General features: G+C 37.5%; 15 protein-coding genes and 1 pseudogene across 22 annotated transcripts; 8 read left to right on the top strand and 8 right to left on the bottom strand.

The window, feature by feature from the left end:
* LOC109707915 (eukaryotic translation initiation factor 4G) lies at positions 5,198–15,473 on the top strand. Of its 2 annotated transcripts, none has more exons than XM_020229457.1 (10): positions 5,198–5,391; positions 5,620–5,850; positions 5,968–6,107; positions 6,273–6,419; positions 6,551–6,618; positions 6,720–6,776; positions 7,095–8,558; positions 8,650–11,873; positions 13,876–14,070; positions 14,820–15,473. In XM_020229457.1, the coding sequence occupies exons 2-10, from the start codon at positions 5,645–5,647 to the stop codon at positions 15,148–15,150; spliced, it is 5,832 nt and encodes a 1,943-aa protein (XP_020085046.1). In that variant the 5' UTR covers positions 5,198–5,391; positions 5,620–5,644; the 3' UTR covers positions 15,151–15,473. The 2 variants fall into 2 exon arrangements, with proteins under 2 accessions (XP_020085046.1, XP_020085045.1); XM_020229456.1 differs by having other exon boundaries at positions 6,270–6,419.
* On the bottom strand, positions 16,503–19,904 carry LOC109708142 (metacaspase-1). The gene is made up of 5 exons (XM_020229761.1): positions 19,340–19,904; positions 18,644–18,974; positions 18,217–18,337; positions 17,493–17,702; positions 16,503–16,861 (listed from the first exon to the last, which is right to left on the bottom strand). The coding sequence occupies exons 1-5, from the start codon at positions 19,692–19,694 to the stop codon at positions 16,802–16,804; spliced, it is 1,077 nt and encodes a 358-aa protein (XP_020085350.1). The 5' UTR covers positions 19,695–19,904; the 3' UTR covers positions 16,503–16,801.
* LOC109708186 lies at positions 20,480–23,799 on the bottom strand (annotated as a pseudogene).
* LOC109707884 (casein kinase II subunit beta-1-like) lies at positions 25,111–30,248 on the bottom strand. The gene is made up of 5 exons (XM_020229409.1): positions 29,695–30,248; positions 28,425–28,646; positions 26,559–26,668; positions 26,295–26,460; positions 25,111–25,730 (listed from the first exon to the last, which is right to left on the bottom strand). The coding sequence occupies exons 1-5, from the start codon at positions 29,927–29,929 to the stop codon at positions 25,600–25,602; spliced, it is 864 nt and encodes a 287-aa protein (XP_020084998.1). The 5' UTR covers positions 29,930–30,248; the 3' UTR covers positions 25,111–25,599.
* Positions 34,773–40,485, top strand: LOC109707866. The gene is made up of 7 exons (XM_020229392.1): positions 34,773–34,934; positions 36,113–36,484; positions 36,931–37,407; positions 37,613–37,984; positions 38,409–38,945; positions 39,385–39,756; positions 39,857–40,485. Exons 1-7 carry the CDS (start codon positions 34,773–34,775, stop codon positions 40,346–40,348), a joined length of 2,784 nt encoding a protein of 927 aa, XP_020084981.1. The 3' UTR covers positions 40,349–40,485.
* Positions 41,879–50,590, top strand: LOC109707090 (nucleolin). Of its 4 annotated transcripts, none has more exons than XM_020228170.1 (13): positions 41,879–42,013; positions 42,128–42,395; positions 43,522–44,033; positions 44,120–44,209; positions 44,294–44,533; positions 44,841–45,062; positions 45,140–45,443; positions 45,688–46,013; positions 46,427–46,536; positions 46,621–46,718; positions 46,807–46,883; positions 46,971–47,064; positions 47,275–50,590. In XM_020228170.1, the coding sequence occupies exons 2-12, from the start codon at positions 42,152–42,154 to the stop codon at positions 47,061–47,063; spliced, it is 2,316 nt and encodes a 771-aa protein (XP_020083759.1). In that variant the 5' UTR covers positions 41,879–42,013; positions 42,128–42,151; the 3' UTR covers position 47,064; positions 47,275–50,590. The 4 variants fall into 4 exon arrangements, with proteins under 4 accessions (XP_020083759.1, XP_020083761.1, XP_020083762.1 ...); XM_020228172.1 differs by having other exon boundaries at positions 47,173–50,590; XM_020228171.1 differs by having other exon boundaries at positions 41,915–42,013; positions 42,088–42,395.
* Positions 51,563–57,740, bottom strand: LOC109708107 (calcineurin B-like protein 1). Of its 2 annotated transcripts, none has more exons than XM_020229706.1 (9): positions 57,591–57,740; positions 57,259–57,440; positions 56,688–56,770; positions 54,443–54,502; positions 53,830–53,938; positions 53,693–53,745; positions 52,909–52,989; positions 52,698–52,810; positions 51,563–51,896 (listed from the first exon to the last, which is right to left on the bottom strand). In XM_020229706.1, exons 2-9 carry the CDS (start codon positions 57,335–57,337, stop codon positions 51,833–51,835), a joined length of 642 nt encoding a protein of 213 aa, XP_020085295.1. In that variant the 5' UTR covers positions 57,338–57,440; positions 57,591–57,740; the 3' UTR covers positions 51,563–51,832. The 2 variants fall into 2 exon arrangements, with proteins under 2 accessions (XP_020085295.1, XP_020085296.1); XM_020229707.1 differs by having other exon boundaries at positions 57,550–57,737.
* On the top strand, positions 60,768–64,893 carry LOC109707692 (phospho-2-dehydro-3-deoxyheptonate aldolase 1, chloroplastic-like). The gene is made up of 5 exons (XM_020229162.1): positions 60,768–61,350; positions 62,206–62,483; positions 63,001–63,277; positions 63,811–64,056; positions 64,396–64,893. Exons 1-5 carry the CDS (start codon positions 60,889–60,891, stop codon positions 64,678–64,680), a joined length of 1,548 nt encoding a protein of 515 aa, XP_020084751.1. The 5' UTR covers positions 60,768–60,888; the 3' UTR covers positions 64,681–64,893.
* On the top strand, positions 65,760–70,078 carry LOC109707955 (polyadenylate-binding protein 2; the record flags this gene model as incomplete). Its single annotated transcript, XM_020229501.1, is given in 5 exon segments — positions 65,760–65,865; positions 67,339–67,409; positions 68,448–68,639; positions 68,719–68,846; positions 69,710–70,078. Coding segments are annotated over 5 exon segments (534 nt in total). The 3' UTR covers positions 69,759–70,078.
* On the top strand, positions 72,473–78,640 carry LOC109707865 (cationic amino acid transporter 6, chloroplastic-like). Its single transcript, XM_020229391.1, has 6 exons — positions 72,473–72,490; positions 75,664–76,078; positions 76,239–76,461; positions 76,880–77,210; positions 77,460–77,691; positions 77,998–78,640. Exons 1-6 carry the CDS (start codon positions 72,473–72,475, stop codon positions 78,555–78,557), a joined length of 1,779 nt encoding a protein of 592 aa, XP_020084980.1. The 3' UTR covers positions 78,558–78,640.
* On the bottom strand, positions 81,710–86,971 carry LOC109708020 (probable (S)-ureidoglycine aminohydrolase). Its single transcript, XM_020229587.1, has 13 exons — positions 86,768–86,971; positions 86,567–86,692; positions 85,982–86,069; positions 85,816–85,892; positions 85,439–85,478; positions 84,504–84,570; positions 84,036–84,121; positions 83,733–83,814; positions 83,460–83,516; positions 83,060–83,098; positions 82,842–82,912; positions 82,194–82,247; positions 81,710–82,066 (listed from the first exon to the last, which is right to left on the bottom strand). The coding sequence occupies exons 1-13, from the start codon at positions 86,850–86,852 to the stop codon at positions 81,997–81,999; spliced, it is 942 nt and encodes a 313-aa protein (XP_020085176.1). The 5' UTR covers positions 86,853–86,971; the 3' UTR covers positions 81,710–81,996.
* LOC109707037 (HMG-Y-related protein A-like) lies at positions 87,772–89,239 on the bottom strand. The gene is made up of 3 exons (XM_020228084.1): positions 89,103–89,239; positions 88,356–88,525; positions 87,772–88,217 (listed from the first exon to the last, which is right to left on the bottom strand). Exons 2-3 carry the CDS (start codon positions 88,428–88,430, stop codon positions 87,954–87,956), a joined length of 339 nt encoding a protein of 112 aa, XP_020083673.1. The 5' UTR covers positions 88,431–88,525; positions 89,103–89,239; the 3' UTR covers positions 87,772–87,953.
* Positions 88,691–91,424, bottom strand: LOC109707035 (U6 snRNA phosphodiesterase). 2 transcript variants are annotated; one of them, XM_020228082.1, is made up of 6 exons: positions 91,164–91,424; positions 90,864–90,947; positions 90,507–90,762; positions 90,250–90,346; positions 89,642–89,707; positions 88,691–89,259 (listed from the first exon to the last, which is right to left on the bottom strand). In XM_020228082.1, exons 1-6 carry the CDS (start codon positions 91,327–91,329, stop codon positions 89,065–89,067), a joined length of 864 nt encoding a protein of 287 aa, XP_020083671.1. In that variant the 5' UTR covers positions 91,330–91,424; the 3' UTR covers positions 88,691–89,064. The 2 variants fall into 2 exon arrangements, with proteins under 2 accessions (XP_020083671.1, XP_020083672.1); XM_020228083.1 differs by having other exon boundaries at positions 90,513–90,762; positions 91,164–91,423.
* On the bottom strand, positions 92,248–97,045 carry LOC109708236 (protein ORANGE, chloroplastic). Its single transcript, XM_020229886.1, has 8 exons — positions 96,944–97,045; positions 95,590–95,704; positions 95,305–95,421; positions 95,080–95,166; positions 94,223–94,299; positions 93,794–93,921; positions 93,240–93,376; positions 92,248–92,619 (listed from the first exon to the last, which is right to left on the bottom strand). Exons 2-8 carry the CDS (start codon positions 95,656–95,658, stop codon positions 92,542–92,544), a joined length of 693 nt encoding a protein of 230 aa, XP_020085475.1. The 5' UTR covers positions 95,659–95,704; positions 96,944–97,045; the 3' UTR covers positions 92,248–92,541.
* On the top strand, positions 101,842–103,859 carry LOC109707127 (senescence-specific cysteine protease SAG39-like). Its single transcript, XM_020228222.1, has 3 exons — positions 101,842–101,989; positions 103,083–103,434; positions 103,555–103,859. The coding sequence occupies exons 2-3, from the start codon at positions 103,084–103,086 to the stop codon at positions 103,672–103,674; spliced, it is 471 nt and encodes a 156-aa protein (XP_020083811.1). The 5' UTR covers positions 101,842–101,989; position 103,083; the 3' UTR covers positions 103,675–103,859.
* LOC109707051 (senescence-specific cysteine protease SAG39-like) lies at positions 107,429–109,461 on the top strand. Of its 2 annotated transcripts, none has more exons than XM_020228116.1 (3): positions 107,429–107,600; positions 108,644–109,001; positions 109,121–109,461. In XM_020228116.1, exons 2-3 carry the CDS (start codon positions 108,651–108,653, stop codon positions 109,241–109,243), a joined length of 474 nt encoding a protein of 157 aa, XP_020083705.1. In that variant the 5' UTR covers positions 107,429–107,600; positions 108,644–108,650; the 3' UTR covers positions 109,244–109,461. The 2 variants fall into 2 exon arrangements, with proteins under 2 accessions (XP_020083705.1, XP_020083706.1); XM_020228117.1 differs by having other exon boundaries at positions 107,442–107,600; positions 109,124–109,461.

Below are 113,146 nucleotides of genomic sequence, written 5' to 3'. Positions count from 1 at the left end.
TTTATTTAATAGCGTTACCAAACTAAGCCAAAGTCCTCTCTTTTACAAAAAAAATTAAAATAAAAAATAAAAAAAAAATAAGAAAAAAGAAGAGAGAGAGAGAAGGGGGGGGAGATGTGGTGCTTGGGAGAATTTCCAAACAACATATAATCCCATCTGGGTGGGTTCGTCAATGGGGAATCCTTTTTGTTGGAGCGTCCCATCGAATCGAATCCATAAAAATATTTTTTTCATTTTCCTTCGTTTCCTTCGCATGGGGAGAAATTATTGTGTAGACCCGATCTGCCATCTCACTCATAAATCATTCAATTTTGCCCCTTAAATTAAAAAAAAAAAATTATATACAAAATATTTTAGATATCTGGTAATATTGTCATTATAAAAAACGCATATGTAAAGTAATTGAAAGTCTCTTGTCATATATGCCAGCACATTAATATTTTTTTATTATATTATTATCATATTAAAGATCGAATTTAGTAGGGGGTGATGATGATGATGATTTAAAAAGGCAATGGAATGGAAGTTACATAACTTTCGCGGTCTACGGTGACATGGTGAACCCGGTCCATAAATAGCTTGCTTCTCTCTTTCTCTCTCTCTCGCGTTCTGAGGCCCACGGACCACAGGTGTCACATTGATGCAAACCCCTCGCACTTCCTAAATCGAAACAAATGTTTGAAGAGAGTTAAGTGTACCTCTGATGAGACGTGTCTCACACCACACCACACCACATGCCACCCCACCCCACTTTTTTTTTCTTTTTTTTCTTTTTTTTTTTTTTTTGTTACNTAAGTGTACCTCTGATGAGACGTGTCTCACACCACACCACACCACATGCCACCCCACCCCACTTTTTTTTTCTTTTTTTTCTTTTTTTTTTTTTTGTGTGGAGAGTTCCTAATTTTCGAGCTTTTTCATTGCACCCTTTTACTTTGTGTTAATGGATGCTTTTATGTTTGTGTTTTTTTTTTTTCTCCCTTTTTTCGGTTAAAGAAAGAGGAGCTTTGTGTAAACCGATTCGAACTAGTGATTTATTGGATTGGGACATTGAAGAACTCTCTTTCCTTTTCAACATCCAAAAACAATAGCTACAACTCGTGTAAGCAAAATGTTATTAAGCTTTCAATATGACTAACTAAACTTGTTATAAAGTTTTTATTTTTATTGTATCAGGTGTTATTTATTGAAACTCTAAAAAAAAAAAATTAAGGTCAAAAAAGAAAATGATATATTAGAATAGAGTTCAGATCATCGAACCCAAATGTGGACCATTGACCCACCTACTTACTACCTAAGAAAACCCAAAAAAGGATCCTACAATATCTTGTCCACCACCCATCAATGTCGTTAGCATTAATTCGACATAAAAGTTTCCCTATCATCTTATACTTTCATGGGAAATATTTTACTTTAAACAGTTCCAATTTGGTTGGGCACCTGAACCTAAAACACATCAAGAAAACATCTTTTACTGACGTGTCATTTTCTTCTTTTCTTGTTTCAACCTCTCCCTTGGCTGTTTTAAGAGGAAGAGTGCCAAAAAAAAGAAAAATAAATTAAAAATAAATTTATTTTAATTTTTTTACGAGAGAGAATGATAATATGCTATTTGTTTCGTCATTCTTTATCAAAAAAAAATAAATGTAACTCAAAATATAAATTAACTAAATTTTGAACTTGAGATCTTATGTACCGGACATTAATAAGTTTTTTATAACTCGCGTTTCTTTGGTGAGAATTATTTTTGTTGGTCGATAAACTGTAGGTTTTGTTCCGAGGCCCAATAGCATATTGGGCCTCCACGAAAGGACCAATTAAACATTTTTTTTTTCTTTTTTCTTTTTTTTAAAAAGTAGTCCTATGAACAATTAAACTGATTTATACATACGGCCGGTTAAAATGGAGCATGCAAGCTTGGGAATGAAAATGGATTGCTTGACTCAGTTGAAACTTCCAGAGAAATGTCATCTGAATTGAGTCGTTAAAGAATCTACAAATCTATTTTAGTAGTTCAATTTTAAGCACTATTTATATTTCTGTAATTACAAAGCTCATTTATAGAAAAGCAGTAGTTCATAAATAAGAAGAATGGAACGCCCAAGAAATTAATGTTAATACCAATTGCACTAGTAGATTCTCAGATGATAGTGTAGTACTATTTTAGATATATGTGTGTGTGGAGCTAGGCTGGTATACTATCGGTAACACGGAGGCCTCTGTGCTATCAAGTTGTTTTTAATAATATAGTTTTCAAATCGACGATCGGTTTCATTTGATTTGATCTACACTATTAAAAGTATTTGAAAACTAGATTTTATAATTTTTCGACATCATTTGGCTAGCGATCAAAAAATCTCAAAATTGATAATTTTAATGATCGATGTGATGCGTTCGTGAATTTAACAGTGTAAAACAATTCAAATCTGATGAAGTTTATATAGAATTTTTTTTTTTTACTATTTAGAGTAAGATCAGTATCTCTGATCTTAAATTTAAGTCTTTTATCATCATTTTTTATGAGATTTTTATTTCTAGCCTTTTTTTTAGACTATTCATTTGATAAGTAAATGATGTTGAAAAATTATAAAATTTAGTTTTTAAATACTTTTAATAGTGTAGATGAAGTCTAACGGAGCTGATCGTCGATTTGAAAATCGTATCATTGAAACATAACTTGGTAGTACAGATAGTACACCAGTCTAGCTCAATGGAAATTTAGATGAATTATCATAAACTTTGAAACAAATATTAATCATCCTTACTTGTTACCATAATAAATATAACTATGCAGTTATTACTTTATCACTTATTTACAGTAACTAGTTGAGTGTACGTGCAAATGCACATAACAATTAATTTATTTTAATAAATATAAATTTGCACATTATATTTATTTAAAAATTTATAATTTGTACATTTTATATTTTATTAGAAAGTATTTGTAATATTCTATATTTTTTTTATATGCATTAAATATTTTTATATATTTTTTCATTTCTAATTGAGGATCAAAATGACAACCTAAGAGGGGGGGTGAATTAGGTTTCTAAAATAAAAATCCAAATAATCAAGCAAATCAAAAATCCGATGGAAATAAAAGAAATGCAAACTTGAAAAGCATACGATCAATTTGTTTCGAGGTTCGACACTTTGTCTACGTCCCCGCCAACTTCTCAACACTCGAGAATGTTAGATCTCCACTAGATGATGCTTTTACGGGCAAGCACCAAGCCTTCACACCAAAACCTTCTTCTTCAAGCTTCAAGACTTTACTTTTCTCTCTTTTTACAAGATTAAATCTCACTACAAATTTCACTCAAGTTTAGAAAGAGAATTGAGAGCTAAGAGTATTAAGATCACTGAAGTTTTTAAGCTCAAATGAATTATCAAGTTGCTGCAAAGAGAGGCCTCAATACCATCTATTTATAGCCTCGGGTAGCTTCTGTCGGTTGTACATTCGGGCGCCCTAAACATGTTTTCGGGCGCTCAGAAGTTGTGCACGCCAGCTGCTTGTCGGACCACGTGCGTCGCTTTTCTTGACTTTGTATGTTCGGGCCGTCAAAAGTTGTGGGCGCACAGAACACGAGGAACAGCTTTTCTGACACGCGCCGCTTTCTCTGGATTTGGGCCGTCAGAAATTGTGAGCGCCCAGATCTCGAGGGACAACTTTTCTGACATGCGCCGTTTTTCTCTGGATTCGAGCCGTCAAAAGTTGTGGGCGCCTAGAAAATCGTGCTGACTTTTTTGCCAAACAGCCCAGATTGCGTGCGCCGCTTTCAAGATCATTTTTGGGCTTCCATAAAATCTAGGTGCCCAGATTGCGCGCCGCCTGCTGTGAGAACTTTTTGGGCTGATATGCAACCTGTCAAGTCAAATAGCCTTGATTGCCCTAATTTGAAATAACGGTGCCCAGAAGTTTCTGGATCGCCCAAACAGCAAACATGCAGGATTTAAAAAGTCTCAAAAGATGCGGATCCACTTTAGGGCGCCCGGAATAGGATCCAGAAATTTCAATTTGACAGAACACAGAACTTGAGCAGTTTTTTGAATATTTAAAAATCCTATTCACCTAATCACAAATTAGAAATTTGTTTAAGTGATCTATAAGGTGATAAAATAAATAGTTTAAACTTAGCTCAAAATTTCTCACTCTAATCATAAGGCAAAATATTAATCGAATTAAGAATGGTTTGTCTATTTGACAAAGGAAGCAAACACAGCTTCAAGTGATGAAGCTTGATGTTAGAATATTGCCCATCTTGAATCCTTTTTAAATATAGAGAGATTTAAAATACAAAGCTCAAGATAAAAGATTAGTCAAATAATCGTAATTATTTGTTATCATCAAAATCTAATAGAAGATTAGGGCCACTAGGCCAACACTAATGATCTAAAATTTAAATATGTGTTTTAAATAAAAAGCATCAAAATTTAATTCATATTTATTTTAAAATTTAAAATTTAATTTTGATCCACTATAATTAAAATTTTTGGATAAGAATATTATTTTTTAACACATTAATCATAACCGTCGTTCTTATTTGAGATTTTTTTAATTAGGTGAAACGTTCATTTTTAATTAATACAACCGTTCGTAGAATTGGATTTATAGATAGATAAGAATGTTATTTTTTAATAGATTAATCATAACTGTTCGTTGTTATTTGTGATTTTTTTAATTAAGTGATCATACTCGTTTGTAGGAAATATAGGAAATATTTTTTTATTTTTTTTTGAATTTTGTTTGTTATTATCGGAATTTTTATATATTTTTATATATAGTATAGATATAGATGTAGATATAGATATTGATAGATATGGATTGTTATATAATCTTATTAATATGAGAAATTGGGTCTAAGGGGCCGGGCCTTATGAGGAGTATATATATTAGTATTTAACTAGGTCGGTTCGTTTAAAAGCTCCGAGTGCTAGTAGGTGAAGGAGTGGGGCCCACGTGTAAGCGCGACACGGTAGGTATTTAGAGTCACTGCGCGAACGCGATTAAGCCGCTCGGCCTCAAAAATAAACCCTACTTCGCTTATTATGATCCCATTTGACCGCGATTAACACTACTACCGGGTTACTTTGTTATTTACACCCCCCACAAACCCCCCCCCATCGCCGCGTGAATTCCCGAAAATACCCCTCCACGCCCCCCCCTTCTTTCTCTAACTCTCCTTCCCTTCTCTCTCTCTCTCTCTCTCTCTCTCCAAAAATCGCACCTTTGCGTCTCCTCTCTCTCTCTCTCTCTCTCTAACTTCTCTCTTGTTCGCGACTGCTGATGATTGCATCTTCTCGCGAATCGCACTGAGGCGGGGAGGAAACCCTAGTCTCTCTTCCCCCCTGCAGCTCCCGCTTACTTCGCCTTTTCGAAGCTTTAACAAGGTATGGATTGGATTGGATTGGATTGGATCCCTAGTTCTAGCGGAATCCAGGTTCGTCGCATTACGCAACCGTCGAGATTCGGATTTTTCGTTGTGTTTTTGGGGAGTTTATGGTGGGGTTTTCGGCGAGGATCCGGGAGGCGTTATTCGTTTCTAGGGTTTGATGTGTCGATCGTTTATTTAAATTTTGTTTTTTGGTTTTTTTTTTTTTTATATTTTTGGTGTATAGAGGAGGAAGCAAAGAATTGGGATTTATGTCCCTCAATCAATCTAGGGCAGAGAAGAGCGAAGGATTCCGGAAACCCGGCCGATCGGGAGGCTCCAGCCAACACCACAGGGGATTCTCCGGCGTCGGCGGAGGAGGAGGATCCGCCCCTCCTCCTCCACTCTCCTCCAACACCTACTTGGCGACGCCCTCCTCATCGTCGTCGGTTCCGCCGGCGCTATATTCGAACCGAAGGTGCGAACCTTTTTTTTGGCCCCCCTCTCCTTCCTTGGCAGTGGGATTGATTGATTCGGAATTAGGGTTTTAAAAAATTAGGGTTTCTTGGACTTATATGGTGAGTTCTTTTTGTAGCCTCAAGAAATCAGGTAATGGGCCTGGAAACCAACCTAGGTTAAATCCCACAAGCACTAACATAGATGGGGGTTCTGCTATTGCCCATGCTGCCCACGGCGCCGTCCAGAACGGCGCTCATGCCCATGCCCCTACTCATGGTAAGCACTTCCCTTCTCCTTCTTCTGTGCTTTTTAGTGCTTAGAAACCGGAGCCATAATCTCTTCTTTCTCAACTGTTGGATTCAGTTTTTTAATTTCCATGCCCCAAGATCTTTTCTTTCTTGTTAAACTAATCGATGTCTTGTTGTTGTTTGGTTTCAGCAGGGCCATCAGATGCACCAGCAACAGCTGGTGCGAAACCAGTCGACGTTCCCGTGCCTAGAAACCCTCCTAGACCGCTTCCTAAGGCTCCACCATCCCAGTCTGCTGCCGGTGCTCCAGACTCTTCTTCACCGTCGACGCCGGCTAAAGGTCCGTTATTTAGTTCTTTGTTTTTAGTTTCTAATATGTTCAATGTGGAAATCTGGTTCGTCGTCTGGATTTTCAGTTTTAGGATTGTAGCTAATTTAGGTTTTAATGCTTAATTTCGATATTGAATTCAGGGGATTCATCTAGAGCATTTACGCTTCAGTTTGGAAGTATAAGTCCAGGGATCATGAACGGAATGCAAGTATGTCTTATTTGCCCTTTTCTTTTTACATAAGCGAGGTTGCTCTTCCTTTCACATCCTTAAAATTTTCAAACATGGGAAATCCACTGTTGTTTTCACAGATTCCTGCTAGGACAAACTCAGCTCCTCCAAATCTGGACGAGCAGAAACGAGACCAGGTTTGTCATTTTCACGACTGTAAACAATTTTTACTGCTCAATGTTTATCGACTGTGTGGTTCATAGTTTCTATTTGTGGGTTTACTTTTTTATGTTTTTTTTTCTCCTTGTGCTTGTTATTGCATCTTTTACTATTTATGGTTGAAATTGGGCTGCAGCCTGAACTTAGAGTCTGAATAACTTGTTAGTGCTTCATGTGTTGGATCATAAGGGATGCTTTTTTTAATCTCCTTTTTTTTGGGAGTATCTTACTTCTCTCTGCAGGAATGATCATTTTTATTATTTTTTTCCTCTCTCTTTTCGTTTTTAATCTTCCAGGCTCGTCGTGATCCCTATGTGGCAATCCCTAAAATTCCAATATCTTCTGCCCCTAAACCGCAACAACAGCAACCAGCAAGAAAGGATATAGGTAGCGGTGCTGGCAATAATCAATCCAACACCAATCAGTCTCATCCTCTGCCGCCCCAAACAAAGAGGGACGTTCATGTCCCCATCCAGTCTGCACCTGTTGTTGCTCCGCCCAAATCGTCGGTCCTTCCTATGTCTGGAATGCCCATGCCTATGCCTTTCCAACACCAACACCAACACCAGCACCAGCACCAACATCAACACCAACACCAACACCAACACCAACATCAACAGCCGCCACATGTTCCCCTCCAATTCGGTGGCCCAACTCCTCCAATCCAATCACAGGGAGTCGTGCCTAGCTCGCTACAAATGTCAATGGCATCGCTGTCTGTGGGGAATGCACCGCAGCAAATGTTCGTTTCTGGTATTCAGGCTCATGCTCTGCAACAACAAACTTTAATGCATCAAGGACAAGGATTTGGCTTCGGGCCTGCGATTAGTCAGCAGCTAGGTCCGCAAATAGGCAATATGGGAATTGGTATGGGGCCCCAGTTCCCTTCACAGCAGCCCGGGAAATTCAGTGGGCCAGGACCCCAACGGAAGACCACTGTGAAGATTACCCACCCTGATACACATGAAGAGCTGAAGCTCGATAAAAGAACCGAATCTGTGGATGCCGTCTCTTCTGGGCAGAGGCAGCTACCCAGTGTTAACCCGCAATCTCAGCCCATTCCACAATTTAATCCCTCTCACCAGATGAATTTCTACTCCCCTTTACAGCCGAACTCTTATAACCCTTCGCCAATCTACTTCCCCACGGCTAGTACTGTTCCTCTAACGAGTAGCCAGATGCCCACTGGATCCCAGGCTCCGAGATATAGTTATCCTGTCAATCAATCTGCACAGCCCATTAATTTCATGGGCCCATCCGTGTTGAACCCAATGTCTAGTGGAAAACCCGGGCCTCCGGTCCATCTGCATGGCATCTCTGAAGGGGTAAACATGGAGGGCCTGCAAATGTCTGGTTTATCAAGTCAAGTCCAGGTAACTGTGAGGGCTCCTCCAGTAACAATTAGTATGCCCAGCAGTAAATCGGAATCTCCTAAAATGTCGAGGCCATCTGGGGATGCTACTAAATCCCTTGTGCAAAGGGATGGTGAAGCTCTTCCGGAAACTTCTGTACAACCACCTAAGGCAGTTTCTGAATCAGTGGCCAAAGTTCCAATACCAATTGTGGATAGTTCAACACAGCAAACACAGCCTGGAACTTCTTCATCATCGGCTCCTGCCATCTCTGATGCAGATTCAAGACCATCTTCAGCGGGAACTGATGGAAAGAAGAGAGAACCTGTTCGAAGATCTGATTCTTACAAAGATCATCAAAAGAAGCTGAGCAAAAGGGATGCTAGAAATCTTAGTCAACAAACCCAGGTAAATTAACTGCTTTCTCATTGTCATTTTTTCTTGATATTGTAGTATATTATTTGCTTTTATTTGACAAGTGGGTATGGTTGTTTTGCAGTCGGATGTATCAGATTTTGCAGAAGGCGCTAAGTCTTCAGTAGCTGCCAAGGATAGCAGCAAAGTGGCTGATGCAAATATTCAGCAAGTGACTAAAACCTCTGAGAATTCTCAGGCATCTCCAGTGTCAGTAAGTTCTTCAGTGATCTTGCCTTCTCCAGCTATGGAAATCCGGGTTTCTTCGGAAGTAGGAATTTCTGACCAAGCTGAGAATCTGTCAGTATCTGCTGCTTCCTCATCTCAAATAGTATCTGAGGAGAAATCCCAGGTTGAAGATGCTTCAGTAACAACAGAGAGGGTTTATTCAGATATATCAACTTCTTTGACCCATGTGGGCGTGGAATCTAAGTCAATCAATTTGGATAATGAATATAGTCAATATAGTACAGTAGAGGAGCCATGTGAAAAAACTGTTTTGTCTACTGAATTATCGCAGGATTATAATAAGGCTAAAGTTCATCCAGTTTCTGCTACAAATGAATCATCTGAGCTTGATCCAGTAGTCTTGGCAAAGCAGGAAGCCGTGGAAGCTGAGAGTTCTGAAAAGGAAAATGCTCTGAAACAGAGAGATGAAAAACTACAGTTTGATGCCTCCAATGAAGCAGATGACTCTCTGCTGGAGGATTCTAGTAAAGTAGAGAAATCAGACTTGTCTGAATTTGATTCGGTATCTGACTGTACTATTCCATCTGCAAATGGAGAACTTTCAGCTCGAGATGCCAATACCAATGAATCTGAAAAAGAAAAGAGTCTAAATTCTGGCTCGACGGAGCTTAACATTAAGACCCAAGAAATTATTCCTTCTCCAGATCCAGCTAAGCCTGAGAGGTCACAGAAACTAGATGCTGTTTCCACAGTTTTATCACCTAAGGAGAAGCCGATTTTGGAAACGGCTAAAGCTAAGCCTACTGCTACAAAAAAGAAGAAGAGGAAGGAAATTCTTTCTAAAGCGGATGCTGCGGGAACTCCTGACCTTTACAATGCATACAAGGGCCCAGAGGAAAAACATGAAAGTGCTATTACCTCAGAAAGCATTAATAGCTCTTTAGCATCGGTTCCAAGTCAGACCTCTTCAGACGACAATGAAAAGGAAGTTACTGTGACTGAGGAGGATGGACAAGGCAAAGCTGAAATCGATGATTGGGAAGATGCTGCTGAATCTACCCCTAAATTGAGAGCATCAGAGCATGGTAAGCCGATTAATGGAGTGAAAAACCAACCTGATGACGAAGGAAATGAAGCTACTAGCCGGAAAAAGTACTCTAGGGATTTTCTACTAACTTTTTCACAACAATATACTGATCTTCCTGTTGGTTTCGAGATCGGATCTGATATTGCTGATGTTTTGATGAATGTTCAAGCCGGGAAATCATACATCGTCAATCGTGAACCATACCCAAGTCCTGGAAGGATAACAGATAGGCCAACATCTCGGGGTGACCACCGTATGATTAGCAATATTGATGATGATAAGTGGACAAAATTTCCTGGCCCTTTTAGCCCTAATCGTGATGTTCGATTAGATATGGGCCATGGACCCAGTGTAGTGAGTTTCCGCCCGGGCCAAGGAGTTAGTCATGGGGTTTTACGGAACCCACGTGGTCAGCCGCCCACTCAGTTTGTTGGTGGGATTCTCTCTGGGCCAATGCAATCAGTGATTGCTCAGGGTGGCATGCAACGTAGTAATTCTGACGCAGACAGGTGGCAGCGTGCTACTAGTAGAGGTCTGATACCTTCTCCGCAGACGCCTTTGCAGGTGATGCACAAGGCTGAGAGAAAATATGAAGTGGGCAAAATCTCTGACGAGGAACAGGCGAAACAACGACAGCTTAAAGGCATCCTTAACAAGTTAACGCCTCAAAATTTTGAAAAACTTTTCTTACAAGTAAAGGAAGTCAACATTGACAACGTAGCAACTCTTACTGGCGTCATCTCTCAGATTTTTGACAAAGCTTTGATGGAACCAACTTTCTGTGAGATGTATGCCAATTTTTGTCTCCATTTGGCAAGTGCATTACCGGATTTTAGCGAGGCCAACGAGAAGGTTACTTTTAAAAGATTGCTTTTGAATAAGTGCCAGGAGGAATTTGAAAGGGGGGAAAGAGAGCAAGCCGAAGCTAACAAAGTGGAAGAGGAAGGTGAGATTAAGCAATCCAATGAGGAACGGGAAGAGAAAAGGCTTCGTGCGAGGAGGCGTATGCTGGGAAATATTCGTTTGATTGGAGAATTATACAAAAAGAAGATGCTGACTGAGAGAATCATGCACGAATGCATCAAGAAGTTGTTGGGTCAATATCAGAACCCCGATGAGGAAGATGTGGAGGCTCTATGCAAGTTAATGAGCACAATTGGGGAGATCATAGACCATCCAAAAGCCAAGGAGCATATGGATGCTTATTTTGATATCATGCTGAAGATGTCGACAAATCAGAAGCTGTCGTCTCGTGTTAGGTTCATGCTGAAAGATGCGATCGATCTTAGAAAAAATAAATGGCAACAAAGAAGGAAAGTTGAGGGGCCAAAGAAGATTGAGGAGGTTCACAGGGATGCGGCTCAAGAAAGACAAGCTCAAGCAAGTAGATTGGCTCGTGGTGGTCCGGTCATTAGTTCGGTGCCAAGGCGGGGTGCACCGCCTGATTATGGTCCTCGTGGCTCTTCCGCACTGGGTTCGTCAGGTTTGCAGCAAGCTAATATTCGTGGATTACCTTCTCAGTCTCGTGCATATGCGACGCAGGATGTTCGGTTCGAGGATAGGCAACACCAGTATGAAAGCAGAACACTGTCCCTCCCTCTGCCTCAAAGGGCTATTAATGATGATTCTCTTACACTTGGTCCTCAAGGCGGCTTGGCTAGGGGAATGTCTATTAGAGGGCAGCCAACGATTTCAAATGCCACCTCTACTGGATTTGGTGACAATCGACGGATGGGAGCTGGTCCTAATGGGTATAGTTCTGTTACTGATTGGACATCTAATAACTTGAGGGATGATACTGGTAGCAGATACATGGCAGATAGGCTTCCCAGTCCTCAAGATCGCAATGCTCCTGGAAGCCGGGATTTGAGAAGTGCCGATCGAGCTTTTGATGGGCCCCCAGCAACTAGTCAACCTGCTGGGCGGGGACATGCATCTTCGAGTAGTAGTCTCGATGTGCGATCAGAAACAAAAACTTTCTCTAAAGAGGTTCTCGAAGAAAAAACAATATCAGCAATACGGGAATTTTATAGGTTAGTTCTCATTTACATCACCTATATGACTTATATTTATTATGCTTGCAAGATTCATAAAATTTTTTTCTTGCTTTGTGGCATTTAATCATATTCTCTTTCACTCTCTGAAAAAAAGTTAGTATTATCCATTGAATAGGACTAGTTATTTCAGATCCCTCTTCTGCTGTTTCTTGTAACTTTTTTTTTTAAGATCACACTGCCCTTTTTTTTAAGATCCACACTGCCCTTTTTTTTAAGATCCACCACTGCCCTAGAATTTAACAGATTGAGTGTTTGGTTTCTCCTATTTGTGGGACATACTGAAATACTGGAGTCCTTTCATTCTTCCATCGGTCTTTTCTTGATATGCAATGTTGCATTTCTGGTTGAATGCATTTTACATTTCTTGTTGATTTCAATATGGCCTTTAGTATGTGAGGGGATTTTCAAATGGTTTTACATAGTTAAGCAACATGTTAGCAAGGGTGCCAGTGGGTAGGGCAGCTTAGTTTTGGATCGCAAGTCACATAGTAATCCCATGTGAGCCTGACTAGTACTAAACCTGCCTATCATGACAAGGTGTTTGGTAATCTGGCAAGATAGATTATGTGAGAAAGAAGGGATAAAAATGGGGCAATAGCATTAGCAAGAAGAATTAGGCAGGTGGACTCAAAAACAAATTAAAGATAAAAAGGGCAAAAATATTAAAGGTGAAGGAAGAATGGAGAAACGAAAACATAATAACAATGGTTGCATAATGATGAATTGGAGGTGAGAGAGTGGAGGCAAAAGAATCTGGTCACAAATTCTGAGCTGCGAAGAATTACTTGGGTTCCTTCCGCAACTTGCCTTGCAGGCTCTAGTTGACCTTTTGCCTGAGGCGACTTATAGCAAGAATTTGTAAACAAATCCAACAGAATAATCATGACGGTTGTGATTATCTTTATTATCTCATTTTAGTCTTTTCTTATGAAAAGGCTGTGTCCTCTGGGTAACTCTTTTCTGAATTTAAATGTCTTCAAGTTTGTCCAAGGGGGACTACTAGTGAATGTTAGTAATTTGGTCATCAAATTAAGCAATTCATGGGTTAACCAAGATGTATGATGGTCGCGTCGCTGCTCCTAATTGTAAAAAGACGTTAGTTCTTCCCAATCTGGAAATACAAATTGGTAAAACAGGCTGTAACTGATGCTCAATAAATAATTGCATCATCATTCTGATGGAGAATGCTTCATATAGAGATGATTAGATGAATCAACATCAAAGAATAAGAGGGGAAAACCAGTTGATGCACAGTTAAATGCTTATTTTTCAGATCCTTAAGAGGTACGAATGTTAATTTGTGCAGTTATAGGAGAAGAGAATTGATCAATTGGCAGGATGTTGGCTCAACTGTCTGTCGTCTAGTTTCAACTTTCAAGCAATGAATTTATATTTGCTCTTTGCTGAGGAAAATGAAAGTGAAGAACATTAAAATTGTTGGTGATAGGGCTAAGATGTTAAGATATAAGTTTAGTATGAAGTAGTTTCCTGAACAGAAATTGAGATCTGCATTTAGTAGAGGAAGAAGAGATAGCTTTGAAGGAGAAGCCAAATTCTAGGATGCTCTGAGGGGATTTGAGATACGTTAATGGTTAATGGTATAGTAGATGTGAGAAATAAATATAGAAGCAGCTTCTGCTATATGAAGTAGAAGTTAGTCAAAGGAAAAAAAAAAGGAGGAAATGGAATTATCAGATCTGTTTCTGGTTACTACGTTTAGTTTTGCTTCCTATAAGGGTCACACAACAAGTGTTTGCATTAATGGGCTTCTCTTGAAATGTTTATTCATACTTGAGGCATTGTGTATAAATTCTGATCATGTGCACATTCTTTATCTTCGTAACCATATACTAACTAGTAACTAGTTCATGCTCTTACATATCTCTCTTATAGATTATAAATGAACCAAGAAATTGCTGATATCATTGTTGATCTTTTTGTGATCTTAATGCTGATATAATTTTTGGTTTTTTTGCAGTGCTAAAGATGAGGCGGAGGTTGCTTTGTGCATGAAGGAGCTGAATGCCCCTAATTTCTATTCCTCGGCTGTATCACTTTGGATTACTGACTCTTTTGAAAGGAAAGATATGGAAAGGGATCTCTTGGCAAAGCTTCTCGTCAACCTTTGCAAGTCTCGAGACAGCTTATTAAGCGAAGGACAGCTACTACAGGGGTATGATCTAGAATGGTTTACTCTTGTTAAGAAACACTAGCATATATATTGTTCAGTACTTGTTCAGCCTGATTCTTGAATAGTTTCTTTATGCTAGAAAGCAGAACGCTGCAGAAGTCAGTTGTTTGGATTGTAATATGTCTGGAGCTTTTGGTGTAGCGGAAAGCTAAAATAAGCTTCCTGGCTGCAATAGTAGAACCTCTAATGTGAAGCTTCTGCTTCTACTGCAGCAATTAGCTGTTGAGGATTTATATAAAAGCATTAGAGAGAAATTACCCTCAAGTTGACCGTAATTTCAATTTTGTCATAGTTTTGAGTAAGACAGTTTAGCCCCTGAAAGTCTGTTCTGTGTGTCAAACAAGTCATATTAACTACCTTCTGAAAAAGGACACACACGTCAGTGCAGTCGTTATATATTTATTTTTTGAAGTTGAAACCAGAAAGAAGAAAAGGAAATCAAGCTCAAACTTATGGGACGAATTAAGAACTACATTGCAACTCGGAGGATGAAATTGAAACTGGAGTCAGACCTCGGGGACAAAATTGTTTATAATTGATATGCCTGGGGACCTGATTGAAATCTGGGTCCACTTTCAAGGACTAAATTTTTATTTAGTGCCTTTTCAAACAACTGTACTCGAGTTTCAAATTGCATTTCTGCAAATGCTCCAGCTTGGGCCAAGCAACCAACGTAGTATAATGTCAACATGATTTCTAGTGCAATTGACTATGTATTAATTAATCGACAGGTTTGAATCTGTACTATCTTCATTGGAGGATGCTGTGAACGATGCTCCAAGGGCTGCAGAGTTTCTTGGACGAATTTTTGCGAGAGTAATATCAGAAAATGTGGTGCCCTTGAGAGAGATCGGGAGATTAATACGTGAAGGCGGGGAAGAGCCAGGGCGATTACTAGAGATCGGACTTGCTGCAGATGTTCTTGGTAGCACCCTAGAGTCCATAAGAACAGAGAAAGGGGATTCGGTCTTAAATGAGATACGGGCGAGCTCCAGTTTGCGGTTGGAAGACTTCCGACCCCCGCAGCCGAGCAAAGCAAAGAAGTTGGATGCGTTTCTTTAGAGATAAAGATGATCTGTATCAGGTGGGATATTCATGTTTAGGTACTTCAGGATACTCGGTCCTTAAAAATGTTTTCTTGCTCGTATCCTTTCAGGTTATTATAGTATGTTGCTTTATATTGACTCATGCCTTCGTATTCTTCCGAAGGTTACTGAAATTGAAAGTAGGGTATCAGTTCAGCAGCCTATTTATTTGTGGTAGTGGTGGTAAAGAGGTTTTGGGAGCTGGAAATCTCATTTTGGCTCTGTTTTTTTTAATCAATTAGGAATCTAGTATCATGAGTTAATAATATATATTCTCTCCTTTGCTATTGCGGTGACAAATTGTAATGTATTTTGTTACCAATCGCATGTGGTGCTAAGATGCCACTATATGACATATATTCATCATGCGTAGATATAAGTGCAGGGTAATCTTCGTTTCACGGCCAAAACCTTCTTTATCTGATTCCCGGCGTTACTGGAAATCTGCCGAATGAGGAGATTCAATCCACACAGGAAAGCTGGTTTAAAATGGTTTTCAAAGGTGCCTGGTGAGTTCTAACAAATACACATTAACGTGGTGTCTTTTGCTGATGGCGTGTTCTCGCTGGTGTAAGCATGCATAGACTTTTTATTATTTTTTAATGCGTTGCGTAGGTGACGCACGCACGCACTGCAGGTCGTGTCAGCTGTTTTCTTTTCATTCTTTTTTTTTTTTAAGTTCTTATTGGTATGAAAATAACTTTACTTTTTATGTGTGGAAGTGCCACATAAACCTTTAGCCTTGTTTGGTTGGAGGTTAAGGAATGGAATAACTGCTTAACCCTCATATTATCCCCGAACATTCCAAAAAATGGGTGGGATAACTCCGGATTAGCTAATCTCACCTAATCCCACCAAACTCCAATCAAACACTATTTTCTATTCATAATAACCCACTATCTTTCTTATCCTACCTACTTCAATCAATCATTATCCTTCTTTATCAATCATTATCTTCTTATTCTACCTACTCCAACCAAACACTATTTTTCATTATTCTAGACTAACTCCAACCCCCAACCAAATACAAAAAAATTTTAACCCCACTTTAATTCTGAACTTAACTCTATCCCTGGAATAACTACTTTTTTCTTAACCCTGAACCAAACGGAGGCTTAAGTGTTAAAATAAAATTTGCTAAATTTTACCAATACGTGGTTTATGAAATATAACCTGCTCTCTCTCTCTCTCTCTCTAACGATCATCAGAAAACGAGGGTAGTTATCCAGATGCAAATGCTACACTAAATTTCCCAATAAATGCCAACGAACAAACACATGGCGTGCGATGATCACTTGATATAAGGCTCCGAAAGCAAGCTAACGAAAGTTTAAAAGACAGCTCTATCCCTCCTCTTCAGTTATATCATCATCATTTGATATCATCATTGTCTATAAACAAGATTAAAATAACACAAAAGATATTTTTAAATACGAAAAAGAATGTACTAGGAAAAGTAAATAAAGGAAAATGCTCATAAGCCAAACATGCAGCTGATATGTGAATATTATATTTCGACCTCTCAACTGGTAAACCATCTAGGCAGCTAATCCTAATTCTACAGAATCACCTGACAAAAGAAAGCTGTGAGAAAAATACAGGGGAAGAAAGAAGGCAAAAACTTCACGTCAAAGAGAGAATGGCTTCGCATAGACATCAAATGGTTCATTTGCAGTCAGCTGCGGCTCCTGCAAGGGAAAAATTTTGATGTTATTTCATCTGCCCGTAATTTGGTTTGTGCAGATACAAGAATAACAGACTACAAGAGACAACAGTTAAGGTAAAGCACAATATAATACTGTCGATAAGTATATTTATATGTCATGAGATCAACAGGAAGAAACACAAAATTCTACCACTTCATGAGATCAACAGGAAGTTAAAAATGAATGCAAGCATGCACCTGGACATGAATGCTTAAGGGCCTGTTAGATGCTAGAATAACTAATGGTGTATCTCCTCGATGTTTGCTCTGAGCACAAATTGTTAGTTAGGCATGAAACGAATCCAAGAGTAGAAAGGATAAAGTAATCCTCTGGATATGACTAATCATCTCGTATGTGGATGAGCTATTCTGAAAAAACATTGGCAATCTTTCGAGTCATTAAAAGCCAGCAGTTTTACTTTTATGTTTTAGTCGCCAAAGAAACAACCCCCCCATGCAACTAATATTATGACTGTATGGTCTGACTGACATCCAAACTGGCCCACCATGTTGGGTTTTGTTAGTAATCAATTACGCAACCACCTAAAAAGCTCTTAGCACAAGAAAAGGACTTCTAAACCCTGATATTAGGAAAGCGTGTTCAAGAATTTCACCTGCCCCAACCCACCACCAACACTGCCTCCCGTCAACAGCATGGTGAGGAGTGTAGAGACAGCACCTCCGCTCATCGCATCATTGCCTGTGTTTCGGATGGCTGATCTCATGGCATTTAGTATGCTCCCATATGTCATTCCATGGCCCCCTTCAATAGCTTGGATAAAGCAGAAGGTCATCGCACCTGTTGAGGTGATCTTCGAAAGGGCCTGTTCGAAATCGAGAGCAAAACCTTAGTTGAAGGAAAGATCAAGCAGTGTTGGTGAAACGAAATTAGTTGAAGGATCGAAGCACAAAAGATCAAGCAGTGTCGATTTAATGATGAGATTAAGAAACAATTTCTGCTCTCAAGGGATCTTTGTTAACTACTAGAAATTTGTCCACTCCAATCGAAATTCATTATAAGAAGACATAAACAATATCGGCCTTCATTTCTTTCTGATTGAATGTTATTTCCATGACTTATCCTTTAAACACCAGACCAAGATTTGACTATGGATGCATACTTCTAAGAAAAGAACTGTATTGCTAAAATTGCAAAAACTAATATCACTCCATTCCGCATAACAAGCACCATTTGTCCTGGCAATGCATGGTCCTCGGCATGCAGAATCAACATGATCTTATCCAGGTACAAGAGATGGCACAACGGAAGAAGCCTCACCATGGCACTAAGCTACGCTCTTAATTGGAGTAATTGAATATTAAGGAAACAGAGATTACCGAGGTATCAGCAGAGGTTTGGTCGTCATCACAGCCGCTAAATGAAATGGCTTCCCCACCACTCGTACCTTTCCAGACACCTGACCGCGGGCGGTGATCCTCCCAGGCGTACTGCCCGCTCCTGGAACAGTAAATATCCATTCATCAGCTACCATTTTAAATTTCGAACATATGTTTACAACTAGCGGCTTGGATTCGTCAAACATTTGGTATCATTGATGAACGCCCAGAAGTAAGCAACGAAACAAACATAAGCGGCATCGCTCCACTTTAAGATGGTAATAACCGACTAATATGAAGAAATGGCGACGAATGTCCGCATATTCTCTAATACATACATATACAACTGCACAGTATTGTCGTACTTTTATATTTCACTACCATGAAGGAGGTGGAAAATGGAATTTATTTTGGTCACACAATTTACCTATTCATTCTGCAGAGGAAGGGCAAATCGAGCACGGTGCCGCTGTGGCAAGCATCAATAATTGCATGAAGCCTAGCCCCACGAGGAAGCGGACGGACGATGGTGGCGTTGATCTCATCGTCTACGATCATTCCTTGCGTTTCAAAATCAAGCGGACAAAGTGTTTCATCGTATCCGTCCACTTCATCGGAATTGTAGCACCTTTGCTGCGAGCCATGGCCCGAGTAGTGAAACACCAACGAGTCTCCGGGCTGGCAACCTTGAACCAGCCAATAGAGGGCCATTCGGATATTCTGCTTGGTCGGAATCTTGAATGGATCAGTTTCTTCCTCTGCGTGATCAATCATATAATTACTCGTAAAATTGATTCGACAATTAAAAAAGACAGGATTATGGAATACGAGGAACACGATCAAGGGTGGGTCGACTAATCAAAAACCCTAAATATCCGAAAGAAACAAGAAACAGAAATTTTAAAAAGAAGGACGTCGATTCTGGGCGCGGCGCTCAAATCGTGAAACCCTACCGATCGAGAGGACTTAAACACTACCGATCAAACCCTAAACAAAAAATCCTCGACGTAGAATTCCGAAAAGAAAGAAAGAAGAAGAAGAAGAAGAAGAAGAAGAAGAAGAAGAGAAAAAAAAGGGGAAAAAAGGGGGATCGATGAACAGGGTTACCGTAAGCGAAACAGACCGGTGAGCATGATGATGGAGGAGTCGGGGAAGCGGAAGCGGTTGATGAGGAGGTAGCGCATGCACTTGGCGTCGTTGATGCAGCCCTTGAGCTCGTGGCGCGAGTAGCGGTACGAGATCCCGCAGATCACCGCCCGCTTGCGCCCGTGCGGGGACGGCGGCGGCGGAGGGCCCCACGGCGACCCCTGCGGCGGCGGCGGGAGCGGCGGAGCGGCGGAGTGCTGCGGCGGCGGGGGGGCGCCGCGGGGGTCGGCGACGTGGGTGACGGCGTGGCAGAGGGCGCAGCGGATGGAGTGGGCGCCCGGGGGGAGCTGCAGCGGGGTGCGGCACCCGGAGCAGTTCACCAGCATCAGCATCGCGGACCAACGGATCCGGCCGGCGCACGATAGCTGCGGTGTTTTTCGTACGACGGCGCACGATAGCACGGGTAGGAGCGGGGGGACGCTAGAGAGAGAGAGAGAGGAGCGGGTGGTGTTTGGTGCAAAAAATTGTGATTGGGTGCGTAGATGTACGTCAAGGTATCGTGATAGCAATAAATGTAACAGCCAGCGAAATACGGGTGAGCAAGGAAGAAAGGTCGCGTTTTATAATTTATAGGCCGCGGGGGCGAATCAGTGGGACCCACAAATAAAGAAGAGAAGGAAGGTCGCTGATTGGCTGATTGCTGATCCTGATGGGCACGAAAGCTGTACCGACCGACTCCTTCCGTCGAGGGGTTCTAACAGAGAGCAACTGGACCGTGTAAGCCAGCCCTCCTCCCAATGGGTATTCTATTCTAGAAAGAAACTTTTCTAGCTGGCTGGATTTTTTTTTTCTCCTAAAAACAAAATTTGTTTTCAGTCTTTTTAATTTTATTATTAGTTTAAATTCTAAATTTGAGAAAATACTATTTTTCATAAAATACTTTTTTTGAAAAGTAATTTTCCATGCATTCGTACATTATATAAATTGATTAGATTATCTTTTCATTAGTGGCTCTCCATACAACGCGCCACATACAATAATATCCTTCAGTATAGGCTTTGCTTTTTCTCAAACTTCCATGTAATAATAGATAGATAGATAGGAACGCTACCATTAAAGCCCCCTCTTAGGATTTCTATTTTTAGAAAGTTTAAAGAGAAAACAAGAAAAAGGAAAAGGAAAAAAAGAGTTCCTGATGATTACTAAGCATAACATGAAAGCATATCCACAAGCCAAACGCAGAGCCGCGTTGATCATGACTGTCATCTCATTTCAGAAAACTACGATATCTGAATGGAAATATCGGACTAGCACGAGGTCTCAACTCGCAATTATCACCAGTACTAGGGGAGGGGAGGGGAAAAAAAGTCCTATACATACAAGCTGCAAAGAGGCGGTTGAATCCTAGCCGCTCATCTATTTGCATACTACAATGAAACAAAGCGAAGAGAAACCTGGCGGCCTCAATCAGCTATATCTTTGATGACTGAATGTTTGCTCGAAGCAGTTCCCTTGCTCTCCGAGGTCTATAAAAGAGAGAAAAGATGATGAGAACAACAAAAGACGGGGATTCCACGAAGCTGCGCCGAGGTGCGTGCTCCTCGCCCCTGTATCTTTGTTACCTTTGCTCAGAGAAGGCACCAGTCTGCTTTCTCTAAAGTGAGTGTATTTGTATATCCAGAGTAAAGGCCTCTCAGACAACTGGGATTGGAGGAATCTCACTGCTACTATTTGGGATTCTCTTCTGAACAGCTTTGACTGCAGCTACTCGAGCTGCATTGGCCGCCTTGTTGGCTGCTGCGACAGCTTTGTTCGCCCGGTCGTCCACCCTGGGCACATTGTAAGCCCTCTCTGCGGCCCTTCGTGCTTCCTGAACATAAAGGAGTGTTAGCCCTTGGGGGATATCAAGTAAATTGTACCAGGGGCCCAAAACCTTTTTAGAATGTTTCAATCTGGTCCCCAAACTTTCGATTGTTACAATTGGACAATCTAATCCTTCCCACTAAGCTTCTTAGTTAAATTGGATAGAGATATTCGAGCAATCATGACCATATCAGAACTCCCAAAGTTGCCTTTTGTGTCAGTTACATGATGGTTTACATGGATATTATTGTCCAATTCAACATAAAGAATCTAAAAAGAAGGGTAATATTGCAACGAACGTGAAGGACAGGGAGCCAACTGTAACAGTTGAAAGGCTAGCAATTAAGGGAGAAGGTGTTTTGCTTTAGGGTCTACAAGTAAAGAAAGAAAGTTGAGCACCTGAACAGCATTAAGTACTTTAGAGTGGTTAATAGCAATTGGTGATCCAGGAACAGCATTCTGGGTGCTTAAAGTATCGAGGGCGCCGTTTTGCCAATGACCTGATTGAGTCTCTCCGTTTCTGAATGTGTACATCCCAAGGCCTTGTCTCTTGCCCTCATGCCATGATCCCTCGTAGCGGTGCCCGCTTGCAAAGTGATAAATCCCGAAACCATGCATCTTGTCTGCAAAGTATTCTCCAGCATAGGTGTCGCCATTCCTTCAGAACACAATGGGAAAATTAAAAACAGTACCAACAAAACTAACTAATCAGTTCTCGTCATTCAACTGTAGACGCAGCAAACGGGGTACGGAAACTTTCCTGAGAGGACCTCCACAAGTGAATTCCATAAAATGCCCTCAAATTATATGTAAATTTTGATTTTTCTTCACTATAGTTTGATTTGTATAGTAAATAGCTAGAATTTTATCATGTTCTACAGTCAAGTCCTGCAGCAAACATCCACTAAAGACAGTGATTGACAATTAAAACAAAAGTTAAAATGGCACGCTGGCTAGCTAATATTGGAACGGCATGCCATGATAATGCTTGATGATAGAAAGATGTCAAGTTGCATCCTAATAAGCAAACTTCAAGATTATGGCCTAATTTCAACAGCAAATCAGCATTTTTTTTCACTTTACTTTTAAAATTGTTCAGCATAAGGAAATATTGGGATAACATGGCATCATAATTTGCCCATGTAGGATGGTTTCGTAATAAACAATTTTTAAAATAACAAAAGGGCATAGAAGTAACGAACAATTTCATGTAGCACAGCAACCATAAGAGCAGGTACCGGCAGTTTCGGCATTAACAGGTACAACAATAATCAAATCTGTTACCGTCCGAACATAAAAGCAACAACGAGAATGGAATGTTAATGGCATAAAAACACAAGGATTCACAAAGATACAAATAGCAAGGCCACTGAAGAATTTGGTTCACCTAATTCAGAAAAGGAAGGAATACGAAGAACAAATAAGAGAATTCAACAGAGCCCAGTGAGTAGTAATCTATACCTGAAATGGTAGAGCCCGAGGCCGTGCTTGACCCCCCGCTTGAACTCCCCGAGGTATCGGCTGCCGTCCTCGCAGGTGTGCACCCCGAACCCGTAGCTCTGCCCGTTGGACCACTCACCGGCGTACACATCGCCCGTGTAGAACCGATACACGCCGTAGCCATGGCGGAGCCCCTGCCGATACTGGCCCCTGTATCGGCTCCCTTTAGCCCAAGTCTCCACCCCGAACCCATCGTACTTGTCCTCCACCCAATCCCCCTCATACCTCCCGCTCATGTAGTAGCAGTAGACGCCGCTTCCCGAGCACCTGCCGCGGTGGAACTCGCCCTCGTAGACGTCGCCGTTGCTGTAGACCTGGACCCAGGAGCCGGAAGCGGGACGGCGATCGAGCTTGGGCTTGTCGCCGATGGACCAGAGGACGCGGGCGGGCGCGGGGCGGCGGCGGCGGCCGGGGATGGAGTAGCGGGGGAGGAGGGCGGAGGAGCGGGAGAGGAGGAGGCGGAGGGAGGTGCAGGGGAGGGGCTTCAAGGAGAGGTAGAGCAGGACGAGGAGGAGCACGGAGGAGAAGGCGGCGGCGGAGAGGAAGTCGAGGAGGAAGGAGCGGGCGGAGGAGGACGAGGACGAGGACGACGACGACGACGAGGGGTTGAGGAGGAGGTAGAGGAAGGGAAAGGAGAGGAGGAGGAAGAGGCGGAGGCGGAGGTGGAGGCGGCGGAGGAAGCGGCGGAGGGCGAGGCGGGTGGCGGGGCCGGAAGCGATGCGGCGGCGATCGCGGCGGCGGCGGCGCGCGGAGGGGAGGCGCGGCGGCGTAGGTGGTGGTGGCGGCTGCGGCGGCGGCGGCGGTCATGAGAGGGCGCTTGTGCGGGGTGGAGAGAGGAGCATGGTGATGGGGATGGGGATTAGCGTTAGGGTTAGGGTTAGGGTTGGGGAAATGATGGAAGGGGAAGAAGGGAGGCGAAGGAGCGGAGGGGGCGGGATCGGAAGAGAGAGCGAAGGTGCTATCTTTTCCGATGAGAGAGTCGGAGCGCTTCTGATGCATCTAAATCAAGAATTTCGCGCTGCTTCTGCGCCTGCTTCATCAACCGAAGCGAGAGAGGGGGCCTCCACTGGGCTTATCTCTTTCTCCCCACATTCAAATCCTAGAAAACTCTCTCTCTCTCTCTCTCTCTCTCTCGCTCTCTATAAACCTATGATTTTTTATTATTTTTCCTTTTTTTAATTAAAATCGTTTTCTTTGGGCCCACGAATGACTAGGCTTGTTCGCTTATTTATTGGTTAAAAAATGTATGGATAGTCCCTGTAGCTGTACCCATTTGCGTCAGATCTTAGAACTTCTTATCGAAATTCCTCAAAATTACAAATCCATTCCTAACCCAAGAAATATTTTTTTTTGAAATAATCATTAAGTTCTTGTGGAAAATGATTTTCTCCTTTATTAATGTATTTGAAACAAGGGGAAGAATATCTTTTTATAGGACAGAGTATGAGATGTTGGTTTGCGACTCTCGAAAATGATCCATAATTCGACAACCTGTGAGTTTTTTGTTCTAAGATCTAACTTTTTAACACTTTTTTTCTCTCAGTTTAATTAAAATAAGCAGCATCAGACTTTTATTAGGGACTACTTTGTAATCAGACTAATTCTTTTATTAGGATAGTTGGATGAGAGAAAGAAATGTCAACAAAGCTCTTTTTTTTTTTTTTCTTTTTTTTTTTGATAAAAGGAGAGAGGTCTTGCTGGTTTTGTGGGAGTTGGAAGAGGGAACTGGTCATGGGTTTATTTTAGGAGAGTGATTGAGAACCCTTCGATTACTAGTTTATTCCATTTTATTATTTACTATTCTTTGAAATCTGCATCTTTATTTACAAATTATGAAGATGCTTACGAAGACTAAGCCAACAATTAAGACAAATTTTTCACTGGGTAGGAAGCCGTAACAATTTCTATATTTGCAAATATTTCACTCCGAAGTATGAAAAAATGTGTTTCCTAATGATGTCAATGACCATCTACGACTCTAGAAAATATTTTACTTTGCCTCTTTTCTTAGCAATCCGCCAATCCCAAACCACTTTCATCAACATGACCAAAAATAATTAGGATAAGATATAAGAGAATAAGTACTAAGGGGATTCCTCATTAATCGACTGTTTATGTTCGAGTGGTAACGCCGTATCTGTTGGCTATCGAAATTGAATGAATCTAGTGGCACATTTTCTACTGGCTTGTTTCTTTCTTAATTAAATTGGCATCGCCCATTTGCTTTTATATTAACAATAAAAAATAGTAATAATAATAGAGAGTGCATAGCTGTTTAGCCAAGCATAGAAGGCATAATTTCAAGAAGGATGAGAATCCCACATCATCAGCCAAAAGCAGGGTGAGACATCCGCGTCATCAGCTAGAATCGACAGTCGACAAAACGAGGAAAAAACTGAAAAAGAAAACTAAGCTCGATCCGCAAAGGCAACGAACATTGAAAACTGGGCACGAAAACATGTCAGAAGAAATGTTCCATGGATATTATCTTGATGAATGAGCACCATAACAATCGTATTCATCCATAACAATATTACCCATTCATCAAGACAATACACGTGGAATATCTCGCCACCTAAGATCACAATTATTATACATAAACTGGTGAGTCGTCCGTGAGTTTTTGCCGGCAGCATAACAGCATCTTAATTGAGAACGAAGATCGCAAGGTTGAGGAGCCCATGAAATCTTCGATAAAATGAATATAACAAAAAAAAGGGGGGGGGGAGGGGGGAAATAGCTACTAGTACAAGTTAATAAATAGCAACGATAAGTTACACTTACTCATCGGGTACAACAAGATCAAGTGAAACAGCAGCTTCGTCATAAGAAGTTAAGCCCATTACAAACATTTCACCAAGTTAAAGGATGATGAGAAGGGAGCAATAATCTTCTCGCGTCTTTGCTACACCTCGCAAGCTACGGTCTTCCTTCTCATGGCTTATGGATTTTGAAGCCGAATACTCTGGGAATATACCGCTGTGAAGGCTTCTGTGGTTTGAGGTGCCCGTACGTCATCAGGAACAGGTGTGGAAATGTTGTTCCAAAATAAGCTCCGTCGACATCTATGGTGAGTCAAGAGAATGAACTAGGAGATATTACGACAGAATGAAAGGCAGGTACCATGTAGCGCTACAATCCAAAGAAGGCAGAGAGTGTGCTCTTTAACTACAAATAAACAGATTATGGGGAGCTTTAACAACTATGCCATGGTTAAATATGACATAATTGAATGAACTCTTTAGTTCCAAAAGGAAATGATCTGACTTCAAGCTTCTGCTTTTGCTCCCTCTATAGCAAGGTGTAAAAGAGACTTTTACTGAAAAAAGCTATTAGTGCTTCTTCAAACAGCCGTATGGTCAAATAGCACTTTCCTAGACGCTTCAAAGGGGCCATCCAGAAAACATGAATATTTTCCTGAGAGAGTAGGGTGAAAAGAAGGTATATATGCATATGCTAGTCGTAGTTGGAAGCCGAGGAAATAGATAGCAGCCAATTTCACATTTAATTTGGTGGCTTGAGGAAAGAGAATGATAAAATGTTCACCAGAATGAGACTAAATGCATACAAAATATGAATGAATTAGCATCAAAGTACTAGCAAGAACTCAATCAAGAATGAAAGGATACTGCCTTGGTACTTGGATCTTGGATAATATATGTCTTCACATTTGGGACAGTATATTTTTACAGTACTTGATCGAGGAATATCTGACTGCCCAACTGGGAGACATGGTTGGCCGCAGCAGTAAACTCGAGGGCATCGCCCAAAATCATAGTTCTTAAACTTATCAAGCTGCGAAAGAAAAAAAAAATTTAGATAGTTGTAACCAACCAAATCTGATAGACCATGAAAATGCAACCATGAGACTCTTAGGATTAATAGTGTAGTACCATTGCAGCCATCCCTTTACTAGTTAAAATGTAGCGAACATGAATCAAACCATATAGCATCTCTGCAGCTGACTCCACCAACTCATTTTGCTCTTCTGTAAACATATCACCTGCACGTTCACATAACCAAGTGCCATCAATATAAATTGGTCCACTACCCATCTCGCCAGGCTTTTGCCTTTTGGTACCACTTTTCCGCTCCGAGAAGCATTGGAGCTTTTTGCTGTGGCGGGAAGCTGAAGTTCAGCTTCTGCCCCCAGTGCAAAAGGTCTAATTTGAAGCCTCTGTTTCCACCAGGACGCTGTTAGGGAATTGTACCCAAAAAAGCTGCCGTGCCCCGGTGAATGGCTATACTTAAACAGCACTTGTGTTCATAGGAGATCCAGCTGATCAAACAGGCCCTTAGACCAGTTGGTGAACTAGATTTTAACAGCAAAAATGAAGAAAACCAAAACAAGATCACGAAAAAAAAAAAGCAAAAAAGAAAATAAGGGAAAGCAAAACATGATGCATAAATGCTCACGAGATGAAAGGCATGGAATTACATCAAGGTTCAGAGAAGAAATAAAAAGCCGAACGGAAAAACGTAGCATATTTCAAAGTATATTGCACATGCTATTTTACATTAGTAGAAATATATACCTATATTAGTACTTAACCGTGTACTGAAAATAAGAACCATAAATGAAGTTGGCAAACTTACTTAACAAGACTTCAAGGCTTTACCAACCGTACCTAGCGCAGTTGGCTAAGAGCTTGATGGTTGGTACTTAAGGTCTCAAGTTCGAAACCTAGTTGCTTTATATTTCTAATTGAGTTGATTTCTAAAAAATGAACGAAGTGGTAGCTTGATACCTTTCTCTCTCTCAAAAAAAAAAAGAGATTTCAAGGTTTTCAAAATTCCAAGGGACCGCCACTAACATCAATACAGGACACCAACAATATAAAAACTAGTAGAACAAAAGTTATGGTTCAAACTATTGACCTATGTAAGCAACTGACCTTATAAGCATTACGTGGCAAAGGCATGCATCTAGAAACCAATATGGCCTTGTGGCAGTAGATTGACCATCAAAATTACTTGCATACTAGGCATGAAAGGAAGATTCAAGAGAGAAAAGAGAGACTGAGTGTAGACTTGGAGGAAAAAACTACGACACTTTTATGGGAAAATAATGTGTCTATATATGTGATTGGTTTTGACAAAATAAAAGAACACAAAATACACATAAAACCAAGGCTCAGATGGGTAGAGTCATCAAAACTACAACTAGTATGAATAAGCAAATTAATTCTTGATCATGAAAGTTTCGTAGCATCAGCAACGAAGAAAATTTTGAAGACAAATAAATGGATCTGATGCAAAAAATCATCAAGAAGTAAACAACTTTGATTGGCTTTAATATGTGATGTCTACATAAGAGGCTTAGTTATACATTAAAGATGCTTAGAAGTTGTTTGCAACTCTTAAAAAGAGACCCAATATAGTCAACGGCCTTACCAAACAAAAAAAATAGCATAAATGTGCAGCCATTCGAAGAAAAAAAAGAGAGTTCTCAATTAAGCCATGCAAGCCAAGGCAATTAAACCTTCACAGAGAAAGAATGTGAATGATTGATTTCAAAATAAAAATCCATGATGTCTCCAAAAAGCATTTTAAAAAGAAAATGCAATTAGAATATGATATTTTGGATATGCAACAATATCACAAAATGAATGCAAACATATATATATTCAACAACACATAGACTCAAGAACTACTTATTGAAAACTAGTTATACGAATCAAAATTATCAATGTCTTTTGCTTCATATTTTCATATGGCTAATAAGCTAGCATCTTCTTAAATAATAAAATCAAGCTTACCATGAGAAGATTCAACATCCAAGATAAGATCAAGAGCATAATCATAATAAGGAACTTGACTGCTTAGCCCACAAAGGTTGAAATCATCTTGTATGTACTCATCATCAACTTCACAGAAGAATTCATTCCCTCTTAAGTTACAGAACCATGATATCCACGATGTGTCTTCTCCATCATCATAAGCACTAAGATCTGATTCTTCACTGTCAGATTCAGATTCATCTGTTTAAAACATTGAGAGGCAAGGTTACACTACTGTAGATCCAGGATAAATTATTCAGAGCTAGGCTAGAATACTCCTAGAAGTAAACGTGGTCATTTACTTACATGTTGTTTTCGACAGTAGGGCATCGATCAATTCAGTTGAACAAGATCTAGACTATTTGAACTTCTTAGAAACCAAATTTCACAATATTACGATATAATTTGCCTGGTGATCATGTGGGTTCAAATTCATCTTATAATAGCCATTAAAATCTGTCAATTTTTAAGCCACTTGAATGCTATGTAGATTACGAAATTTAATACCTAGAGGGTTCAAATACCCTAGATCATGTTTAACAGTGCTAAACGTCAATTCAAATGCCCCAATTTCGGCAACAGCTTGGAAGTAAACGACCCTATTTACTTCTAGAAGTATTCTAGCCTAGCTCTATTTTTCAATCAAATGATAAGAAGAAGTAAACACACAAATTACTGAATAAGCACCTGAAAAAACTGTTATAAATGACACCAACAAGTATTTAGAAAAGAAAATTTGCCTGTAAATCATGCATAGTATCAACATGTGCATCTATAAGTGCATACATAACGAATAGCAACCAGGCTGATCTAGAGCTAGCAACCGTATAAATCTAAAGAATGGATAAAGTTTACCAACAATATTAACTATTCAATACCTTCACCTGCCATGGAACTAACCGCCTAGATTATTAAATTGTAGCACTACTTGTTACCCAAGGTAGGGTTTCTACTTGGGTGTATAACAATTCAACGATGGCATGTCATAGCAGAATTAGCTGTCTCATTCATATTAGGTCTCATATTGAGCATCTGAAAGTTTTCTAAACATTTAAAACATAAATTGTGCAACAAACAATCATGTGCAAAAACAATCATCGCACCAAATCTGCATCTCCAATCACCAATTCTTGGACAAAAAAGAGATCCCACGTCAGAGAATCGTCCAATACCTTCTCACAATCATCTAAATCACGAGGGAAATATCAAAGAAACAGAGAAAGAGCAAGCGGTCAATCGAAACCCTAACCTTCGGAGCACTTGTCCTTGGAGAGGGAGGAGGAGCGCGGGTCCCGGGGGTCCGGGTGCTTCCCCGCCGACGACGAGGGCACGACGAACCGATCCTTCTCCTTCCCATTCAACCCACGGGAAGCGGAAGAAGACGAGGGCTTCTCGAAGTTCTTGTCCATGGCGTCGTTGATCCTCTTCCGATCCAACGATCCGATCTCCGCCTTCGCCCCAGCGACTCCTCGATCTTTATACATCTCCCCCTCCTCTTCGATCTCCCTCACCAAGCCATGAAAGGAGCCCAAATTTCTCGGTTTCGAACACGGAAGATCGATTTGAGGACTACGAGAGAAGAGCACAGAGGGGGAGAAACTAGGTTTAGTCCCCTGAATCGTAGAAATTAGGTTTAGGGTTAGGGTTTCGTGGGGAAGAAGATCGGGGAGATGGGAGGAACCCTCCGCGCTAGGGTTGGGGGGTTCTCGGTGAATCCGAAGAGCAGGAGAGAGGAAAGAAAGGGGAGGTGGAGAAGAGGAACGAGGAGCTATTTGTAATTACGAGAAACGTTGAGGTTCAATTCAAAGATATGGCCTCAAATTCGATCAGATCTTTTTTTTTTATCAGGTAGTTCGGGTCGGGTGGGTTTCTTGGGTTGGTTCACCGTTAATCTGTTACCCGTGTCCGGATGGTCTGTTATTGGGCCCCACTCCGCCTGTAATGATAAATGGGCCGGACCATGTGACCCCTTGGTTGATTGTGGATTCGTTAATGGATCTAAAAGTACATGTTCTCTTCTTCTTCTTCTTCTTCTTTTCTGAGACTCTGAAAATCCGTAAAGGTTCCGAATTCAAACTCATGATTAATAGTACTGCAATGAGAGTACCGAACAACTGCTCTAGCAACTGATGGATCCTTGGAAACATGTTGCCAAAATATTTGTGCTTTAATGCGTAGGCCCATTTGAGAGTGTTTGTGCGCGAGTGTGTTTTTCTCAAATCACCATGTTCTTTTTTATTAAGATTTAAGCGCCATATTTACTATCTTTCCTAAGTTTAGTTTTGAAGGTTTTATATTATTTCTTATCTTCTCTCTCTATATATAATAATGACAATGGTTAACTTTTTTTCCTCCCAAAAGTATATAATAATAATAACGACAAGTTATTTTAGAGCGCTCCGACGAGACCAGCCTTGGTACAAAAGGTCTCTTCGAACTTATTTATTCTGCTGAAATTGTTCACGTTATAACATATCTATCCCTCTTTAATTATTTTTTCTAGAGAGAGAAAAGTAACATGCTATCTATTTATTTTTTAAAAATAAAATTTTTAAAAAAATATTAAATAATTATGATTCGAATTTAGAATCTCAGACGCCAACTAAGTTAGCCATGGTTGATTGTACTCCTTCAACTTTTGAAATGTAATGTACAAAGTCTTTCATAAAAAAAAAAAAACCAGTAATACTGAAATCAGATCATACTTTGGAAGAATAATTTGTGATTTACAATGACGCTTAAGTATTCTCAATTTATTTGCCAGTCCTTAATAATGGGAACGGTCACATTACATAGTATGGTAATTCGAGTGGGAAAAACAACTTTTTATTCCGCATGGGAAAAATCCTCGGGAGGAGCTCATCTCCAGAATAAGGCAACTTTGTACATCACACATTCACACCCTCGCTTCAGATTCAAGGCACCGTAACGTTACCACACATGAGAGAACAATTTATATTATACCGACTATCCTTAGAGCAAGTGACAAAGGGCTTGGTCGTTGGTATCCGAGATCCAAATTTGAATCCTGGTTGATTCACATTTCCAGCTAAATTTATTTCTAAATGAAATAAACAAAGCGGGTAGCGTGCTATCTATTTCTCAAAAAAAAAAAAAAAAACAATTTATCTATAAACCTATATGAAGCCACAATATTTTTTACCACGTGGCATGTTATCTTTTATTCTCATAACCCAACTTTAAATCAAACCACTTTCTCATCTTCTCAACACCCAACCTTTCACCTTCTCACTCCTCTAATTACATTTACATGCAACTTTAAATCAAACTTTAAATCAAATCGCCTTCTCCTCTTCTCACCGCCCAACCCTTCACATCCCCACTCATCTAATTACATGTAAGGTGCAATATTTAATTATATGCATCATATTAATATTCCATCAATGAGTGAGCTTTATAACTTTAATTCACTCCCCTCCTCCATTAATCTCTCACCCTATCTCTTTTGTAACTCTTTTCCATTAATCTCCCACCCGTCTCTTTTGTAATTTTTTTTTATGCATCATAAAAAAATATATTATCTTCTAATCTCCCACTCCACACTCATCTCCCTCTTTCTCTCATTATCTTAACGAAGATAATGAAGAAGAAGAAAAAAAGGAGCCTCTAAAGAACATTGTCTCCTTCGAGAAGTATCATTCCGCGAAGCCAAGCCACGGCCCATATAAGTGTCTGCTGAGCCGGTCCTTGCGGGGCCCCTACTCACCATGTGAACTTAGTCATGCAAATTGGATGTATTTAATATGGTATAACTTTCTATATATCAATAAACTGTAAATATAAGTTTTATTACAATTTTTAAATTTTGCTTTTATTATCTACCCGCTGCATCGCGCGGGTCTCTACACTAGTATTACACTTTAAAAGTCGTGCAGTGTGCGAGGGTTAATTAGTTTTTACGCCACATGTCATGTTTTTATGCGTTTCTTCATTAGTTGATTAGTTAATAATGAATGAATGTATTTTCTAGAGCTTTCGATCGCTTTAATTCCTGGACTCTTACTTATATACGCCTTGTTCTGTTTTGTTAATAATCTAAAATAACTCAAGTACGTTTTCAACACTCTAATGAATCTGCTTTAAATTCTTTCTAAATTTAAAATGGATTTAAACAGTGATAAATTCACCTTCCATTCTTGTTTTCCATTTAATAGAAGAATTTCAATTAATTTAATGCCTTTCTAAATTACATAATCTATGTGTAGAAATATTACTTTTGAGAAAAGGTAGCATGCTACCTGCTTCATTCATTGAAAATATGAATTAGGCTACATGGGTGAGACAGCCAGGGCCTCGAAGGAGGGGCGCGAAACAAAAAAAAAAGAAAAGAAGCTATGGTAGCATGTCTAGCAGTTTATACACATAGCTCCCAGAATTTCAGCAGCTCCTTAAATCTGTACACCGCCACGAGGGGATCTAGTTGGATGTTTCGAAAGATCATATCTACGTGGAGAAATATTACTATGAATCATTTTTATTATCTGAGCCACCTCATCTATAGCAATAAGTTTCACTTATATTTGTTTCTCTCTCTCATTCTTTTTAAATTTCTCACACACTTTCGCCAAGAGTACTTGTTAGAGGATGAGAAAACGTGCTCCAATGGTGGTAACAAATCATCCTATCAGGTGGGATTTTTTTCCCCCTCTAATCGAATTAATTTACCATTTTAATTTATAAAAAGCATATCAGATTTATTGAATTCGGTCAAATTCAATCGGTTAATAGTGAAAAGGTTCAATTAAGGAAAACTATCTGTTATAACTCAACACATGTCGAAATAATTTTGGAACATTGTTTGAGAAAAACATAACCAAAGTTTTAATTTGTTTTTTGCATGTGAATTAATTTACGAACTTGGAAGTAGCTTTTAATGTAGTGATCAAAGTACAAAACTAGATTTTCCTTAAATGAACCAATTTTTGTAGCTGTGAAATTATATAATTTCCAATCCAAATCTAATAATATCGTTTGTATAAAAAAATCTCCTTAATTTGGTGATAATGTGGTCACATGCTCTCTCCTGAAGCGTCTCAAACATTTATTACGCATCAAACAGTTACGATAATATTAGAGAGCTAATTACAACCATGATCACATGCTCCCCCGTGACCTTCGTATTACGCTTAATACAACTTTGTATCAATTAGTTGCTCAAAAGAGGAAAAAGAGAGAGAGAATACATTTAAATGTCAATTAAGAGAATAGAGAGTTACGGCATTGTATATATATATTTTTAATTCTCGTCTATTAATTTGATGCATCGATCTACACGATGCGAATGTGATAACAGGGGCATCTCGCATGGGAGAGGGTGAATTAAGGAAACGTATCCCCGTATACTCCGGCAATTTGACATCGTGTTGCTTAAGATTTGAGGTACCAAAACTTTATTCATGAACATAGAAGTTCGTGAGAGTCAAATACGGAAAAAAAAAAAAAAACACTTCAACTCTCTCTCTCTCTCTAAAAAAACCTATTTTTATAAACGAAATTAATAAGAAATAAAAAGATTCGTAGATAATTCCTTTTTTTTTTAGAGATAGATAGCACGCTACCCGCTTCGTTTATTTCATTAAGAAATAAATTTAGCTAAAAATATGAATCAACTAGAATTCGAACTTGAGACTTCGGGTACCAACCACCAAGCCCTTCGCCACTTGCTCTAGGGACAGTCAGTACTTGTAGATAACTCTTAGTAATAGAAAGTGTAATGCATATACGATATATATCTATATTCTATAGGTGTACATTTAGAATTGATTTGCGAATAAAACAAGAGAAATAAGGGGACTATTATATATCAAAGGAAGGTACTTAGGTACTAGCATAAGCACACTCTCTCTCTCTATGTATCTTTCTAGCGTAGAAATTATTGCGCAAAGCAAGTTTAACACCTTTTTTGTTGTTAAATTTAACTCCCGCGCCAATAAGAATAAAGCAAGAGAAAGAAGGGGACTATTACATATCAAAGGAGTCCACTAAACTTGCATTACAATGTGTTACTTCTAGCGAAGACTCTCATTTTCTCTCTCTCTCTCTCTCTCTCTCTCTCTCCCTCTCAAGTGAAAAAAAATGTTTGCACCAAGCATGCACATAACAAAGAAGGGGACTAACTTGCATGACTTGGCTACGTACTTGCTAGCGTATTGAAATTAGTTGTTCACACAAAACACAACTATCCATAGTCCCACACCTTGCTCGAGAGAGAGAGACCAAATCTTTATATAGGATCAATTATATATATGTTGGCTAATATTGTTCATCTTCCTCCCTTGAAGGTTTATCAACACCTTAAATCCGAAAATGGCCTCCTCGACGAGTTTCACTGGGATGGAACGCGCCTCCCACCGCTTTGTCGGCCTTGTTATCATCTCTCTTCTGATCTTCGCTGGCACATATACTTGCTTGTGGCCTGCGAAGGAGGACTCAGTGCTCTTCTCCTGGTTCCAGCGCGTACCGATCACGGTATGTCTCACTTTACCGTAGATCTTTCCTTTGTGAATTGAAGTTGTATATGCATGTGTTTAATGGAGATTGTAACTTGGTGGATATTAATATTGATTTTCTTTTCCTTAATGTGCAGATTAATTTGGAGATTTCTAATATCTCTATATTTATCTATACTTTAATAGTTATTTAGAAAATTGAGTCACCAATATTTGCATGTTTGAATTCTTTTCTAGTTTTCTTCCTGTTATGCATCTACATTTGAATTCTCCCATGGCATAGTTTCTCCGCATGACTTCACCTAACCAGTAAAGTATGAGCTTCTTTGGTCTTGTTGTTATTTTTTACAACTTTTTTTAAAATGTTATTTCAACATAATTTGATATATTGATAAAAAGACTTCTCTCTAATTGCATTCCAACTAAGCAATGGATGACAAATTTTTTTAAAAAAATTGGCAAAAAAAAATCACTTCCATGTTTAATTTTATTATTTGTTGCCAAACAAACGAAGTGATGAATGACAGTTTTTATAAAAAAAAAAATTAGAAGCAAAAAGAGTTGCTTTCAAGTTTATATTTTTTATTATCAAACAAACATCATGGATGTAAGAATTACAAACAGTCCACCATGCTCTCCTATATTATTTCATATTACATTTTTTTTAAAAAATTATTTTTAAAAATCAGGACAAAGATACGAACCCTTTCATACCATATATCCCAGTATATCTTACCAAGGTATGCACATGCGAACTCACACATTTATACTTTGTTTTTGTAATGTTTATATTTTTACCTAGATTGACCCTTTGAGCTCCTTTATACGACAAAAGTAGCTACTCATTTACTAAGCATGTATCGAGACTCATAAGTCAAACCAACATATTCATTCCCAAATAGTAGCCAAAATCATCATTTAAGAACATCAGACCAACTGTTACTGGGTCACAAAATTTGGGGAGATCCCTAATGATATATAAATAAAATATTGTAATAAGTTAAAATAAAAAAAAAAAGGAAAAAGGTAAGGAGGAGAAAAAAGAGTACCTGGGTAGCAAAAACTTTCTCAATGTCACCGAAATTTTAATTACTTGGAAAATCCTAACGAACTTAAGGAACTTGTTTATCTCAGTACCATTTTCTCTCTTTTCTCAAATTACTGTGCTCATGCATTTTGGTTCTTGTTTGTTGCCAGAGAAAAGCTGCACCAAAAGATGAGTTAGAAATAGCCCTTCGAAGATCTTCCATGAAAAACAGAACTCTGATCATCAGTGTACTGAACAAGGCGTATGCCGAGGAAAATGGATTGCTATATCTCTTCCTTAAGAGCTTAAGGGAAGGAGAGGACACAGAGTCCCTGATCAAACACCTTCTACTTGTTGCCGTAGACGAGACGGCCTTTAACCGCTGTAAACACTTAAATCTCCATTGTTTCCTGCTGAACACGACAAACACGAGCCTCTCGAGAGAGCAGCTCTTCATGTCTGAGGGTTTCCTCGCAATGATGTGGCAAAGAATCTGCCTTCTTGGAGATGTTCTCAAGCGTGGATACAGCTTTATTTTCACGGTGAGTTCGAGAATGTCTGGAGCTGGTGTAAAATCGCCTCTACGTCAAGCTTCTTGCATGCAATTTAGTTTCATGTATGCCCCTGCAAAATAATCTATCACATATGAGTATTCACATTTCCTTTGATAGTGTCTGTTTCTTACGACGCTAGTACTCGGTTTGTTCATGGAAAAGAGGTACTTCAAAGAGTATTTTTCGGGCACAAGGGCAACAAATGAAGTTTCTGTAGGGCATATATATAAAAAGTTTCAAAATTTTGCTGAGATAATATATGTGAACTGATCATTTTCAAGGGCATATAAGTGAGTATCTCTAAAAAGTGTTTCATGTTTAGCGCATTCCTTATAGCACTTGGCATATGATCACCAAAATGGATGAATGGAACAGTTTTGCCTGCTAAAGAACATTAGTTGGTTTTTCTTAACACCTGTTCTCTCCGGTACCAGGATATGGATGTATTGTGGCTGAGGAATCCATTCTCGGAACTGAACCGAGAAGAAGACATGCAAATGAGCATCGATATGTTCAATGGCAACCCATACGATGATTTCAATGGCATCAACACTGGATTCTTCTTCGTCGCCTCGAGTAACAAAACAATAGCTTTGTTTGATGAGTGGTATGCCTCGAGGAACAACTCGAAGGGTGTAAAAGAACAAGATGTACTGAACCACATGAAATCTAAAGGTGCATTTAGGCGGTTAGGTATGAAGGTGAGGTACCTGGACACGGCCTACTTCAGCGGGTTTTGCCAAGACAGCAGGGATTTCAAGAAGGTGACGACCGTCCACGCCAACTGTTGCCGCACCATGAAGGCCAAGATCTCTGATTTGAGCTCAGTCCTTCGAGTTTGGAAGAAATTTGTTAATGGAACGCTGAACGTGAATTGGCCGGCACACACGGCATGTCATAATTCGTGGAAGGTAAAAACTTACTCCTATTTTTAAAATCTCCAATCCTAGATATAAGAACCTTTCTCTAACTTGATACAGATACACATGTTATGCATGTATGTATAATATATGAACACATATTTCGCGGCTGTGTCATGCGGAGCACAGGATTAAAAGTGTAATACTGTGACAAGAAGAAGTTAATGGATTTCTTTTTTCTTTTGGTCCTGGACAGACAAAAGCTGCTACAGAGGATAAGCTAGAAAAAGCTCTAAAAGGTGCTTCCATGGGAAACAAGACTTTGATCATCACTGTACTGAATAAGGCCTACGCAGAGGAGAACGGCATGATAGATCTCTTCCTTAAGAGCTTAAGGGAAGGGGAGGAAACAAAATTCCTGATCAAATACCTTCTCTTTGTTGCTGTGGATCAGACGGCCTTTGACCGATGCAAGAAATTAGATCTCCATTGTTACCAGCTGAATAGCAAGGGCACAAACTTATCCACAGAGCAGCTCTTCATGACCAGCGGCTTCATCGAGATGATGTGGCAGAGAACTCGCTTTCTCGGAGATGTTCTCAGGCATGGATACAGCTTTGTTTTCACAGTAAGTTCAACAGCATTTATAGTTATGTTTGTGTCCGGAATGTAGTTCCCTTCGCTTTGTTTCTAGAACAGCTTCTTTACTCGAAAAAGCAGTTGGCAGATTCAACGAACAAAATGTTTCGAGATTTTGCAACGACAGCAAGTGAAATGTGCTTCTGGGCCTACAGGTAGAAGCTGCAATACGAACCGTGCGCTTCTAATTTATAGGAAGCCGTTAACGGAACTTGAATGAAAAAAGTTGTTAGTACTTCTTTAGACAGCACTTTGCAGATGCTGCAAGCCTGCAACCGGGCTAAACGAGCCCCTTGATAAATACGAGGGAACTAGTTCGCGTCTGATTTTAAGCAACCATACTTCGAACTTACAAAATACTTGCTATGATGCATTGAACAGTTATACTAAGGTCTTTTCTTCATAATTATTAGGATACAGATGTAATGTGGCTAAGAAACCCATTTCTAGAGCTAAACAAGAACACAGAAGACATGCAATTTAGTTGTGATGGGTTTAACGGCAACCCATTTGACGATTTCAACGGCATCAACACCGGATTCTTCTACGTAACCTCGAACAACAAAACAACAGCTTTATTCGATGAATGGTATGCATTGAGGAATAACTCAAAAGGCATGAAAGAACAAGATGTGCTGAACCACATGAAATCAGAAGGCGCATTCAGGCGGTTAGGAATGAAAGTGAGGTACCTGGACACTGAGTACTTCAGCGGGTTCTGTTCGGACAGCAGGGATTACAATAAAGTGACAACCGTCCACGCAAATTGTTGCCGTACTAAGAAAGCCAAGATCGCCGATCTCACTGCTGTTCTTGATTCCTGGAAGACGTTTGACGCTACATCGAATATCATCTGGCCTGCACACAAAGCATGCCATGATTCATGGGAGGTGAGAACTAAGGTCATATTTGATGCTTATAATACTATAAAGGCTGGATCACAAGAAACAGTAATTATAAATAGGGTAAAATCATGAAACAAACTAATTTTCTTATTTGCAATTTGATCCACTAAATTTTATTCAGTTTCAAAACCCACAAACTCAGTTCATATAGTAATTTGGCCCAAACAGTTTGCTATGGTACAAAAGATCAGCATCTATTTAATGTTATGGTGAGTTTTGCACCAAACCTAATTTTAGCACCAAATAGTTTACATTTGGCGTCAAGTCGAACTTACAAATATTTGAAGGACTACTGAGTTCATATTCTCCAAGTAAAACTTTGTGGGCCAAATTGCAACCGAAGAGAAGATCTGTAATCTTACTTGCACCAATTAAACTAGATGAAGTCAAATTGCAGTAAGTAAAAAGTTGATGGATTTTTGTTTCTTACCCTTCCAATAACTAAATTAGCAATGAGCTCACATGTTTTCATGATTTGTGCTAGACAACGCGCGCCCCAGAAGATAAGTTAGAGGTAGCTCTACAAAGTGCTTCTATGGAAAGCAAGACCTTGATCATAACTTTTCTAAACAAGGCATATGCAGAGGAAAATGGCTTGTTAGACCTCTTTCTCCAAAGCTTTAAAGAAGGGGATGATACCGAGCACTTGATCAAACATCTTCTCCTTGTCGCTGCAGATCAGACGGCTCTTGATCGCTGCAAGCTTCTAAAACTCAATTGCTACAAGCTCAACACAATGGGAAGAAACTACTCCAAAGAACAGCTCTACATGACCGAGGGTTTCATCGAGATGATGTGGCAAAGGGTTCTCTTACTTAGAAATGTTCTGCAGCATGGGTACAACTTCATTTTCACAGTGAGTTAAAAACACTGAAGCTAATATTCTATCATCCCTACAACTTCGAAAAGAGTTCCACGCGATAGCTTCTTAACATACTTTTTCTCTTCATCTATAGGATATGGATATTGTTTGGCTGAAAAACCCGTTCACGAAGTTAAACAATTATAAGGAAGATTTGCAAATAAGCTGCGATGGATTCAACGGCCGGCCATTTGACAGTAATAACTCCGTTAACACAGGTTTCTTCTTCGTTGCTTCGAATAACAAAACCATTGCATTATTCGACGAATGGTATGGATCGAGGAATAACTCGCAAGGCATGAAAGAGCAAGATGTGCTGAGACATATGATATCTCAGGGCGCATTCGGGAAGTTAGGTGTGAAGGTGAGGTTCTTGGACACAGCATACTTCAGCGGCTTCTGTTCCGACAGCACAGATGCTAAGAAGGTGACAACTGTACACGCAAATTGCTGTCGCAGCGTAAGTGCAAAGCTTACCGATCTGAAAGCCGTTCTAGAAACTTCGAGAGGCTTTAATGGCTCAACAGTCACATGGCCTGAACATAGAGCATGTAAAGAGTCGTGGAAGAGAGATATTACAATTTAGCTCCGATACGCAATATCTTGCTTCGCTTGTTTACTGTACATCGAAGAAGAGCAGAGGGGAAGCAGCATTACTCGGACATCCTAAATCAAGAATAGCGCGTATTAATATGCTAAGAGACTAAGTCACGAGTTCTGCGTAACGAGGATATGTATGAAATTTCTAAAGGTGAAATTTAGATATTGCATACTGGAGAAATTAAGAAAGATAAGGTGAGGTTAAGGTGATGCATCTTTTAACAAAAAAGGAAAATGAGGTGCTTATATCATTACATAGAGAAGGCTCATAACATTATATTATTCAAACACTAAAAGCTCCTTTTATCTTAACTTGGATTCGGCTGGACTTCCACAAATAGAAGGTTCAAATTAAAGCTTTTAGTTGTGGAACATAAAATCTTCTATTTCATCTCTCGCAGCAGCAAAAGTTTCAAACACTTTTTTGGTAAAAGCAACCAAAAGCTCTACAAACTTTTGCGTTTGTAGATCGATAGAGATAAAACTCGAATTTAAATACCCCGCCAGTAAAATGCAACAAAAAATTTTACAATTATGTTAAATATTTTATTAATTTTACTGCATTCTATTCTATTGAAATCTGAAATTTGTGACATGCAGATGGCAGAATATTAGAACTTACCTCTTATTGTGATTTAGTAAACACTTAAAATTAAAGCAAAAACATCCTCATTCACTTATGTCTTATTGAGATGAAAAGGAATGGGACACTCTATAAAGCTAAGCTACAAACCCTCTTCAATTTTAAACTGTACAGTTCCTTCCCTTGAAAAAATAGTTAACCGAATGTAAAGTATTAAAATAAGTCTATTTCACTGTTGCAGTTGAAAAATTCTATTATAATAAAAGATGTTTTTTTTTTTTTTTTAGAGATAGATAGCACGCTACCCGCTTCGTTTATTTCATTTAGAAATAAACTTAGCTGAAAATGTGAATCAACTAGGATTCGAACTTGTGTCTCAAGTACTAACCGCCAAGGCGTTTGCCACTTGCTTTAGTAACAGTTGGTTGTAATAAAAGATGTTAGTATTATAAAAACTCATAAACAATTCACTTATTTCTATATAAATTAAAAATAACTAAAAATTATAAAATAATGAAAGTCATTGAAGAGCAAAAGACCAAAGTCATGTGAAACAGTGAAAGTTTAAAATCGAATCATTTATAAGTACAAAAAAAAAGGAAGAAGAAGGATCTTATTATAATACGTAAATAGCGAAGGGGTTATCCGTGATTTTTTTTTCACTTTTTATTCGATTACCTTTTTGCCAAAAAAACAAAAGAAGTAAAAATAAACAGCACCTGGGGCCTGGGCATAGGAATCCATTTACCGACTCCGAGTTAGTTAACGTTCCTTCGTAAAATGACTAAAATACCCCTGATCTCCAAAGCATAAGAAGCGTTCAATGACCCCAATATCGTAATCACGACTCTGAGTGGCATTAACGTTATAAAGGATAACAGCGGGTCCTTTTTTTTCCTCGGCAGAGTCGAATACCTTATCGGGTAGATTCTCTTACAACGATCCGGGTCCTATAAATTGCGCTCTAGGGTTTCTGTGTCACCTGGCTCCATCGCTTCTAGGGTTTCGAGGCATCGCTTCTTTGCCCTCTCTATCTCTCTCTCTCTAGGGTTTTGATCTCTCTACGAGGTATGGGCGAACGATTCCCACTTACTTTTTCGTCGATTCTGTTGCTTGATTTCATGGTTTTGATCCGTTTCTAGGATTTTCTTGCTGATTGACGACGATCTACGATATGTGTAGAGAAAGCGGGATTTGATCGAGAGGATGCCGCCTAAATCGGCGAGAAAGGGGTCTGGATGGTCCGCGGGGCCGAGGAGGACGGGGTCGAGGGCGGCGAAGGCGAAGGCGCTGAGGGAGGCGGAGGCGGCGGAGGAACCCCCCAAGTTCGAGGAAGTGGCGGCGCCGGTCATCGAGGCGAAGGAAGAGGAGATAAAGGCGGAGGAGGTCGTCCAGGATGATAAGCCCTCGGTGACGGATTCGGCGGTCAATGGCTCCGTCGATGTAGAATGTATGGATTCTTGCCCTCTCGATCGTGCCTTTTTCATAATTCTTGAGGTTTATTGGATCTTTTGCAATTGGACCTTTCATTGGCGCTGATTATTATGCTGAAAATTCACCTCCTTCGGCATATTCTACACTTTCTTGCTACGTTTGGCCTTTTTCTTTGTTGCATTAGCATATAATTAGATTTCGTTTACCCACTTTTACTGTTTTAATCAGTTGCTTTGATTTCGTATTTTTGTTTCTTTTGAATTAATGCATTATACATCCCATGCAATCTTATGCTTTTACTCTTTTGGTCAAAAAGTATATATGCTTTCATCTGTTAATATTTATTCAGTCAGATGTTTTAGACTGCGAGGTTTCTTTATCTGGAAAAGTAGACCAAACAGCATGTTGTTGATGCTAAATCTGCATCGTGGTGATTACAAATGTTAATGTTTACTAGATCAAAGCATAGATGGGGTATGATACAAACAAGATACTGCAAAATGACCTATGTTGTAAATTGAAATGTATTAATATGTATGTAATGAAATAATTCTGATTATAAATAAACAATAATGTTCAATAGTGAAAAAAAAAAACTAAGATTTCTTTAGATGACAGTTTCTTCCCACCCTGCCCAATTGGTAAAAGAAATTAGATTTTAATTTACCCTGCACATTGAAATATGGTAACGTTTTTGAGAGCTAAGCAGATCAGGGTGCTTGGAATGTGTCTTATCGGCAATCTCAGGGCCACTTTTACACTGAGTTGACAATATGATTACATGTTGGTTTAGCTGACCTCAAATTTCTGTAATCGTAACTTCTGATGGGACCTTTGAATATATTGATGAGGAGGATCTTCGTGTATTGATGGGTCAAATAGAGAGTTCGCTTGCACATGTCACTGATTTCTATATACTTAAAACTTATTATATGTTAAAACAAAGAACAGAGGTTGTATCACTGGAAGGCACTTTCATTGAAATTTTTTCCAGGGTTCAACGTGCGTAAGAATTTGCATGTAGGAAAGTGACGAACCTTTCACTTGTTCATGCTATATTGGATGGATTGTTGTTTGCAGATTACTTTGCTTTTTCTCTCTTCTTCATCCAATGTATCAGTTGTATATATTTGTTACGTCAGATGAGGAAGACGTTAAAGAAGCTTACGAGGATGAAGGCGAACGGTTAGAGTTGGAGGACAACGAACCGGAATATGAACATGAAGAAGATGCTGCTGTAGACTATGATGAGAAGGATTTAGACCATGATGAAGGACAGGAGGAATATGAAGGAGATGTGGTTGAAGAGGAAGATCCTGAGATGGTGGATGAGATGGAAGATGGTGAAGGTGTGGAGGTTGAGGAAGATGATGAAAATGCTGAGGAGGAACCTGAGGTTGATCCGGAGGAGGAAGAGCACCATGAAATAGTAAAGGAGCACCGCAAGCGCAAGGAGTATGAAGTGTTTGTGGGTGGTCTGGATAGGGATGCAACTGAAGAAGATCTTAGGAAAGTATTTGGTGAAGTCGGGGAGATTACTGAAGTTCGCCTAATGATGAATCCCATTACAAAGAAGAATAAAGGCTTTGCCTTCTTGCGCTTTGCAACTGTAGAGCAAGCAAAACGTGCAGTTTCAGAGATTAGGAATCCAGTGGTTTGTGCTCTGCATCTAATCACTCATTTTCTCTTTCTAATATATTATTTTCATGCCCATGGAAATAAATATCTTCATATGGTTAGGTGCGGGGTAAGCAGTGTGGGGTTGCCCCAAGTCATGACAGCGACACCCTTTTTGTGGGCAACATATGCAAGACATGGACTAAAGAACACGTAAGGAGGCTTGGTTGAGTTGTTCTGTCAGTATCATCTGTGCAGATTATTGTTTTTGGTTCTCATTTATTTGCACGCTTGCAGTTGAAAGAGAAACTAAAGAGTTACGGAGTTGACAATTTTGAGGATTTGACTTTGGTTGAGGATGGCAACAAGGAAGGGACAAATCGTGGATTTGCTTTCTTAGAATTTTCATCCCGCTCAGAAGCGATGCATGCTTATAGGCGACTACAGAAAAGGGATGTAGTTCTTGGCTTAGATAGATCTGCGAAAGTTTCATTTGCAGATTCTTATCATGAGCCTGATGATGAAATCATGGCGCAGGTATAAATTGTCCAGAAGCTGTTGCACTTTGTAATGTAGCTGTGTGTATTCCTTCTCTGGAGACATTAAGTCCATTAATAATTATGGGAATTTATATCAATTTGATACACTCTTGAACAATCTCGGGCACACTTGAATGTTTCTATATTAGTTCCCTCCCCCTTGCACCCCCTGCTCTCTTTAATTCTTAAAAATGTTCAAGTATCAGAATTATCAATTTTCTTTATGTTTAATATTTGATCAGTTTATGAATTTTCATGGACCAGAAATCTATCACATTTTTACTTGATTTTCTGGTTAATTCCAGGTCAGAACTGTCTTTATTGATGGTTTGTCTGCTGGATGGGATGAAAATCGTGTCAGCGGATACCTTAAGAAATATGGAGCTATCGAAAAGATTGAACTTGCTCGTAACATGCCTGCTGCGAAAAGAAAGGATTTTGGATTTGTTACTTTTGATTCCCATGATAATGCTGTAGAATGCGCGGACAGTATTAACAATACTGAGCTTGGTGAAGGTGACAACAAGGTTAGGATTCAGGTATCTTCATCAAGGTTTGTTATGTTTTTGGGCAACTTAACTGATTTTTTATTCTGTTGTGTTAGGTAAAAGTTAGGGCTAGGTTGTCTAGACCGCACCAGAAAGGTAGAGGGAAACGTAGTCTACGAGGTAATTATAGGATTGGCCTAGGGCCTCCTCGAGTCAGCCGCTTATCTTATGGTCGTCCTCCACCCCGTAGGGCCCCACCTCCACGACTTTCAAGACCTCTCAGTGCTCGTGGTGCACCAATTGGGGCCCGTGGATTCAAGAGACCAATAAGTATTAGAGATAGGCGGCCTGTTTTGGCTGTGACAGAGAGACCAAGGCGTTTGCCTCCTCCAGAGAGGACCTACGAGAGAAGACCACCAGGTTTTTTTTCTTTTATGTATAAGATTAATATGTCCTTGCAAATTCATCTATTCACATATATACCCCTCTAAAATCAGAATTTTTGTAGCAGGCTGCTTTCTAGGCATGTATGAAAATTTTAATTTTGTGGTGGTGGTATATGTGTAAATATGCCATATTTCAAGTCTATATAAAACTCCGTGATTGGTTCTGTAAGCGCTCACTGGCATTGTTTTTCATAGTTGTGTTTTTTCTTTTTGGGCAGTTCCTGCTTATCCCAAGGTCAGTTCGAGGAGAGATTATGGTAGGCAAGTTGAGCTGCCTCCTGCCAGAAGCAGAGCTGCTGCTGTAGAGTACAGTTCCAGAGATCCAATAGCGAGGCGTTCGTCTTATAGGGATGAATATTCATCTCGAGGATCAGGCTACTCCGATATACCACCTTCTCGTAGTGCTTCTCGTACTTCAAGCAGGCATGCATACCCCGATGATGGCTATGGAAGGAAGCTTGATCGCCCTCTGCCAACCTACAGGGAAGGGCGCGGCAGAGAGTATGATTCAATTTCCGGATCAAAACGCCCATATGCAGAAATAGTGAGTGTTATTCACCTTTTTAACTGTGTTTTTGTAATTGGAGATTGATTTTGCTACAAATTTTGTTACATGGAGTTTGATCCAGTGCCTTAGAGTTTCAATTGTAACAATTTGATCTTGAAGTTTAATTTGATTTCAGTTTGGTCCTCAAACTTTTGTTTTTAGCAATTCACTCCTGACCCTGATTTCATTATTGAGTTTCAAATGTAGCAAGGCAAAGTTTTCAAGCATGGTACTATTCTGCCACCTTTTAGATGATAGATTAACAGAAGGGCATTATGGATATGTAGGACAAACTTCAAGGATAAATTATTACATCTGAAATTACAAAATGAAATTGAAAAGAACATGAAACTTCAGGGGCTGAATTATAATGATTCTTATCAATGTTTCTTTATCTTGTTAATTTTAAGGATGACGCCCCTCCTCGGTATTCTGATGTGAGCATCCGCCATTCGAGGGCCCGTGTAGACTATGGTGTTAGTAGCAGCCGTTCTCATTATGCTGATCCTTATGGGGACAGGTCTGTTAAAACTTAAAAGGTGTAGGCATTGGTATTTGAGTTCTTCCATCAACGAGTATGCTGAATATCTTTCTTGTTCATTAGGCTTGGACGGTCTCATGTGGGATATAGCAGCAGCCGTTCTTCTATATCTGGTCAGGATGGGATGTACAGCAGTCGTCATGGCATGAATTATTCCGGAGGTTTGCTGCAATCTATCTCTTTATTCTGGCTATTTTCGCCATATAATTGTGTTTGCGGTTGCTACATTACTAATTAGTCTATATACAGGTTCTGTTAGCGGCAGTGATGTTGGTGGAATGTACTCATCCAATTATGGCAATAGTTATGTGGCCCGTGGATCTGATGTGAGCTTTTCGTTAGCATCTTCTCTATTTTCATCATTTTTGGTTTTATGCATATTATATTCTCTTGTTCTTTTTTCTTTGGGCCAGGTTGGTGGTAGCTCTTACTTAGGTGGCTATTCCAGTCGTAGCTTAGGCAGCAGTGGGTACTTAGGTGGTAGTGGTTCTGGTTCCTATTACTAAGGTGCTCAGGCTAATTCTTATGCCCTAANCTCTATGTCGACCCTTCTTCTGCTCTTTACGGTTGTATTAGGAATCATTTTGTGCTTTCTGCTGATTCTACTACTTGTAGGCATAGTTCCTCCTGGTGAAGCCCTTTCTTGTTTTTCTATATCTGGCCTGCATGATGCGTATGGCCCTTGTGATCACATATGGATTTCCTTCTATGACACAGATTATTCAATGAAAGAAGGGTTGGTGTAGGCTGTGGATATTTTGAAGCTCCCAGTTATGATGCCTACACATTTGGAAAGAGGGCCTGAATTTCAAAGAGAGAAACCTTATGATGTTTAGACGTGAAGTAAAGGATCATAAGGTCTGGTAAAGGCAATTGTTGCATATGGATTTTCAGCCTTTTTAATTTTATGTAAAGGAGTTTGACTTATTAGATCTGCGTGGAGAACATCAGGAAGTTATGGTGTACTATGTACTGATAACATACTTTCCCTATTACCCCAAGACATCTATGGGTGGATATTGAAGTATTTTGGCATTAAGATTTTTATGAGCATCTTATTGATATAAGAGGGTGCGGTTGAAGGCTTGCAAGGCTAAATTTTGGATCAAAGCTCGGTTTTAAGAACCTTGCACATTGCGGCTGGTAATTCTTTCCATTTGTGCACAGTAGTTGTGAGCATTGGCGCATGCTGATTAAATTAAAGTGGAGAGGTTTCTCATGGGATTTGACATTGGAATTGTCACTTCCTGTATACTGCCTTTATGATTATCCTAGTAAGTATTGCTCATAAAAAAAAAACATAACCTTTTGTGTTATCTTAAGTTCTTGCCTTCATAAGTTGGTTCTTGGTATACTTCAGCAAATTCTCTTTGACATTCTTTGAAAACTTTGAAAATCTCAACATTAGTGGAAGCCAAAAAATATTGGTGCTCATTGAGCTGTAACAAAATTAATTAATTATGAAATATCAGAGAAAGGATTTTAAAAGATAACAATTGGTCTTTATGTCATTATGCTAATATGTTGTATGGACATGGATTTGAGATATGAATACAAGAAGATACAGGCCTTACACATATGACAAAATCTTCAAAAAGAAGGATATGAGAGATGTAGGATACAGGAATGTGTTTTCTTATGCACATGTTTCATGCAGAAGATATGCACATGGATTGTGAATATGGAGTTGGAAACTCATGGAAACAGAGATTGAAGTATACATGAAACAGCGCTTTCATACAAATGCATGGGCACATAGGTTATGCTGATAAATGCATGTTCATGTTAGAAACTTTTAACTCTTTGTGCTTGTTTTTATTTGATTGGAAAATTAACATAGCAACCTATGATAGTATGACTCAACTCAAGCATCTACAATGTCTTCTTTTGATATTTTATAATAAAAAACTGGACTTGTGTGATGGACATGGTGGCTTCAATTTGGAATATCTTTGTGGAATTCTCGTCATTCATGACTCGAGTAAATCCCTTCTCTTATCCAAGATGCATCTCAAAAGCTGAAATCCATGTTTTCAACCTTTAAGAGAAATAGCAGAATCATAGAAGTATCTGACACATATCTATGAAATATTCAATGAATGTCGTATCCAATATGGTATATTGGATACCAATACAGATGCTCCTAGAGTATCAAGGTCTTTGGGCATCGTAGCTTGGCTATTGTTGGCTACCAGTTGGAAGAAAAGTCTGGGCTGCGGTTCATCATTTACGTGTATATTGTTGGTTCTTGTCACAAAATAGAATTGTACGGAGTATATTGATTTGATCGCGAATCTGACTGCTGACGTTGTCAAATCATTTGTACAAGATTTGGAGAGCAAATATCAAGGGTTATCAGTTGCCCATCAGAAGGGCTTTAACTTTTGCAGCTCATCAGTTCTACCTGTTATATATGGGTTTCAAGACGATAAAACCTGCGCTGTCATGAACCAAAATTGCTTGGAAAGTTCTGATTGCATAAACTTGGATGAAAGCCATTAGTGTTATTGGGCTCAGTGGAAACAAAATGCAACACTCGTAAGATTAGCCTGCAAAATTTTTTGTAGTAATTTTTTTTATTTTTTCTATATAATTTTGGTAGAAAAGGTAGATGGGTTTTTTTAGGAAGTTTTAGGAAGTGGTAGTGCAATTTCCTTAACTAGGATTTAGCAATTGATCCATATATTTAGGTGCTGTTACTTGATTTTCCTCAGAAGTTTGCATTTTTAGCAGAAACCCTTAGCTTTATGTTGTTTTTTAGAAAGTATTCTCCAAAATATGATGATTTATTCTTTCTGAACCAACTTGTTGCGGGAGGCAATGTGTAGTGCTTTTTAAAATCTATCATTTAAAATCCATCATTTACTACAGATTATTTCGTCTATAGATTTTTGGTAGCTGCTGTATTATTACTCGGTTCTCAAGTTGTGTTCATATAATTTCAACTTTCACTCATTTTATCGAGAACTTGTGCTACTCATTGATTCCAAAATGAAAATATGTTTCAGTGTTTCCTGCTCTGTATGCTGCTGCAAGAAAATTATTTTCTCCATATATGCGCATATATGATGTTATTAAGGCACATATTTCTCCTGCATGGAACTGTACTTCTTCCTTTTAACCGAATCTTTTCCTATTCCTTCAATTTTCAGTTCTCTCTTGCTCAGAGTTTTAGGTTATGTTAATTGTTTGTTTCTTCTTTTTGTTTTAAGTAAGAATGCTATTTCTGACTTTCCTCATGTTTTATTATCCAGTTTTTATATCCTTGATTATGGACTGTTGAGACAAGAAATTTGCATAAACTATTTTTTACATTGAACTTGATGCACCTAACTGTTGGGCTAGTGCTTGTAGGACTATTCGTCTATCTTTGCTATTGCTACTATTCTATCCTGTGTCGTCTTGTTTCGATCTCATATTAATGTGCATATTTCTGTTCGGACCTTTCATCCCCGTATGTACCCTTCACGGTCATTTTGCTGCTTGAAAAAATTGGTTATTATTAATTGTGACACCATAGGTTCTGTTGTCATTGCAACCTAAAAGTCTGATTAGTCCATCGCAGGACCCAAATAATCACAATTTTTTTAAGATAATGCATTCCAACGAGCAGGTGTTTTATCATAGTCTGTTGTTGGCCTAATGGTGTCTTCTTCCTTTCTTTGGTAGACACTTACTAAGGCGTTGTTTGAACTTCTTTGTGTCATTAAGAAAATATTTTCTTAATGCAATCGTCGTATCTTTTGCTATTTTCTTTGCAATTTTGACTTGGGACTAGTGTCATGCTTGCAATCATTAAAATGTGCATACTGATTTTTGTTTGTTAGCTATATGTGCAAGATACGGAGCCATGAAAACTATAGATCTTGTCGTTGATGTCGGTCACATCCTTAGGGACTGGAGTAAGGATGAGCTTAATCTTGTCAAAATTCGATACATGTTATTGTGAACTATGCTGAAATTTAGTTAACCTTTGTGATAAAACTTTATCCAAATTAGTTTAGTGGTTGTTAAATAAATTTACTTTATGGCATTTGTTCTGTTGAATTAAATGAGTGCTGATTAATCCATGTTACTGAATGATCACATTTGTGCATTGGGAACTATGTACCTTAAGCTGCCTTGTTAAATATTATTAGATAAATTAAGAGATTTTATGCCTCTTCTGTGTTCAGCAAGTGTGGATTTTTTGGGGCTTATTTACATTGGTGCTTGGGATAAGCGTGGTGTGTATATATATATTTATGTATCTTGATGTCTTTTTTTTCAGTTTATATTTAGAAAACAAGTATGTAGGTTAACTCTGGCCGCCAAATGCCCCACCTCCCCTAGTGAAGCCGCATTTTTGGACTCAGATCTCGGTTCGACTCGTCGGAACCCCTGGTGTCTAACTACTGTACCATAGGTTGTTGGTATATGTATCTTGCAAATTGTAAAGACTAATATTAATATTAACTATTATTATGTTTCATATATTTTGTTGGTCAAAGTTTGATACCAGTGAAACAGATCTCTCTCTCTCTCTACCCCGTACACCCTCTTTCCGAGTGAATTATGATGAAATGCACTGTTTCTCCGTCTCTCTCTCTCTCTCTACCCCTCTGAAGTGCAGTCTCTCTCTATCTCTGATTCTCAGGCTACGTCAAATGGGTCTTTATTGGTTCAATGTGATATCTTATAATGCAGGCATTCAATAAAAAGAAATAAGACTAAAGCCGCACCTTTATTCGTGAGTTTGGTTCTTATATGATACATAATTTGTATGTATGAATTGATTTTTGGGGGATTAATGGTGCTTGCTACGTTGACACCGGAGCATAAACAATCCTCACCAAAAAAATGTAGTGCTTTTGTTTTTTAATTCCTCTTTTGTTGTCTCAAGGTAAAAATATAAAACATTCTTAAAAAGTAAATTTGGGGGGTAGTAGTAGTCTGACCTTGTTGCAAGCAACGTTATATCTGTATTCATAGAAAAACAGAAGGTATCATACGCGTGAAGCATGTATACAATAAGCATTAAGTCTGCCATTTTAATGTTATCAGTTTGTAGATTGATCCAATTAAGAGCTACTTTTCCTCAATAGAAACTGCAAAAAATTATATTAACATTCAAGTACAGTTCCTTCTGCCAAAATTATTATATTAACATTTAAGCCCCTTGTCGACAAAAAGAAAAAAAGTATTATGCTACCAATAAAACTGCTGTAAAAATTGGATGATGCACAACACACTCTATAGATGTATTCTTTCTTCGCTGTTTGGTACTTCAAATAGATCATGTAGCAGCATCATCGACCTTGGAATTGAATACAAAGCTTGGAAAGGTGGTTGTTATGTCCCTGCCAATATTGATCAGAGAACAGAAGAGGGTTAGTGCTAATTTGCAAGGGGTAGCGGGAGCTTTATAAGTTACGCCAGCCTTTACGGTCAAGCTCGGTCATGTTTTATTTTTCAGAGTTTCCCTACGTTATTCCATCAAGAGCGCATTATTCCATCAAGAGCGCACACACACATAGGGGGATAGTTGCAGCTTTGATTCCAATAGTCAAGTTTGCTCAGGTTTCATTTTTCAGCTTTTGCCTGCTTGAGTGGAGCAAGCACACATACACAAGGAGGAATCGCAGCTCCAATTCAAATGGTCCTGTTTAGTTAGGTTTCATTTTTCAGCTTTTCCCTACTTTTCTTGGGTAAACATACATACATCCAGGAAGGATTGCAGCTTCAATTCGGGATGCTACCTTATTCACAAGGAAAAAGGAAGCCGCTGATTACACGCTCTGGCTGTATTCCTATTTTTATTGCTTAATAACTGTTACCGTCTTATTAAAAATCTGTAATTCCTGTGCATGATTCTTCTTGAGGCACAGACTAATCGTTTGTCTGGTACACTGGGCATGACTCTCCTCATAATAGTTTGCCAATCAAAATTTCCTATTTATTCTGATTGACGAAATGTTTTATTGTGACTTACTATCCACACGCGCGGCTTAATTCTCGCTCAATTTGTTGATCATTCCAATAGTAGCCAATTTGGTTTTCAACGTATACACAAGGCCGTGGAAGAAACTTGACCAAGAAGGTTAAGTATGCACAAGTAGATAAGAGAAATTATACAAAAACTTTTCAGGCAGGGTACTTACTTGAGATATGGCAGGGTCATTATCTTCATTAATGACGGGTTACGGGAAACAAGATTCTCCCATTCTGCCCTATCAATCTTCCCATCTTGATTCACGTCAGCTTCTAAAAACGTCTGCTCAAAGTTGGGAACATTAGTGAGAGAAATCAAGTATTATTGACGGTGCACTTACACTAGAGTTAACAGAAGAAAATCCAAGAATTCTGGCAAACCTTGTCCAGGATTGTCTCAACAGTCTCATCAGATAACCTCATTTCTGATTCTGATAGAAGCGCAATAAGCATCTGCTTGACCTGTATAATATAATAGATTAATGTTGTAGCATGCAAATCATTTAGCTATATTGGCAAATCAACCAAACTATATGCCTTATGATCATTAAGATAGATAGATTGCCACCAAGAAACATGAATTCATATAAGCTAAACTAAAGAGTGGATAGAAAACTAGGACAAAAGTTGTCTCTCTAAGAAGAAAAAGTCAACATCTTTTAACCTAACGATTTTTGTTTCCAAACATAGTTTAAAAAAGGGGTAAATTGTGTTTAATTTGGCAGCTTTGGTATTTTCCTGTCTTACTTCACTAGTAAGATATTAAATCTGTGAGTAATAGTAATATTTTATGAAACCTAAACTTGAAAATGTTATTTTATGAAACCTAAACTTGAACTACATTTTCATTTGCATATGTATTATAAAGAATATTGATGTTTCCACGAGTGATTATATTCCAGATGTACTGGGGTTTTGTTTCCTGTAAACCACATAACTTTAAGAAAAGGTAATGAAAATCCTGTATTATGGAAGTTGCTATTTTGTTTCACTTGAATAATAGCACATATATTGAACCCACAGAGAAGCATTCTAGAAGATTATCAATTTACATACCCTCCACTAAAAGTTAACCCTAACTTTTTGCTGATAGGAGAACAATGTTTCTATATTTTGAGATAAAGCAAACAACATCACTGGCCATTCAAAGAATTTCTTAAAATACCTCTTTCCTCTCGATGAAGCCTGTATCCTCAATATCGTAAAGCTTGAACGAAACTGTACAATCATTCACAACATTTTAGCAAAAGTAATGCTTTTCATATTAAATCATCAAACTCTATAATGTGAATAACAGCTTACAATCAACTTTATCTTCATGAGGAGCATTTGGATGGAATACATTTAGAGCTCGGGCAAAGTCACTGAAATCAATAACTCCCTTTTGCTTGACATCAAACATGTCGAAGATCTGCATTTATTGTAATTAAAGACTTCACAGGGCCTTATATCAAATACTTAAAAAGATAGCAAGATCATTAGACAAGATTTAAATGCCTATCAAGTAAATTACAAATAACTGATCGCCGACTGGGTCATTCACAACTACACTAGATTGACTAATTCTAGCAATAGAGAAAAGAGATTAGGAAGAATCAAATTCTTGAAGTGCAAAGAAGAATAAAGTAAAAGAAAATTGAAAAGAGGTAAAGAGAACAGGAACAGCAAGATAGGATGATGCATCAAAAGCCCTTTAATCAGCCCCCTATTCCCAACAGATGGAAAAAAAATAAAATAAAAAAGAGACAATATCAGTTGGTTGCACAAAGTTGAGATAATCAAGCATTACTAGGTATTGGTCAATATTGCAATCCACACCGCAGACACGGCCAATGAGATATATGCATCATAACTATAAACTATCCTGTGGCATAAAGCTTAAAGCTGAAAGCTGAAGGTTTAAAAGGAGCAATACCCGGTTTGCAAAAAGATTTTCCTTTTTTCTGTTTTTAAACAATGCAAGCTGAAACTCCTCCTGCACATGAAAATAGACACGAGTCCCTAGTTATTATTTATATCAAACTTATGAAAGACACAAGATAACATAAACAATCATACTGATTATTAGCCATAAAACCAAGCATAAAATGCAATAACTATGAAACTGAAATTTCATATAATCGATAAAACATCAAATCTCATTAGTAGTAGTGAAAAAGAATCATCCAGATCAAGGTTTAAAGTGCTGTGAGTGTGCCGCTGTCTGCCTGACACGGCACGGTACGGCACCGGCACGCTTCCGTACCGACACATGGTACGCTTGCGTGCCGATGGATACGCATGACCTCCTACTGGCACACTTTGGTATGGATTTATTTTAGTTTTTTTAATTCCAATAAACTTTTATAACGTTATTTTAAAAGATTTAATCAAATAATTATAAATATTTACTATGTATAGCTTACTATACTCATTAATTAATATACTTATAAGTTTTTTTATTGTAAAGTACAACTATCCTGATGTAAAATAAAAATTTTTACATGTTATAATTTTTAAAATGCAAAGATATTTTTCTTTCTTTCTTTTCTTTTGATCATATTACAGTTTTTCTTTATTAAATACAAAAAAATAATTTTTAAAATAATTTTTAAAAATTATTTGAAATTTTTATTTTTTAATTATTTTTTAAAAAAATTATTAGATATATCAAAAAAATTAAGCAATAAATTATATGACAAATAAATTAAATAAATTTAAGTATCAATTGATTTAATTTAATTTTTAATTTTAACAGTATTTTAAATTTTCTAACACAAAAATAAAATTTTACGTTTAATGTGGCTCAAAATTTGTTTATTGAGTTCGATTTTGTTTCCTTAATTTGCCAAAAGTTTTACGGTGCGACAAATTTTGATAAAATAATTTGTGAAGAAAAAATGGATGTCAGTGGTGATAAATTAAGAATTTGCGCGTATATTGAAAAACAAAAAAAATAAATTATAATTTTTTTGACTTACCTAATAAATAGATTTTCGATTTGCAATATCTTTTGGGATGTGGGGTATCTAGAATGCTTCGGGTACCAAAAAAAAAAAAAAAAAAAAAAAAAAAAAAAAAAAAAAAANAAAAAAAAAAAAATACCGAGACGACACGGTGCCACTGCACTCACTCGTGTATCACGCTGTCTCGCGCGATATGCAGGTGTGTACCGCGGCACGGCGGGACACCCCCCCCAATACCTGCGGCACTTTAAACCTTGATCCAGATTTTAGGACACTGTAGGTTCTACAAGCCTTTTGAGGCAAGTGGACCATAAGAACATACTTGCGGCACACAACACATAGTAAATAAATCATTGGAATTCTCAAGAAATTATTATGCATTTCCAAATTTCAATCCGCCCATTGATTAAGATCGATTGCCTCCCTCTTTCGTTTCTCACTCTTTCGTTTTCTAACCCTCGACCTCACAGCTCTCAACCCCTCAGCAACATTCCCACCATTTGGCTTCCTAAGCACTCCCGCGTTTGTTCTTCTTCAAGGGATGTACTTCAGCTGGCTCATGAGTCATGATAGACCAAGCCAAACCCAAAACGATTGTTTCACATCTAAAAATCACAATAATTAGTAACTTATCACTATAAAAATAGTCTATGTTTCACATATAACTCATTAAATCCAGCGAAATAATTATATATAGCCTCTATAGAAATTAGCATCTTCTTGTACATCATAGTAGGTGCAAATTCAAAATCAGCACATTTTACAAGAATTGTGTGAAAAATCATCATAACTTGAAACACATAATTGAGTTATTTCAAGCTCAGCCATACTTGATCATAATTCTACCATGATCTAGGGTTTTTTTAACATATGAGCTAGCTCAAGCTCAAAAGTTCGCCAAGTTTTCTTGCTCGTTGACATACTAAGTCAGTACTAAAAGTTGATTGCAATACTACAAAATCAAATTTCCTAACGAGAAGCATGACGTAGTTGAAAAAATAAAACAGGGAGAAATTTCAACATAACTTGAACATCTTAGATTACGACTAAAGCCCTAAATTTAAACAAGCTGCAAAATTTTCTTTTTGCCACCAATGGAGAGTACGATAGTTTCTTAAAAAATATATAGTTAAACATGGTAACAAGAACTAAAGAAAGGAAAATAACTGATTGAGCATGGTACATAATAACATAATGCATATTTTCAAATGTTACCTTGTTTATCAGACCATCATCAATCACAGAACTGCTAATGCTCTTGAACAGCTCAAACAGTGCTTCAACTTCACTAACGCTGACTAGAAAACATGATAAAAGTTGGTGACAAAATAAAAACACTATTTAATATAGAGCAAGATGTCTACAATATTAAAATCCACAACATAAAACATTTTGTCACAATACAAGCACAAGCAATGCTGTAACACCAACTAACACAGTACATCTGAACTATCCAAATAAAAAAAAAGCATAAGGATTCTTATCTTGATCCATAGTAGTGCATCAACCACAGAACAGAGTGATAATCTCCTACAGTGTCAGCTTATCAAAAATTAAATCAAGCGAACAAACTTTAAGGTCTCAAGCACGTATACAACACACAATCGCGCCATATCATCATCATGCCATTCTTCACGGATCCAAGTACAACCAGCCCAAATTATTATGACCAAACTTAAGTTTCAACCATTCATCACCAATATTACAGATTTTCACCGTACGATAGGCGATTCAATCAAACTAAGATCAAAATACACATACAAAGATCAAATAATTTGACACTTACAAGCTGTTTGGGACGCGAGAAGCACCGGATCCTCGTAACCTGGGAATTGCCCTTTATCCCTCGAGTGGAAGCAACCCATTTCCGAACCGCTCTCGATCCGATCAAGGCTACAAAACTCCCAAATCACATGTCGCCATCGTCTCCTCCATCCTCCAATCCAGCCACAACTCCTCCCCAACAAACTAAAATACAAACATAATCACGAAAACCGATCGAACAAGCATCTTCTCGGCATCGAATGATCACAAATTAACAGGAAAACCCTAATCCTAACCGAAACCCTAACCCTACCCCAAATGGAAATAGGGGCAGCGAAGGGGGGCGATACGCACCGGACGAAATCCCACGGAAACTCGCCGAAGAAACGGGGAGGAACGCGGAGGCACTTTATAGGGCGTGCGACAGAGACGAGCGCAGATCGTACGGTCGATTTTTTTTTTTTTTTTTTTTTTTGCTTCTTTTTCAGGGGGTTTTTCGACGGCGGACGAGCGATCGCTGATTAGGGGGTAGAGAGTAGGAGAGAGAGAGAGGGGTTGGTTGTGTACCTGCGTGTCGGCCGAGATCAGCGTGTATCGTACGGTAGGTTAGGGACACGTGGCGAACTGAGGTTAAACGGACGGCTTTGGCCCTACTGTGAATAATCGGACGATCCGAGATTGATGAAAAATTGTAAAGTGGTATTTGTCACCGCCCGATTTGCCTCGTAATTCACGTGCTTACGACTCTTGAGACGTACGACGTATCCGTCGCATCGGAATTGTTCGACAAGCGTTGAAGCCAAGGTGTTATGGGATTATGCGGCCTTAACCGCATAAACGGTGGAGATTACGTGGGGTCCACCGAACGTTCTTGTGTTTTGTTATGTGTAGCTGTTGCATTTGCCGTGTTTCTGTTGGGACCGTTTATTTAATGCAATAATTATTCTATTTTTTAATCAAGATTTTTGATGTAAATAATAACACGTTACATTATAGTCTTAAATATAATAATTTATATTATATAATTTTATAATTCTAAACTAATTTTTATTTCTATTTTGATAAAAAAAAGTGTTATATATTTACGATATAACATGTTGTAAATAAGATTTACAACAGTTTCTACATTTACTTTGTTTTTTTTTTTTAGAAATAAATAGCATGCTATCCGTTTTATTTATTTTATTTAAAAATAAATTTAGCTGGAAAACTAGGATTCGAACTTGGGACCTCGGATACCAACCACCAAGTCATTTGCCACTTGCTCTAGGAATGGTCAGTTTCTGTATTTATTTTGTTGATTATATAGTAATGAGATGTTGTATTTATTAAATTAAAATCTAACATCTTATATGTTGTGGAGTGATTGAACAAGTCCTAACAGGATGCAATGAATCTAACCCGATTTATCCTGTTTATGTAGTTTGTTAAGAATATAATCTTAGCAGTTTGACATTCTACTTAATTTTTCTAACATCCAATTGTGTTGGTATGCATTTTCTTTGAGGAGAATAGGAGATAAATCAAAACAAAAATTTCTACTATGTGCAGATTTTGAGACCCGATATATATATATATACATTGGGAGAGAGGGGGGGGAGGATGGAATGAAGGAAAGTGTAAAGTAAGGATGAAACAATTTTGGGATAATTCAATATTACGCACGCGCGCGCGCGCACATTGAAGTCATAGTTTACTATGATTATGGAAATTAAATATTTAGTAATCATTGCAGTGGTCATGGCATTGATTTATCAACAAGGTCACTTTCATGTGCTAATCAATATTGTAATAAAAATATTGTGAATTGATTTTTTTTTTTTTTTAAGAGATAGATAACATGTTATCCGTTTAGTTTATTTTATTTAAAAATAAATTTAGCCGGAAATGTGAATCAACTAGGATTTGAACTTGGGACTTTGGATATCAACCATCAAGTTCTTTGTCACTTGCTCTAGGAACGGTCAGTGTGAATAGATCTTCTTGCTGCTACTTCAATGAAATAATAATGCACAAAATTCATATGGCGGGAATAAATAATGTGATTTTCAAAAATCAATCTTCAGATCTTCGAGACCAAAAAGAGAGGGACTAAATTTTACAGCTCTATGTGAACTTTTTTTTATATATATATATTGTTGCTTTTAACTTTTTTCAGGCCGAGTTGTCTCAACTCCTATAATTGAATTTATTTTTCATATAAATAAAATAAATAATGTGCTACCTTTTTCTCATAAGAAAGATTATGTGACCTTACTGAATAGAAAAAGGGGAGCCTTTTAGATTGGAAGCAAGACCTGATAAAATGAAAGGTAATACTAAATCACTGCAACCCTTCTCCTTCTTAGTAGAATAGATAGAAAATCACGCATTAAACACCATGAACTCTTCGTTCCATATAACTTGTTCAAACACCATGAACTCTTCGTTCAAACACCATGAAAGGTAATACTAAATTACTGCAACCCTTCTCCTTCTTAGTAGAATAGATAGAAAATCACGCGTTAAACACCATGAACTTTTCGTTCCATATAACTTGTTCAAATTCGCAGAATTCATGAGAAAAAAAAAAAAGCTAATTAATTAAGATAGTCATATCAAAACAACTAAAGACATGCACAAATGTCTTCAAAAAAATAATATTAACAGAGTTTTTATTATAAAATTCCCATTAGTGTTGGGAGCCTTCGTATATACAATTTTATTAGAACGGAGATTTATGTATGGTTTGTGCATGAGGTATTAATATGACAATTTGGGCAACCTATATTGGGTCTTATTGGGTTGTGGTTGGTCATTGTTTACTAATTACTCGAAATTATGTTGAGCTTTTTCAATCCCAAATATTTGATAATTTTGAATTATTGGACGAAAACATCACAATTCAAGTCGTTATAACTAACACCTCAAACGACTATCATTTGAAGAAATTATCCATGGTAACAGCTCTGCACGAAAAAACAAAAAAATCATATGAAACTTCAAGAAATTTATATGGCACTACTACTAACAAATTACAATTCTGTAGTTCCAATTAAAGTTGTAGCATTTAATTATCTTTTGATGTAAGAAAACGATATAATTACTGACCGTTTCTAGAGGAAGTGGTAAAGTGTTTGGTGGTTGGTATGCGAGTCTCAAGTTCGAATCCTAGTTGATTCACATTTTCAGATAATTTTATTTCAAAATAAAATAAATAAAGCGAGGAGCGTGCTATCTATTTCTCAAAAAAAAAAGAAAAAGAAAACGATGCATTTGCAATATAATACTTCTAAACCACATTATAATGATAAAGTATCATACTTCGTTAACTTACCAAAGCACAGGACCTTTTCGAAATTTCACCGAATATCTACCCGGTCAACCCGGGTAACATTCTCTCTTGCGAAAATTATCTATTTCTGTGGGTCCCCCAACCAAACATCCACGTGGACAAAATCCAACGGTCTCTAAATCTCACCTCCTCAGTGGGCGGTGACGGGATCCCGCCCCTTCCCAGCCACGCGCCCCACAAAACCGTTACCCATCGTCATCTCCCCGCAGCTCCGTCCATTTGAAACCCCCGGGGCGCTGCAGAGACCCCTAGGCTCTCGTCGTCGACGAAAACGCCGAAACCCTAACCCTAACCCTGATTCTCCAATCCCGTCCAACCATGGCGAGTCTCTCGTCCTCCCTCGGCAGCCACCTCAACGCCGCCGCCGCCGCCGCCGCCGCCTCCCTCTCCCCGAAACCCGCCACCTCTTCGAAAACCCTACCTCTCCCTAAGAATCGCGTCGCGTCAATGGCTAGCTCATCCTCTCCTTCGGCGAATTGGGCGCTGGATAGCTGGAAATCGAAGAGGGTGCTCCAGATCCCGACCTATCCTAACCAGGAGGAGCTCCAATCAGTGCTTCGGACCCTGGAAACGTACCCGCCCCTTGTTTTCGCGGGGGAGGCGAGGAAGTTGGAAGAGAAGCTTGCGGAGGCCGCCATGGGAAGGGCCTTCTTGCTTCAGGGCGGAGACTGCGCCGAGAGCTTCAAGGAGTTCAATGCGAACAACATTAGAGACACTTTCAGGGTTTTGCTGCAGATGGGAGTCGTTCTTACCTTCGGAGGACAGATGCCCATCATCAAGGTCGCTTTTTCCCTTTTATGGTCGTGATTTCTTGGTGACATAGTTTATGATTTGGATTCTTTAGCTTAGATGTTAACAATATTTTTCATTATTTGCATTTGTCCTGATATTTTTAGGGCCGAATTGGCGTAATTTGTCCTTTCGTTTGCTTTTCCCTACTATGTTCTCAGGTTAAAAGAATTAAAGAGCGGCATACTTTCTATTTTTATTAGTGATGGTGTTTACAAACTATTTCCTTATGGTTACTGTTTGTGAAGAAAGAAATGAAAAAAAAAAAACGGTATTGCTTCAGTGCACGCTTTGCCACTGTCTAAAATTATCATTTTTTGTGTTCTCAAAACAATCCCACCTATATTTACATCTCATGTCTACTTGTAAAACAATTGGATTGTATCGATTCATATCCGTATTACATCTTATGAAAACTTCACTGTGCTCGTTGAAGAAACAGGGACTTTGTGCATCAGATTGCCTGCTTTTTAGATGAAAGGCAAGTAGTCTATTAGCTTCTTCATGTGTGACATAATTCCATTTTTGATTAGTTTCTCTTTGACATGCCTAGTCTGTCTTGCAGACCGTTGCTGTGATCAGCTGCTTCCGCTGACATTGGGCAAATAGAGCACGTGCTTCTTTTATGTGTATTTTAAGCTGTTTGAATGGAATAGTGAAGCTTGGAATGTTATGTTTACTCCTTGTGTTATGATTTAATGAGTCATAGAATGGCAATCTCCTTTTTATTTTGCATGATTCTTCATTTGCAGTATGAGGCTGTTATATCTTCAGCAATGAAGTATTATTTTAATCTACTTGATCTTATAGCTAAATCGTTCTGTAAACTTTGACCATCTGCATTAGGTTGGAAGGATGGCCGGCCAATTCGCTAAACCCCGGTCCAGTTCATCTGAAAGTAGAGATGGCGTGACACTCCCTAGCTATCAGGGCGATAACATTAATAGTGATATTTTCGATGAGAAAGCTCGCCAGCCTGACCCGACGAGGTTGCTTATGGCATATAGCCAATCAGCAGCTACTCTCAATCTTCTCAGAGCATTTGCTACTGGTGGCTATGCATCAATCCAGAGAGTTACACGGTGGAATCTTGATTTTGTAGAGCATAGTGAACAAGGAGACAGGTGCTTGGTCCTCGTTAGCATTTTTCTTTTTTTTTATTCTTTTGCAGATATTCAATTGTTTGTCTATCATGCTGGAAGCATTCCTCTTGCAATCTTAAGTGTGAGGTCTCCGCCTCAAATAACAATAACAGCAAAAGTTGATAGCGGATAGAAATAAGATGATCCACCGGTGAAGATAAATGATTATATGTATGTTATATCAGAAATTTCTGAAAGACATCTGTGAACAGGATTATTTTTCGCAAGTTTACAATGAATATCCACTGTTTGTTAGTTTTTTTGCCTCATCAGTATATTTTTCTTGATTTGAAAAAATATCCTTTCTTAGGCAAAAATGTCCATCGTGTACAGATTCATTGCAACAAGGGTTAGAGATTTCCAGTCCATAAAAAAAAATTTCTCCCAAAATTGCAGAAACCATAAAGTGGGTTAAATTCAAAGGTTGTTTCCTTTCTTATTAGCTGATTTGCAATGTGATGAGTTAATTTTGTAACTTTGGGTAGATGCTATTGAACAGGTATATGGAACTTGCACAGAGGGTTGATGATGCTATTGGGTTTATGGTAGCAGCTGGTCTGACGGCTAACCATCCTATAATGACGACGACTGATTTTTGGACATCACATGAGTGTCTTCACCTTCCTTACGAGCAGGCATTGACAAGGGAAGATTCAACCTCTGGCCAATATTATGATTGTTCAGCTCACATGCTTTGGGTCGGTGAGAGGACTCGACAACTGGATGGTTCCCATATTGAATTTCTTCGTGGTGTGGCCAACCCGTTAGGCGTAAAGGTGATGTCCATATCCTGAATCAACTGAATAATTTCAAACTATAATGCTTAAATCAATTAAAATATTGTTCTTCATAATATACAATACCAACTTGTGCCCACCAAAAGGGCAGTGAATAGTGTGAAAGAACATGGGCATTAAAAGTTTTATCCTAATGATAATCAGCCAGGAATCTTTCGGGTAGATTTTAGCAGTCAAAAGCTTTTGAGGGGCACTTCAGATGTTACAGCCCCAACAACCAGTTTGAGTTATATATCATTCAAAACAAGAGGGTGTTTTGTTTGATAGATAATCAGTCTTAAATATGAGAATGTGCAGTGTAAACTGTATAACTCTTTTCTCATTCTGGTGTGACATATCTGTCATAATGGTAGGCTACTTTGCAGCCAGCTTTTTCTATTGATCATCGAAAGACATTATTATGCTACCGGCTACTTTCTATACATTCATTTTAATGATGCTTTTATTATCTTGTATATAGTTGCTATCATTTGTACCTGTTTGACACGGCTTTCGTAAATAATTCTATGAAGGTGAGTGATAAACTTGATCCATCTGAGCTTGTCAAATTATGTGAGATCTTAAACCCTCACAATAAGCCCGGAAGGCTAACACTTATCACGAGAATGGGTGCTGAGAACATGCGGGTGAAGCTTCCCCATTTGATTAGAGCTGTGCGGCAAGCTGGGCTTATAGTTACGTGGGTTAGCGATCCGATGCATGGGAACACCATGAAGGCTCCATGTGGTTTAAAGACGCGCGCATTTGATGCAATCAGAGTAAGAACGAACTTTTACCTCAACAAATTTAAATTATCTTTGGGGCTTGAGGTATTTGTATGTCATACAACATTGTTTATTTGCAAATATATCCATGCAAAATCTGAATTCTACGTCCTCCAAAAACTTAGTGCGCGTGCACAGACATGCATGCATTTGCATGCACGCTAAATCAAGTGTTTTTTTGGCACTTTTGAGGGGCATTTATGAAAATTTGGATTTTACAGGGTGTACAAGTCATTAGATTATATTGCAGGAATATCTGTGTGAATCCCTTTGGGCTTTAGGGATTAAAATTAATTTGTCTGACATAATTATGATTAACACTTGTATCTGTAGTCTGAGCTCCGGGCTTTCTTCGATGTTCATGACCGAGAAGGAAGCTACCCAGGAGGCGTTCATCTCGAGATGACCGGTCAGAATGTAACTGAGTGCATCGGTGGATCAAAGGCGGTCACATTTGATGATCTGAGCTCCCGATACCACACGCACTGTGATCCCAGGCTTAATGCTTCGCAGTCATTAGAATTGGCTTTCGCCATTGCCGAAAGACTCAGAAAGAAGCGGAACGGGACATGGGCTAAGTGGATTTCCAGTGAACAACCTCGAGTTGCTGTTCTTTGAGAGAGCCACCATGGTCATATTTAAATGTTTTGTGATGCTTTGTCTGTTTTGGTCTTGTACTGTTTCGACGCACGTTCTTTGTTTACTTACTATCTTGTTTCCTTACGTAGCTTTCCACGCTGATAATGTTCAAGAACAGGATTGGTTTGTTCTGTACTTTGGAGGAGCCTTCACTAGAATTAGCATTTACCCAAGTAACATTTTTTGCTTATATTTCCAAAATTATTAGCTTGAGCTGGTCGTGTCGGTGTCCTTTGTAACCTTCGTTCATCAGAGGACACCATAAAGCAAGTTGTTATAGATCGATTTAATGTTTGTGTCTCTTACAAGATCACAGAGTTAGTGAAATGCTTGTCGTTTGTAAAGCAAGCTAGGGACATCTTTTGTTCAAACAAAGATTCGAGATCAATATTCAAGATCAATATTCAAACGAGGATCAATATTCATTGAAAATGATTCAAGATCAATATTCAAACGAGGATTAAAAGAGCTAATTTATTAATTTTTTTATTTTTATTATTTAAAAGACTCTTATTATTAGGTGATCTGGTACGATGAAAGGGGTAATATGGTAATATCACTTGCCTTCCTTAAGTGCCAAAAATACCTTTTTTTTTTTTTTTTTTTTTTTCTGCTTATTATCCACATGGGTCGCCAAATCATTTACCGCTCGGGATCCGGATGCGAACTGGATTAGACTCTCTCACCGCTCTTTGACCGACGTAACCTTCGCCGCACTCTCTATTTCGATCTCGCATCGCCCCGAAGAGTTCCAGAAAACCCTAACATCATCCCGCGACGGCGCCGCCGATGGATCCCCAAGACCACACCACGGAGCACGAGTACTACGCCGACGGCGACGACGCCGACATGGACGACGCCGACTACGACCACCTCCACCTCGGCGCCTCCTCCTCCGCCGCCGCCGCGGGCTCCGACGACCTCCGCACCGCCGCCGCCGCCGTCGGCGGATTCCGCGCGGGGCGGAAGCGGCGGTCNTCTCTCTCTCTCTCTCTCTCTCTCTCTCTCTCTCTTTTTGTGGATTTTTAGCGTTTCGTGTGCTACGATTCTCGGTGCAGGAGATCGAGGACATGAAGAAGCGGTTGAAGGAGATCGAGGATGAGGCTGGTGCACTCCGCGAGATGCAGGCGAAGGTGGAGAAGGAGATGGCCGCCGCTGGTCAAGGTATCTTCTTTTTCTTTCTCTAGGGTTCGTGGTGTTTCTGGGACGCTTCTTTGGTTGGTTTCACTATGTTTTTGATGAAAAGAGCAAATTTTTTTCGTATGTGGGTCGTGCCCGTAGTTACTGGCGTTTCTTCTTTTTCTTGATTTGAATATTTATTCATGAAACAGCAAAAGTTAGAGAACTAGATTGTCTCTTCAGATGGAAGGGTGTATAAATGACATGGGATCAGAAAAAAAACCCTGTTAAGCCTGACGAGTAGGATGTGGCACTAAGCAATTTTTGCATGATTTGTAGTTCTTTAACATGTGACCCCTTTAAATCTTAAAATGGACCGTAAGATCCATGACAATGCACAGTAAGTGATATCAACGTATAAAATTATTAGGGGAGCCAAAAGTCTCTAAAATGGTGATTATGTGTAAATATATTTTGTTTTTAAGGAACAAATAGAGGAGTGAGGTTGCAAACAAAGATGGGGGGCCTAATTGTAGCAATTGAGAGATTGAGGTCTAAACTGAGACTGCACTAATTCGTTGAGGGCCCGTAGTGCAATTTATTTTGATTTTAAGTACATCCTCACTGCTAGATTCATGCACGCTAATGACGTCGCTATGGCCCATATGTTGTCTCATGTAAATGTTAGGTTGACGAGAAGAGAATTATACCAAAGAACTGTGGAATTCCAACATTGTCAAACTCGAAGCTAGGAGGATTCCTGAATATAAAATCCATGAAAAAAACATTTTAATTTTTATCAATTTGACTTATTTGGTTATTCATTTTTTTATTTTCCAAAGATAAATTGAAAACTGAAGACACACACTGAAATCTTAAAACAGACCAGATAGCTAAATCATTACCAATTGACTGCATAAATTATTTTGGTTCGGTATGGAAACCCAGTCCAACCTGAATTATCAGACAACCTAACCTTAAGTATCAAAGCATTTTATGAACCTCTATATTACTCTTGCATTGCAGTAAATAACTATGTTGAAAATTCCACTCCTTTCCTCTTATTCTCATCTTTGCTGATATGTCATGCTATCTTATGAAAAGTTTCTAGCAGCCTGAGAAATATATTTTATTCTCCTTTTGGGTAGAGCCTTGTTAAGTTATGAGCTTGGATTTTGAAGCTTGTGTAGCTGCTGAACCTACTAGTTGGTTGGTTGGAAAAGGGATGAGTTGAAAAAGTTAGATGCAATAAGAAATCTGTGGCGTGCTAACTGAAATCCCCTAGTTTGGTATGTTTATTGATTCCACATTATTAGGTTTTTGCAATTGAATAATCATCTCCTGAATCCAATTAGGCAAGATATTTAATTTGCTCTGGCATTGTACATGCTAATGATATATTTTTCTCTCTTTTCTTTATTTTATTCTATGCGCTTATTTTGGACTGAAGAATCTTTCCTTATATATATACTTATGCATCGTATAATATTATTTCATCGATTTGAATTATGCATCAAGATTCTTCAAGTGCTGCTGTAACGCAAGCTGAGAAGGAGGAGGTTGATTCACGTTCAATTTATGTTGGTAATGTGAGGTTTTCTTGTCCTTTATCATCTCTTTCTTTGAAGTGATTTTTTTATAAAAAAATTAGGATTAGGAAAATAGGTATTATGGTAATTTTTTCTTCAAAGTTAGAACCTTTTCCTTGAATGGATGCATGCACACTATACAATTACAAAGATTTTTACATTTTGACAGCTTTTCTGTGCTTTAATGTCTTCAGATATTAAATCTTAATGACAGAAAACACATGCTTGTACTGTTACTTTTAGCTTCTTTTTGCAACTGTCTTGAAGTTATATCAGCACAACCATCAAATCTTGAGATGAAATCTAATTTGGACTCGCTAGCTTATTCAGTCTACCAATGAGACTACAATTATCAATTTATGAGAGTTGTCTGCCCCTTAGATGTAAAGAGCACAAAAATGAAGCTTTTCAAATTTATAGCTTCTCTTCACAAGCTTCAATATTCTTTTGTGATCTGCTAAGGAAATTTATTTTTCAGTTGCGAATTAAAGTAGTATGAGCAGAGGTGGTTGGTGGCAGAAGAATGACGGAGACACCTTAGATTGAAGATTTATATTTGATTCTAAAATATGATGGTTGATGACTAAAAGTGAAACTTTACAGTGTGTGTAGGACCATCGGTGCAGTTTACCAACATCTAAAATCTGTGCGTCATCATCATTGACGATTTGATGACTGCTGCAGTTTTGGGTGAAATCATTTGATAATCTCTATTGTCCATGGACTATGCAGTAATTCTTTTTCGGAAAGTCCATGTCTTATGTTTGCTTTTTTAAACATCTACATTTTGCAACAAGCTCTCCTGCTGTATTCTTTCATTGTATGTATAATTCACATAGCAAAGGATGTCTGCCGTGAATGGGAAACATTTGAATTGTACTAGTCTTATATTTAATTTAAGTGTTACATTTGTGCTCCTAACATGAAATATCATGTTGTTTTGACTTAATTTCAGCAAAATATAGATCATCAACATAGATATCAATGTTGTGATAGTATTATCAAATCTCTGGTTTTGATGACTTGGCAATACTTCAGGTTGACTACGCTTGCACCCCGGAGGAAGTACAGCAGCATTTCCAATCCTGTGGCACTGTAAACCGTGTTACGATTTTAACTGACAAGTTTGGTCAACCCAAGGGATTTGCCTATGTCGAGTTTGTTGAAGTTGACGCTGTTCAAAATGCTCTCCTTTTAAACGAATCGGAACTGCATGGCCGTCAGTTGAAGGTTTTCTTTAGAAATTTGATGCATAGATCTTATGTACGTTGGCGCTCAGAGATCTAAATAGGCCTTTGTTGCTGTGCAGGTGTGTGCTAAAAGAACCAACATTCCAGGAATGAAACAGTACAGGGGTCGGCGACCATCTCCTTATGGGACTTTTCGATCTCGACGGCCTTACATGCCACCCCCTTTTTATTCACCTATGGGATATGGGTATGAGCTTGTATTTTTCAAATTGTACTGTAATGTTATTGTCAAATGCATGTTCTGCTTTGTTTTTTTTTTTTTTACAAAAAAGAGGGCGATGTGCGACTCAGGTCAAGAGTGTGCTCTTAGCCTTTTACCTGATGATCAAAATGATAAAACACTACAAGTTCCAATTTTCTTAGGAAATTTTCTTAATATTGGAGACCTTCATGTCCTTATCTCTTGTAAAAGTTCACCTTCAGTATAACTTAATGACAGTTCGCCTTTCAGACAGTGAATTTAAATTCACTTGGTTGGCAATTTTTGCCAGAATATTTTGCTAGGTTATATTAATTATAGTGCATCTAGACAGAAACCATTAAAGTCAATTTCTGGGCCAAAGGATTATCTAGAGAACAGGAACATCTGCCTTTCTTCACGTGATCCATTTGATTTACAAATCTGATGTCGGAAAATTGTTTAAATTGTGTATATCATCTTACATATCTAGAATTTGAGGTTCATAAGTGCGTACTCATCTCTAATATGTTGATAAATTTCTTTTAGAAAACATCTTCAAGTAACTTGCATACTGTCTTTTATGATTGTACTTGATTTTTGAAGGTTTCCTATATCTTGTTTCGGTTCTACTTATATATCCTTGCAAAATCGTCTATCTACATAGAAGACCCTGCAAAAATCTGAGATTTCCATGTGTAGAACTTGCAGTTTCTTAGGAACAGGGGTATATGTGTTAGATATTTAGAAATTAAGTTTCTAAGGCCATTTTTGAAAAACTATATATGTAAATATCTCTATATTGTCTATCACTGTATTATATTCTTTCAAATTGTCAAATGGCATGACTAACACTCCATCACTTTATACAGGAAGGCTCCACGGTTTAGGAGGCCCATGCGCTACAGGCCGTACTATTGAATTATGTGTTTTACTTCACTGTCAACCCTCCAAGACATTTAGTAGGGTGGCAGGTGATCAGCTTGAAGTTTCAATTTGTTGTGTATTTGCTGCAGTGATCTATTTAACACGGAACTTCTATTACTGCACGTAATAGCTGAAGCCATAAATTCTTTTTGCAGTTTGTCTTTTCTCTTAACTAATCTATGAAGCAATCATTTGTTGTTGACATCCGACTTGCTTATTGGCCAGAACTTTCAAACCAGCCATCATGGCATCAATTCACATCAGTTGTAGTGGTCAAGTGTTAGTATACTTTTGATTATAACGGATCGGCACTATGCTAATGACCAGAAATATGCAGTGTGAGTTCTGCTGTTTGTGGACAGTTTGAAAGTTTACATTGGGAAGGAAGAAACATCATGATACGCGGCCTTGGTCTATTCCCCAGAAGAAGGTAAACCCAATGGAAGGTAATTCCAAATTTAGTAAGTGTGAAATATCTTTTTGGTTTCATCTTTTGAAATGTGTGGCTTGCTTATGCTTATTCTCATCCATACGAGGACTAATAATGTCATCCATAAAAAGCCGGGGTGTTAAACCAAACATATTAAGCTCCAAAGCAGAAGCATAATCAAACATATTAATTTCTTTCCATTTTAAAAACAATGAGCACGAACAGTGATGTCAAACCAACTTCGAAAGCAAATGAGAGTTAAAATAACAAAATGGTGGATTTTAAACATATTTTTATATGAATAAAGCATCTAAGAAATGATATTAGAATGTATTTGAGAGGTAAGGAATAGCATTTTATCTGATAAATCACGAGTAGATTGGAGGTGAGATCTTACAAAGATTATTGACTGTTGCCTAGTATAAGTTAAAGAGACCAGTATTTTTACTATTTGGAATTATTTTGCCTTCTATAATTTCTGCATTAGTTTTCGTTATTAAAAGGAGCAGGTAAGCTTCTTCCAATTGCTACATGAATGAACCGCAATTTACTGTAGGAACTATCATAATGAAAAGAGAATTTCAAGGTTTGAGTTGGTTATCTAGTTTTGTGTACAGAGAATTTCAAGGTTTGAGAATTAAGTCTTACACACAGTATGATCAATGAGATTTTACACTTTAATGTATGGCCCTAGCCTCTACTAAATGGTAAAATATCTCAAGATGATCAGAGTCTAACGACAGAAGTTGAAGAAGAAACTGAGATATAGGTCTGAGCATAGTTGGATTATCCTTGAGAACCGGAGATTTCTTACATGAAGGACCTATTGGACACTTCAATTCTCCAGTTAAGTACTAAAGGAAATCTAGTCAATGTTTATGTTCTGGAAAGTAGAGTGACTTGATAATTTAGTTATATGCATTAAGTACTACTAGACAAGAGATCTGATAAATACTATTCAGTCCAGATGAAAAGAGCATCTCTGCCCCCCTTGATCTATCCATCAAACTTCACCAGTCGTACCATTCAGTAGCTTGCTGACTGTTGTGCATATCAATCCAGTCCAAACTTTTATAATCTCAAGTTTTGGAACAAAGTCAATCCACTTTCTTCAAAACCATCATTAGTGGCATTGGGAAGATTCTGAAATTCCAAATTAGAGACCATCCTTTTGGCTAAGCATCCTCCATTGTGCAACTTGCCTGCTGTAGCATCTTGGGTAGATATTCCTACAAACTATAGGTTTATAGACGAGAGGATGTTGTTTAATGCAAGATTTGTTTATCTGTCTCTAGATGTTTATATTGATGCTTTTGAATCTTTGACTGTTTGAAGCCAAGCCTTAGCCTCCCCTTCAGAAAAAAGGGAAGAACAAGGCAGTGAGCCCCAACACACACCTCATATACCCAATCACCAGCTAAAGGTTATCTGGGAACCTCTTGACACTACCTCTCCACCATTTTATGAATATAGCATCTTCTCATTATCTAATTTTTTGTAAAGAAGTTGAGAAAAAGTTCAACAAGTTTCTCTTCCACGGCATGTTGTTGATATATACTAGAACTCTTTATGCTTTTCACAGGGACAAGTAGATCTCTTTAAAGTTCTCTTCCACCTCATAGTGTTGATAATACTTGAACTATTTGTAAGATGCTTTTCATAGGACAAGTAGATCTGTTATGTCTGATGTATCTATTGTAGGCTTGATTTCAACCTTTTGCTGAGTGTTGGCCATTCGGTTGTTACGTTTGGCATGGTTGGGATTTGTTATAGGAAAGTTAGTAGCTTGACTAGCTATATTATCCTTTTAAATTTTCTTCCTCCGCCATTAACTTTTAAGTTCATGTCCTCAATAGACGTCAATAGCTGTATCAATGCTAGTGACAACTTACTCTCTTAGCATTAGCCATTAATAAGGTACTTTAGTTTTCTATGCTCGACATTTTCTGAGAACAAACGTCTATGTCCTTATTCATGCAACCAAGGCAAGGTGATTTTTGTGGAGCATTTCACTTTCCTTTTCTCCTTTTTTTAGAACGCGACTTCCCGTTTCTCTCTGTTGAGCCATTGCTTTTTGATATAAACAAAGAGGCTTGTCCTAGGGGTATAATGATCCTCGTGTAAATGCCCATCTTTTCTCAGCATGTTCCATTATTCAATATTTAGTGCTAATTGAAGGCCTTTTTCTATTTTCCATAGCTGCATTAGGTTGGAACTTATTAATGACTTAATCTGTATCCCACCGGACGTGTATATATTTTGGTGTCGGAGATACCCGATGCCTAACTATGGTCAGGTAACAGTTACTTACTATAGTTTCTGATTAAGTGATTGATTATAATGGATTGATATAGCTGTTCAAAGCAAAAGTGGCAAAAGCAGTTGAGTTGATGTTTTGTAGGTAAAATATCTAGTAGTAGGTCTCTGTTAAATTCCAGGGACAGTGGGGATACTGTTGAAGCCACCTACAGGAGTCGGGAGATAGTGTTGCTTCCATTGAATTCTCGACCACCCGTCCTGACTAGTTGTTTGTTCTTTGAGAAAGCAAACAAATGACAATGAGAGACACGTAACATCATAGAAATATATATATCTGATGCAGTGTTCCTGTGCTTTCCATGTTTGAAAGATTATATTGTAGTGTTATTGACATATTGGATTTGGACATTCACTAAACTAATAAATTTACTGAATTTGGTTATTGTTTGTTGGTTGAACTCGATCAAATTCATTAAATTTAACATCTATAAAAAATAGATCCTTGCTGTTTCCATCCTGTGAAAATTGAAAATTGCGGATTCATTTGTGTTTTATCGGGAGTGATATGAGCTGTGTAAGTAGCTTGTGCTATGGGAGGTCGATTATTGTTTACTTTGGTTTGAATTATTTGGGATTAATGTTGAAAGAAGTAAATGGCCCTGAACTCAACCGTAGATGGGCGTTTTATTACTATTATTATTTATTCCATGGCCTCGCAATGTCATTACTTATTATAAACAAACCATGATTGTATTTCGCCGTCCTACGCAAACCTTTCTTAGGCCACATGATTACTCCCGAAAACGCCTACGACGTAAATTAATTTAGCAATCAAAATTAATGCAACCTTGTATATAACATAAAAACAAGTAATCCTGGATCAAAAAAAATTTGATAATAATAATAATCAGAATAAAGTGAACGGTCTGATCTGCTCGCTGTTGTTTGATCTACAGAAGCAAGACGCGGCGCATTCGGGAGTCACATGGAGTCATTGAGAGGCTACCACGTGGCTAAACACTGACCTCTAATGCTGGGTCTGGGTGGGTCCTAATTAGAAATGATTAAAAAGACCCTAATTTAGAAATTAATTAAAAGGCTTTTCTTTTTCTTTTTCTTTTTTAATGTAGTAAGAAGGGATCCAGAGGAGTTGGACTTCATACAGATTGATTCCGAGGAGAGAAAATAACGGCTTTTGACTTCTAAAATGATCTAACAAAGTCTCTCCTTATAGTAATACTAGAAAAATACTACCTTTGTACGAGCAAGGGCATACATCTTTGTAAAATTTTAAATTTTTTTTTTTTTTTAGAGAGAGGTAGCATGCTAACCGCTTCGTTTATTTTATTTAAAAATAAACTTAGCTGAAAATATGAATCAACTAAGATTTCGGATACCAACCACCAAAGAATTCGAACTTGGATCTCGGATACCAACCACCAAATTCTTTTGCCATTTGCGCTAGGGCAGTCGGTAAAAATTTTAAAAAATTGATAAGAGAAGTTGAGTGGTTAACAATAATTACCCAATTTTTATTGTTGTAAATTTTACACTTTTGCTCAAAATCTTAAAATAAGAATACTTTATTTAAAATATTATTTTAATTAAAATTATCATATTGTGATTATTTGAAACATATTAGTGAATGGAGTAACAAATTAAGATAAGATGATTGCCCCCGCAGATTTGGGTTTTCATTGAAATGGCATGGAAGTCAAAAAAGAACCCATGTTATTCCCACGTACACATATATAAATTTGGGTATAGCATATCAACTATTAATCAATAGTACCATATATATACTGCCACAGATATTCCCTAGCATTTAGCAACTATTTCACTCAATCTGTTTGGATCTTTTTGACATGAAAGAGCAGCTCTACATGGGAGAACACACACACACACACACACACACACACAGACACATACACACAAGAGAAACAAAAGAGTAATGTTAAGTTTATAATCCAAAAGGACCATCCCTAGTGCAAGTGTTAAAGGACTTGTTAGTTAGTACTTGATGTCTCAAATTCGAATTAAGATTGATTTATATTTTCAGTTAAGTTTATTTCTTAAAAAAAATAAACGAAACGAATAGTATGCTACCTTCCTCTCAAAAAAAAATACAATTCTTAATTCAAGAATTAATTGTAATCCTATATGTTTAGAATTCTGAGTTTTAATAATAAAGAAAGAAATGATAATAGAGTTATAAGACAATTATTGCTTTAAAAAATAGTACATACAAATAGAATAAGATATTTACAAAAAAAAAAAAAGCTATTGCATCTCACTTTTCCATATTTTTACTGCTTTTATTATTAATTTAAAATTATGATTTGACTAGCTAAATATTTTACTTAAATACATTATTAGCATAAGACCTATGTTTGTATACTTGGTGCTATCGATAGTATTCCAGCCGGACTCTATAGAACTAGGCTGGAATACTATCAATAGCACCAAACTATTGGTGTTATTAGGTTTTCGACCTTTGGATGAAAAAATATACGGTTAAGATGATGTGGGTTTTCTAGGGTCGAGTAAGTTATTGATTTAATAGTATAATCTAACGGATAAAAATAATCAAAGGGTTAAATCTAACAGCGAAAAACTTGATAGCATCAAATATTTGGTGTTATCGAGTCTATTCTAGTCGGACTCTCTCTCTCTCTCTCTCTCTCTCTCTATATATATATATAGTCTGGTTATGGTATTTTTATAAGTATCTAATATTTGGTGCTTGTAAGTTTTTTTTCACTTTTAGATTTATCTTTTTGATCTATTCCGCTTCTTAATTAAATCATAATATTCCACCCACCACCCACCACCCACTCAAGTGTAAAAAATTATTATTATTCCAATCTTATAAATCTTTATTCAAAGCCGAAAATTCATAAGTATCAATGATATGTGCTTTTAAAACTATGCGAGCTCAATTAGAGAGGGAGAGAGAGCAATCTATTATATTATAGTGTGACCCGGTGAGTGGAACTCGCGCGAGCGGGGTAATGTTGCCACTGCAATGCCAACGATGAGAAAGGGCATAAGAACGCATGCACGACTCATAATATATAAATATGGAAAATGACATAAAATACAACGAAACAAAATAAAATATGAAAACACCTTCTTCGCCTAGCGCTCTACTCGATATATATATTCACACACACACACACACACACTAACTCCAAGCTCCCCACACAGTAGAGTAGTACTCACTCCCCCCAAATAAGCATGGCCTCCTCTCCATCTCCACTCCACAGCTTCTCCTTCACCAGCATCCTCCACGCCCTCTCTCAAACCCCGCACAGGCTCCGGAGGCGGCTGCTTGCCACGTGGACTCCGGAGCAGGAGCTAAACCGAGTGAGGGAGAGATCAGGAGCAAGCATGAAGAGAAAGCTAGAGTGGTACGATCTTGTGGCCCTTGGAGTAGGAGGAATGCTCGGCGCCGGAGTCTTCGTCACCACCGGCGACGTAGCCCGCGACATATCCGGCCCCGCCGTCTTCGTCTCCTACTTTGTCGCTGGAGTTTCGGCCCTCCTTTCTTCCCTGTGTTACACCGAGTTCTCGGTGCATATTCCGGTTGCCGGCGGTGCCTTCAGCTATCTAAGAGTAACATTTGGTATGATCATATACATAAAATCTCCCCTCGTATAAGTGTAGTTCGTTTTAGCGGCTTCTACCGAATCAAGAAAATATTACAGTAGTAGCGGTTAGTGCTTCTTCAAACAGCTCCTTGCAAAATAATAAGTGCTTATTAATATAGTGTTGATGTGATTTAGGTGAGTTTGTGGGCTATTTTGGAGGAGCCAACTTAGTAATGGAGTACGTGCTCTCGAATGCGGCGGTGGCGAGAAGCTTTACGGAGTACTTGGCGGGCGCTTTCGGTTCGAATAAGCCGAACTCGTGGAGGATCGAAGTTGATGGGCTCGCCAAAGGCTATAATGCATTAGATTTACCTGCTGTGTTTCTTATTCTTCTCCTCACCTTATGTTTGTGCCATAGGTGACGATTTCTACTCTATTCATCCTTGTCCTTCTCCTTTCGGTTATTTTCGGCCTTGTTTTCGTCTTAATTGGTTATGAATTAAGTGTTAGCTCATCACGTTTAATTTTAGATCATGTTGGCTACATTTTATGGTGAAAACATACATTAAGGCACTAAAATCATTCTCCCTCCTAAAAGATAAAATCCACTGCATGTTCTAACATGTTGAAAGAATTATATTATCAACAAAGTGGATTTTGATGTTGACAGATCGATTTATTGAGTGATATTCTGGCTATCATCTATTGATTAAATTTGACCAGATGGTTCTATCAAATATGACTTTGCAAAAAAGAGAAGAAAAGAAAAGAAAATCTATTTACTAGATTTTTAGTACTCCTAACTACAGCTACAATTTTCTTGAAATTAATTTCAGTACAAAAGAGAGTTCCCTACTGAACCTAGTGATGACAGTGTTCCATCTACTCTTCTTTGGGTTTATCATTGTTGCTGGTTTCTGGAATGGGAGTCCCAAGAACTTGAAAGAGCCCCATGGATTGGCTCCCTTTGGTGTTAGAGGTGTTCTCGACGGAGCAGCTATTGTATACTTCAGCTACATTGGCTATGATTCTGTGTCAACCATGGCTGAAGAGATCAGGAACCCCACTAAGTCCCTTCCGATTGGAATTGCAGGCTCAGTTCTCATTGTCTCTGTCCTCTATTCTCTCATGGCCTTGGCTTTATGCTCCATGATTCCCTACAATGAGGTACTGCTCTCTCTCTCTCTCTCTCTCTGAGAGAGATGCACTCTCGGGGTGCAAGATCAGTTTAAATACTAATCGACAACTTTTGCAGTAGAAGTAGAAGCTTTAAATTTGAGCTTTGTTTTTGGAGATCCATTTCTCTACTTGTTTTGCTTTTGAGAAGCTAGCCCTAGCAAGGCCAATAGCCACTTGCCTTCAAAGTAATATTGATCCATATTTTATGTTTAGTTCATACTTCTTGGCGATTATTAGATATCGGAGAACGCACCGTTCTCTTCAGCATTCGAGAAGAAAGTAGGATGGAAGTGGGCGAGCAACGTGGTCGGCGCTGGGGCGAGCATGGGCATCGTGGCGTCACTCCTGGTGGCCATGTTAGGCCAAGCTAGGTATCTCTGCGTCATCGCGCGGGCTCGGCTCATGCCTTCATGCTTAGCTAAGGTTCATCCTTCCACTGGAACCCCAACAAACGCAACCATCTTCTTAGGTAGGCAATGATCATAGAATATATTCAGTTAATATTTTTCATAATCGAACACCAAATTCTTAACAACTTAATTACCACGTTCATCTGTATACATATATCCTCCATGTATCTAAAAGTTGGTCGCGGTTAATTCTACAAATCTTTAACTTTCTCATTCTTCACATCAAGAGATAACCAGCTATATGTACATGTGGACATATTTGAGAAAAAAAGGGTGATACGTACATGCAACAATTTGAACTACAGTTAATTGATACTGCAAAGAGTTTGGTCACCATATTGGCTATTTTTATATTCTCCTCTCAGGATTGTGCACAGCAGCTGTAGCTCTCTTCACAGACCTTGAGATAGTGCTCGAGATGATATCAATAGGAACACTGTTAGTGTTCTACCTCGTGGCCAATGCACTCATCTATCATCGCTACGTGAATCTCGGAGCGAACCGGCCTCTCCCCGTTCTCCTCTTCCTACTGCTCCTCACCTCAACCTCACTAGGCTTCTCCTTGACATGGAAAATTAATGGAAAACAATGGTGGGTCTTGGCCTTATTTGGAGGAACTTCTATATTAATCACTATACTCTTTCACTGTGCAGTTCCTTGTTACCGCCACCCATCGTCGGAGTGGTCGGTCCCATTAATGCCGTGGCCTGCCACAGCTTCGGTCTTCCTCAATGTGTTCCTCATTACTAGTCTCAAGAAGAAATCTTTCCTAAGGTTTGGCTTGTGGAGTGCAGTGATTATTTTGTTTTATGTCTTGTATGGAGTGCACTCCACATATTATGCAGAAGAGGTGGAGATGGGTAATGAAATTGGTGGTGGAATTCCAACTACCACTTCCCAGGAGCAGCCAAAGATAGATGTATAGTTGCTTTAGTTCATCATCTTAACAAGTACTATAACATTCTCTTTGATAATGGCAAAAGAGAAGTTGGTTACTCTCAAGTAGCATAGCCTGCTTAATTATTTTCAGTTTTTTTTTTTTTTTTTTTTCCTTTTCTCCTAATTGCTGTAAGAATATCTTCTAACGAGAATTACTGGTTTCAGCTATAATTCTTCACCAACTTTGTAAATTCCTTTTTGCTTTTGTAGAGTTGGTTCATCCATGATCTTACTACCTCATTTGAATCAAGCTACATTACGACTTCAAATTACCAAATACTTTAATTGATCCCAAGGAGCTGCTACTCTCTTGTTTAAACGAAACCTGGAATTCAGATATTGTATGTTCTTAACTCACTCAAGCACTGATATACTACACATGTACTGAAACAAATATCAGAGACAAAATAACAGGAAAAGCAATTAGCATCGCGTTTTGGGACTTCATTACTATATCCAGACATGCATATTACTGATGAATTTAGATATCTAAGCAATTGCAAATAGTCGAAGAATATAATCTTCGTACAATAAACTTGCCCTACATTCAAAGCTGGCTCACAGTGATCGATAAATTTCTGATTGCACAATCAGCAGGATAAGACTGGTCTTTATAAACATATATCAAAATTAAAAGGACCACCCGTTGAATGGAATGCTGGGATAAAGCCGAGCATCGAGGAGCGAATCTCAACTTTCAACAGGCGTGCTTCGTTTAAGTCGATGGCTACTGAACTTTTCAGTCTTTGATCCTCCTTTTAGGTGATGGTTTAACAATACCAATCACTCACCAATTGAATAAGGTCTGTTCCAAATTCCAGGACCACTATCTTTTCTGGTGTTCTTTGTTAAAGTAGTCATCTTTAGCACAATAAGCCAACAAAGAAAACCATCTTAAAATACACCCCCTAAACCTAGCCTGTACAAAATCGATTAGTGGTTGTTATAGTTTAGTATGTTGGTGTCCAAGTGGAGTTTTCCCTGGATCCCCATATTTTCTGAGACTAATGGCTTCTTCTTTAAGCTAGTCCAATCTGGGGCACAAGGTCCAAAGTTCCAGCCACAACAGTTATGGAAAAAAGACTAGGTCCACAGTTTCTCGAGTTTAAAGCGCAAAGAATCACCTTTTGCTCAATTTTCAGAAGAAAAGAAAAAAGAGTGTGGATAGTTACATTAACAACGCAGATAAGCTAGGCAATCTCCTATTCCAGTGGCAATCTAGTAACAAAGCTATCAGATTAAACAACTTGCACCCAAAAGAGATTCTTCCTATATATATATATATATATATATATATATATATATATATATATATTTACCACTTATTTAGCATTAAGACAGCAAGAAAACTCCGTGCGCAAATCTAAATCCAGAGATTGCACAAATGATTTCAAGACTATATATCAAGCAAGACAGACAGCTAACCGTGAGGGCCATTCCATTTGCAAAATCTTCTGCCGAATTTGTTCTTTATTATCGGTCGAGTCTATATTGATGCAGATTTTCTCTAATGCAGTACCAACACGGGCTAAGAAAACCAAGAAGTCGATTTAATATCCACTTCCTGAAAATTCATGGAAAGTTACTTCGTGCAGCCGCTCAAGAGACAAGCCATGAGAATCCTAGTACCCTCCTCGACTGAAACCCCCTTTACTCATGAAGTAAGATGGGAAATCCTGAGAATAGAGGTGAAATAAGAATTAGTGAAAATGATTAGGTTCTGCTTAATATTCGATACTGTATATATATATATATATATATATATTTTTTTTTTTTTTGATTAAACAGGGATATACCCTATTTGAAACAGAGAATACATCTTAAGACAGTAGAGCTAGCTCGGCTTTCCCTAAGAAGGCCCCTTGAGCTAACTTCAGAAAGTACAACAGGACCACTAATTAACAGGGTAAAACAAACAAAACGATACTGTGTATACTTAACAGCAACAGTCACGTACAGAGTAGCCTCTGTTGTCGCTGCAAAAATATATGCATAGTATTCAGGTTGCGCGAAAGTTGAAGCAAGAAGGTTAGAGCCGCCAAAGTTTCAGCCTCTCCAAAGCCTACTCGTAATTCCCAAGTGTTTGGGAAATTTGTGCTGCAGGGATGGTGGGCTTACTTGAATGCTCTGACACGAGATTAGCACGCTCACAAGCTGCATTACAGAACACGTGTTTTAGATACGCAAATAAGCAGTTTGAGCTTCTAGGGAAGTTGAATATGAAGTGATTGATTGCGAGGCCACACCTGCATGAAAACGTTGTTCGTGACTAACCGGTTGGCTTCTAGGATGCACATCAATAAATTCAGCGACCCATCGTTGTGGGGCTCAACTAGGTCATCCTCCGACAGCCAGACACGAAAACTGTCATAGTCAGGCTCTACTAGAACATCTTCCAACAGCCAAACACGAGAATACGCGAGGGAGGCTGCAAAGGAGTCGACGGTGCTGGAGAATGGGAAGTTGCCAAGCCAATCAAAAGTCTGAAGCCGGGGGTCGAGAGCTCTATGGCGCTACAGAAGTTTCTCAACTTCAACTTCTTGGTGTTGGCTCCGCGAACAATGAGGTGGATAAGCGGCCTGCAATTAACTGGTTCTAGAGACTCCAGAAGAGGGCACGTCACCTCGATCTTGCTAAACCCGCGGCATAACATCATGCTCCAGTCCTTAGAGATTGGGACAGCTCTTGGAGATACTATCGGGCGGTCATGGGATAAAAGTCAACGCTCTTGAGACGCAGCCATGGTGGAAGATGGAGTTGATGGTGCTCTTGAGACGCAGCCATGGTGGAAGATGGAGTTGATGGTGAGGGAGGAGCGAACAGCCACAGTGTGGTCGCAGTGGAGCAGCGGGAAGTAGACGAAGTGAATTTCACCGGGGAGGAGAATTCCTCGCATGAGAAGCAGAGACTGGAGGTAGCAGCCCAGAGGTCCCACCACTGCCGGGATAGGATGGAAGTGCTGACGGCGAGCTTGGGGGGGAGGAAGGAGAAGACGCGGCCAGAGAATATCGTCAGGAAGACTGCTGATCCGGTCCTCAGCCGCAGCCATGATTTCCGGCGTTGACGACCACAGCAGGGATTTTTTTTTTTTTTTCCAACAACAAAAGATGAGAATAATGGCTTCGTTCTCGCAGCAGATGGAAAAAGTAACTGACGATTAATCGTAATCTGAGTAGTTGGAGTTGTTATCAAATATAACCACTATTGAAAGGTAAATTGCTATCGAGTACCTTTCTTTATCCCTTACGATAGATTTACAGTTATCAGTCCATGGGCAGTTCGTAATGATTGTCCACAATTCAGCAAATAGAAGAGGCCCAACATTAAGAAGAGAAACAAAGATCTCTTCCTAAAATATTTACTTGCGATAAACAGATGAATAACATTACAATTTTTTCCTGGTTTATGGTGGTACTTAAATGGGGTTACAATGGATTCCTGTTCACATCCTTGTACAGCAAGTACCTCGACCGCGTCTTCCCTAGTGCAGCATACCTGAAATAATGAGAGAGAAAGTAATGGCAGGATAAGAGCGCCCATTCAAAAGCAAAAAGAAGCAAAAAAATAAGCAAATCTATATAGTATTGAAAACTTTTCGAAGTAGTGCGGATAACGATCATACCATTGAGGCACAAATGGTGCCATCCAGATTGTATCGCCTGCTTGAACTGGATACCTGTTGACAAGAGAGAAGTAGAAGACGTGAGATTAAATAAACTCCTTGACGCAATGGTCTGATCGACTCTTTCTTTTCTGTTTTCCTTCTCTTTCTCTTGAGTGAAAATTTCTCTCGAGCAAAACATGATGACGGAAGATTAGAGCATGCCAAAAAGGATGCCTTTTTCTTTGTGGAACAAATGAGATGATCGACAAAAGCTAAATGAATGAGAAGAATGAAGTTCGTAGAATTTGGACAAAGAAGAGTAGTGGTGAAACCACGGTAAGCAAGAAGAATTGATAAAAATTTAGAAGCTTCAAGCAGAAACTAAATGAAATGGATAGTTGGATGCATCGAATGGTATGTGGGGTTAAATTAACCTCCTCGAACAAGGTTGCTATTGCCAATATAACATTTACTATCAGTCAGAGCTCACAAATTTTCTAACTAATACTAGTGATCATGAAATAAAGAGGCCAATGAAATGCAAATGATAAGAAGAGGTGAAAGAAAGAAATACAATGAAAAAAAAAGGAGATTAATGAGAATTTAGTCTTCAAAACAAAAGATTAAGGAGGTCTGCCTGTAGAACATGTCAAATTGCATGCTTACCAGCTATCACCCAAACGGTATATTCCTTGCCCTTCTAGAAGCAAAAGACCATGTTGATTGTAATGAACCTCCTGCACCAAACAAGGCAATAGAATATATAGTTTTACCGAGGTACAAAAAATAGGTAGATGATAAGCATAACAGGATTAATTAAAAAATGGAGATCTCTTATGTAATCTCTCTTAATAATTGGGGAAGTTAGAAAAAGTTCAGCAGACCTTCACATTCAGATATTCCCCAGGTTGGAAGTCCATAATCTGTGAGGAAGAGACGGTAAACAATTAGAATAGTAAAACATTCCTTACACACCACAAGGTTTTCCAATGATTCCCTTTAAAAGCCAAAGAAAAAAAAAAAGAAAAAAGAAAAAAGAAAAAAAAGAGCAAAAGATCTCACAGAAGCTCATATGCTTCTTCAACAGAACTGTCAAACAAATTGACTGAAGAACAAATATACTTTAGTTAAATCCACAAATCCACCAGTCTCTAGGTATGCCGAAAGAATGACAATTTAAAGCATCATGCAATCCTACCAAATATTCATTTTCCAAACTCAGTTATAGATGATGATTACCAGATATAAGCAAAGAAATCTCAATAAAATATTCAACTGGCTTACATGAATATTGAAATCATATGGGGCTGAAGTAGGCAGCAGCTTCCTCAGTTCAAACACCTGGTAAACAGGCAAAAAGAAACCAAAACAAAACCAACATAAAGAAACAGAATTACTCAAAAAATGTAAGAAAAAAAGAAGGCAAGTAGACAGAAAAGGTGGCAGAATGCCTCAGGACCTAAATGCTCTCAAGAAACTCCTAACTCTTCCATTAAGGGTGCTGATGTATAAATTGCAAAAGGGAGCAAGTAAAAGTTAGAAGATTTGTAAGTCTACCTCGCCTGGAGTTTCAAGAAGTGGTTGTTTATCTGTTGAGCCGATGATTTGCTCAGGATATTGATCTTCTATGCTGACATATCTGAAATAACCAAGATCCATTTGCAAGTGTCATCATCACAAGGCAAAAAAGAAAAGAGGAGCGCCGGAATACATCTTTCAATGAACCCACAATGGTGATTTAAAAAAAAAAAAAAAACATGAGCGCAAGAACAGAAATTAAGATTTTCAGTCACGTAATAATTATCCAATTTAGTAAAAAATAAATTAACAAGGCGTTAGAAAAAATGACGGATAAACAACCTCCTTTCAAAGATGACAAGAGTAGCTGATATCTTGCACTTGAATGAATGCTCAACATTGGCAGGGATATATGCATACGAGTCAACCTGCATTCAAGGACTAATAAACACTTGACTGCAGCATCAGGTCCTCCAATTACAGCAGGAATACTAACCTGTTATTAGCCTAGAATACAGTAGCAGGTTCACCAGTTGAAGTTTAGCATTTTATTGCCATTTACCTTTACTTATATCATGACCATATATGGTGGTGAATTTATCAAGAAAACAATTTAAATTTCAACAAAAAACAGCATAGTGCACATCAAACATAAGAGGAATCCGGGAAAAGTCAAAACGGACTCTGCCATGCAGCAATATGTGTTCTTCAATTTTGATCAATGCAGATGAAGAGTATAAAAGATCAAACAAAACTTATAAAAAGCAAGTTGATGATTGATGAAAGTAGAACACTGAAATAAATACTTACAGGAAGTTCATAGATGGTTCCAGAGTTATTTGACAGTAGAATACTACCTTCTAGAACGAATAAAAACCTGGCCAACATTGATTAGTAATCAATAAAAAAGACTGGAAATGGCTAAAGACCTTCACATAGAACAAAAAATAAAAGGGAATCTGATATCTAATGAATGGTAAACTTCTTTTTTTTTTCAATGAAAGATAAAAGATAACATAAGATGCTCTGCAGGATAGAGAACAGGATAGAGAACAGGCAAATAGATGAGAGCCTAGTGAAAAGAAGAAACTTGAATTTTGCAATCAGCAGAAAACTTGTTCTTGCCACTGAGTACAAACAACATCTCAAAATAATCTGTTCTACATTCAGGTTGCACTCTGATCATTATAATCAGCACATGAACTATAGTAAGGTGAAATCAGCAGAATTAGATATGTTGTTAGTATAAAATGTAGCTTTCTCAGGATAGAAGTGTTGATTCTGTATAGCTATCACAAAGTGAAGCATGGTCTATATCTGAATAAGGATTCGTTATCAAAACTAACTAAATCTAATTCCGCCAAACTTACAGCTGCTTTATTACATATCAAGCATGGCAAAACCAGATGATATTGAGAATTTTATGCACGACATCCTGAAGAACTGCAACTAGATTGATTATTCTTGCTTAAGAAATACCATAGTTTATATCATCATACAACCTGTATATTCTCTTATTTCAAACGACTTTATGTAGTCACTTTGTGTATTATGTACATTCTGCTGGTCTAATTTTCAACCTTTTGTTCACATAATCTGCAACAACAAATCATTATATGTTTTACAGGATATGAAATTTGTAACTCAGAACCCTATATCCACTCATTGCACTAAGGAAGACACTATGAAAGCACCACAAAAATGCAGTACACCATCTATTCAACTTGTGAAAGGAGAATGTGCACCTTTCAACATCTTTTGGTGGTGATCCTGACGTGGAATCCTCTGTCATTGGACAAAAAAAACAAGAAAACAATTACAATAGTTCGTACCACAATTTAGAAAAAAACAGAAGATATTTGTAATGATTAAAGAAAAAAACAACCAGGAAAAACATCCAAAAGAGGGTAATTTGCCTGCTTAAACTCTTTTATGTTCTTTATCACTTCATGGCTGTGACCAAATGATCAGATTACAGCTGAAACAATGTTAGGTTGGTTCCGGATCCAACCATTCTTTTATAGCCTAAATATACGAGGTTAGAGCATTTTTTTTTTAATGGTTAACTTGATCTGCCAAAACATGCTTTTCATAGATTTTAGTAACACAATGTATATCATACCTTGCATCTTTGCCAAGTACATTGTGAAGTGTGCGCCCATGGCTGGGCTGATCAAATAGGCTCCCAGTGTGTCAACCCTATGAGATTAACTACAAATTTAGATTTAGATAGATAAACAAACAGAACAGGCACACAGTAATGTAGGAGCAACCACAAGTAAAAGTACCAATCTGGCAGAGGGCTGAATACTTGGCTTTCTGGTGTTATTACAGCATGGTCCCTTTTATATACACTTCTTGTGAAACCAGGTAAATCTATATGATAGTATGATAAAAATAATAATAACAATGGGATTAGTTTTGGCGATAACTGGGGTTAATGACAAAAACTAACGCATAAGATTATGAACCTGAAAGACTTCAAAGCAAAGTTTCTCGCTCATTATGATATCCCCGGCAAGTATTTTCTCAGAGGAAAGAAATGAACCAACACTTGGAATAACTCAGTAATTTGGAAACTGACATGTGACTACGGAGGCATTAGTGCTGTGGTTTAGCGTACTGCGGTACTGGGCATAAAATGTGAGTAAATCAATAAACCTATTAATGTAAGGTACACTTCAATACTGTGATCGGATTAAGCAACAAGAGATTAGCATTGGACCATCTACCTTTCGTATCAATTAAGATAATGCTAAATTCGAATGCCCCATTACAAATGACCTATCACTAACTCCATTATTTATCTAAATCAAACCAAAAAAAGAGTAACAAATAAATCAAACAAGAAATCATCAGAGTACACGATCCACCTTGGAGGTGAATTGGGGAGAGCGTGGGGTTCGTGACCTTCCCGTAGAGAGATCGAGAGCTGGAAGCGTATACGGACGCGGGGACCGAGCAGAACCCTTCATTCCCAACTGTAGCTACCACCGCCCCTGCGAAATGAACAAAGAAATAGTTAGGAGTCGCCATTGATGGCTCCAAGAGAGGTCGGAGTGAGCTCTAGACACCTGTGAGGAGGACGAGGAGGGAGAGGCGAAGAAGATGAAGGGAGGGGAGGAGGGAGTGAGGTGACAGGCGATGAAGACGAAGCATCTCTTGAAGGGAGGGTTTGATTTTTGTTGTAGTTGCGGATGATGGGGGAAGGAGTTTGCTTACGATGAAGAAGAGGACTCCCACACACTGTCTGTCTTAACACCAGTACTCACTGTCACAATTTGCACATGACCCCTAAACTATTCTTCTAGTTTTGTTATCATCCTTATATCGTCAAATTGAATATTTAATATATTAAATTTTGTAAGTTTTTGAAAGTATTTTACTATAGTCCTTACCCTTATTTAAATTTAGTAAAAAAAAAAAGTTATTATCTGCGTTTGGTGCACCTGATGTAGGCAACAACTCTTTATCCAACATAAGATTACTGTAACATAACTTGAGAATCTAATGTGGACCATTGAGTTTAAAAGATTAAGAACAAAGTGGAGCTGGAGCGACCATAAGTATAGTAAGATCATTCGTGTGCAAGATTATATTTCAGTAGTGCGCTTGTCGTATCGCCCATCGTGGCGATGACTCATGAAACCACAATCTCATAGTAATCGAATGAAGGAAACAGCATTGGAGCGAGTAGAGGTGTCAAGTGAGCCGAGCAGTTCCAGCCCAACCTGATCCGGCTCGACTCTGGTCCGTAAATGGGATGTTGGAAAGCTTTAGTATCAGACCGTGTTAGGTGCAACCCGAGCCTCTTGGACTGTACTAGATCAGGGCTGGTTATCTCAGAGACTAGGCGAACAGGAATCGAGTTAACACTAGTGGATCAGAATTTATCTTAGACATCATTGTCAACATAATTTACGTACAGTAAATAAATCAACCTTATCTTTAATGTTATCAAGACGAACTAATATGCTTATGCAGGTTTAAAACGGCTCCTGTTCTAGCTGTGCTTAATTTGTTTGGTGGTTTAGATATAGATGCGTTGTTAGAGAGTTAAGAGAGAGTGCACCACGGACACGACAGAGGTCTGAAGAGTAATTTAATTACTATTGTTAACAATACTCACTTCTTTCTCCACAATACATAAGCTATATTCCTAAAAATTTTAGTATTGACCAGCGGCATATTTAGTATTTCTCACTTCTTTCTCCACTAGATATTCTCCTCCATGAACCATTCCATTTGATGTTTCGGGAGTTAGGGTTGTGGTGGCGGTTGGTCGGGTGCTGCTGCCGTGCCGCCGCCATCCTGCTGTTGATGGCCGCCCGTCAAACTAAGATTGTAGTGGCCCGGTCCACTAACCATGAATAATCCGTTTGCGGTGTACGTGTTCAGGTAGAATGGCAGCAGCCTATCATGTCCGCTTGGAAGACCTGCATAGTTGGCTTGAATGTAGCTTGATATCGAAGACACTGATGATCCGCCTTCCTCGCAGAGCGATCGGATCGCAGTAGCAATCATCTGCCAATGAGCCCAAGCATGTTGTCAGTAGAGGGGAAAAACAAAACAAAACAAGACAAAATTGCATGCGTTATGTGTGCATGAACATTCATGCTGCATTGAGCGGATACAGTAGAGAAAAATATACATATATAATACCTCGTCGTAGGGAGGATGAGTCGGGGTTGGGCGGCGAGGGCCGTCGCCAGGTTTAGCGTCATCTTTGGAGGCCATTGTTTGGAGGAAAGAAGTTTATGAGCAGCGATTTATATTAAGGATGGTGGTAAGAGTGCATACTAGTTTCATTTCCAGTAGATCATGCAACTCTTCTGTTCCATGCAGAATTTACATGCTACATGAGTAAATGGTGACTGATTGGCACAACTTTGGGCTGAACAAAGATTATACAGAAGCTTAAGTTTATACAAACATAAAATACTAAAAAGAAGTAAAAAAAGGATTTATTGTCGAGCCAAACTTCATGAGAAAAGATATTGAAACTAATTGAATTTTCTCGTCAGAAGCATTGCTTTATGAGATAATACGAAACTGCACGATACTACAGAGGATTGTTGATTCCATCAGCATTACAAATTAACTCACTACCTAATGCAGGCCATGATCCACCACCATACATCAGAAGACCAGTAAGGGAGAAAAAAAAGAGAAAAAATCCCAACATTGATCCACGGATAGTGTCAAAAAAAGAGATTTGCTCTTCAAGCTGAAAAAGTGCTGTGGTTGGATTCTCAATTTTCTATTTTTTTTTTCCTGATTAACTTATGAATTCTCACCCGGGATAAAAATTTACACATCTTAATTTCGAATAGATTACTGCTACTTGCATGTTACACATGAAAAGCTACTCTCAATCTGCAAGTTTACAGATGCTATAGGTCTTTTTACCAATTTTGCATGCAATGCCATCAAACATGCATTTAAAGGTGTACATCTGTGACGAGCTCGCATTATTCTGAGATCCATTAAGTTCCTCAATTGCTTGCTTTAGCTTGGAGCTGATATCTCCTAACGCCCACACCAATGATATGTGCGGCCGCGGATCCTGGCAACAGTTATATATCATTTGAGTTCGTTTTAGGAGAAGTTAAAAACCATGTAAGAAAATGCGGTATGTAAACTTTAAGATAGAGACAAATGTTGGCAAATAGTATTCTAGTAACAAACCCAGCCCATGCAAAAGTAGGTAACAAAATCCAGCTTTGACGGTTCTCAATTAACAGTAGAAGTGCATAGCAACAGAAAATTATGACCAGAAATATTGCTATGAAGCCACGTACATGTTTTACTCTGAAACAACCATTTTCATGTGATTATCATTGTAAAGGGATTTCAAAAAGAGAAAAGCACAATGTCAATTGCGCCAAGCAACAATATTGTATAAGAATATGTCAAGTGCCTTCATATCCAAGAAAAAAAAAAATTACCTTATAAAACTCAGGGAGACCATGCAGTCTATAGATTTCATTGACGATATCAATCTTCTTACTTATCTGCAAAAGACTCAAAAAGCATGTTAGTTTTGTCTAGAAACAGGATGTTGAAAGAAAAGTCGCTCAGATAAAAACCTTCAAATTCTGCTGAAAAAAAAAAAATACAGATGGCTAGCAATTGAGCACAACGTAGTAAAAGAGCATTTAGATGACTTTACAGCTAAATCCACAAAAGACAAGAAGCGATTGCATGGACTTTACAACTAAAGCCATGGCCAATCAAAAGATAAGAACCTCAAATGCAGATAAGAATCTTGCCTATGATATGCACTAAAACGAAAGTTAAACCCAATGCGGTCCACAAACAGAGAACAGATGGCTGTTGTTGGAACCACGTTCCTCATGTTGTAACTATCTCAATCGTAATTACAGTAAATTACAGGAGGAATACAAAATATAGTACTACAGCAAGCAAGCAAGCAGTTTCTCTTTGCAACTTTGATCTGTCAACACAGTAAAATCTTTGTTTTATCATGAAAAAGTTGAAATCTATAGACAGGATAACTAGATAAGCAGGATTGCAATAAATTTATAGTAGTTACCTCGGGTAGACCTGTCCCTGTAACTTCGAACGATAGAAACGAGCGTGTACGATCATCATTGATAAAAAAGTCCAGCTTATTGAATATTATCCAGTGCCTAATTTTCACAGAGAACATGATACGTTCAGGCTACATTCGTAATATTACGAAACAGCGAAAAAACATTTCCAGTATCTGCTTTCCTAATGAGGTACGGATGATCATAAGTCATGTTAGAAAAGATCTAAGGTTACGGCATTGTAAACGAAGAAAAATACCCTAACCGTCTCTGAGACTGGAACCTTTGACGAAGCATCGCCACGATGGAGTCAATTTGATGCACCTGAATTGCAACAGTTCTTCCCAAGCTAATGTGGAATTCTCTACTTAGAAGTACTTGTTCAAGTTTCTGATCATCTTTGCATAATTCATCGAGTGCGTAATCAGCATCAACAGCATAAAGGTTCGGCACAAGATATGCAAGTTTCTTCATGAACCGTACCAATTGTTTTCGAGCGTTAGAAGGTATAAGAACTGCATTAGAAAAAGATCTGGGAAACAGTTAGACTCACTCCAAATCTCCCAACCAAATCACCCAACACAATTAAAAATTAAAAATTAAAGGAAAAGGTGACCTGGAATAAATACATGAAGAGCATAGTTTCCTTCAACATGGGGAAAGTTTCTGACGCGGCTTCCTTGAGTCATTGATGAAAAATCTGAGCAACATACACGATGATCATTGTTTGAACAAGTCGTAGAACCCGAATTTGAATAACAAGACCAATTAACAAAAATAAAGAAAAAAAAAAATCCAGCAACAACGAAGAGTAATGTGATGTTTATTGGATAAGTACGTAAATTATGTCAATACATGTAAGTTAAGGGATATAGTTTTTTGAAGATCTGGGATGGATGATCGAAATATGTTATACCTACAAAATTAGGGGGGCGGAGGAGGTCGAGAGGAGGAGGCGGGAGCGGATCGGATGCTTGGGGTTTTTTCGAATCTTCGCGAGAATCTCCGTGGCGGCAGGGGATTGGAGGAGAGGAGCCACCATCATCGGAATCGGAGCCGTACGTAGCTCTGAGAGCCTCCATCTCTCTTTCCGCTTCTTCACTTCGATTTTTCTTTTTTCTTTTTTCTTTTTCGTTTTTTTTCCTTTTGTTTCCAATCCTCAATGAACTGAAGCTCTAGTAACTTGTAAGGGGAATTGGGGGCGGGGCTGAAAAACGGATCGGGTAAAAATCCTCCAAAGTCAGCATCCGGTAATGTGATGACCGAAAATGCATCATCTAAAATATTTTTTTTTTATTTTTTTAATACTATAAAATTACAATTATTTAAAAATATTTATAAATTTTCTATACTACTATGACGATACTTGCAACCACAATTTATAATAAAAAACAAATTAAAATGTTTTCAGAACTGTAAATATTCTATAATTTATAGTATAAAAATAATATTTTTTAACAACAATATTATTCAAACATTTGCACAATTTTGCGGCTGTATGCGACGGTGCTCCTCTGCTACATAAACTATTTTTTTTTTTTTAAAAAAAAAGATAGCACGCTACTCACTTCGTTTAAAGTTTTAGAAATAAATTAGGTTAAAAGTATGAAGCAATTAGACTTCTAATATGAGATCTGGAATACCAATCACAAAACCATTTGCTACTTGCGTTAGAGACAATTTGTAACACAAAATTTCAATAATAAAACTAATCTGTCAACACAAAATTTTGTAAAGCGTTTACATCTTTTAAAGCATAGGAAAATATTTATGAAATTTCGATCACTTGAAAGAAATTTTGATCACTTGAAAAACGACTATACAGTATTTTCGAAATTTTAATCTCACCTCCTACTCTTTTCGTTCTTTTGATTCGTATTCCAAAAGTTATACATCTGTATATCTACGCACTGTGCTTTTTTTAAATAAAAAAAGAAAACACACCTAAGTAACTTTAAGTTGACAAAACTGACAACTTATGGTTAAGGAAAGATTCAGCATGTTCAACAGCAGTAACTCAATATAATCTATTGCAGAATTAACTCCGTACGCAAATAAGTATGCTTATTACGACCCACTGTTGAAGCTCTGTATATCAGTAGAATCAGCAAAACCCGATATTGAAGTCCATACTGCACATACTTTAGTATAGTCTGCAATATGAGCAGTACAAACCTTAGCGCCTTTATCGATATGTCCAACCTCAAGAATCACTTTTATAATAATCAGCATGATTATGTACAACAACCTTACATCCCAGTATGGGCCATAAACAGATAGACAGACGTGTGCTTCTAGTCAAATGGATCGATTCGCGGGTCATGCTCGCTCGCCATTGCCATGCCCGTGCAAAGGCATGTCGGACACATCACCTGTGAACAATTGGTTGTTAGGTTTAGGAGCTAGCACCACCACACACAAAAAGCAATAGTATAATGACATATCCGTAATCAGTAAGATGCGATCGAAACCACAGATTCCGCACATTATCTATTGCATTTTACAATGTACATCCCAGAACTTTCAATGAACTGCAGTTTGGTCCCTGATCTATCAGTTTAGGCAGATTACTTCCAATGCCGTCCTTCGTTTTTATTTGCCATTCATGTCGCTGTTTATTGGTTTGTATACTCAGCACCAAGCAGAGGTTAGACATGCCAGAAATCAAGTAACTTCACCCAATCTGTTTGATTGAAAGTTTAAATAACCATTTGTTGAAAGCTCAGGGACTGCCCCTACATTTCGCCTAAACTCGTAATACAATATAGACATCATATGATGAGACTATATTATATCTTGCAATTGCCAAAGATGGCCCAATTTTGTGAAAAATAAGGGCAAGATATCATTAGACATGAAACCCAAATGTCTCTTTGTTATTGCCAAAAGAAACAGCCCTAGTGACAAGAGATTTCAACCTTACATCAGCACTTGTACCATGTGATCTAAATGTGTAGGACTGAACATTATGATGCTACATGAAATGCTTTACCTTTCCTGCACCGGAGCAATTTGAGCACCTTTGTGTTCTCGGTGCTGATAAAGGGTGATCTCCGCCATTGAGAGTTGAAACGGGTTCGATTAAAACAACAGCTCCGGTGCTCGAACAGCGAGCACAAGCCAGGTATCCTGCATTCCCAAATACACAGCATATTACTGACTATACTACCGTTCTTTAAGCATAGAGTATCATATGCAAGTGAACTCTTCATCCGCTTAGGTAAAATCTTAATCAAGTGTCTATATCCTCCCCATAAGGAGAAATCTTAATATACTTGGAGAGCTCAATCTTTTCCTTTTAATTGAAATCAACTTTTTCATCATTTGCTTTTGTTCCTGCAAATGACACAGAAAGCTCCATGTTCACCATATCTTATGAGCCCTTTAGCAAATTTGGCATGTTAGATTTCACCATCCTTTATCTGTATGTTTCCTACAAGATACTCAATTGGTTTTCATATACATTGCTACAAATAAGCACCACAATGGTGATCAAATTTTAAAAAGTGCCCTGAGTTGCTTTTAAGGAAAGTCTAGGAAAAGTACCAGTTCCTAGACAGTATTTGCATCGTTTATGCTCCTGCTGCTTGACGTTGTTTATCTCAACTACCATTAGGGCTGAGATAACTCCAACTGCTCCTCCAGAGAAGGACGCCACTATTGGATCAACTTGACTGCATTAAGAAAGGGAGAAAAGACAAGTCGGTAACAAAATAAAAGTAGATATTTGAACTTTTCATAACATCGTATATCTACATTGTTGCTTAAGGCCTTTCGTTTCATTGTCATTAAGAAGTTCAACAGGGGCCGTTCGCACAAAAGCAGCAGGCAAACTTGCACCAAAAGTATACTAGAGAAAAGCTTTTTTGCTCCCATTCAGTGACTTCAGCAGGATAAGTTTGCAGAAAGAAACATTTGCAGACAGATGAAGCAAGTGAGAATAGAGGATATCTAGACTGGAGTAAAACGAAGTACCTCAATTGCATCGGTAGATGAACACTACCGATAAAATCTGCGTAAGATGTGCCTCCCACTCCTAATTTGAGCTCCAGCTGGAAAGGCAATAAGCAGTTAAAATAGTGACAGACTTGTAGCTGTAGTAAATATTGATGAACAATCGAATATTCATGTTTGGTCAGGAGCACAAGAAAGCAAACAAAACACACGTAATATAAAAATTACCAGCAAAAATTTATTTGAAAGTAGGAAATTGCCCAAAAAGAAAGAACTTTGAAAAATGTCTCCTATAGATGTTGCCTACATGCTGATGGTACTGTGCTTCAGACAAGTACTCAGAGATCAAAAATCGAAGTAAAATGGTTAAACATATGGACAACCCATTATCAATATAAAAAGATTTTGTTGATCTATTTTGGTTTTCTGTAATAAAATATTGGTATGAGGGTGATCTTACAGTCCGCTGCTCACAATTTTATGATTTCTTGCTGACAGTTTTTGCATATATAAAGAACTTTAAGTTGCAAAGTTATGCATCCTGATAATTACTGATTTTTATATGCAGACTTTCTTGTAGTGACCTTGGATCGAAATTTAAACCGAATGAACCTATCAAACACAGAATAAAGCCAAAAATGTTTTTCTTTTGTGACAAATCATTATACACTATTTGTTAATAGAAATGCCCAAAGGAAGTGATTATCAGCCTAACCATATTCTTCAAGTTTGAAATGGAATACATAAGCAGATTGAACCATAGAATGGAAAAGAGAGACAATGCCATATGATGAAGTGATGTAAGCCATAAAGAATGAGAGTTCAACAAAGATAAAACTAAACTAGCAAGGTAGTACAGATTGCTGAATAAAACTTACAGTTGGCGCAAGAAGGCCGCCAAAGATGATAATTCCAGCTATCAGAGAGAAACATGATATGTAATACATCTTTAGATTTGCTGGAGTCTGCTTTTGGACAGAAAATGTTAGCTCAATAGATAACTAGACAAAAGTAAACAATATTTCACTTCCAAAATGGAGTGGACAGAAATTTAGAATAATGTGTACTAATTTATTCCGTAAATTAAAGCGAAAATTGCTCACCAGAGGAGGCAAGAAAGGTATAAATGATGGAAAGTCAGGAAGTTCATTTTCTTGTTCTTCATTTAAGATTCCAAGTTCAGCACTTTTTATCCTCTGCTGTATTCTCAGCCTCCGAACCTGAGATAAAACAACATCGGAGGATCAAGAAGCAAGTAGAAATGCAGATAACATAACTTGCACAGTAACATAGCTTGCAGTCTGTGTTTCCATTCTATTTTAGGGAGTAATATTCCAGGCCAGAGACCAAACATGTGCTAGAGTCAAGAAATAGTAATGTATACAGACCTCCTCCATTTGCAAAAAGATTTTATTTCGACGACTCCTAATGTTATCTTGAATTTCCTGTAAGTCCATTTTGGCAAAATCTTGTACTGTTTCAGGTCCTTCGATGATACAAAAACTGCGCGCAATGGAACCAGCAAAGCCATATAGTCAAAATATCCTCAAATCATATTGAATTTGAGTAGATACTTATACAATTTTTCAAAATCGAATACAACTTGCAATAGCAACATGGAAGGATAGAAAAACAGCATCATACAATTATTATGCATGCATAATTAAGGCAAGTAGTGTATTGCACCCAGAAAAAAAAAAAGAAGAAAAAAAAAACAAGCAGCAAATGTTAGGATAGGTCAAATAGATACAGAATTTCATCTCTTTTTGGGTTAAATAAACACCACTAGAGCTATCCCCTTTTTCAGTCGCACTAAATAAAGCAAAAAAACCAAATTATTTCTCAGTTCTTGACACGTGAAAACAGGGGAAACTATGAAGCTGGGAGGATGGACACAGTCATACAGAAATGGTGAGTTAAATGATTACACTTTCCTCTACAATTTCGCTCAACTCAGGGCAAACGGTATAGTTCACGACCCTCTTTAAATCAACTGGTAGACGAATTACTAGATAGTTCAACACTAGAGTTTGAAAATCAATCACGCACAACTTGGAATCTTTGATGAAAATGGTTCAGAAAATGCACGATGACGATCTGAAGGACCTCCACATTACCAAGCGTCCATCTGGCTTCATGTTGATAATATAACAAGAGAATTGCTTCAAAGAGGAAGTGCCTAGTGAAAATATTGAGCTCGTTAACACTTTTGGTGACACTCTTGGTGAATTGTTGGCCACGGAATGTTCTTCTTAGCTAAGAATTTAATGTGTAAGACGATAATACTAACCTAGGAACAAGCAAGGTTTCTCACCATGATTAAATGTGTTCAGAAGAGATTTTAAGAGAATTCATGCCACTGAAACTGTTTTAAACAGCATGTACAAATTATTTTCAAGTTCAGGTTAAAAAGATAAGCAAATGGATAGCAATTAAAAAAAAAAAAAGAAAAAAAAGAGAAGCACCGTGATTCCTGCAAACATTAAAAAAAAAAAGGAGATTGTCCACTGAATTAGTTATAAATTATGCAGTCAAAATAGAAGATTCAACAGTGGATTCCATGATAGATTCACAGCGTATACCAATTTCTAAAACAAAAAAAAAAAAAAAATCCCAAAATCAGGTGCGATTACGAACCAAGCATCATAGTACAAGGATATCAAATAATATGACAAATTTAGATCCAATTAAGATGCCCTAGAGTGGAATAAATGAAAAGGGATGGAGGAAAGGGGAAAAAACCTCGCCGGATCGGCAGCGGCGGCGGTCGTATCGACGGAGGAAACCGGAGCCGCGTCGGCGTCGCCGGAGGTCGCCGCCCTCCACCTGCGGTGTGGCGGCGCCGGCGAGTTTCGCCGGGGCGAAGAAGGAGCATGCTAGGATTCGACCCGAGCACAGCATCTCTCTCTACTTGATTTAGAATGGTGGAGCGGATTATAATGAAAGGCACTGAGAGAGAGGAGAGGAAAAGAGAAAGTAAGAGAGTGGAGGAGGAAGTGGGGAGAGAACACCTGAAGTGACGATCTCTGTCACGAATCACGATGTGGCAACACACAAACGAGAGGTGGTACGATTCTCATTTCTCTCCTCCCCCCCGCCCCAATTTTTTTTGCGTCGATAAGTTTTATATTTAATAATTTATATATTTCCAAATGAGGGGACGAAAATCTAAATCTTAAGTGGCTGTACAATGCGTATAGAATGATTACCTTATAGCAATCTAGATTTTGAAATGATCGAATACGATCTTTTCGATCTCCAGATATTCTCATCTCCACCATTGAAAGTTCTAACAAGTGCGTTTTTTTTTTTTTTTTTTTTTTTTTTTTTCCACTGTTTCTTTAATAATTGAATATTCCATGATCCAACAACAGCTAAGCTCCACGTAAAGTTAGACGAGCAGAGAAATCCTTTCGAATTTTTTAGAGCGATCTGAAGGGTTTGTTTAGAATTTTTTGTTTTTTACCGGGAGTGTAAGTTTGTAGACTTATTTTCATGTCAAAACACATTATTTGATAATACCTTACGCTTTGCGAGAACTATCTCTTTTGATCATCATCTGAGAACTTGCCCTTATTCCTTTCTACCATCTTGATAACTATAGTTTATTAAAACTGTACTTAAAAGAGGGCTTGATGGCTGAATATAATTTATCGTCATAGAAATCTAATCATTCTTCGTGCTTATTGATTGCTGTATTTCTCTTGAATAAACACAAAGATGTACAAAATAATATATTTATGCATGCAAAGGGCAAACAGACTTATGGTCCACAACTTTTTGCTAATTTCCTCTAAACAGGCCTAAAATGTTTTGCCTCTTACGAAAATAGGATTTATGAAAATATTGTTTTCTTATTGTCCACGAGAATCCTGAAGGACTTCTAAGCCTGAATCTAGTCTTTACTTTTTGTTCTCCAATGTAGACTTTTGCAATCCTAGCTTGCCATTAGAAATAAGATTGCGTTGTGTTAAATTTATAAACTTCGTTAGCTATCAGTTGTAAACTATTTTAGTTTATTTACTTAAAAGTGATTATAGCTATTAAATTTGATGAAATTATGACAGTTTGATATAATCTTCAATTTATAGGACCTAAATTATTCAATCTAAAAAAGAAAAACAGAGGTTAAGAAACTGTTGATTACAAAGAAAAAAAAAAATGTTGAACGACACGCTTCAATATGGCCTGTAGTTGTAGTCCATACAATTTTACCTTTTAGATAAACAATTTTGAGTAGCTTTCATGATTTGACCCTTGTTTTCTCTCTTCATGGGTTTCCTTAATTATGCATTATATGAAAATTTCTATTCTTTTAGGTCCACGGTTGTTTGTTATTAGAAATAATTGATTGGTCTTTTGATTTAATATGTTTTACGACTCAGATTAGTGATCACCATGGGATCCTCAGATTTTCTAGTTTATCTAATCTACTTATTCTCCTTAGTAAGCATTTTGAATTGGTCTATGTTGCAAACGTGATGCATTATAAATGTTTTCTTTCTAGTGCCCTGTTGTTCTTATTGTGAGAAGGTTCACTGTAGCTTTCACACTGTTTTGCATTGAGATTAAGGTGGCATACTAAATGTTATACACCTACAGCACCAAGTTACATACTAAGCGTCTCAATATCTAAACATCTTTAAACTAGTTTCTTAACAATAGTTTCCTTTCATGTACTTTGGATTCTTCTTCTCCTTGGAATGTTTTATTTCAGTTCCTTTATAATTATACTTTCTATCTTAGGATCTATTTGTATGCACAGTAAAATTTCTCTATGGAATTTATAAACAGTGACTGTGGTTTAGGAAAAATGGAAAATTCTGTAACTCTAAAAAAACTCCATAGCTTCAATTTTTAAAAGGTTTGGATACACGTTGTATCATTCCATAAAATTTCACTCAACTAAATTTTAAAAAATAAAAAATGAAAATATTAATTTTATATTTTAAAACTTTAAAGTTAAAAAGTTTAAAATTTGAAATTAAAATCAAAATTAAAAATCAAAAGTTAAAATTCTAAAATTTGAGATTTAAAATTAAAAATTAAAAGTTTAAATTTTGAAAATTAAATTTTAAATTCTCAAATTTTAAAATTGAAAATTTGAAATAGAAAATCTAAATTTAAATTTAAAATTGTCACAAATTTTAAATTTCAAAATAAAATTTTAAAAATTTAAAGAAACATTATAAAATTTTAAAATTAAAATTTGAATTTTTAAATTTAACTTTTAATTTTAAAATTAATTTTAAAAAATTTAAAATTTAAATTTAAAATTTTGAGGTTTAGAATTTGAAAATCAATATTGTAAAATTGGAAATTTGAAATTTGAGATTTAAAATTTAAATTTTGAATTTTGAATTTTGTATTTCAAAATTTGAAATTTTAAATTTAAAATTGAAACTTGAGAAATTTGAAATTTGAAATTTTTACCTGTGGCTTTGGAAATAATATTCAATTTTGTTTGAAATTTAAAATTTAAAATTTAAAATTTAAAATCTAAAATTTGAAATTTTAAAAATTTAACTTTTGAAATTTGAAAATTGAAATGTTGAAACCTGAAAGTTGAAATTATTAAAATTTAAAATTTTGATATCCAAAATTTAAAAATTAAAAATTAAAATTAAATTAAGATTTTTAAATTTGAAATTTAAAATCTAAATTTAAATTTTGATATATGAAATATAAAATATAAAATATAAAATTTAAATTTATAAATTAAAACTTGAAATTTAAATTTTATATTGATAGGGTGAAGTCAATTTTGGCATCTTAGGTGAACCGGCATTTCGATTGTATTAAAATTACGGTAAATTAAACAGTAAAAGTGATTAGTGTTCGTCGAAAATCACTTTTTTCCTCCTTATTCATGGTGAAACAAATAGACTCTTTTAACGGAGAACTAGAAACTAACATCTCAAAGCCAACATTGTTCGTTGAACCTAGTTTGTATACAGAAGTTGGAGAGCAAATCCCTGAATTCTTGAATATTAGTATTGATGCTTTGAGACCACCTTAATATTTTTCATCACATTTAGGAAGAAGTCTATTATGCGACTTATGTCGTACTTGTACCACATCGCTAGTAACAAATTAATTATATTTTTTTAAAAAAAGTATTATAAAATAGTTTTTTATTAATTATAATGAAATGTATCAATTTAAAAAGGACAATTTTATTGGTTGGACACGTCACGTTCAAAGAACTCAATAATTGTGATTCATTTTCTCTCAACTTTGTGGTAAATATTTGAAAAATATTTGTTAGTAACAAGCCTCAAACCCCACCTAAAATACGACAGGTTCATAATACGTCTTTTTCTATAAAATAGCTCTCAGTTCTAACACATATTATATTATTATTTTTACTTGTAAGTATTGTATTATTTATTTGTTGTAGTGGCCTTAAGGAAAATACACATATATATTTCACAATTTTACACACTTTATTGATTATTTCTAGTGTAAGTGGCAAAAAGCGTGATGGCTGATATCCGAAATTTCAAGTTTGAATTCTAATTGATTTATATTTACAATTAAATTTATTTCTAAAAGAAAATAAACAAGTGTAAAACATGCCATCTACAAGTGCTTCTCTTACCGCCATTAAAAAGGAAAATCCTTCCTTACATAATCCTATAAATTGAACAACTTTTTATAGGGGCAGGTGTTATGGAATATAAATTTAATTTTTAAAATTATATACTCATAAATGCATAAATTAATCTTCTAAATAAATTAATAATTACACCAAATTTAATATTTTAGAGTTTTTTGTTGGTAATAAAAACTAAAATAATTACCTGCTAAAGTTAGTTGAGTCAAAAAAAAAACTTACATTTAACTTAATTCGTTATAAAAACTCAAATGAATAGTTAAAAATTAAATAAATGGCAATTAAACTAAAAAAATTCAAACTAAAAGCATTTGTATGAACCGAGTTCATACCCGAACCGAAAAATTCAAACCGAGTCAATTTTTTGGTTCATAAATAATAGAAAAAACTTCAAAAACCTTCCTTATGGTTTCGCACGTTCTCACTTTAGTATCATGTGATTTAAAGTGTATCAATTTGGTGCCTTGTGGTTTTATTTTTATCTTTTCGGCAGTTTTTTCGTTAATATTTTGTTAAATTATATAAAAAAAAATTTCAGATATCCATCTAAGTTTATCAGTTTTGTGCCCTGTGGTTTTATTTTTCTCTTTTTATTATCAATTTTATTATTATTTTTTTAAAATCAGTGACAAAGTTAAAATTAAAGAATACTAAAGTGAATATTCGATAAACTTAGATGGATATCTGAAATTTTTTTTTATATAATTTAACAAAATATTAACGAAAAAACTGCCGAAAAGATAAAAANTTATCTTTTCGGCAGTTTTTTCGTTAATATTTTGTTAAATTATATAAAAAAAAATTTCAGATATCCATCTAAGTTTATCGAATATTCACTTTAGTATTCTTTAATTTTAACTTTGTCACTGATTTTAAAAAAATAATAATAAAATTGATAATAAAAAGAGAAAAATAAAACCACAGGGCACAAAACTGATAAACTTTGAATCACAGGGTACTAAAGTGAAAATATGCAAAACAACACGAATTTTTTGAAGTTTTTCATAAATAATATGAAAAAAAATTTATTTCCATTTTCGGTTAGCCTTTTCCCGGTACCAAAAAAGGCGAAACCCCATTTGATCTAGGGTTTCAAAGTCGCCTTTCTCTCTCCCGTCTCCGATCGGTTGATTCGGATTGAAACCAGAGCTCGCGTCCCTTCCAATCTCACGGTATTCGGATGTTTATATAGTTTTTCTTCTTTGTTTATATGATATATTTTATCATTACCAAAGCTAGGGTTTTCTCAGTTTCAGATATAAAATTTCGCTTTTTTTAGCTCCTTTTCTTTTAAACGATTGGATGGTTGTTTTGATATGATCTCGCATTCCTAAATTCACCCTCCTCTGAGAAATTTTAAGGTTTTCTTGATTACTTGACTGGCCTGCTTCGATATTTGATCTTTTTTTTTTTTAAACGACTCTGCAACAATTGGTAGATGAGGAGTTTGGTTAGATGTCTACAAAAGCATTAAAAAAAGAAAAACAAAAAAAATCATCTGAACAAGTTATTCCGTAATTACTTGTGTGGTACAGCCCTTTTTGAGTGCCAGAATAAATTATCTACTTATCTATTGACAACTAATCGGCTCTGAGGTTTTTTTTTTTTTTTTTTTTTTTTTATTGCAAGGTTTTGGCATCTGTAATTGGTTTATCTTACTTTGGGAAGATAACTTACAAGCAGAATATAAATGCTCTCTCGACTATTAGCCTGTTTATCAAATTCATTGATGAAATCGCCAATCAATCTGAGTAAACTCTATGAAATCATTATTAACGGGATTCGTTGATGAAATCATTGACAATTTGACTGGACATTGCCGATTACTGCGGGCTTTATTAGATGACAACACCAAAAAATCATGAATATGAGTAAACTCTATTAAGATGACGAGCAATTTTTTTTTAACTCTATTAGTTGTTAGCCGTTCATTATTTTAGTTGCATTTGCTATAAAGTAATTACAATTATTCGTCGGTAAATTTAGTAAAATCTTCAATATTTTGACCTCAATTTCAAAAACTTAAAAATAAGGAAGTATAAATCAGAAAAAGAAAAAATGTTGAAAGGCATGTTTTCAAAAATTGCCCTGTAGTTGAGGGGCTCTCTATACGTTGCTTGTCGTTACCCCTTTTTTAATTAAAGAATAATTCTTTCCATTTTTCATGGATTTTTCTTTTCCATGCAATTTCTTATTCCAGTTCCTTTCTCGTTTACTAGTTATTTATGGTTTGTAAATCAAATATATCCTCTGTCTCAATGGCAGCATGAACACCTTCGCAAAGACCCTTACTAACAAGGCCGTCACTTGGGTAACCGACATGCTGATTCGCGGCAGGTATGAACTATGGATAAGAAAGTATGGACGCACGTACGTAGATGCTGCCGAGAAGGAGCAGCGGTTCGCAAATTTCAAGGAAAAGTTTGAGTTTGTTAGAAAGCATAACCGAGAAAGAACTTATGGATGCACGCTAGGGCTCAACGAGTTTTCTGATATGTCATGGGAAGAGTTTGAAAACACTTATTGTATGAAGGGTTTCATGAACCATTTGACGGCTGAGGACCTTGAAATGATTAACAATGCTGGATGTGAAATGCCAACACCCCAGGCAGCTGCGGTGAGCAAGATAAACCCTTTATCTTTAACTTTCTCAATACTTCCAAATTTTTTTTTCTATTTTTGAAGTTCTTTTGACCTGTTTGCCGCATTGTCACTGTTTCCATCCTTCACGAACTAGGGTGCTTGGAGGACAAAAGGGCGTTCTCAACAAGGCAGCCCCCCCAAAGGCGCTCGAAGGGATGCTAAGAGGAGGCTGGATGAGCTTCGTGGTGCTGCTTGTAATGTGAAGATGAGTTAGGCATATCTCTATTGGCAAGCAAAGACTGCTCTATTTTGTTATTAGGTTGGCACAGTCATGGCGTGTGCTAAGCTTATGTTATAACTTATTATGTACCCCGTCCTGAGACTCTAATTACTGCTTATTGTATGAAGGCTATTTTGTTTCGTTGCCTACTAATACTAGTTTCTAAACTTGGGTACTATGTGTGCTGTTGTGTTATGCTGTTTCTGATTTAAATGTTGGTTACATTGTGCGAGAAGTATTGTTTCTAGCGACTGCCTTTCTATGATACCACATTCGAAATCTAGTAAAATGTGCTACACTTACGATTGGGCCATATGAATATTATCTAGAAAAAGTTTGCTTTTCTTACCCGGTGAAATGCTAGATCTGAATGTGCTCTCCATTTTCGGTATTTCTGGTATAGGTTTTCTTTTGTCGTTTATATGATATATTTTATTATTACGAAAGCTAGGGTTTTCTCAGATGCGAATTTTCGCTTTTTTTTAAATTCCTTTTCTATTATAACGATGGGAATGGGTTTTTGATTGTATCGTCGCATTCCTAAATTCACCCTCTCTGAGAAATTTGTTAAGTTTTCTTGATTGACTTGACTTGGATGTGGTTTCGTATTTGCATCTTTTTTTTTTTTTTCCGAAGGAATTCTGCAACAATTGGTAGATGAGGAGCTTGGTGTAGGATGTCTTACAAAAGCATTAAAAAAGGGGGGAAAATCATTTGAACCAAGTTATTCCGTAATTACTTTGTGTGTTAAAGACCTTTTTGAGGTGCCAGAATAAATGATCTACTTGATTCTAGTGACAACTAATCGCTATGAGGATTTCTTTTTTTGTTTTCTTATTTGTGATTGCGAAGGTGGAGTTGGATTTTAGCTGCTTGCAAACGTTTCGGCATCTGTTAAATTGGTCATTTATTTACTTCTTACGTTCCGAGAAGAATAACTAGAAGCCGAATATAAAAACTACCGCTCGACTAGTAGCCTGTCAAATTCATTGAATATGAAGATCATCAATCAATTCATGAGTAATACTTATGAAATCATATGTAACAGGGATTCATTGATGAAATAAATTGGTAATGTTGATCTGTCGAACATTTCGCCAATCTAACTCACCCACGGATGACAACAACAAAAGATCATGAATCATGAGTAACCTCTATTAGATTACGCAATTTTTTTAACGTCTATTAGTCGTTAGCGCTTCATTATTTTCGTTGCATTTACTATAATAACTAAAATTATTCATGACAGTAATATTTAACAAAATCTTTCAATTTAAATTTGACCTCAAATAGTCCATTTTCAAAACTTATAAAGTAAGGAAATTTTAAATCAGAAAAAGACTAAAAACTTTAAAAAAATGTTTGAAGAGGCCATGTTCTTGATTCTTCTTCTCCTTGAATGTCTTAGGTTCAGTTGCCTTCCGGCGCTTACTTAGCTTATTGGTGCTAGATCAAGTCTAACGAAGCCGATCGTCGATTCGAAAATACCATCATCGAAAACGACTTAAGAGCACGGAAGCCTGAGAGGCCTCCGTGCTCCTGAGAACACAGCAGCCCTGCTATATATATATATATATATATATATATATATATATATATATATATATTCATTTATTTATTTATAAATATATTTATATATATTATGTATAATGTTGTTATTACTTATTATATATTATATTATATAATATAATTTTGAATATATGTAAATTATAAATATAGATGATGTTGATGACGATAATGATAAAAAAATATATATAAGTTTTAATTATAATATATATAATTCGATAATTATTTATATAAATAATATGTAATATATAATAGAAGAAAATTATATAAAATTAATTTTCATCAAAAAATTTTCTTTCAACCAGTCAAGCATGGCTGAAAATTTATTTTTTCGTTCTTATAAATGAAACATTAAAGAGCTAAAATTTGTTTTTCATGAAAAACTCTTTTTAATCGAGAATTATTTCTCATAATTTTATTTTGAAGCAAACTGCAGGCCCAGTGTTTCTTGTGTGGCGCTGCATCTATATTACAGGATGGAATATTGTTCGTGTTTTTAAAATTTCAATTCTTTTGTAATGTAAAAAATAATAATTTTTGGCAACTTTCTACCAAACTAAGTTTGTATCTAATAAAATGTACTATACCTATAATTAGATAACCAAAATATTATCTAAAATTCATCCTAAATTTTTTTTTTTTAAAAAAAAAACGAAATAAATAGCATACTATATTTCTCTCTGGACAAAAAAAAAAAAAAAAAAAAAAAAAAAAAAAAAAACAGAAAATTCTAGAATTCTGGGGTCGTATATTGGGTGATTGCGAAATGAGTCGCGCCTCAAATCCGCGTGTACTCTGCCCCAAGGTATAAAATGAAGGCGGGCCCACATAGATATGGGCCGAGCTTCGTGCCAGAAAACCAAACGGGACCCCGAGTGTTTTCTTGGGATTTTTTTTTTTGAGAAAAGATTTCTTTTATTTATTTTTTCTTTTCTTTTTTTTGGCACATGGAATTACTTTTGAGGAGACAGACACACGTAGGTACAACATTATTTATTTGCTGTAGTAAATCTCCACAGAAAATTCTATACTTTATATTGCTATCTAGAATATCTAAAAATATAGTAATTATACCAAATATAATTTGATCGTTATAAGCCAATCCAAAACCGTTGGTCTTTTAATTTCGTTGTTACAAAAAATTCTACAAGTTGAGCTTTAAAAGTGCTTCCACCTGTTTCATGAAAGAAAATATTCAACTGAGTCTGGTGTCACCTGAAAGCAGGGATGTAGTGTGGGCCATGCCGGGCCGGAGCTGCCCATATAATTCGGGCCGAATCAAGCTTCCACGGCCGGCCCGCTCCTACCCGGTTATAAATTGGGCCGGGCCGTGACAGGCCAGAGTATCAAGCCTCCAGCCCAGTACGGTCTCTTGGCCCGGAAGGCACGGGTCGGGTGGTGCTCCGGGCCGAGCCGGGCCTGGCTGTGCCTTTTTATTTTTTATTTTTTATTTAATTAAAAACTATAAAATTTAAAATATAAACAATAAAATTATTTATATTTAAATTAATTAAAAATTTTAACATTTATAAAAATAATTATAAAACAATAAATTTTTAATTTTTTGTTAAAGAATATAAATTTTTAGTAATTTTTTTTTAAAAAAAGAGGTTAGATGTTCTGCTCCAATGGACCAAACAAAAAATGTATATGGTCTATTGTACCAAAAACTATCCTCCTACCCTTTGGAGTGGATAATTCCTAGAGAGAAGGGTCAAACCAGGCCCTTCTTCCCAGGAGCTTAGACCATGTTGCCTTGGGTCTTGGGGTTCGTGTCATGCCTCTCCTCGGCCCGTTTCAGGTCATGCTGTACCGAGCCGCCGAGCCTAAGGGGGAGGCGAGGGGCGGCATGGCACTGCATCTCAGGCCGGCTCGACCCGACAAGGATGCTACATTACCTATGCGCGCCGCAGCCCGGCCCGAGGCAGTGCGTGGTCCGCCCAACCCGTTTTACATCCCTACTGGAAAGGCTAATATAAATTTAAATTTTTAAAATTATACAACCATAAATGCATAAACTAAAAGTTTTATCAAAAAAATTAATAGTTATGTCAAATTTAATATTTTAAATTATTTTGTAGCTAATAAAACTAAAATAATCAATAAATAGTTAAAATTTAAATAAATGTCAAACTAACTGGAGTTACGCCTGAACCGAAAAATCCAAACTGAGTCAATTTTTGGTTCATAAATAATATATATGAAAATTTATTTCCATTTTCGGTTACCCTTTTCCTGGTACCAAAAAGTGCGAACCCCCATTTGATCTAGGGTTTCAAAATCGCCCTTCTCTCTCCCGTCTCCGATCTGTTGATTCGGGTTGAAACCAGAGCTCGCTTCCTTCCGATCTCAAGGTATTCGGATGTCTAGAAAGTTTTCTTTTTCGTTTATATGATATATTTTATTATTACGAAAGCTAGGGTTTTCTCAGATGCGAAATTTCGCTTTTTTTAAATTCCTTTTCTATTAAACGATTGGATGGTTGTTTTGATTTGATCTCGCATTCCTAAATTCACCCTCCTCTGAGAAATTTTAAGGTTTTCTTGATTACTTGACTGGTGTGTTTCGATATTTGCTCTTTTTTTTTTTTTTCCGAAGGATTCTGCAACAATTGGTAGATGAGGAGCTTGGTTAGATGTCTACAAAAGCATTAAAAAAGGGGGGGAAAATCATTTGAACAAGTTATTCCGTAATTACTTTGTGTGTTAACAGCCCTTTTTGAGTGCCAGAATAAATGATCTACTTATCTAGTGACAACTAATCGGCTCTGAGGATTTCTTTTTTTGTTTTCTTTGTGATTGCGAGGTGGGAGTTGGATTTTTAGCTCCTTGCAACGTTTCGGCATCTGTAATTGGTCTATCTTACTCCGAGAAGATAACTTAGAAGCCGAATATAAATACACCCTCGACTAGTAGCCTGTCAAATTCATTGATGAAATCATCAATCAATCTGAGTAAACTCTATGAAATCATTATTAACGGGATTCATTGATGAAATAATTGATAATTTGACTGGACATTTGCCAACTACTGCAGGCCCTATTAGATGACAACACCAAAAAGTCATGAATATGAGTAACCTCTATTAAGATGACGCAATTTTTTTTAACTCTATTAGTCGTTAGCCGTTCATTATTTTCGTTGCATTTACTATAAAGTAACTAAAATTATTCATCAGTAAATTTAACAAACTCTTCAATTTATTTGACCTCAAATAGTCAATTTCAAAAACTTAAAAAGTAAGGAAGTATAAATCAGAAAAAGACCTAAAAAACTTTAAAAAAATGTTGAAAGGCATGTATCTTGGATTCTTCTTCTCCTTGGAATGTCTTAGTTCAGTTCCTTCCGGGCCTACTAGTTATTTGTGGTTTGTAAAACAAATACATCCTCTGTCTCAGTGGCAGCATGAACTCCTTTGTGAAGACCCTTACTAACAAGGCCGTCACTTGGGCAACCGACATGCTGATTCGCGGTAGGTACGAGCTATGGATAAGAAAGTTTGGACGCACGTACGCAGATGCTGCTGAGAAGGAGCGGCGGTTCGCAAATTTTAAGGAAACGTTTGAGTTTGTTAGAAAGCATAACCGAGAAAGAACTTATGGATGCACGCTCGGGCTCAACAACTTTTCTGATATGTCATGGGAAGAGTTTGAAAACACTTATTGTATGAAGGGTTTCATGAACCATTTGACGGCTGAGGACCTTGAAATGATTGAGAATGCTGGACGTGAAATGCCAACATCCAAAGCAGTTGCGGTACGCAAGATAAACCCTTTATCTGTAACTTTCTCAATACTTCCATTTTTTTTTTTTTCTATTGTTGAAGTTCTTTTGACCTGTTTGCCGCATTGTCACTGTTTCCATCCATCACGAAGAAGGGTGCTTGGAGGACAAAGGGACGTTCTCAACAAGGCAGCTCCCCCAAAGGTCCTCGAAGGGATGCTAAGAGGAGGCTGCATGAGCTTCGTGGTGCTGCTTCTAATGTGAAGATGAGTTAGGCATCTTTCTATTGGCAAGCAAAGACTGCTCTATTTTGTTATTAGGTTGGCTGTTAGATGCTTATGCCACAGTTATGGCGTGTGCTAAGCTTATGTTATAACTTATGATGTACCCCATCCTGAGACCCTAATTACTGCTTATTGTATGAAAGCTATTTTGTTTCGTTGCCTGCTAATATTAGTTTCTAAACTTGGGTACAATGTGTGCTGTTTTGTTATGCTGTTTCTGATTTAAATGTTGGTTACATTGTGCGAGAAGTATTGTTTCTAGCGACTGGCTTTCTATGATACCACATTCGAAGTCTAGTAAAATGTGCTACACTTACGATTGGGCCATATGAATATTATCTAGAAAAAGTTTGCTTTTCTTACCCGGTGAAATGCTAGATCTGAATGTGCTCTCCACTTTCGGTATTTCTGGTATAGAATGGGTGATAATGCTATCTATGCAGTAGCGTTGAGCCACAGCTTCTAAGTTGTTATGACTTAATACAAATGTTCTCTGGACAGCGACTCAGAAAATCAGAATTTGGCAACGTTTTGTTTGTGTTATACAAGAGAAATATTGTATATGCATGCATAGCATTGCCAATTTCTGTAAACTTCCTATTTTTCTGTATTACAATCATACCACAGTTCATACCATNAAGTTATGCAGGTTTTGAGGAAGGATTATGCTGCAATCCAACTAGAGATGTCAACGGGTTGGATTCGGGACGGATTTTTAAAATTCCGAACCCGAACCCAACTCCAAACCCGAGATCCGAATCCGAAAATTTGAACCCGAAATAATTATTTTTTTTTAATATTTCAAAATATATTATATTAAATCTAAATTTTTAAAATACAAATTCAAATATAACATCAAATATATATATATATATATATATATATATATAATACAAAATAAATTCGGGTTCGGGTTCGGGTCGAATACAATGAAAATTCATATCCGTCGGATTTCTATTTTTGATATCCATATCCGAATCCATATTCATTTAGCATCGGATATATCCGTTTTATTTGACTTCGGGTTCGGATGAAATTTCGGGTATCCATACCCATTGACATCTCTAAATCCAATCACGACTCAATCAGTAGGATGAATTTGACATATGAATCGCTTGTTGAGTTATTTATGGTTGGTTCGCGTCTTTCTTTGCTATATATGTTAGCTCCTGTATGACTAGTGCTTGTTGTGAGTTGAGTTAGTATGGGGGAGTGACATGAGCAGCTATAAACCTATTTCGTCAAACAGTGCTGCCGCAGGTATGTTGTTCAATGAAATCAATGAATACGAATAACATCTCTTTGTGCAGTGCAATATTGACAACAAAGTATTGCAATGTTATTCATCAAGGATGTTTATCAGAGTGACCAATGCATTTCGATTCAGGTTGTTCTTCTGGGCCGGTGAATAACTGGAATTGGTGGGTGACGGTGGCTAGTAAATATTGATCTTTTATAGAGAATTCATTCTAATTTCTAAACAAATTGTTTGTTTTTCCAATTTGAATGTCATCGGAATCCACTTGGTAGGACTTCTGTTATAATTACTTTTCGTTGGATCGTAGTATTATATTTGTAAGTTCTGGTTTTCACTTTCTTCCCCTGATTTGAGTCTGGTCAGCTTTTTCGGGGGAAGTTTTTTTTGGCAAACTTCAGAGTTGGATTCAAAAATCGAAAGAAAAATTAGAAAAGTATCACTTTTTACTCAACTTCACCTTCTAAAATCAAGGATATTATATTGGACCACCTGCATTCAAAAATCAAGAACAGAGAAGTACAAAAGAGAGGACTCATTTAGTTCCACTTTACATTTTTTTTTTGTAAATTCAATTTTTTCGCAAGTCAATTCACTGGTGAACATAAAAAAGTTGTAATTAATCATAAAAGATGAGCTTAGAAAACATAAAACATTATACAAAACGCTCGGTACAATTTTCTACATTCATGTCATGCAAAAGAAAACTTCCCAGCTCAAAAATTCCAATCCAAGTAATGGTCATGGCATGAATAAGTTTGGCAAGTAAGCCTAATTAACAAGTAACCAGCGGCTAAAATCTAGTCTTAGTGAAAAATCAGTAACGTCTTCAAACGTCGACAATACTTCATGCACGAACCCATCCTATATGAAAACAAAACAAAACAAAAATTACCTTCAAATACAGCATATTTCTCCACTTATGTATTAAAAATTAACTTTGAAAATAAATAAGAATTACAACGTACCTAAACAGGAAAACAACAGTAAAAGCCGAATCCCAAAATGCCAATGTCTCTCTCCACCTTGGCGAAACCATTACTTCCCCAGTGCCTGCCCCATGAATTCTTTAAAAGCCAATACTTGGTTCCATTCTCAGTGCCGTATCCAATTACAGTAACGACGTGGGTTAATTCAGTCATGCAGTACACTTTAGGCACTGTGTGACCTAGTAAGATGCCACCGGTGTAAGTCAGGAAGGATGGGGGAGTTGTGATAGATACGCATACCGGTTGATGCGCCACTGCTTTGAGAAGTGCCCTCTCGTTGTATTGGGGAACGAACTCATAATTTTTTATTTTGGCTATGATGTAGTTCGATCTCGTATAACAACATTTTCCTCTCGGTCCTCTATATGGATACTCGGCTGCTGTAGTCACACCGTTTCTCATAATATATTTGAAGGCTTTGTGAGGCCATCCCATCTCTGATCCATAATTTTGAATATTACAGTCAATGAGTTGTTGGGAGGAAAGTTCAATCAAACTATTTGTTCGTAGTTTTATTAGGCTTTCCACAGCAGCTACAGCAGCAAAAGCCCAACAACACAAATCTGCTTGAATAGAACAAATATTAATATAATTAATAAATAATATTTGCCTTGTAAGTTGATATAGTATTTAGATGTAGAGTTACTAGCTACAATATGATAACTAAAGTAAATGCTACAACATTTAGTACAACATCATTATTTGCTAATGCCTAAATGCATGTCAAACAAACAAGAAAGAAATTAACACTCATATCTAGCAAGCGAATTCAACTTAGTTTCTTCTACACTCCGTTCTAAATTCTACTTGCGCAACATTTTTTGATGTACCCGTTTTGGTGCCGTTTCTCCCAAATTTGGCTCAAGTAAAAAGGCTTACTCATAAAGTAAAAATTGAAAGCCCAACCTCAGCCATTGATATATAACTTTGTTTTCATCTACTTGCGCTCCCATATGTGAGGTGGACTCAGCACCTAAGCATGTGTTTAATAGGAATTCCAAGTTTTACTTTTGCCCCTGTTTAACTCAGTGTGCGCAGCAGAAGTTAGTGTTGCGCAAGTGAGCTCCAAACCAGAGTTATAGCATAGGAAATGTTCAACCACGCAGCATATATACCACCACAAGTATATTATACAAGATGTTGAACAAATTTACATGCTTCAAAAATTATCCAATGATGGAAAAGTTAGACATATATATATATATATATATATATATAGAGAGAGAGAGAGAGAGAGAGAGAGAGAGAGAGAGTGTTAGGTTCTTATGCTATCGAGAGAACGGAGGCCTGCGTGTTTTTAAGTTGTTTTCTATGAACCTGCGTCCGAAAAAATATTCGGCACTTATTAATAAAAGGAAGGTTAAAATATTCTGTGCTCAGTTAAAAAAAAGGCTAAAATGCATAGGGACCCTGAACTTTAGCTTCATCTGGCTTTCAATTTTGATAATTACATCCTTTAAACTTTATCAAATAGTTTACCAGATCTCTCTCCTCAAATAAAGTTATTAATTATACAATTATTTTGATTGAATGTCGTATATTTAATGTTGTAAGACTTTAAAGTATGAAGAATTTATTTTTTACCTTTCAATTTTGATAATTAAGTTAGACGAATGAAGAATAAGTTGAACCATATTTAAAATTTTAACA

The sequence above is a fragment of the Ananas comosus genome, linkage group 3, assembly GCF_001540865.1.
Source record: "Ananas comosus cultivar F153 linkage group 3, ASM154086v1, whole genome shotgun sequence".
Lineage (NCBI taxonomy): Eukaryota > Viridiplantae > Streptophyta > Magnoliopsida > Poales > Bromeliaceae > Ananas > Ananas comosus.
This window is presented reverse-complemented; position numbering and strand designations above follow the sequence as displayed.

Bases quoted from the DNA above. Each gene is read 5' to 3' on its own strand.
- LOC109707915 (XM_020229456.1), top strand. From the start codon at position 5,645: ATGTCCCTCAATCAATCTAGGGCAGAGAAGAGCGAAGGATTCCGGAAA. The intron at 6,777-7,094 runs GTTTGTCATTTT...TTAATCTTCCAG, and splicing joins ACGAGCAGAAACGAGACCAG to GCTCGTCGTGATCCCTATGT. The intron at 8,559-8,649 runs GTAAATTAACTG...GTTGTTTTGCAG, and splicing joins ATCTTAGTCAACAAACCCAG to TCGGATGTATCAGATTTTGC.
- LOC109708142 (XM_020229761.1), bottom strand. From the start codon at position 19,694: ATGCTGATGCTGGTGAACTGCTCCGGGTGCCGCACCCCGCTGCAGCTC. The intron at 17,703-18,216 runs GTAATCTCTGTT...GATTTCGAACAG, and splicing joins AAACCTCTGCTGATACCTCG to GCCCTTTCGAAGATCACCTC. The intron at 16,862-17,492 runs GTGAAATTCTTG...TTTCCCTTGCAG, and splicing joins TTGGTGGTGGGTTGGGGCAG to GAGCCGCAGCTGACTGCAAA.
- LOC109707884 (XM_020229409.1), bottom strand. From the start codon at position 29,929: ATGTATAAAGATCGAGGAGTCGCTGGGGCGAAGGCGGAGATCGGATCG. The intron at 26,669-28,424 runs GTAAGCTTGATT...GTGAACGTGCAG, and splicing joins GGATGTTGAATCTTCTCATG to GTGATATGTTTACAGAAGAG. The intron at 25,731-26,294 runs GTATCCTTTCAT...GACTCACCATAG, and splicing joins AAGATCCAAGTACCAAGGCA to ATGTCGACGGAGCTTATTTT.
- LOC109707866 (XM_020229392.1), top strand. From the start codon at position 34,773: ATGGCCTCCTCGACGAGTTTCACTGGGATGGAACGCGCCTCCCACCGC. The intron at 37,408-37,612 runs GTAAAAACTTAC...GGTCCTGGACAG, and splicing joins CATGTCATAATTCGTGGAAG to ACAAAAGCTGCTACAGAGGA. The intron at 37,985-38,408 runs GTAAGTTCAACA...CATAATTATTAG, and splicing joins GATACAGCTTTGTTTTCACA to GATACAGATGTAATGTGGCT.
- LOC109707090 (XM_020228170.1), top strand. From the start codon at position 42,152: ATGCCGCCTAAATCGGCGAGAAAGGGGTCTGGATGGTCCGCGGGGCCG. The intron at 44,210-44,293 runs GTAAGGAGGCTT...GCACGCTTGCAG, and splicing joins AGACATGGACTAAAGAACAC to TTGAAAGAGAAACTAAAGAG. The intron at 46,014-46,426 runs GTGAGTGTTATT...GTTAATTTTAAG, and splicing joins AACGCCCATATGCAGAAATA to GATGACGCCCCTCCTCGGTA.
- LOC109708107 (XM_020229706.1), bottom strand. From the start codon at position 57,337: ATGGGTTGCTTCCACTCGAGGGATAAAGGGCAATTCCCAGGTTACGAG. The intron at 56,771-57,258 runs GTAAGTGTCAAA...CATGTTTTCTAG, and splicing joins TCTCGCGTCCCAAACAGCTT to TCAGCGTTAGTGAAGTTGAA. The intron at 53,746-53,829 runs GTAAGCTGTTAT...ATGATTGTACAG, and splicing joins TCATGAAGATAAAGTTGATT to TTTCGTTCAAGCTTTACGAT.
- LOC109707692 (XM_020229162.1), top strand. From the start codon at position 60,889: ATGGCGAGTCTCTCGTCCTCCCTCGGCAGCCACCTCAACGCCGCCGCC. The intron at 63,278-63,810 runs GTGATGTCCATA...AATTCTATGAAG, and splicing joins CCAACCCGTTAGGCGTAAAG to GTGAGTGATAAACTTGATCC. The intron at 64,057-64,395 runs GTAAGAACGAAC...TTGTATCTGTAG, and splicing joins GCGCATTTGATGCAATCAGA to TCTGAGCTCCGGGCTTTCTT.
- LOC109707865 (XM_020229391.1), top strand. The intron at 76,079-76,238 runs GTATGATCATAT...GATGTGATTTAG, and splicing joins CTATCTAAGAGTAACATTTG to GTGAGTTTGTGGGCTATTTT. The intron at 77,211-77,459 runs GTACTGCTCTCT...GGCGATTATTAG, and splicing joins CCATGATTCCCTACAATGAG to ATATCGGAGAACGCACCGTT.
- LOC109708020 (XM_020229587.1), bottom strand. From the start codon at position 86,852: ATGCTTCGTCTTCATCGCCTGTCACCTCACTCCCTCCTCCCCTCCCTT. The intron at 86,693-86,767 runs GTGTCTAGAGCT...TTCATTTCGCAG, and splicing joins CCTCCTCGTCCTCCTCACAG to GGGCGGTGGTAGCTACAGTT. The intron at 84,122-84,503 runs GTAAGTATTTAT...CCTTGAATGCAG, and splicing joins GAACCATCTATGAACTTCCT to GTTGACTCGTATGCATATAT.
- LOC109707037 (XM_020228084.1), bottom strand. From the start codon at position 88,430: ATGGCCTCCAAAGATGACGCTAAACCTGGCGACGGCCCTCGCCGCCCA. The intron at 88,218-88,355 runs GTATTATATATG...GCTCATTGGCAG, and splicing joins CTCATCCTCCCTACGACGAG to ATGATTGCTACTGCGATCCG.
- LOC109707035 (XM_020228082.1), bottom strand. From the start codon at position 91,329: ATGGAGGCTCTCAGAGCTACGTACGGCTCCGATTCCGATGATGGTGGC. The intron at 90,347-90,506 runs GTATTTTTCTTC...TGTGAAAATTAG, and splicing joins CAGTCTCAGAGACGGTTAGG to GCACTGGATAATATTCAATA. The intron at 89,708-90,249 runs GTAACTACTATA...AGTCTTTTGCAG, and splicing joins CAGGGACAGGTCTACCCGAG to ATAAGTAAGAAGATTGATAT.
- LOC109708236 (XM_020229886.1), bottom strand. From the start codon at position 95,658: ATGGACTTACAGGAAATTCAAGATAACATTAGGAGTCGTCGAAATAAA. The intron at 95,422-95,589 runs GTCTGTATACAT...GTTTTATCTCAG, and splicing joins TCTTTTTGCAAATGGAGGAG to GTTCGGAGGCTGAGAATACA. The intron at 93,377-93,793 runs GTACTTTTCCTA...TTGGGAATGCAG, and splicing joins CAAATACTGTCTAGGAACTG to GATACCTGGCTTGTGCTCGC.
- LOC109707127 (XM_020228222.1), top strand. From the start codon at position 103,084: ATGAACACCTTCGCAAAGACCCTTACTAACAAGGCCGTCACTTGGGTA. The intron at 103,435-103,554 runs GTGAGCAAGATA...TTCACGAACTAG, and splicing joins CAACACCCCAGGCAGCTGCG to GGTGCTTGGAGGACAAAAGG.
- LOC109707051 (XM_020228116.1), top strand. From the start codon at position 108,651: ATGAACTCCTTTGTGAAGACCCTTACTAACAAGGCCGTCACTTGGGCA. The intron at 109,002-109,120 runs GTACGCAAGATA...TCCATCACGAAG, and splicing joins CAACATCCAAAGCAGTTGCG to AAGGGTGCTTGGAGGACAAA.